A 134,350-nucleotide genomic window follows, 5' to 3' on the forward strand; every position below is an offset into this window, starting at 1 on the left:
TGACATTCTACCTGCATGCTCATGTTTCTTTTTATGTTTGTCTAATCAATAGAATCAATGACAAATCTATCACTTACTATTTTTACTGTAATGGTAAAGCTTAGAGCTCGGGCATTAAGTAAGCATACAAACTTCACTTTTCTCTCATAATTGAAATTTTATTGTCAATTTTATATTTAGTGTTTGTGAAACCTTATAAAATCATTAAAACCTTCTCTGGTACATTATGAACCCATTGGCTGCATTTAGTAAATAATCTTGACATATAAATTCTAGCAACAGCTTTTCACAAAGTACCTTACCTGGCGCCCAATTTGCTAACGCAAATGTCAAAGGTCAGATCGCAAAGATCCTTATCAGGTTGAAGGCTAGGGTCACACTTTTGTCCGGTAGCACGCAGATCACCAGGATTTGTAAAGTTTACAAAATATATTTCAAAGCGAGTAGGGCTAAGGTTGGTACAGGGCGCTGGCGTAGTTGTCGTAGGTAGTGTTGTAGTTGTTGTTGGTGTTGTTGTGGTTGTGGGTGTAGTAGTTGTGGTCGGCGTTGTTGTGGTTGTAGTTGGAGTAGTAGTTGAAGTAGTTGGCACGTGTGTAGTTGTTGACTCTGTGGTGGGTTCAACACAGTCTCCAGACACAGCAAACACCAATCTAAATATACAAGTCACCAAATAACGATTGTTAACAGACGTATATTTTAGATCGTTTCTGACCTTCAATGAGGTCTAATAGCAATAAAGTTTATGAGCTTCGCGAAAATTCTTGGGAAAAATAACTTTGTTCTCATTAGGAGCAACTTCCCTGTAGACCTGTTTGTACTTGTTAGGCGCGTGAGCAATAGTGCATGTTATACTGTTGCCTGTAGCTAAGTGAACTTGTTAAACTACAGGCAACAGGCCAATGGAAGAGGTGAGTTATTATCATTATAACTAAGCAGCCAAAAGGTCTATTCGTCTAGTTCAGGGGTGCGCATACCCTATCAGCCTGAGAGCTACTTATGAAATGACCCGAATCAAAATGATCTACCACCTACTAAAAATGTAAAACACATTATTTATAAGTATATTGAGAATTACTTCTATATAAATATTTTCCACATTTTCATTTTCCGGTAAAGCAGCTGTAAATTGACAGATGAGGCAAACGCGCTTCAAAAATGACATTGTGAGAAAAAAGTCGTCTTCCCATTCGTATGTTAGTGGTAGGTTTCAGCTTTTCAGTTGGTCCAGTTTATCACTCGTTCTTATCCCTTTTTTACTTGGACTATAGGCTGGCGAGGAATTGATGCGATGATAAAAATTGTTTTACACACAAATCAGAATTTAAAAAAGTTATTAGTTTAAAAATAAGGAGAGAGCAAAAAGTGATAAATATATCCAACTGCCTTCACTAAACTTACGTTGAAGGTTCCACAAGACCATCACCTCTGATACCATCTTCATAGTAGATCTTTTCAACGCCATCACGTGTGTTGTTAAAGTTTATTCGGAAAATGTCTACCTCATCATACTGTATGACGGATGTGTCTGCTGCCCCTTCATCATCCCATACGACAACACTAATGCTTACACCCTAAAACCATAACACACAATCTCCATAGCCTGTTGATGTAACGGTTAACATCGATAGCCGACTATTGACTATTACAATAAAGTATGTATCACTTATACAAGATTCAGAAACACAGTGGTTTGAGTTAGTTGAGACGCGCAACTAAAATGAACTTGTGATAGGCAAACACTTTGTCGTTAACAGCATAAGACTAACACTTTGTTGTTAACAGCATAAGACTAACAACTGTGTAAAAATAGTTAGCGCTGCTATGACACCCAATTATGTAGTCATAGTTATTAATTCTTTCGCCGGGTCAAAGTCTCCAAAAACGACTTAAAGCCGTGTAATTCTTTGTTGGTAATTCAATAAAATCGGTATTTCATGTAGGCCTACATACGTGGCTTAACTGAAATTTACTGGATGGTTTCGGCCGTGATGCTTTCTGTTCAAAATAAGCTGCATTTTTGGATTAACATACTTTCATCAAATAACAAAGAGTTGAAAACTCAAATTTTTGACATCACAGCTTGACCATTTGTTAAGTTTTATAAGTCTAACAATAGTAGCCTGAAATATTAACAGCAATTTATCACTATTGCTGAACTATAGCTGGACTTCATTGTATATCATTAATAAGCTAGAGCGCAAAGCATGTAGTCTCAACTCCAAAAAACAAATTTGTGCGTGATGCAAACTGATGTTATTCTAATAATTAAGATAATAAACATTTTAGTAAGACTACATTATTTTAAAATGAATAACGCCTCTCCCATTGTCTGAACATTAACAAAATTTGCAAATACTCAGCATTGTGAGAAACCTTAATTCCTGATAACAGTAAAACCTTAATTACATTTAATAGACTTGAGCTTATGTACCGCGAGTCATAATCTAACACTGATGCTCATGCTAATGAGATTGTCTATAACTACAGGACAGACATTTGAATTTACCTCCCATGTAAGATGAGCTGGCACATAGATAACTAGAGGGTTGGTTGCATCATCAATTTTATTCCCAAAAGTGTACTCCGTGATGTCTTTGATAGGCTTAGTCAAGAGATGGTAGTAACTACAATCCCTGAAACGAAAGCCAAGTTATGTGATGCAACTGTGTAAAAAATTGTAGTCAGCTTCTTGATACACTTGTGTACTTAGTATAATACCAGCCAAATGCCAGGTGTTGTACGGACATTAAAAACAGCTTATAAACAGTGGCAGGTAATGTAGTTGTCTTTGGCCAGTTTGGGTAAGATATATGCGTACTGCTAAACTTACTAATAAGAACTGTGAGAGCAAGCTTTAGTGACGTTGCGCGTAACGCAGAGTCACACAATTTCACTAAAACCTTTTAACCCATATAATGACTATATGCGAAGTGAATCCACTGTATCCTGTGTAGCTTAATGGCTTAGCTTGTCACTTAATGAACGGGGAGGGTGGTTCCAAGATCAAATCCTCCGTGATACAGATTTTTCATTGCTGGATTTTAATTGCTATAGCTGGACACAGGGTTTAACAAAAAGACAAACACCGAGATTTATATATACAAGTTGAATTCCCGCTGTTGCCCCGGTAATAAAAGTCTTCGTACAGAAAATTTATTTTCATTTAACATATAACAACAGCTACCATTCTAGCTTTCAAACTTCATATCATAAGAAAAGTGTTTTGTGTAGTTTAAATAAACAAAAAGAAAAAATAAAACAACCGTAAAGGTTTTCAAACTTTGTCAAACAACTATAACATTTAAACTTCATATCATGAAGAAAATGTTATGTGCAGATCAAATAAAAAAAATAAAATAAAACAACTATAAAAGAGTTTAAATGTAAATGTGAAATAATTAGCAAGTAATAGCTAAATTAAGTCGGTTTTGCTACTATTACAATATGAGATGATTTGGTAATGATACAATTAATACGAATTTAGAAAACAAAATAAACATCCTGAATATGTTGAATTAATCATAACGATTCATGCATGCAGTAGTGTGTGTATAAAAAGGTTACTGTTCCAGCAGACGCTGTCCATCAAAACTTTACAACTGAATACAACGATACTGGTACCTCTCGATACTGTTACAAATGTAGAAATGAGATATCGTACTGTCATTGTCTGACCGAACAGAGAGAAAATGTAGAGGCTATTCCTACTCGAAATAATACAACTGTCTGTGTGGAAAGAATTGGCCTTCACCGCGATTTAGCAATTAAACATTACAAAAAGCTGGAAACGTAAGTTCACGAAAACACGAAAAAACATTGCGTTTCATAGAGCTAAAAAGAGTTAATAGAGTTTCAATCAATACGTCATTTTGGGTGTGAAAACGGAAAAGAGTGTATACGTTATCTAGTAAGAGTGTTGAATTGTAAGAGCTTTGGTAGTCTCGTGGTTAGAGAGTTGGATTGCAATCCTGCGCTTGCAATTTTTGTGACTTCAAGTCCAGCAGAATGGAAAATTTTAAATCGAAAATTCTAATAGCTATAGCTGGATACACCGAAGGACTGACAGACCGACATACAGACAACAAAATTTGAGAAATCTATATATTTCTCAAAGTATGTCATCTGTCTTCTGTCGTATGTATATATGTATGCATTCCGGCTATAGATATAACTTTAGCGTACGCTGATTATTTTACAGATGCGGGCACGCGTCACAACGCCCCTGTTGCAAAATATTTTTCGTAAGGTTCAATTACTATATTCTTCCGGCGCAGACAGGTATACTGTATTTGTGAGATGAGCCTTGATATTCTCTCACCTTTCGGTCAGACAAAGTACGATATCTCATTTTGACGTTTGTACCAGTATCGAGGGATAATAGTATTGTCGTATTCAGAGTTTTGATGGATATCTTCTGGTGGAACAGTAGCCTTTTTCAAACACGCACTTCTATGCAAGAACTTCAATTACAAAAAACAAACATTTTTTGTGTAAGTTTTATGTAAGTACCTCCCACGTTAAAAAAAAGATAATTCCATATGTTGATGGCATTATAGCTGATTCAGATATTCATGATTACACAAATAAGTAAAATAGCAGCACACACTTTGATGGTGGTGAAAGTAATAGTTTTGAAAGAGTAAAGAACGTCGTAAAGGATCGTTTTAGCTTCGTAGCAATCATAGCTTCACACCGCCTTATCAATACCCAAAGTATAGATACATTGAATATATTGCATGGCAGTGTTTTTTAACATATTGGAGAAACAAAATATGTAACAAAACTGTTTTAGATTGTTACATTCGTTATATTTCATAACCTTAGTTCTATATTACTACATCACAGCTTTATTATTATTAATTAGCGTTCATAGATCACAATCTACCGCAGACTCGTTTCGGAAAGATAGAAGAAAAGACCGCCATTGCTTCAGGCTTCCGTTTGTGACTGAAGATAAAATGTGATAGACATTTATTACTAATAGACTATAATAGTTGTCCCATAGGCTGGCCAGCCCTTTTCATATATTTTCTGCTTCATTCTGATCTAACGCGCTACATCTGATAGCTCTTATAGCGACCATCAATTGAAGGTACAACATACGTCATAAGAACACCAAGCTACAGGTAATAATAGCCTAGTGTTATATTAGATACCCTCCTTTAACAGAATACAACAAGATAGGGTTTGAAATTGAAAAAATATTGTTTACATATCATGAAGTAATATCGGCATTTTTTGATAAAATGGCTGGCCATAGACCAATAGCTAAATTTGTACATAGATGTTATACAAGAATTGTTATTATTAATTCAACATATTCAGGATTTTTATTTTGTTTTCTCAGTTTGTAATAATTGTATCATTACCCAATCATCTTTTATTGTAATCGTAGTAAAACAGACTTAACTTAGCTATTACTTGCTAATTATTTCCCATTTATATCTAAACCCTTTTATAATTGTTTTATTTTTTGTAATTTATTTGATCTGCACAAAACCTTTTCCTCATGATATGAAGTTTGAAAGTTACAGTTTAACAAAGTTTGAAAACCTTTACAGTTGTTTTTATTTTCTGTTAAATTATTTCAACTACACAAAACACTTCTCTCATGATATGTAGTTTGAAAGTTAGAATGGCACATGTTGTTATATGTTAAATACAAATAAATTTCTGACCAAAGACTTTTTTATTACCCGGGCAATGCCGAGTAGCACAGCTAGTGTATTTATATATATAGGTTTGCTACATGTTATCTTGGCTATAGCAACACTATTATTTTCAACAAGTACAGCTATTATACGTTTTCTGTAAAGCAGACTGACCGAAAACTGCATTAGAGTAACTCATCTTGTATGATGTTTGCGAGAATTAAATATGCAAATGGATAAATAAATTATTGTTGCTAACTGCTTTCGTATAAATACAAACATTGCTGAACTAATTTTCCGTAAAAAAACAATGTAATTTAAATTTTCTTACTTTTTGCCGATATCGCTGACACAGACTTCAAAGACTATGTCACACATGTCATTCGGGGCCGCTCCTGGAAAGCTGTCACAGCGTATTCCACTCGATTTTAGATCAGTAGGGTTAGAATAGTTCACAAAGTTAATTGTAATAATTGTGGGCATGCTGTCTTGACATCTGGCTGTTGTTGTTGGTATGGTTGTTGTAGTTGTAGTTGGCAAAGTGCTGGTGGAGTCAGGGCAAAGTACATTTGCTTGTACATGTAGCCTGGAAAAAACAGCAGATTCATTGAATAGTCATTATTGGCAGGTCTGTAGATAGGACAGATTTATCAGGTGCTGTGAATACATCCAATATGAACTGCTAAATTGCAACTATCATATTAACGGGCTTGAAATGTGTCAATATAGTTACTTCATGAGAAAAAAGAGAGACTAGGCTATGAAATCATTTGATATCTGTAATGCATGTCTAATTCAATAGAGCTGTAAACTGACAATGCTAATATCCAGAGCTAGAGGCAACCTTTTAGGTGGTACAGTGTGAAGACAGACTCACTTGGAAGTGCGGTATGGCAATGGACGAGATCCAAGTAAGACAAATTCTTCTGGTATCCATTCAGGGCGTGCCATATATCTAAAGGAGTATGTGTCTATGAGAGTGTATGTTGCATTGGTTTCGTTTGCAGCTGTTTCAATCACATCTTTGTCAACGGCTTCAATTTTCACATTTATCCCCTACAAGCATAAAACCCACTTATCACAGGCTCATCAATGAGCTAAGGAGATAAAATGGCCACATCATTAAGAGATATTATTGGATAGAAAGACAGGTAGGGACAGATAGGTGAAGGGCGTAAAAACTGATGAGAACAAAGAAAAGTTGCAGAAGGACAGCATAAAGTGACAGGATTGGACAAGTGCTGCAATAACCATCATGTTGTCATTTCTCATCCTGAACAAACAGCTGGCTTACAAGGACCACACAGAGTTTTAACTATACCTAGTTCAAGGTCAGTCTTACTCATAGATAGGAGAACAAACAGTTAGGTTCTCAGATGCGAAAAGTATGCAGCTTCTGGGCATCATGTCAAATGAGTAAATAACTCCTATGCATCATGCCAAATGAGTAAACAACTCCTGGATATCATGTCAAATGCGTAAACAACTCCTATGCATCGTAATAAATGCATAAACAAATCGTATGCATCATAATAAATGCGTAAACAACTCCTGAACATAATGTTGAACAAGTTGCCAATGAGGTTGCATTTGAATTGTTACGATTGCTCGATTGCTATTCTTCCGATTTATCAATGTCAAAAAATGTCAACTGTAACAACTTGAATGATACTCACATACAAGATATTAATCACAAATATATTATGAATAATGTTGAAACTCACCAGAACAAGGATCAACAATTAACTTTCACTGTTGCTAACTCTTACACTGCTCACCTCACATACTATGATAGTCTCACCTTGTGCTTTGATAATCACCCCTCGTACTTTGATAATCTCCCCTCGTACTTTGATAATCGCCCCTCGTACTTTGATAATCACCCCTCGTACTTTGATAATCACCCCTCGTACTTTGATAATTGCCCCTTGTACCTTGATAATCACCCCTCGTACTTTGATAATCACCCCTCGTACTTTGATAATTGCCCCTTGTACCTTGATAATCGCCCTCGTACTTTGATAATCTCCCCTCATACTTTGATAATCGCCCTTTGTAGTTTGATAATAACCCCTCGTACTTTGATAAGCACCTCTTGGACTTTGCTAATCACCCCTCGTACATTGATAACCTTCCCTCTTACTTTGATAGCCACCCCTCTTAATTTGATAACCTTCATTGTACTTTGGTAGTCTCCGTATGTATCTCAATAATCACAGACGAATAGTGAGAGTTTGACCTACCTTTAAATTAGCACTACGGCATATTGAGAAGCGTGAAAATCAAAAATGTTAAATGTTTGAAAGGTAGGTGAGAAATCAAGTGAAGGACTTACCTCAAACTTGTCACCTCCAACATCTACCAAGAATGGGTTGGATAAGTTACCAAGAGTATTGCCAAATCTAAATCCTGTTCCTTGTATAACAACTTCAGTTCCATTGTGTTCAAAATATTCGCAGTCACTGTAAAGAATTTCTAGAAATTAGTGAAAAACTCTTGAGGAGTTGCAGACCAAATGATCAGGTTTTTAACATGAATGCAATGAGTACACTAGGTGACAAGTGACACTAGGTGACACTAGGCGCAGTAGCTTAGATATACCAAATAAACAAATCATAACGGTATCAATATTAAAAACAAGCAAAGCATACATAACCGATATACAGTAATGTATTTATATCCTGAACTAAGTTAACACATTAACTACTATACCCTATAATATTAAACACTACACCAAATTGGATCTTCATCAGGACAACTTATCTTTGAACTTGACATAGTTATCCACTGCTTCTATTGTGCGGATAATGCAAATTTGGAGTTGTGCGCACGTTGAGTTACTGTGTGATAAGTGTTTCAATGTACATTTGCCTGTGTTGTGGATTAAGCTTTATTAACAAAGAAAAGGATCTCTAGGCCAGAGTTAATCGTGGCGCATCTGGAACTGCTCAAATCAAAATAAGAATGAAAAAAGTGTGAAAAATGTTCAAAATGGATCAGCTTGCGAGGCATTTTATTGCGCATCATTCGCAAGTGCAAGACTTGTGAATAACAGAACTCGCTCGACTTGCAGATTTTTGCTGTTTCCATCTGTTGGACGACTTGTGGATTAACTGTAAGCTAATCGTTGATTAACCATGGTTAATCCACAAGCAAGTTTGTGAATTAACCGCGTCATGAAAACATAGTGAATATAATTTATATATGCTCATCTACGTAATCAGCTAAGCACTCTCTCTTTACGCATGCTTGTATAATGTGTATGTGTGCGTGTATTTGAAGATCACCTGCTGTTGATGTGACTGACACAGACAGAGAAGACGACATCACAACTGCTGGAGTCGTCACAATGATCCCCATTATAGTCAATGTCATAAGGGTTAGAGAAGAGAGTGAAGGCAAGTTCGACGTCATAGTATCCACTAGAGAGTGGACAGGGCGTCGGTTGCTGCGGACAGCTGACCTCAATTCCAAATGTTAAACTATAAACGAGACAACAATGTGTATTAACAATAAGATCAATGTTTGGCAGCGCTAAACAAGATAAAAAGTGAAAGTGTTTACTTTTATCTTACTTGAATTCAAAGTGTAATCAAAATGCATAGCTTATGACCTTTAACTTTTTCGCTACCAAATTAACTTCTTTACCCGCACATAGTTACATATTTGGTAAAACCTAGTATTTGACACGGGCGCCTATAAGTTATCATAAGTTCTGAACCACAGAGTCTATACAAAATGTTCTCATGCCAAACTAATCAGCATAAAATTTCACTTCGGCTGATACCATAAAAAATGCCTCAAGATGTTGCGCAATGAGCTCCAGCACTTTTTCAGCAATTTCCGCTGCGACCGTTAGCATGTCCGAGTCGAACGATTTATCAATATTGAAAATATTAAAATAAAATAAGCACTTTCAGTAGTACTAGTAGTACTAGTGTTCAGTAAAAGTAAGCTAAAGCTTATTGATCTATAACTAGTGAAACATCCTGAGTTGTAATGCGTCTGACAGAACTGGTCATTGCTAAGAAAAAATTGTAATAAAAAATAAAGTTTTCGCAAATCAAAACTCTGCTCAGGAGAGGTTGTAAACATATTTTTGTTGGCTCAACGCATGCAGATAATTGTTTACTTCTGTTTAAGTACAGATTAGGATAGGTTAATTAATTAGTTACTCATTAATCAGAAACATTTTGTACAAAGTCTACCAGAGTCACACCATGCGGCTCTTGGTTATATTCAAACGTTTTGCGGAGTCGTACTACGCGGCTTGTTGTAGCTAAAGAGTTGAGAAACATAAAAGAAAGTCTAATGGTAAGTAACTCATAGCGACATACAAACAAGTAGTTCTGAGGCCAAGTGTGTGAATAAACTCGATGAAATACAGACAAGAAGTGGCTAAGTACATACTGGGATGGCTTTAATATTCGATCTCCGTCAGCAAGGACCAACGCTGCCGCTTTACCAGGGTAGTCAGAATATTCGTAAAAGAATTCATCAACTAGATCATAGTCAATGAATATATCGTCTCCGTCGAAATCCCAGACAGTTATTGTAATACTCACACCCTATGGGAAAAGCACAAGTGATTACAAAATATTGAACAATGTAACTCAGCATAAACAAGTACATTGTATATGGTAGGGCAAACTCAGTAATAATATTAGCTACTGTACAGTGAGTTTCAGACAACAGTATGGAGTACTGTACCCTCAGTCATGTTTAATAGGATGAGCTACTGCACAGTAAGTTGTAGGCAACAGTATGGAGTACTGTACACTCAGTCATGAATAAGATTATGAGCTGTGTAGTGAGTTGCTGACAATGATGTCACTCATTCAATGAAAGATACCTTATAACTTTGCTAGCTACTCTTGACTGTACGCGTCACTAATACTGTTTGTACAAAATCTGAACACTCGTATAAAAAACCCTTAGCAATTAATTTAAATACAGATGAGAGCTTTCCTATCACTGGACTAAAAAGGAGATATAGTACTGCATTGAAGCTGTGGCTTTTACTTAAAGGTTTGGTTGGACCATGTTCAGGTAAAATCATCAGTTAAAGATAAAATTACACAAATTTTTTGTAGATTTTATCAAGAAATTATTGGTAATTTTCTATCATTTGCAATTGTTTTTGATGTTTGAAGCGATTTTATTGCTAGGATGTTTTAAAATTAAAATCGATAAAACTTATTTGCGAATGGAATGCTCTAGTGACTAGTTATAAACTTATTTGCGAATGGAATGCTCTAGTGACTAGTTATAAACTTATCTGCCTATGAAATGCTCTAGTGACTAGTTATAAACTTATCTGCCTATGAAATGCTCTAGTGACTAGTTATAAACTTATCTGCCTATGAAATGCTCTATTGACTAGTCATTTAATAAGAACTGCTTACAAAATGCTAGTTGAAGTGCCTGAATACTTCAACCAATCATAATAAGCTTTACTGGAACTGTCACATGATTTGACCTTCAATGACAAACTCGATCCACAAACTGCTAGAGTATTTTACATTGTAGGAGTCTACAAAACCTTTAAAAGTCTGATGCTAGTAAGTTTAATTAAAAGGGAAGGAAGTAAACGTAGTCCTCTATCTATCGAAAATGATTCAGTTTTATATAATCGGATAACTGATCAATTTAGCTATCACTTTTTGCGCGATCGATCGCTGTATGTTGAAGGTTTGAAGACTCTCAATTCAGCCGACAGCTGCTGTAAACTATAATCCGCAATTCTTCTTAGACATCAAATTACTGGATGCTACAGTTGTTTTTTGGCCCGTGGCAAAAGATGCATTTACAATTAACCAGTTACAAGAAAACTGATGCCTCAAATAAACTTAAATTTGGTAGTTCTACATAGAAGACTGCCTAACATCAACAGATCAGTTCAATGAAAAGTAGCCTAACAAGACCTACCAGTTTGTAGTTTTGCTAGTACCTTTGCAGCTAGTTAAAAGGTTAGAGGGGGCTAAAGATTGCAAAAACAAACAAAAACGCATAGCAAACATATCCGCAAAATGCTAACTTACAATAAATTTCTCATAGCCAAGGTTGATAATGAGTGGATTTGTAAAGCCGAGAGTGTCATTGCTGAAAACAAGTGATTGGGTGTCTGTGCTAACACTTGACTGCTTCTTCAGATAGCCGCAATCACTGTAAGAGCCCAATCACAGATTATCACAAATCATTGTAACATTCATAAAATACTAAACAGGTCACACCACTATGAATAACCTTATATGGTCACATCACTCCGAATTACCATATTTGGTCACACCATTCATGGATTACATATAGTCCCATCATTTATAGATTACCAAATATGTGCACATCATTCATTGATTACCGTAGATGGTCACCTCATTCATATACATGTATTACTGTATATGGTCACCTCGTTCATATATTACTGTATATGGTCACCTCATTCACAAATTACTATATATAGTAACCTGAGCTTCCTTTTCTCTTATTTTGACTTAGAATGTGTAATATAGTATGAACGGGATGTTGTTTTTTGTCATAGTATTTCACGAACTAAGCTGCAGCTTGTCTAATAAAGCAAAAGCCTTTCATACGAAGAACAACCAATCAAATCAGAGCTTCTTATAAAGATGCACCACTTGAGCCAAGCATGGGTCTAATATTTAGCTATAGAAGAAATGGCTGCTAGTGGATTTAATTATGTTAAGAGAACTTCTGCAACTGCAAACAAACGTTGAATTACTTAAAGGTTGACTTGCAACAAAATTCACATTACAGTTATTTGGTATCACAAGATTCACCATGTCTTACTCTGTTGTGTTGTAGGTGCCAAATATATGGAAATGTGATTACAAGCTCTTAAAAGCTCAAAAACGAACAGTTAATCGCAGCCACGCGACACCGCCGTATTTTGGATTCTCTTTCCAAAACGGCTCAAATGTGACGCATTTGTGAGAGATGGTTTCTGTTTACACTTTCATGCAACCTTATTCATCGAAATATTTTCACAAATATACTTCACGCATTCAATAAAACCATGTCTATTATTCTTACACGTCTGTTTTATTGTCATTGTAATGCTGTCACTTTTAGCGGTGCTATCTTATAACTTACCGTAAAAATTCATTTAACTTTTTAACCTTACCTCGAAGGAGTACATATCATTGTCTGATAATCATGACGAGCCTGTTGGTCACCTGTGATAATCGAAAAGTGCTGAAAAAACTTATTTGCAAAGTATTGGGTCACATGATCAGATTACGACTTGCCGATTAGACCAGGCCGAAACAAAACTGTAAAGTAGCGAGCATCTATATTTGATACGGGGTCTTCGGTAAAACCCGAAGTGTTTGTCATAAACTAGTACTATGATAAGTTTTATATTGAGCTTTGTATTGGCCTTTCAATTCACGTGAGAACATATATGACAAGACGATAACCAAATTTCATGGCTACGTCATCGAAATGAAGAGATTCCAATCTACGGCGGCTTTTTGTTTTTGAGCTTTTAAGAGCTTTTAATCACATTTCCACATATTTGGCACTTACAACACAACAGAGTAAGACATGGTGAATCTTTTGATACCAAATAACTGTCATGTGAATTTTGTTGCAGGTCACCCTTTAACATTTTTGGAATTGAAAAACCATGGCTTCTAATAAAGTGTGATTGTATAACCTGACAAAGTTGAAGTACTTTGTAAGTATACAAACAGATATCAACCTAGCTTTGAACTTCTGCGGCGTCGCTAATTATGGGTTTGAAAATCGTGATAAATTACCTTCTTCCAAGTTTGCTGATGCAAAGCTCAAACATTAGATCACAGTAATCGGAAGCCCCAGGATCACAACTCTTGCCAGTTGCCTTTAAGTTGTCGGGGTTGTCATACTCAAAGAATGCCAAAGAAACAATAGTGAAGCCTTGTTCATGGTCACATACTGGTGGTGGCGTTGTGGTTGTGGGTGTAGTTGTTGTTGTCGTTGGAGTGGTTGTTGTAGTGGTGGGAGTAGTTGTTGTCGGTCTGGTAGTAGTTGGTGGATCACCTATATGGATGAGAACAAGCAAGGAATATGAATCTAATCAGATGGAAATGAAGGAAAGAATATAATAATCATATAGTTATGTGTTCATTCTTTGATAGATATCTCATAGGTATTTTAAAGGTTGACAATTGAACCTCGCTTTGCAAATGCGTTATTAAATGTATAATTATTATAGTCAACACAATAAAAAATAAAGGCACCTGAAAATGAGGTTTTTACATATCAAAGCTTTTTAAATTGAGCATTTACATGATGCAAAATGATATTGTAGCATTAGCATAAATGGTCTAATATGGGTAGCATACACCTGCACGGAGCTGACTAACCTTAGCATAAATGGTCTAATATGGCTAACATACACCTGCACAGAGCTGACAAACTTTAGTATAAATGGTCTAATATGGCTAACATACACCTGTATAGAACTGACAAACTATAGTATAAATGGTCTAATACCACTAACACCTACCTGTATAGAACTGACAAGGTTTAGTATGAATGGACTAATACTACTAACACCCACCTGTGTAGAATTGACAAGGTTTAGTATGAATTGACTAATACCACTAACATCCACCTGTATTGAACCGACAAGGTTTAGTATGAATTGACTATTACCGCTAACACCCACCTGTGTAGAATTGACAAGGTTTAGTATGAATTGACTATTACCGCTAACACCCACCTGTGTAGAATTGACAAGGTTTAGTATGAATTGACTAATACCGCTAACACCCACCTGTGTAGAATTGACAAGGTTTAGTATGAATTGACTATTACCGCTAACACCCACCTGTGTAGAATTGACAAGGTTTAGTATGAATTGACTAATACCGCTAACACCCACCTGTGTAGAATTGACAAGGTTTAGTATGAATTGACTATTACCGCTAACACCCACCTGTGTAGAATTGACAAGGTTTAGTATGAATTGACTATTACCGCTAACACCCACCTGTATTGAACCGACAAGGTTTAGCATGAATTGACTAATACCACTAACATCCACCTGTATAGAACCGACAAGGTTTAGTATGAATTGACTATTACCGCTAACACCCACCTGTGCAGAGCTGACATTTCTTTTTACATAATCTAGCAATGGCAGGATCTGAACAGTCTGACAATGGGCATAATGGATCATCAGGTGTTAGACATGGTGGAAGAGTGCGACAATTGCGAGTTGGAGCCATTGTAGATGTGCTCTTTGATCGAGAGCAAACTCCACACAAGTGAGGACAGACCCTTCTCGTATATAGTGAGAAGCAGTGATAAAGCTCACAGAGTACCTGCAAGAATAGTGATACGGTGTTGCACCTGCATTAGTAATAATCCTTCTATAGAAGAAGGATTTGAAGCTATATTTTGTTGAGGCTTTTTATTGCTTTTTAGCCAAAAGGGTTGACTTCAAAAATAGCTCAGGTATGTTTAGTTTTTCCTACAGTTTTACATGTAAATCAACTCACCCTTTGGAGCCGTGGTCACAAGCTCTACAGATCAAACAAAATAGAAGAAAATGATGAGCAAAGCCAGCTCTACCAACGACTAGCTAGAATACAACCACAAAGGTTGTAGCTCGGCGCTTTCGTCGTATAAAAATATATTTGATCAGAGCTACATACATGCAAGCCTTACCTCATCATCTTCCTCGCAGGTAGGCGTGCGTTCATAAGACTGGGGCTCTCTTGGATTTGAAAAGCAGGTCGTAATGCAAACTTCGGGAGGAGTTGTAGGAGCTAGTGTAGTAGGTCCACAAATCGGTAAAGTTGTCGGTACTGTTGACGCAGTTGTGGTTGTGGTGGGAGTAGTGGTAGTTGTTGTAGTAGGTGTTGTAGTTGTGGTGGGTGTTGTAGTAGGTGTTGTAGTTGTGGTGGGTGTTGTGGTAGTAGTTGTTGGTGTTGTGGTGGTAGTTGGTGTTGTGGTGGTTGTTGGTGTTGTGGTGGTTGTTGGTGTTGTGGTGGTTGTTGTTGGTGTTGTGGTGGTAGTTGGTGTTGTGGTGGTTGTTGGTGTTGTGGTGGTTGTTGTAGGCGTCGTTGTGGTAGTTGGTGTTGTTGTAGTAGTTGTCGTCGGTGTTGTGGTAGTTGTCGTAGGTGTTGTAGTAGTAGTGGGTGTTGTTGTTGGCTTAGTGGTCGTTTTCAGCCTTGGCACTCTTGTGTGACGTGCTGGTGTGCTGTATGTCACCGGTAATGGGCATCCTGTTTGTATTGCTAAGGTCAGACTGCAAATAAAAACTAAGACGTAAAAAAGAAAAACTGAAATTATTACATCAAGTAAATGGTTTGTTGATTTGTTGATAAGGGTATGAGGGGAAATATCTCAGAGGATTCTCAACCAGCCAGTTAGCATGAATTAGAAAACCTTGTAGCGTACTACATAAATGTGTGCAAATTTTCACGATATAAAAACATTTAAAATGCTATTTATATTCATCTGCATTTATGCGCATGCATATAAATTAAATGATAACTTATCCTTTGCTATAATAGTACAGTAAAGCAGCATTCTGATGATTAGTACACCAGTTTGTTACTCACTAGGATTTAGGCGGATTTCTAATTCCTGGAAAAGTAGTGATCTCAGGGATGGCGCCAGGGAGGCCCGTAAAGTTGAAATTAAATTCATCAACAAGATCATATGGAACAGATTGTACTTCATGATCTGAATCCCACACAGTGATATAGACATTCAAACCCTGTAATACAAGCATTTCATACAGTGATATAGACATCTAAACCCTGTAATACAAGCATTTCACACAGTGATATAGACATCTAAACCCTGTAATACAAGAGTTTCACACAGTAACATGGACATTTAAATCCTGTAATACGGCAGTAAGTATGCATGTAATGCACACTATCTGTACAGCACTATTAGTTAGGACTGCAGATGAACCTGTTTCATTCACATGTAGATATACGCAGAAGGCCTGCAAGTAAGCTATCCGCTTGTGAAGGTATGCATGAGGTTAAAGACAAACCTCGAATGTATCAGTTCCGAGGTCAACTATGACAGGGTTAGTAAAACCATTGTATGTATAACCAAACTTCAGCTCAGTCGTCTCCGCCAATGTGCCAGTGATTTCATTAAGGTAGTAGCAATCCCTACAAGTTGAAGAAAACAAGATTGTTTATTTTACATTACAAACTCTGTGTAATGGCAGAGCTTTGTTACGGTATAGGCCTTCTAGTCACCGCAGTCGTAGGGCCGAGCCTTTAAAACACCGAGGAAGGCCCGGCCACCGTTAGGGCACTCAGGCTACCGAGAATAAACCAAAAAAATTGTAAAAGAGAAACCAAGCGTAGAACAAAGGAAAAAGGGCGGAGCCTAAAACGAAAGTAAAAGTATAAAAGAAGATTCGATAATTTTGAGAGAGAGGTATGTGCACCCTCTCTGCATGCTTTGAAAGTGGTTTACTGCCTGTTATGCATGTAAACTTATATATTTATTTAGTAAATATATATTTCATTGGCACTAAACATTCGGTGTTGTTGATTGACTGCCTTGTGAAGAGCAAAGGGAACTGACAGTTTCTTTTACATGTGAATCAATTGATCATTGAAATCAGCAACCAAAACATGTAAGGAAGACATTATGTCATCAAAATGACCTATTGACCGCACTGGATAGTGTTTACCAAGCTAGTTACTGGCCATAGTAATCTATAATGTAACATTCACATAACTCTATAATGTTTTCACTAATCACCTTAACTCGATGTGATGCCACAACCATAGTATATTCATGAGTTGAAATAATTTTTCCAATTATTTTAAATAATAGTTTGAATCTAAAATCATTGATCATGCATGCAGAGCAGATAGGTCTGCTCTGATCTGGTTGATGACATTTGAAGCCAGGCGACCTGCGAGAAAAAAAATTACACAATCTCTGGTCATTGTTACCACGAGTGCAGAGAAACACAACAACACTTTGCATTGCGATTATTCACCAATATTTATCGTGGCACATAACATCGTTAGGAGCTCAATTAACTGAAACAAATGCTGATTGCTGTATGTTATGCCAGCCATCAGCACAAACCAAACAAAATACATTTTTGTCCAAACATGATTCGATCAGACATCGAAAAACACAACTACAGATGGAGTAAGTGAAATGAAAATGATTTTTCTGTACTTTGTGTTTTTAAAGTGTCCAAATAGACATATACTTCCAATTAACTGTAATTAACTGACTAAACACAGCTTGATATACAATGATTGACATAATATTAAAGATGAACACTTAAATAAAATTTTAGTAGATCCTTTTAAAAAGTATCGATATATTTTTATCATTTGCAGCTTTTCGTGATGTTTGAGGGGACTGACTACCAGGATGTTCAAGACTAAATCAACCAAACTTGATCGCATAAAAATGCTCACATCAAGTGAAAATGCGATTATGATGTCTATAGTTGCAAAGAGACCGATAGAATAGAGACACGTAATGCTGCAACTTGAGCGTAATAGCCGATATTAACTAAAACAACGATAGCAACTAGTGATGTCATTTCCAACGTATTTTTCTTCTGAGTGTTTTTACCGCAATCAAGTTTTTTAAATTTTAGTCTTGAATCGTCCTGGCAGTCAGATCACCTCAAACAATCGCAAATAATCGCAAATAATAGAACAATACCGATACCTTCTGACAAAAACGACTAAAATTTTGTATAAGTTCATCTTTAAAGCCATGAGTACAGTCAGCATCTGACATCTAAACACTGATTAACATGACTCTCTTACAGAATTGAATGGCTCACCTCTCTGTGTCTACATCACTCACACAGATCTCAAATACAAGGTCACAGTTATCAGCAGTGCCATTAGGAAAGGTCACGCCGGTGTCACACTTGATGCCCGTAGACTTGTAATCAGACGGGTTGGAGTAGTTAAGGAAATTGATGGCGATGAAAGTGTAGCCCCGTGATATAGGGCATCGTAGCGGAGGCCTTGATGTGCTCAATACTGTTGTTGGAGTCTCAGTAGTTGGTGCCTGAGTAGTTGGAGGTTTTGTTGGAGCAGCGGTTGTTGATGGTCGTTGATGCGGGCACGTTGCCTTCAGCTCCATACTCAACCTAGTTAAGATTTAGGAACTTTGACTTATTCAGACATTATGGAATGATGGTAAAAACTTGCGGGTAGATGGATATATAGTTAGTTATTCAAACAAGTCAGGTAGGTAAATATGAGCTTATCATCGGATCTATAGCTCAGCATGTTAGTAGTATCTCTTTTATTACTTTATTGGCAGTGATTTCATTTCAAACAGAAATGTTTTTCAAATTATCTCACACAAGAATCGTAAAAACGGGCAACAGTTAGCAACTAAAGATTGTATGTGCGAGTATGTGCACAATTATTTCTTTGTTCAGCAATATAGCCACTTGGCCTATAGGGTAGCTCGACTATTTGCAGACCTGAAGATTTCGAGTTCAAATCCAGTGTGAAGCCGATTTTCCATTCCTAAAACTTGACCGCTATAACATGACACACAAATGACAAACATACAAACATTGAGAATCCTATCGATTGAAGTCATGAGTACAGTCAGCATCTGACATCTAAAAAACTGATCAACATGATTTTCCTACAGAATTGAATGGCTCACCTCTCTGTGTCTACATCACTCACACAGATCTCAAATACAAGGTCACAAGGTCTAAATTTTCTTAGACTTAAAAATATCCAATATACCAACAAGCTATTAGTGCTTGAAACTTACCTTGATGCTCGACAGCGCCTGCTCCCACTGAGTGTAACTTCATGCACTGGAGATCCTCGCGGCTTGGTGAAGCTATAGTCAAATGTGTCAATGAGAGAGTAGGGGTTGAAAAAATCGTCATCGTCTTTATCATAGACTGAGATCGAGATGTCGACACCCTAAAAGGGTTAAATATCTTAATTTATCTTTTGGTCAATTTCTTACATTTTCATTGGTGAACGAGGAAATTAAGGATTCTATTTTATAGTGAACTGTAGTTGTTCTCCTATCCATAGTCATAAAGTTCTAAAGGCGTGGCCAGATGGCAGCTGAACTGAAGCTTTAAACTAGACATATCTAAGACAAAGCAACTAAAGTTTGTCAGAAGTGGCTGTTTTTGTCGCAGCTGGACATAACAACAACTGAACTTAGTTTTTGTCTTATGGTCAAATGATTGTATTTGTTGTGACCTGAATCACGATTGAATTGATAGTTCTTTGAAAAAAAGTAAATATTGTACTCGCTAAAAATATGTTGTCCAAGCTTCGGTGGCACCTGGCTGAATCAAATTGAGCATGACTGAAACAGTTCAGCCGCAAGTTTATCCACTATTGCTGCTTTGACTGCTTCGCCCTATCAAAGGTTATGCTGCTGTCTGCTTCCACTCAGTTCTCACCTAACCTCTCCATACCAGACCGGGTAGGCCATTCATTTGTGGTGGCTAGAAATTAAAACTTCTGCGAACATGCTTCAATATTTCGTGAACTACCATTACACGATTTGATTGGATGAGGGGGAACTTACATTAAACTTGCCAAGAGGAAGAGCAAAGGAGATAGGGTTTTCCAGGTTCTGGTCAATGAACTGACCGAACTTAACGAAAGTGCTTCTGGCCACAACATCTGTGATCTGCTGATAGAGTGAACAGTCTCTACAAACACAAAGATCTCTGAATAGTCACACAGCGAACAATAGCAAAAGCGAAGAAGCTAGGTTTGCTTTAGAGCTAACCACTTTAGTCAGTCTTCACGTTACGTCTTTACGTTACGTCTTTTTGTTATGTCTTGATATTACGCCTTCGCTTTACGTCATGGAATTATCTTTTGCCAGCAGATGCTTGATGGCAAAAGATAAAATATGGCAAAAGATGTTGACAACACAATTGATAAACATCTAACAAAATTATCAATCAGCTAAACAAAACTGGAGACATACGGTAATTCAAGAAGCAAACATACTTTTGACCAGGACGACTAACACATATGTAGATAACGATGTCACAAAAGTCCTGTCCACCAGCATTTGTGCCGATATCACATCTTGAACATGTGAACAGTGTGTCTGCAAGATTCTCGTATGAGACAAGCTTGAGAGTGAATTCTGAGTAGCCATTAGGTACTGAGGGACATAATGAAATGGCAGTGGTTGTGGTGGGAGTTGGAGTTGTGGGAAGCATGCAGCTACTCCTGACCACCATCGCCAATCTAAAATAATAACCATCAACTTATGAATTATCTTCTATTTTGCACCTAGCAAAACCGATTTAAACTTACCATCAGCCCAATGGTTGTCAAGCTACCCTATTTGTACTTACTCCAGTACATCTTCAAACAGCTTCGTACAAAGCCTGATAAATTTCACCACTTGAGCGCATCCTTAGGCATCACTCCAGTTGTTCTCAGTCAAACACATCTCCAGTAATTTATAATCTAGTATGTCTCACATTACAGTGAACACCGCTTAACAGATGGCAATTTTAAAGAAAAATAACAGCTTTCTTTAGTGGAAAACCTTGAGTTTAGATACCATGAGGGGCGTGAAACTGCCACAATAGTATGACCAAGTGAAGTTCTGCAAAATTTAATAATACTGAACAATACTAAAATAAAAAAGGCCTGTTATAACTCACATACATTCAAGTCTTGTTCAGAATTAGATCAGAGTAAGTTTCGCTTGTAAAGATCAATCAATGCATGTTCAAAGGCAATGCTCTGGTTGATGGCGAAGAACATCCGTTAGCAAATCTAATATGAAGCTAGTACCTTGTTTTGGGTGAGTTTACTCTCTGGCCCTGCACAAAAACATCTTCAGAGGCTCCATCAAAGACATTGGTAAAGTTGTACTCGAGAGTATCTACCCTCTGATAAGGTGTGCGAGTGTTTGATGTGTCCTGATGCCAAATCTCAAACCAGATATTTGCCCCCTGTGCACGAGCAAACATATTCTACTAAAACACTGCATCAACAGAGGTGAGTCAATTCAATATTGTGATGTGCTAAATATGGCAGAAAAAGAAAATTTTTTTGCTCATTGTGTCTCATGTATTTCTACTTACAAATCTTGGACCCAATTTAGCAGCAACTAGTTGATTTAATATCCAAACGTTCAATCATGGATGATAAAGAACAACTTGTATTACCTGCCACCTGTTTGAGCCGGTCGTCATTTCTATTGGGTTGCGGTAAAGACCATCGATGACGGGGCCAAACTGTATGACTGGTGTCTGGCTGAGCCTACCAGTCACCACCTGTCCATAGGAGCAGTCCCTGTCGGCAGAGTAATTACCATATAAAACAATATAAAGTGTCACACAGAAACTTAGAATCAAGCTGATCACTACAAACATTATGAACAAGATCACAACTAACATGGTACAATCTGAACTCATCACTAGTCAAGATCACAACTAACATGGTACAATCTAAACTCATCACTAGTCAAGATCACAACTAACATGGTACAATCTGAACTCATCACTAGTCAAGATCACAACTAACATGGTACAATCTGAACTCATCACTAGTCAAGATCACAGCTAACATGGTACAATCTGAACTTATCACTAGTCAAGATCACAGCTAACATGGTACAATCTGAACTCATCACTAGTCAAGATCACAACTAACATGGTACAATCTAAACTCATCACTAGTCAAGATCACAACTAACATGGTACAGTCTAAACTCATCACTAGTCAAGATCACAGCTAACATGGTACAATCTGAACTTATCACTAGTCAAGATCACAGCAAACATGGTACAATCTGAACTCATCACTAGTCAAGATCACAACTAACATGGTACAATCTAAACTCATCACTAGTCAAGATCACAACTAACATGGTACAATCTGAACTCATCACTAGTCAAGATCACAACTAACATGGTACAATCTAAACTCATCACTAGTCAAGATCACAACTAACATGGTACAATCTGAACTCATCACTAGTCAAGATCACAGCTAACATGGTACAGTCTGAACTTATCACCAGTCAAGATCACAGCTAACATGGTACAATCTAAACTCATCACTAGTCAATATCACAACTAACATAGTACAATCTGAACTCATCACTAGTCAAGATCACAACTAACATGGTACAATCTAAACTCATCACTAGTCAAGATCACAGCTAACATGGTACAATCTGAACTCATCACTAGTCAAGATCACAACTAACATGGTACAATCTAAACTTATCACTAGTCAAGATCACAACTAACATGGTACAATCTAAACTCATCACTAGTCAAGATCACAGCTAACATGGTACAATCTGAACTCATCACTAGTCAAGATCACAGCTAACATGGTACAATCTAAACTTATCACTAGTCAAGATCACAACTAACATGGTACAATCTAAACTCATCACTAGTCAAGATCACAACTAACATGGTACAATCTGAACTTATCACTAGTCAAGATCACAGCTAACATGGTACAGTCTAAACTTATCACTAGTCAAGATCACAGCTAACATGGTACAATCTGAACTCATCACTAGTCAAGATCACAGCTAACATGGTACAATCTAAACTTATCACTAGTCAAGATCACAACTAACATGGTACAATCTAAACTCATCACTAGTCAAGATCACAGCTAACATGGTACAATCTAAACTCATCACTAGTCAAGATCACAGCTAACATGGTACAATCTGAACTCATCACTAGTCAAGATCAATGCTAACATGGTACAGTCTAAACTCATCACTAGTCAAGATCACAACTAACATGGTACAGTCTAAACTCATCACTGGTCAAGATCACAACTAACATGGTACAATCTGAACTTATCACTAGTCAAGATCACAGCTAACATGGTACAATTTGAACTCATCACTAGTCAAGATCACAGCTAACATGGTACAGTCTAAACTCATCACTAGTCAAGATCACAACTAACATGGTACAGTCTAAACTCATCACTAGTCAAGATCACAACTAACATGGTACAATCTAAACTCATCGCTAGTCAAGATCACAGCTAACATGGTACAATCTAAACTCATCACTAGTCAAGATCACAGCTAACATGGTACAGTCTAAACTCATCACTAGTCAAGATCACAACTAACATGGTACAATCTAAACTCATCACTAGTCAAGATCACAGCTAACATGGTACAATCTGAACTCATCACTAGTCAAGATCACAGCTAACATGGTACAGTCTAAACTCATCACTAGTCAAGATCACAACTAACATGGTACAGTCTAAACTCATCACTAGTCATGATCACAACTAACATGGTACAATCTGAACTTATCACTAGTCAAGATCACAGCTAACATGGTACAATTTGAACTCATCACTAGTCAAGATCACAGCTAACATAGTACAATCTAAACTCATCACTAGTCAAGATCACAGCTAACATGGTACAATCTAAACTCATCACTAGTCAAGATCACAGCTAACATAGTACAATCTGAACTCATCACTAGTCAAGATCACAGCTAACATAGTACAATCTGAACTTATCACTAGTCAAGATCACAGCTAACATAGTACAATCTGAACTCATCACTAGTCAAGATCACAGCTAACATAGTACAATCTGAACTTATCACTAGTCAAGATCACAACTAACATGGTACAATCTGAACTCATCACTAGTCAAGATCACAGCTAACATGGTACAGTCTAAACTCATCGTTAGTCAAGATCACAACTAACATGGTACAGTCTAAACTCATCACTAGTCAAGATCACAACTAACATGGTACAATCTGAACTCATCACTAGTCAAGATCACAACTAACATGGTACAATCTAAACTCATCACTAGTCAAGATCACAGCTAACATGGTACAATCTGAACTCATCCCTAGTCAAGATCACAACTAACATGGTACAATCTGAACTCATCACTAGTCAAGATCACAACTAACATGGTACAATCTGAACTCATCACTAGTCAAGATCACAGCTAACATGGTACAATCTAAACTCATCACTAGTCAAGATCACAGCTAACATAGTACAATCTGAACTCATCACTAGTCAAGATCACAGCTAACATAGTACAATCTGAACTTATCACTAGTCAAGATCACAGCTAACATAGTACAATCTGAACTCATCACTAGTCAAGATCACAGCTAACATAGTACAATCTGAACTTATCACTAGTCAAGATCACAACTAACATGGTACAATCTGAACTCATCACTAGTCAAGATCACAGCTAACATGGTACAGTCTAAACTCATCGTTAGTCAAGATCACAACTAACATGGTACAGTCTAAACTCATCACTAGTCAAGATCACAACTAACATGGTACAATCTGAACTCATCACTAGTCAAGATCACAACTAACATGGTACAATCTAAACTCATCACTAGTCAAGATCACAGCTAACATGGTACAATCTAAACTCATCACTAGTCAAGATCACAGCTAACATGGTACAATCTGAACTCATCCCTAGTCAAGATCACAACTAACATGGTACAATCTGAACTCATCACTAGTCAAGATCACAACTAACATGGTACAATCTGAACTCATCACTAGTCAAGATCACAGCTAACATGGTACAGTCTAAACTCATCACTAGTCAAGATCACAGCTAACATAGTACAATCTAAACTCATCACTAGTCAAGATCACAGCTAACATGGTACAGTCTGAACTCATCACTAGTCAAGATCACAACTAACATAGTACAATCTAAACTCATCGATAACCAACATTAAAATTGAAAGCGTAGCATAAGTTTCCTACCTTTTGCCATATGGACTAATGCAGATGTCCATGACAAGGTTACATGTTGGTCCACAAGAGAAACCATCATAGAGGGTGCTTGTAGGATTGCTGTACATCTCAAGCTCTATGCTCAGTATCCTACACGACAGAGACTTGCATCAGTAAGAACAGTCAATATAAGATCATATTCTTTCATAATCATGCAGACTGAAGAGACAACCAGATGGTAAAATACAGTAAAATAAAATAACGCTAATTTATTTTAGTACATTAAAACTTTTACAATATATTATTTTACATACAAGTTGCTTGATATCTGCAAGTATCTGTCATGAGCATATCCTATAGTGGGAGTGCCCACACTTTCATGCCTCGAGGGCTACTTTTCGAATGACCAAGTCAAAGAGATCAATTAGTAGTGGCGGGGAACTGCGTACTTTGCAAATTACAAAGTCAAAATAATCAATAATAATATACGGCATATATATTATTATATATATCAGGTATATTATAATATATATAATAATATTATATATATAATATTATTATATATATAATATTATTATATATATAATATTATTATATATAAATATCTATATAATGTATATATTTCTCAAAGTCCGTGTGTCCATCAAAAATCCAGCTATAGACCTTAAAATCTTGAATTAAATATTACCTACCGATGAGGATTCGATCTCGCACCAAGCCGTTCACAGGTCTTACGTCTAGCTCACTGGACTATGGAAGTCGAAGTTGCTGACCAACCAACATAAGGCATTATATCAGAGCTATACCTAACTGCTTTACGTATGGCGCGGGTCATAGCATAACGTCACGAGAAGCTGTTCGCTCACATTATTAAACTGCCTAATGGCCCTAATAGCAAAACTCTCACTACTTCTCATTGTTTATAAGACAAAAAACCTTTCTCACGATATGTAGTTTGAAAGTTAGAATGACAAATGTTGTTATATGTTAAATACAAATCAATTTTTTGTCCAAATACTCTTCTATTACACGGGCAACGCCGGGTGGCACAGCTAGTTATTATATATATTATAATATATTATTATAATATATCATTATAATACATATAATAATATTATATTTATTATTATAAATCTACTACATATATATTATGTATCTATATATGCACACAAATAATATTATTTATATACACAGTATAACACGTGAATAACTGAACTCTCCCGGTGACAGCTAAAAACATTTTTGGTTATTATCTTACTCTGAGGACTTGCATTAAAGTGATAGAGTGATAGAGTGAAGTGATAGATTTCATATTTCCGACATGATTCAGCCATTGCACTAATTTCTTAACAATTTTTGTAGCAGAAATTTAGCTCATCAATTAAGACATTAGGACGATACACTCTGTATGTCGTGGGACACGTACAAAACGATAACTCAGATTCGTTGTCGCGTATGTAAATCAATTGTTACAGAGATGGAGTATGATTGGTTGAATAAAGTTAACATGAACTGCACCGCTGCATGTTAACAGGTAAACATGAATGTCGATAGACGTCGATCAAGTGGCAAGCTTATTCGAGAGGAGAGACATTCCGGCATAAGACATTGGCTCTGCGATCGACCGGATCATCCCTGGTGATCGACTAGTAGCTCGCAGTCAGCATATTAAGCTACCTGTCGCAAGGGCTGGTGCCAGCAGAAGCTAAACAACGTCTGTTGACAAGCTTGAAGAGACTCAGTCAATACCTACCACATTGCTCGGCTGTTCTGACAGCTAGCAAAAGGTACTGGACGAGTAACAACAGGAGTTGATGTTGTTGGTGCGGCTGTGGTGGACGTGGTTGTGGTCGTGGTGGTAGTAGTGGTGGTTGTTGTAGTAGTACTCTGAGTGGTTGGTGAGTGAGAGGTAACTGGAGGTCGTCTTATTGTTGTTATAGGGGTTGGGCATGTAACTCTTATAGAGAATTGCAATCTGGAAAGAAAAATTACGAGGCAACAATAAGACAACAATTAATAATTCAGTCAACTCTCATTGCAGAGAGAGAATAGACATGTGCACAAGTCTGCTTTGGTGTTTTATTTTAGCGGTTGGCCAACTATAAATAGTATTGTCTACCATATCTAAAAATTGATTTGAATAACAAGACCCTTCCACCACAGATAGTCATATACTGCTGTATTACTGACATGCTTAGTCCAGTAATCTTGATCATTGACACCTACGCATTTACATCTATGCATTTACATCTATGACAAGTTGGTCAAAATAGTTGGCAGTTATAAATTAGTTGTAAAAGTGTATGATGAAGCGGGTTGTAAAACATGCAAAACGCTTCAAAGGATTTTGTTTGAAGATTAGATGCCTAGGTTAGCTCTTCTAACTTTTTTTGGAGTATCAATTATCAAATGACTCACAATGATTTAGGAGCATCTCTCAAGCCTGGAATAGTAACCTCTCTTGGGATGGCACCCGGTGAGCCAGTAAAATCAAATGAGAATTCATCGACTAGGTCAACAGGAATAGTGCTACTGTCATCATCTATATCCCATACAGTTATGTAGACATTTACCCCCTGAAATATATGAAGCGGTGCCTACCAAATCATTCAAGATAGAAAGCATGCAAACAGCGGTTTAAAAATGACACGCATGTATCCATGTAGTAAAGTGTTAGTCTCCTATCATCTCTCAACATCATATCGCTATCCTCCACATATGCCTTTTCTTTAGCCAACACCTCTTCACCTTCTCCACACATACTCAGCAAGCTTCTTGACTGTCAATCATACTTTAGCTCCAGGCCTCTATCCTCCACACCCTCTCATTGTCCATATTTACCATACTAATACTCGAATGCAATATGCAATAATAGAGATTAGTGAGAGTGCTAAGATATAGTCAATAGTGAAAAGTAATAAAAGAATATAAGCAACGTAAAAATACAAAAAAAAGAAGTTAACAGAATAATATGTTAATAAGGAGAAAATAAATGAATAGAAATTAACAATAAAGTAGATGAGCAGAGAAAAGGTTGGATAAACAGAGAAAAGGTTGGATAAACAGAGAAAAGGTTGGATAAACAGAGACAAGGGTGGATAAACAGAGAAAAGGGTAGATAAACAGTGACAAGGGTGGATAAACAGAGACAAGGGTGGATAAACAGAGAAAAGGTTGGATAAACAGAGACAAGGGTGGATAAACAGAGAAAAGGGTAGATAAACAGAGACAAGGTTGGATAAACAGAGACAAAGGTGGATAAACAGAGAAAAAGGATGAGCTGTGGGGTAGATAAACAGAGGAAAGGGTGGATAAACAAAAAAAAGGGTGGATAAACAAAGAAAAAGGTGGATAAACGGAGAAAAAGGATGAGCTGTATGAGAATAAATTAGGAAGATAGTACGACTTATGAAAAAATAAAAATAGAAAGGTATACCTTATAGATGTCCAACCCTAGATCGATATCTAGCGGGTTGGGTATGCCACCTATATTTGATCCAAACTGAAGTAAAGTTGTCTCTCCTAGCATCGATGTCGTCTCCTTAATGTATCCACAATCTCTAATAATTACAAACGCAAGGATGAAAAATGTAGTTTAATAACCTTTTAGTAAGCTCAAACTGTATTCTAAATGACAGCTATTGGCACTGCTACGTCAAAAATCTCTTACTGGTATAAGAAAAATGTATGAAATACTCAGGACATCCTAAACAACCTGTTGTATTAGATTACTTTAACCTACATCAACTACTACCAGTACTTTTAAGGTCATTGTTTAGATGGATGGCAGACATGCTAAGAATATTAGTTGACCAGTACAAAACTGTCACCTTGGAGTTAGCATAGGTCAGGCCTACATCGAAAATCCCTGACCTATTTGTCAAATGTTTGGCCTATTTGCTGAATGATAGACCCATTTGCTGAATGTTTAACCTATTTCTATATGTTTAACCTATGTTTGATCTATTCACTACATGTTTGACCTATTTGCTGAATGTTTGACCTACTTGTCAAATGTTTGAAATATTTGCTCAATGTTTAACCTATTTGCCATGTTTTACCTATTCACTACATGCTTGACTTATTTGCTGTGTGCTTGACCTATTTGTTGAATGTTTGAGCCAAATAGGTTTTACAATACTAAGTTCAAACAAGGCTCCCATAAGTTTGGCAAACAGTGATGAAGCTATAATGGCTATTGGATAAAGAAAGTTTTATGCTTTTTTAAATATTAATTTGAGTAAAAATCACACAATTCTAATTTTTGCAGATTCTAATAGACAATTGTTTGAGATATTCATTCACTAAACAGCTGCCTAAACCTGACTTGGGTTAACAGTTGCAAATATTAATAATACAGTCAATATTTGACTAATAGTTGCCTTGTTGTACGGTGTTTTCAATCGATTCTGCGCAATTTTATAAGTAATTTTTAACCTACATGTTGAAATTTGTTCGAAAAGTTGCAACATCGTAAATCAGTACATACTTTTGCCGTTCTGGCTCACTTGGTTTGGTTCTACAGTGTTTGAACAATATTAGATAGTTATATAACTATAGTTATATAACTATATATAGTTTATAGTTATATAATTATAACTTTATAGCCTTTTATAGTTATAAAACCAAAGCTTCCATGAAGATAAGCGTGAGTAGCGGCAATGGTGGGCAAGAAATGTAATGCTGTTTCTTAATTCAAACCTCATTTTATTGGCTATTGATTATTGACTATTGCTTTATTTATAAATAGATGAAGTAATACTCAATAAAATAAGGTTTTTGTTGTCACTTCACCTTTAAACCTTTTTGTAATTTCTTTCTTTGAGACAAGGAACAGCATTAAATTCAGTTTCTTAAACATGATTTGCCTTTTTATCAAGTTTTATATAACGCACAGGTATTAATTTTATTTATACTTATTTACGATTAGGTTTTTTGTGCTAAAAAAAATTAAATAAAGATGATCCATTCTACTAAAATTATTTAATTTGACATATGACGAAGTTGACATACAAAACCAATATTAACTTTGTATGTTGATGTTGAACTGTTTTGCTGTGCTTATGAGTATCTTGAAGATGACCTGAAAACTATTTACCACTCACCTGCTGTTAATCTTGCTGATGCAAATCTCAAACGCTAGGTCACAGAGACTTGAGTCAGGGTCACATCTGACATTAGTCGACTTTGTGTCATTAGGGTTATAATAGTTCAGGAAATCCATGCGAAGTTTTCTGTAGCCAGTTTTGCTATAGCATGGCAGGGGTTTCATGGTAATTTCTATATCAAAGAGTTGTAAAAAGTTAATCATAGCTTGTAGGTAAATGGTAAGTGGTATCAATTGCCATGGGATACAACAGACAATCACTGACATACTCATAAACAAGATGGAACATTAATGTTCATCTATACCTGAAATTACTGTTGAGTGGCACCAGTGTTGAGTGCACCAGCTACAACGCGATTGAGTTTTTAGCTATGATGACTGTCTTGACTGTATCTCACTAGCGGCAGTGAACAAAAAATGCTTTTCAGTATAACTTTACCTGGTTTTCGCAATCATATACTTCAACAGATTAGAGATTACGTAGAACACTTTTACAATAAAAAAATCAGGAACACTAAAAAATAGGCCTACCAGGAGTGGTGGTTCCTGTAGTTGTAGTAGGAGCCTCGGTGGTTGTAGTAGTCACTGTAGTGGTTGGTTTTGGAGTAGTTGTAGATGAATAGCACAAGCCACACATATTTGGACAGTAGAGAACTTTACGACTGTCCGAGCAGTGAGACTGAACGCAAAAACTGTTATCTGGTTTCGAGCAGTCAGCCACAGTTGGTGATAGTATAACTTCAGTGCAAGACAAGGAGCAGTAAGGAGTGGTGGTTGGGGGTGTTGTTGTAGTAGTTGGTGTGGTGGTGGTTGTGGTGGGTGTGGTCGTTGTAGTTGTTGGTGTAGTAGTGGTAGTTGTTGGTGTTGTAGTTGTTGTGGTTGGCGTTGTTGTAGTTGTAGTTGGTGTTGTGGTTGTTGTAGATGTTTTCATAGGCGTTGTTGAAGTTGTTGTAGGTGTGGTTGATGTGGTAGTAGGTGTAGTTTTAGGAGTAGTGGTTTTGATTGGAGTTGTGATGGGTAAGGTTGGACGCGGTTTGGTACTGAGTGTAGTTTTACTAGGACAGCCAGCCTGTATTCCCAGACACAACCTGCCAAGGTAAAACCAAAGTAATATTTTGGAAACAGTAAAACCAGATACATGAGAATATAATGACAAAACTTTACAAGGAGCAAATCAATAATTAATAATTGGGTTTTACCAACTAATTGTACTGACAGCTCTAGCATACCCTGTTGGGTTCTACCAACTAATTGTACTGACAACTCTAGCATACCCTGTCGGGTTCTACCAACTAATTGTACTGACAGCTCTAGCATACCCTGTTGGGTTCTACCAACTAATTGTACTGAGAGCTCTAGCATACCCTGTCGGGTTCTGCCGACTAATTGTACTGACAACTCTAGCATACCCTGTCGGATTCTACCAGTTAATTGTACTGACAGCTCTAGCATACCCTGTTGGGTTCTACCAACTAATTGTACTGACAACTCTAGCATACCCTGTCGGATTCTACCAATTAATTGTACTGACAGCTCTAGCATACCCTGTTGGGTTCTACCAACTAATTGTACTGACAGCTCTAGCATACCCTGTTGGGTTCTACCAACTAATTGTACTGACAGCTCTAGCATACCCTGTTGGGTTCTACCAACTAATTGTACTGACAGCTCTAGCATATCCTCTTGGGTTCTACCAACTAATTGTACTGACAGCTTTAGCATACCCTGTCGGGTTCTACCAACTAATTGTACTGACAACTCTAGCATACCCTGTCGGGTCCTACCAACTAATTGTAGTGACAGCTCTAGCATACCCTGTTGGGTTCTACTAGCTAATTGTACTGACAACTCTAGCATATCCTGTTGGGTTCTACCAACTAATTGTACTAACAACTCTAGCATCCCTGTTGGGTTCTACCAACTAATTGTATTGACAACTCTAGCATACCCTGTAGGGTTCTACCAACTAATTGTACTGACAACTCTAGCATACCGAGTTGGATTTTTTCTCTTGCCATCAAAGCAGTCTCGTGTCTCCAAGCCTGCAGGCCTCAGGTAGTCAAAATCATACTCATCCACCATATCATATGGCAAAAACTTGTCTGTCGGGTCAGAGTCCCAGACAGTTATCAGCACATTCACTCCCTATGCAATGACGGAGAAATATGTCACGCGCATTGGTAGAGCCAAATACATTAGAGTAGAGCCAAATACATTATGTAAACTCGGCAAAAATAAATCAAAATGTTACCACAAGTTTCTGGAGAGGAACTACTTTATAGATGCATACTATTTGCCTAACTCCAGTACATAATGTAGCTAGCAGCTGTCTAATACCATTTATTAAAGTAAAAATTGGCATTCACCGTGACAACATTAGCCTTCAAGTCTGACTGCATTCAAGTGTTCTGTCACTCAGAGTTTAAATGAAAAGTTGTTAGAGGTTCCTGCGTCAGATAGTCTTTAGGCGGTGTAGAAGGTTTTTCAGAAAAATACATTCAAAGTGGTTATAATTTAGTAATGTGTAGTGTTGGTTCTTAACTGTTGTATACAACCATAGAGTAGTGTGTAGTGTTGGTTCTTAACTGTTATATACAACCATAGAGTAGTGTGTAGTGTTGGTTCCTAATTATTATATACAACCATAAAGTAGTGTGTAGTGTTGGTTCTTAACGGTTGTATACAACCATAGAGTTGTGTGTAGTGCTGGTATATACAACTTTTATATATTATATAAAAGTTGCCTAATAAAACTTGCTGTCTGTATTGACTGGCAGACTCGGTACTTCGCAAATGTTCAGATAAACAACATGCTTTGAGCCTTATAAAACATAAAGCACAAAGGAAATTTTGTATAACATGAAACGGCGCGTTTCTTGAAATTGTACAAAAAACAATATACTCTCAAAGTCATATAAAAAACTATAGATTCTGAGAATCTATTAATAAGAATTCAACATGATGGAAAAAACCAGCATTAACTCTATGAAACCTAAATTTTTGCGCATTAAGCAGGCAGCATAACTGGCCGAGTTTACGTGGAGCTGGAAAATCCAAATTGAGACAAGGTACCTTAAACAGGATAAGATAACTGCTGAAAAGCCCTCTAGTCAAAGAAAATTTATGATATTAGAAACATACCGACTATCATTTTGAAAGGAGAAGTGATAAATTACCTTCCATTTTTCTTGTGCAAGATCAACTATCAACGGGTTATTGCCATTAAAAGCAAAATAGCCAAAGGTGATGTTAGTGGCAGCACCTACTACTTCTGATGTGTACTGCTTGTATCGACAGTCACTGCAACAATAAATATAGGTGCAATATCTAATATCATAAAATATTATTACTGCACAAATTCACGGCTTGAAACCTATCTGTACACTAGCCAATAATCTACAAAAAACTTTGGCTGCTTTTAGTGATTACAAATTTGCGTTGAAAGAGAGCACAATGACAGAGCTACAATGCTTACTCATAATGGTTTGAGACATAAAATACAAATTAAGCATATATATATTACTTTATTGGCAATAATTACATTTTAAATAAAAACGTTTTTCAAATTATGCTATACAACAATAATAAAACAAACAAAGATAGAAAAGGGCAGCAGTAAGCTACTGAAATTGAATAAATAGTTTGACAAATAGTGTTCAAAATACCTTTCTCTGCTAAGAGAGCAGATATTAGGTGGAAGACTGTTAAAGCAGCTAACAATGATATTTTTAAAAGAATTGGTAGTGTTGTATGCAATGTGTTCATATTACGTAGGTTGAAATGAGTTGAAAACCTGCCACTGTTATATAAAAACCGAGGACACAAACCATTAAAAATCTTGAAACCTTGAACTGAAGTAAAATAAACATTTAGCATAGGTAAAATAAAAAGATACAAAGATTTGGAAAGATCATTTGTTGGAATAAGATATGCTGGAATAAGATGTAGATTTACAATTAATCGAAGCTCATTACGCTTAAAATGTAATCCCTATCAATTTCAGATTCTAAACAAATTTTGTCCAATATTCATGACAAAATTGCGCTGTTTTGTTGTAAGCAGTTCCAACAGTTCAATCTCTGCAGCTTTCAGTTTTTTTCTCAATTTTATATTTTGTTATATGTCTTTGTCAAGCCGGATAAGTGAAGATTCTGACTTGATTTTTCTAGTTTTAAGCGGTGCAAATTTATTGACAGCTATAGAAAATTAGAGTTAATAAATTAATCTTATCATTAGTGTTCTTTGCAATCAGAATGTAATTCCATCTGATGGAGGAAAGCTCATTGAAATATTGCCAAGCATGAATCTGGAATAATACTTATAAATACCAAATTATGGTCACCCATAGACAATTAAAGTACTCCAAAAAATTTGGAGCAATGAGAAAAATTTGTGTAAACCTCAATTGATGTCGAAGAGTTTGCAGTTACTCTTGTTGGTTCACCAATCGACTGTTTTAAAGACAAAGGATTCCATATTTTGCTTTTCCAATTGGAACCTTCTTTTTTGTTCAACAAGTTGACATACAAATGACTTAGTACCAAAATTTTTTCCCTTTTGTAATACTGTAGCACTCTTTCACAAAGTCGAACAATTTTTTTATCCAATCTACTGTTGAACTTGGAGATCTATAAACAAAAGACACTAGGTAAGGTCTCAAAATGATTCGAATGACTATTAATAGAAATACAGTCATCAATTTCATTAATTGCCAATTCCAAACGCTTGAAATTATTGATGAGGTGAATATAGCGTAAAGAGCCACCACCCTGGTTATCGATCCTATCATTTCTTATCACATAGTAATTGCGAATTTTAAAGTAACCCTTGCCATGACCAGCTTTAAGAAATATCTCAAAAAAAGTTTATTTCCAATTTATACTTGAGAATCAAATACTTGACTGCACCCATTGTGGAAGATAAATCTCTAATATTTAAATAGGCAATGAAAAATCCTTTAGAGAGATCCGTCATTTAAGAGGTTCAGCATGACATAAACAATGAGCTGATGGTATACTTATTTCATGTGAGATGGCATTCTGGTAGAATAGGGATGAGGAAAACTTAACCTTCAAGGACCTCAATCTTTCACCATCTTCGAACATTCTTTCTATAGAGGCATCAGGGTCGGTATCTTTGATATTTTGATTAATGTTATTGTCATCAACATCGAGTGGGACACCCTTAGCAATAACAACAGCAGTCAAATCAATGGACAGTCTGCCGGATGATCCATCAAACAGATCAGGTTTCCAGCAATCTGTAACTCCTTTGACTCCTAATGTCCTGTGATTGGAACTGGATAATAATCCTAAGACTGTTTGTCTTGAAGTTGTAGTGAGTTACGGGCTCAATGATGGTTGGCCCGTACTGATTGTTAATAGCCTTCCGTACCGCGTCTTGGTTAAGTGATTTATGGAGAGAAGAGTTGAGTCGTCGTTGAAAGCCCAATGTTATTGTTTCCAACAAAAGCAGTTTTCTGTTGTTTATGTTGAGCTGGGTGGTTGACAGCTGTGGCTGGAATATGTTGATCAACATCTATTAGGGTGAGATTTGAAGTTGAAGGCATATTTTGTTTGTTGCAACAGTTGCATGATTTACTTTCCGGGTTTGAACACACTATGGAGTTGCTTGATTGTTTCCTTGGTGGTTGACATTGGACACGAAGAATTCTCTTTGTTGTCGCAGCATAAGAACTTTCTATTTCCTTGAGCCAATCAGACAATGATCTTTGCATAGCTAGTACAGTAGTTTGTTATCAAACTGATTTGATGATCATGATGAATAGTTGACGAATTCAACCTTAAGATTCTCTGTGGAAATAGATGTTGATTGTACATAGGTGTTGATGTTGAGATTAACTCTGGAGACAACTTCGCATTCACATTTGAAATGTGTAACCGGGTTTATTGTGCATGAAAAAGCAACACTATAAGCTCAATCTGGTGCGTTTGGTTATCCCGGCCAAACAATTGTCTGTAAATTGAACAAGTCTAAACTGAAGTTTAGCTGATTTGTCAACACATTTTTATATGACTGACAAAATAGCTTTTTTAAAGTTGGAGGAGTCTGCTTGATTATTCTCCCCTGTCCATGCAGCTTAATATGCTGCCAGTAAATGTTGATAATTGCATTATATGACATCTTACTATAGATCCAACGTCATTTATGGCTGCCATATTGATATTGCTAAACACAATATGATATTATAAACATCTATTTGTACCCACAAATAAATGTGCTCTAAACTTTGAAGTCAGTAAGTCAAAAGTTAAGTTGAACCTCTAAATGCTGTTGGCTTTGCAGTGAGCAGTTTGAACAGTTATCAATAGAGTTACTAATAGAGTTACCAATAGAGTTACCAACAGAGTTACCAACAAAATTACCAATATAGTTACCAATAGAGTTACCCATAGAAGTACCAATAGAGTGACCGACAGAGTTACCAATAGCGTTACCAATAAAGTCACCAACAGAGTTACCAACATAGTTACCAATAGAGTTACCAATAGAGTTACTAATAGAGTTACCAATAGAGTTACTAATAGAGTTACCAATAGAGTTACAGATAGAGTGACCGACAGAGTTACCAATAGCATTACCAATAGAGTCACCAACAGAGTTACCAACAGAGTTACCAATAGAGTTACTAATAGAGCTACCAATAGAGTTACCAATAGAATTATCCATAAAAGTACCAATATATTTACCAATAGAGTTACCAATAGCGTAACCAATAGATTCACCAACAGAGTTACCAACGGAGTTACCAATGGAGTTACCAACCAAGATAGTTACCAATAAAGTTACAAATAGAGTTACCAATAGAGTAGAATAAAACTGGATCAGACTACCCCATCCATCCTCAAAATCTTTAAGGACATTTGCTCCTACCTCTCTCCAGCCCTGCTTATGCATATCTCAAAAACAATGTCACAGAAGTCTTCAGGAGATCCAGGTTGAGTCTCATCACATCTTATGCCTGTAGCCTTTTCATCTCCTGGATTGTAGAAAGACACGAACTCAACAGCAAACTTGGTGTAGCCATCATCCAAAGAGCAAGGAGTTAGAGTGGTTGTGGGCGGCCTCGTTGTTGTAGTTGTTGCGGTAGTCGGAGTAGTCGATGTGGTTGTTGGCGTCGTAGTAGTGGTAGTTGGTGTGGTTGTTGTTGTAGGTGTGGTTGTTGTAGTTGATGTGGTTGTTGGTGTAGTGGTCGTTGTTGGTGTGGTGGTTGTAGTGGTGGGTGTAGTTGTTGTGGTTGTAGGTCTTGTTGTGGTTGTTGAGGTAGTGGTGGGAGTGGTTGTTGTACTTGATGTGCTTGTATTGGCTGATGTGAAAGAAATGGGAAGAGTGGATGAGCTTGTGGTTGGTGAAGTTATCTCCTCAGGACATCTTGCTCTCACAATGAATTGTAGCCTAAAAGCAGAAGTGTAGCATCCCATTATGGAAGACAAATCTATTCACTTTGTTGGTGCCGCTTCAACCAATAAATTGCTATATCGATGCGCGACAGTCACTTAAAACATAGCATAGTGCAGCCTAGTACATAGTGCAGCCTAGTACATTGCTGTTATACTCCATCATCAAAATCTAACAAAATCTAATGTTTCTTATCGCTTCTCATGTTCTTATGTTTCTTATGCTGTGAGTTCTAAACTAAATGTACATGCGCTTGGTCTCTTTTACAATTGAATGATCACAACTGAATCATCTAAAAATATATTCATGTTCAAGGGTGTTTTTGGACATCCTAGAAAATATGATGATTTTGAATTCCATCCACGTACTTCTTAAAATTGTTAGAAAATTTGGGTAATTTTACCATGATTGTGGTACAGAAGGGAACAAAATAACTAAATCAAATTTTCAATGCCAATAGGCAAGTGCATGATGAAAAAATAGTGCTACGAAATCTTATTGAATATCCAACTGCTATAGGCTATGGTAACTAAATGAGTGCTTTAACAATTAAAAACAAACAGATTTGATGTAATTTAGTATATTTTATTGAATTTATTCGCGAACAATCGATAGTGATTATCATGTCGGTCACACATCATTTCAATGGAGAGAGTCTGAAATTACCCTAAGATTATGTATGCAATTTAGCTTAATAGGAACTGAAACACAGCAGCATTACCAATGAGCAAACTCGAATTTCTGCAAAATTTTATCGTTACTCAAAATATGAGTTTTAAAATGTTTCCCGCAATATAGGAGCTACAAAAATGTTACAATATTTTTATGCTTTGTCCAAATAAATGAGCAGAAACCAAAAAAATACATGATAGCTGAAACAGGGATAATCTATTATCGCAAATGGTTTAAAAATTTTAGTTTGCAAGTTAATACTGGTAGGCAAATACTTGCACTAAGGTGTTTGGCAACGATATGAAGATGCAGGTGGTGTCTCATTGTATGACACAATGTTCAAAGCGAGTACCTCTTCAACATCATTTTCAGCTAATCTATGGTTATTTTCAGTTCCCGATACAAGTTTTAATGATAATATGTAAGAAAGATCAAAACTTGAAGCATTACTATTGCCCTACTATGTGCCTACTTATAAACTAGAAGTAAACTCAATGCATTTTTTTAGCAATAACACAGTTAATGCTGATCATCCAATCTAGTAGAAAATAATGATGCTATTCGGACTCACTTTGATTTTGGTTGAGGTCGGATACCGCTAAGAGTAACAGTTTTAGACTGTGTACCAGGAAGATCAACGAAATTGTACTCGAACTCGTCAACCATGTCAAAATTGAAAAATTGGTTCTTGTTCTCCGGGTCACTGTCCCATATGGTCACATAGATGTTAACACCCTGAACAATCAGATGAACGTATAAATTGAAGCACATCCATAACAAAGCTTAGTGCGTTGCGCTCACTTGAGGTGTAGACAATACAGCGACCCCTCGCCAACAGGCGCCGCATTCTCCACACTTTGTGCATCACAGATGTTTCAAAAATTAAAATCAAAATTAAAATCTGAGTATAAATGGTACAAATTGCTGGCGCTAGAAGAGAGCAGGAAGACTACACCTCAGATATCAACAAGGAGAACTTGCACAATTCAAAGTTTCCGTCTCTGGTTTTCTGATGAGCTTCCTAATTACCCCTCCCCAACTGAAAAATTTGTTTTCGCATTGGCACATTTCAAGAAGCTGGCAAGCTGCCGTGCTGAAATGTTCAATGAACACTTCAGCATGGCAGCACGAGATACATAGCATTCTAGCGTGTCTACATACCAAGGGTACATGCCTGGCCAAGGTAGACAGAATTAATCTTTTTTTTATTCCTCGTGTATATCATTGCAAACCTTACTGTAGTGTTTTAATAATAACATGTCTTTTGCAAGGTTTACATATTTGTTAATATTATATAGATATGCACACATATCCCCTACATTATATATAAATATATACACATAAATATACACACATATATATACACACATATATATATATATATATATATATATATATATTCACATATATATATATATATATATACACATACATATACACATATATATAAATACACATATATCACAAATGTATACACACACATATACATGTATATACACATATGCACACATATACACATATAAATATATACACATATATATATAAGTGTATACATATGAATATCAATGGATTAACACATTACTAAATTATCATATCACTACATTATCATACCACAGGGTTTTCATATCACTGGAATATCATATCACTAGATTATCATATCACTGGGCTATAACATCACTAGATTATCATATCACTGGGCTATAACTTCACTAGATTATCATATTATTCAATTTTTATTAAATTCCCTAGTAGAATCAATGAAGAGAATCACTAAGTATCACAGATAATCACAGACTGCCAAATTGTACACAGCCAGCGTGTCGTATACAAACAGACATCAATGCTTACTTTCCATTGTTGTATATTTCCAAGATCCACTTCGACTGGGTTCTTTTGGCCACCAATATGGTCGCCAAACTCTAACAGTCTTGTCTCACCCAATACACCAGTTCGGACACTAAGGTACTTGCAGTCACTGAAACAGATTGTACACCACACTGGACATTTGCAGTAATGCAAAAAAGGTTGAATGTTGAGAGAAGCTGCAGAGCGCTCAAGACAGAGAAATGAGAAAGAAACAAGTTTGAATACACAGAAATAGTCTGATGCTTAAAATTTAGTTCCCTTCATGAATCAACCACACTTACTTATGTTTGCTTTAATGAATATATATCGTCAGCAAGAAAGTTCAACGGTCAATATAGAATAAAATAAATAAAACTTTTTAGTGGTCAAAGTTCTTGAAAACCAAACTTTTGACCACATACAAATAATCTTTGTTCCAAAGTGTACAAATTTGGAATTCAGATCCACAAAAATCAATAAACTAGTCGTAGTTTTACAATGTAATATATTGTTGCTAAAACTCCTTCAGTTGATAAACTAGTAGAACTACAATGTAATATATTGTTGCTAAAACTCCTTCAGTTGATAAACTAGTAGAATTACAATGTAGTATATTGTTGCTAAAACTCCTTCAGTTGATAAACTGGTAGGAGTAGTACAATGTAATATATTGTTGCTAAAACTCCTTCAGTTGATAAACTAGTAGAATTACAATGTAATATATTGTTGCTAAAACTCCTTCAGTTGATAAACTAGTAGAAGTAGTACAGTGTAATATATTGTTGCTAAAACTCCTTCAGTTGATAAACTAGTAGAACTACAATGTAATATATTGTTGCTAAAACTCCGTCAGTTGATAAACTAGTAGAACTACAATGTAATATATTGTTGCTAAAACTCCTTCAGTTGATAAACTAGTAGAACTACAATGTAGTATATTGTTGCCAAAACTCCTTCAATTGATAAACTAGTAGAACTACAATGTAATATATTGTTGCCAAAACTCCTTCAGTTGATAAACTAGTAGAACTACAATGTAATATATTGTTGCTAAAACTCCTTCAGTTGATAAACTAGTAGAACTACAATGTAATATATTGTTGCCAAAACTCCTTCAATTGATAAACTAGTAGAACTACAATGTAATATATTGTTGCTAAAACTCCTTCAGTTGATAAACTAGTAGAACTACAATGTAATATATTGTTGCTAAAACTCCTTCAGTTGATAAACTAGTAGGAGTAGTACATTGTGCTTTCAGCTGATAAACTAGTAGGAGAACTACAGTGTAGTACATTGTGGCTATTACTCCTACAGTTGATAAATTTCTTGACTCACTTGTTGGCTCCTAGTTCTCTTATACAGATTTCTACGATCAAATCGCAGAGATCGTTTGGACCTTCGTCATCACAACGAACTCCTGTGGCTTTGATGTCATCAGGGTTGTAATAGAAGATGAAGTCAAGGTACATCTTGACATACCCAGTTCTGCAAATCACCCAAAATTGTAAAGCACTTCGTATCAACAAATTTTTTCAAATCTAATAAACACATAATAATTCAATAATATATTTATAATCTGTTTGTTCACAAATGAATTTTTAAGTGTTGCAGATAGATAGTTAAAAAAATACATCTCCGTATTGAGTTATAGAGATACACCTCTGTAATCAGCTATAGAGATACACCTCTGTATACAGTTATGGAGATACAACGTTGCAGATTGTTATATCATACAAATTAGTGATAGGTAGGAACGCTATTAGTTAAAGTATGACAACATACTTGAAAGCACAAGGTATTGGCTTATAGGTTGTGGTAGTTGCCGGCGTGGTTGTAGATGTAGTTGTAGGCGTAGTCGTAGGTGTTGTTGTTGTGGTAGGTGTTGTTGTGGTCGTGGAGGTTGTTGTGGTAGGTGTGGTTGTGGTTGTAGTGGGTGTAGTTGTTGTGGTGGTTGGTGTAGTTGTTGTGGTTGTAGTGGGTGTAGTTGTTGTGGTGGTGGGCGTAGTTGTTGTGGTTGTAGTGGGTGTTGTGGTTGTGGTTGGTGTGGTGGTAGTTGTGGTCGGTGCCGGTGTAGTGGTTGGAAACACACAACTTCTTGAGCCCAGGTAATCTACAAGTATATTGTAAATCATGTGTAAGACTAACACCACTGCTACAACTGTTACAGCCTGTTGTAAAGATATAGTTGAACAACTATGACTTTCGATAGGTACCGGTATCACAGAAAAAGCATTGTAATGCGACAGTTTTTCAATTTTATCCGTTAATTCAGCATGTAACACTTTTTATTAAAATCATACAAGTTTTATCAACAGTAAGTGATCAACGTACACAGAAGGGTTCTTTATTTGCTACAGTTGCTACTTCAAATGCAATAAAAAATGAGGTAACATACCGTACAGTACAGTGCTTTAACAATCTTCTGCTTAATATCCATTCTCTTAGCAGAAAAAAGTATTTTAAACATTATATGTCAAACTATTTACTTGATGTTAGTGGCTAAATGATGCCTGTTTTTTCTTTTATTATTGTTGTATGGCATAATACAAACAACATTTCTATTTGAAATTATTGCCGACAAAGTAATGTAAGTACAGGTAGAAAAAAATGTACAAAACAATGTACATTTAATAAATCAGGGCAAAGAAGACATTCACACTTGATTAGGTGTGTATGTCGTGACGCAGACAAGCTAAACACTGATGAGAGAACATGGAGTAGATATAACTACTGTGACTTACACGGTGTGACTAAATGCAAATGGTAGAATAGTCAGTGGGAAAATATGTGAAAGCTAATAGCTTGAATGACATATCTATCTCACTATGGCAAGCCACATACTCGGTGTAGGTAACACAACCAAGACCAACAACATACATAGGTGATAGTAACGTGTCACTCGGTGGAGCAAGAATATTCTAGACATACATCAAGTTAGCTACACCGAATTATTCTATGTCTGTGCAACATCATCTACTTGGTGTAGGTCACATACCACAAACATGCAATAACTTTAGTATAGCTAAATTATTGGGTACAGTCAACAGGTACACAGCATATTTATTATAGATAACATATTACAGGCGTACTACCAATGTATTGCAGATAATATGGGTAATGCCTTGAAGGCAGCTAAATTTTACCTGATGGATAGACTCTGATTCCATCTCTGCCGCAGGAGAATGGCTGGTCAAGTTCATTACAGTATACCTTGCATGTGGAACCATAATAAAACTGCTCGCATGCGCATCCCAATTCCATCTCGAGTCTAAACAAGATAAAAGACAGCTATTGCAATATCAGTCACATCATTGATTAAATAACAATTATTTGATAATCTATTGATTATTAATTGATTATTAGTTGCCTAGTTGACTATTAACAGACACATCATATGCTCATCTTTAAAAAATAGCTAACAGTGTTAATAGTTTTTTCCACTTGTACCTAGACTATGTTACTCACACTAGTGCTGTTCATATGTAAACATCAAACTGGTCAAGGCCAACAAATTCCTCTCAATTGGTTACAATAACTCTCGATAGATTCAACCTCAGTTCCACCAAAACTTCATAGTTAATCTAATCAAGCTTTAAACTCATTCAACCAAAATTTTGACTCTCGAATATTTATTAAAATTCTAACTTTCATTTAAGGAGAATTCCAACTTGGAGTCGGCTAGAATACCAATTTCAATTCAATTAAATTTTCAGTTCTACTTGACCTACATTAAATTCTAACACTAATGTGACCTAAATTCTAACATTAACTTGACCTAAATTCTAACATTAATTTGACCTAATTTCTAACACTAATTTGACCAGAATTCTATCACTAACTTGATCAAAATTCCAACATTGACCTAACGAAAATTTGAACACTAGTACAACCAGAACTTGAACATTGGTGATAAAAAAAATTCCAACAGCAATTGAACCAGAACTTCATCTCCAAATTGACCGAAATATCTACGTTAAGTTATCGTGAATCGTTCAGAACCGTTCAGAACCGTAAAGCCTTGCAAATGTACTTGAAGAGAAAATAAATTAAAGTGGTGAGCTCACTTGGTGGATGATCGAGGTCTGGTCAGGGTATGACCTTCATTGGACGCTCGGCTGCAGTCAGGTGTGGAGTAATCATATTCAAACTCATCGACTAATATATCTCCAGAGGACTGCTCACCGTCGTACACTCTTACACGTACATTCACACTCTACATTTAAAGCAACAGTTCATTGGACTGCAAGCTGCTATCTACGTAGCATAAAACATGAAACATTTGACATTATTATAAACAATACAAATAAACTATCACTAACATTAAGATGGCATTCAAGAATGGTGATACAGATGAACACCAGAGACCTATAACCAGCATTAAACTTGATGGAGTATTTTTGTGGAATCTTCCATTTTCTCCTATCACAATAATCTTAATACAGTTCTTAACACTTTACCCAGATTTTGTTATTCATGCTCGCACTGTTTGTGTTAACACCACGCACTGGTTCATTGGCCGCTTATAGGAAATATAAAATTCTTAACTATTTATCAAACTCAAAAATTTATAATTCTAAATAAAGAGAACATTTTGTGACACTATTAGATTCACAAACAGTTGTTGACCACTAAAAAGCCGCATCATCATACATAAAAGAAACTAATAACACTGACAAAACAACAAACTTTTTGTAGCTGAAAAGATGATTACTGTACTAGAAAATGAGAATGACTTGCGGTAGATACATAGTAGTACCACATGATGGTAGATACATAGTAGTACCACATGATGGTAGATACATAGTAGTACCACATGATGGTAGATACATAGTAGTACTACATGGTGGTAGATACATAGTAGTACTACATGGTGGTAGATACATAGTAGTACCACATGATGGTAGATACATAGTAGCACCACATGATGGTAGATACATAGTAGTACCACATGATGGTAAATACATCATCATGAAATTGAATGTGTGAGTGTGTAAGTGCAAAACGAACCTGATATGTGCCGATGTTGAGCACAAGATAGAAACTAGGAGGAAAGTCGACAGCGGCTCCGTGACCTATAATGCCTGTTCTGTTGTTGTAGAACTCGCAGTTCCTAAATGGAGAACTCAAAGCATTAATCTCAAAATTTTGTGCTATAAAATATCATTATTTTGCTGGCAGCCTAACAAAACATTTTGATAACTACAACTAGGTCTTGAAATTAGAGAAGCTTTCTTTTACTATACAGAAGAATTGAGAGGTAAACACTACACAATTAGTCATAATGACAGCATCTACTAAACACAACCATCTCTGGAAATACCTTTGAGTCTTAACGGATGTGGGTCCCACACATATCTCAAACAAGTAGTCACAAATACCATCCGTAAACTGATCACACTTTCCACCATTGGCAAGGGTGTTGCCAGGATTTTGATACGACACCCAACGAAGGTAGACAAGCGATTGACCAAGAGGTGTGGTGCAAGGTGGCATGGTCGGAGGAGGTGTTGTGGAAGTGGGAATTGGTGTTGTCGTTGTTGTGGTGGTTGGCGTAGTAGTAGTAGTAGGAGTAGTTGTAGTGCTGGTTGAAGTGGTAGTAGTGGAGGTAGTAGTTGGCTTCGGAGTAGTGGTGGGTACGTAGGCAGTGCTGAATGTTATTCCATCTGGACAATACCGTCTGAGCCCCAATTTCAACCTAAAGTAAAACAGCACCTCAAAGGTGGCAGAGCCCATGATTGAGATTATTATTTAAAGCAGGTAGTACTGTAGACACAGAGATAACTTACAAAAACAAATGGCATTAAAAAGTGTATAGCCTGTTAACAGCCTCTGTGGGTGTCTTCACAATATCGAAAATAAACTGAAGGATTAAATGAAGATGGAAACTCGAAAACCTGAATAAAATTACAGCTTGAAAATCTGAGCGATAAAAAACAGTCATGGCAGTTAAAAAGGAGCAGAGTCTAACAAATAAATCAATACAACCAGTTGTAGTTTATATGCAGTGGATCAATATTCATAGAACGAAAAAATGAAATGAAAAATGAGAAAAAAATTTGGCATTAAGCTTAAGCGAAAATGTAGGTGTTTTTGGCATTCCACCAAATCGTATAAACTATCTTATAGAAAACACAAAAATATTGTTGTTAGGTAATAGCAGGAAAATTTGACAACGATAGTTGAAATATTTAGATTAAATTAATCTCTTCCGGTATTATAAAAATTACTCAAAGGTTTGTCGCTTGTATAATTTTCAAGATGATAATTTTGTTAACAGACTTAGACTGAGTCTTTAATCAAGTGCAGTAGAAGAGATTTTGAGCTAGTCTGTGATTGTACATATGGGTTTGAGCATTGGTGTACTGTAATAGAGGTTTATTAGGTCTTGTAAGCATTGCTGCTATTCATACGTCAAAGCATCTGATTCTGCACTCTACTCATCCTTACCAAGACTTCTCGCCGATTCTCATCGATTCTTTTTCCACAGTTTTTGTGGCTCCTCCGGGTGGCTCAAAGAAATTAAAACCAAACTCATCCACCATATCATCTGACACCTCTCCAATATCCTGATCCCAAATGTTTACTAAAATGCTCACACCCTGGCAACAGAAAATATCATTACATTTGTTCATCATTTATGATGATTTGATAAATATTGTAACAGCATGTTTTCAGTATTTGCTGGGTTTTCTCTCATCAGCAGTCTATATATAAATCCCGGTGTTTGTCGCTTGTCTGTTGGTCTGTCATTTGTGTGTCCAGTTATAGTAATAAAGTTTTGAGAAACCAAAGATCTGCTTTGCGCTGGATTTGAACTCGGATCTTCCAGCTAAGGAGCCAGGCAAGCTAAGCCAATGAGCAATACGGCCTACTTGCGATACAATGGAATAACGGTACACATCATTTTTACATCAGTTGAAATAAGCAAAACGACGTTGTCTGATGCATAACGTCACACGAGTTGGCTTCACGAATCACAGCCTTCGTGGCTCATGACCTTCACAGCTCATAGCCTCTATTGCTCATGGCCTCCATTATTATAGTAAGTTTAGCAACATAAGCAGGCTTAAGTTACTCAAATGAGTCAATTTGCTAACTTTGCCATTGAATAATTAGTCAACTTAGCTAATGGCAACTACATTACCTGCCACTGTTAATAAGCTGTTTCTATTACTCAAGCAACACAGGGCATTCAGGTAGTTAAAACATGGAAACAGCGACTACTGCCAATATATTTGATGTTGATAACGGCTAATTAGTAGCACATGAAATGACTTTTAAAAGGCTAGCGCAAGTGTTTCTTGGTTGGGCTAAATGACAAAAATAAGAAACAAAATTCTATGTTTTTCACAATTAATAGTGCAAAGTTAAAAATGCTTTTATTTTACCAGCGAAAAAACTGCTAGGTAGCTGTCAGCGTGTATCACATTTTCACAGTCAACCGCGTAGCTGACTTTTTGCACTGCCTAATTAACAATTTAAAGAGAAAGAACTTCTCTACTTTCTGACAATTATATTGAGCCAAGCAAGTGGCTGGGCTTTCTTTTACCCATTTCTTATAAAAGAAGCTAAAAAAGGTAATATTTATTAACCTGCTATTTTGAGAATTTTTGTGTAATTTCTTAAAAAATGAGGCTAATGATTAGGGTTATCATCAGTTGATACCAAGAACTGAACTATCAAAGTCGGCACAGTATTTACTCTACATAATTGATTACTTTTTTTTCTTAAAACAATTGCTACAAGCGGAATAATAATTGGTAAAATAACGGGACATGTCAAGAACAGCAGTCGAACAATACGACGTTTTTCTTTTTATTCCCTCACTGGTGACTAGCTGCTCATGTGTCATAATTAGTACAACAGTTTTGTAGTACGCCTCTGATAATAGGAGTGAAAATAAGAACAGTGCTGGTGAAAATAAGAACAGTGCTGGTGAAAATAAGGACAGTGCTGGTAAAAATAAGGACAGTGCTGGTGAAAATAAGAACAGTGCTGGTGAAAATAAGAACAGTGCTGGTGAAAATAAGGACAGTGCTGGTGAAAATAAGGACAGTGATGGATTCAGAAGCAATCTGTCATTTCCTCTGAAAATTTTGAAATCTTGTTTGTCTAAAGAAAGAAAGTTTAGTTGAGTTTTTACGAGGCCCAAGAAGTTGCAATAAAACATTGTACAATCATTTTTCTAACAGACTTTATTTCGTGCATTTTCAGACTTACTGTTTGATTGATGAGACCCAAATCAATAACGAGAGGGTTTGGTTGTCCCCCAATACTGGTGGAAAACAGGATAAGATCACTCTCCGCAATGAGGTCTGTTTTTATCTTAGCTAGAGTACAGTCTCTGTAAAACAAAACCATAAAGTGAACAACATAAAGGTGTTTAACAATGTTAAAGTGGTGAAAGTAAACAGCAGCTTGCAAGAATGTTCAGTATAGCTGAGCAATTTCAAAAATAAAATAATGTGTTCCATTTCTCTAGAGAGAAGATATCGAGCAAAGGAAGTGTGTCAATGATTAACCAACCTTAATCCAAGAATTAACCAACCTTAATCCAAGAATTAACCAACCTTAATCCAAGAGGGCTGATGCAGACTTCAATGTAGATGTCGCATTTGGTGCCGTTTTCCTGGCCTTCACCAATATCACACTCTATGCCAATAGACTTATGATCACTAGGATTGCGGTAACTGATAAAGTCTATTGAGATCTTGGAATACCTACAGAATGATTGGATAAAGAATTGATCCTAACCTTTGTTACTTTGAATCTCTTTTTTATGGTTGAGAAAGGCTCACATAGTAAGAAGGATTGAAAAGTAAACAGAGAATCGACAGCATCTTGAGCAAACGGTGTGCTCGAAACTAAATGTGATCAATGGTGAACCAAGCAGTTTTTAAGAAAGCCCAAACCTGTTAAGTTAAAAATGCTTTATTTTACCAGCAAAAAAAATCATAGCTGGAATATTAACGTGTATTACATCACACATTCGTAGTCAACTGTGTGAATGATTTTCTGAGCTGCCTCATCAATAATTTGAATGGATTGAACATTAGGACTTTTTAAAATTCTGGTGTTAGAGTTGAACAGGTCATTCAGAATTTGAAATGCTTCAGACAAAACAAATAACTATTTTTATTCAGAAAAGCAAACAGGATTACAAGCCTTATGATTAACATTCAAACCTTTGGTAATTGATGAAGACATAGAAAGTGCTTTAAAAGGAGAAGCTGAAACCAGACTTGAAGCCTAATAATAGTATGATAATACGTTGATAACAAGGAATAAAAGAACATCTATTGCAGTGCACAGCATTGTTAAACCTACATTTTTCAACTAGCGACTGCAAAATGACACATTAGCTATAAAAACTAGTAGAAGTTATAACTGTACACTGTGAGTTTTCACAATACAAATGATTAACACTGTTGACTCACCCATAAGTGACTGGGCACGGAGGCGATGTAGTGGGTGGAACTGTAGTTGTAGTGCCTCGAGTAGTAGTGGTTGGGATGGTTGTAGAAGGTGTGGTCGTAGTTGTGGTAGATGTGGTTTTTGTTGTAACTTTGGTTGTGGTGGGAGTTGTAGTTGTTGTAGGTGTGGTTGTTGATGTGGTAATCGGTGTTGTTGTAGTAGGAGTTGTAGTGGAAGTACCAACTGTTGAGGTTGATGATGTAGGGGGCAGAGGACATGATATGCTTAAGACGAGACGTAACCTGAATTACAACAACATGCAGCAGATGAGACAGGCAACAAAACAGCTTTCCAAAATCTTAATAATTACGGAACTATAATTGTGCAGTGCCAGCTATGGAACTACTCTGATACGCTGAACTTAACAGTAAGGCAGTATGAGACGCGGTTGCAAAAGGGAACAAATAAATAGTGAGAACAGAACCAATCTTGAGTGGTGAGTCATTTCTTTTAAAAAGCCTGAATCCAAAAGCGACATACTGAGCCTGTAATAGTATGGAATAAACAACACACTTAATATGTAATCAAGTATGGAATAAACAACATATTTAATCTGTAATAGTATGGAATATGGAAAAAACAACAAACTTAATATGTACTCAAGTATGGAATAAACAACATATTTAAATCTGTAATAGAATACGGAATATGGAATAAACAACACACTTAATATGTATCAAGTATGGAATAAACAACATACTTAATCTGTAATAGAATATGGAATAAACAACATACTCAATCTGTAATAGAATATGGAATAAACAACATACTTAATATGTAATCAAGTATGGAATAAACAACATACTTAATCTGTAATAGAATATGGAATAAACAACATACTTAATCTGTAATAGAATATGGAATAAACAACACACTTAATATGTATCAAGTATGGAATAAACAACACACTTAATCTGTAATAGAATATGGAATAAATAACACACTTAGTAGGCAATAAAATAAGGAATAAAGACGGTAAAGCAATTAGCATCAGACAAAAATTAGAGTTTTTGTCTCCTGAAGATCGCCAATTAAAGATCGACTAAAAAACCTGCTGTCTTTCGCTGCAGTCACCTTATTATAACACTTCGCCAAGCGAAGTCTTGAAGATAGCTTACTTAATAATGGAGAATGAGAAAAGATATTTACACTGTTTTCTGCAAAGGTCTGATGCCGAATAAGGTGAGAGTTCTAGGCAGGCTGCCAGCTTGATCAATAAAATTGTAATTGAACTCATCAATTTCATCAGTGACGAAGACTTTATTCTCCGAATCTCTATCCCAGACTTTTATATACAAACGTACACCCTGAAACAAATAGTGCAGAGGAGCTATCTTCTGGTCAATCCAAATAAGCTGTATATCATACACTAGTTATGAATGTCTGTCACTGTTAATACAAAGGATATATAAAGAGTCAATATGTCTAACCTGTATATCATACACTAGCTATGAATGTCTGTCACTGTTAATACAAAGGATATATAAAGAGTCAATATGTCTAACCTGTATATCATACACTAGTTATGAATGTCTGTCACTGTTAATACAGAGGCTATATAAAGAGTCAATATGTCTAACCTGTATATCATACACTAGTTATGAATGTCTGTCACTGTTAATACAGAGGATATATAAAGAGTCAATATATCTAACCTGTATATCATACACTAGTTATGAATGTCTGTCACTGTTAATACAGAGGATATATAAAGAGTCAATATGTCTAACCTGTATATCATACACTAGTTATGAATGTCTGTCACTGTTAATACAGAGGATATATAAAGAGTCAATACATCTAACCTGTATATCATATACTAATTATGAAAGTCTACCAGTGTTAATCCTTACAATATATTAAAAAGATATAAATGATCACATGATTTACCTGCCATGTATTATTTAGGTAGATTTGTAGTGGATTGTCCTCTGTACCAATCTTATTGCCAAAGAGAAGAACAGTACCTTCTGTCAGAACATCAGAAGTGAAATGGTAAAAGTCACAATCTCTAAATAATAAAAGCATTACAACTGAGCTGAAATACTTTTACATACACTATCATTATGATAGTTTCTTCAAAAGACATTCATTCAGTGTGTTTGGAAATCTAAAGTGGGGTTACTCCAGTATGACGGTATTTAAATTTTATGAAAAAATGCTGAATAGATAGTATGAAATGTACATCATTGCTAGGCTGCATTGGTGATAAGCGCATCACTGTCAAATAACAGCAATAGTAGATGCGGTATAAGTGTGGCCAGTCAGTAATAAAATCTTCATTAGGCTATAACATAGACAATCACAATACTTGTCTGTTACAAAAATGGTACACAGAAAACAGCCAAATTATTTGATGTAAAAACGAGAATGAACAACCATGGGGAGGTAACGATTTAGCAACTACACGTTAAAGCAACATTGGAAGACTAAAACACTTGGTGGTAGCAAAGCAGCGGTTGAGTGTAAACTGTGGTAGAGTACACCATGCTCTACCCAAGTCTCTTTCACAATGTTTTGAACAATAGGATGCATCGCTTACAAGCCATCAGTGGACTGGTGAGTGAATGATGAGTTAACCAAAATACATGTGCAAATTTTACTCCTTGCTAAATCAGCAGAAATTAAAGAAAAAAGAAATTCTGTCACATTGACTGTAGAGAAATGAGTAGTGACAATTCCTGCTGGGTGGTGAACAATCTATATATATATATATATATATTTCTCAAAGTTAATGTATGTGTTAAAGTATGTGTATTCGTAGGTTTGATTGTTCAGTTATAGCTATTATTTTAGCACTGCGCCGACACATTACGAATCCCCCGATTAGGTTTGATCTAAGGCGTTATCAAATTTGATATATCGTAACCCACACTCTAGTTATTTTAGCAAAGCAGCCACACGTTGCGAAGCCCTGGTTAAGAAATATTTTGGGACTTATGTATATACAGCACGAATCTTCTTCGTCTTTATTTCATTAGGGCTAATTTTTTCAGCCCCACGATATCGACAATAATTTATCTACAAACTTAAAACTTGGCGACTCGTGTACTGATTATATACGGTATTAAGATTTATTTCCCTTCGAAATAAATATTTGGCGACTTGTAGTGCTTTTCATTTGATCATAACAATTTTTATTTTGTTTTCGCAGTTTGTATAAATTGTATCATTGCCAAATAATCTGCTTCGTAGTTTACATACTTGTTATTTATTTCACATCTACATTTAGTTCTCTACTTATTTATTCCAGCTGCTCAGAATACTTTTTTCCAGCTACATTGTGTTTTTTGGATTCCGATTTGGTACCTCGCGCTCAACAACCATTAAATACAAATAAAGATTTTGTTCGTTTAAAACTGTTTTTGCGCTATTTCTTTTAGTTCAAACTAAAAATTCTTTGTTTGTATGTTCCTATCAGTGCTCGCTTTGTGTATTAGCTTTCACTCTCTTATATTTACATACATTTACATATGTTGAGAAATATATAGACAGATAGATTTACATTCTCTTATTACATTTATAAACTTTGTATAACCTTTGAAGTTTATAATACAAGTTTTTAAAGTTTTTTGCATTATCATTTTTATTTCAACTTGCATTTTCTAAACATAATTTGAGTATAATATCATGTTTGAAGTTTAAACATTATTCATTTTCCTATCACTGTTATTATTATTTAGTTAGTTTCCCATATTTATTATTAATATTAATTTTTCATTCAACCATTTTTGGCAGACATTGTTCTAATAAAATTTCTACTACAAAATACTACTATATTCTGTCTAATTTTTTTTATTAATCTGTTAAATACATGTATTCTCAGAAGTTACACATTGTCTAATGACTCCAAAGAAAAGAACCTGTTCTGCCCAAAATCATTTCCTCATGACATAAAGTTTGAAAGTTACAGTTGTTTGACAAAGTTTGAAAACCTTTACAGTTGTTTATATTTTCTCTCATAATTTATTTCAACTACACAAAACACTACTTTCATGATATGTAGTTTGAAAGTTAAAATGGCAAATGTTGTTATATGTTAAATACAAATAAATTTTCTGTCCACAGACTTTTTTATTACCCGGGCAACACCGGGTAGCACAGCTAGTACCGCTATAAGAGCGATGTAATACTGCTGCCTTCAGACAGGAAACAGTCTGTCAGCCTATGATGATTATGATCAGCATAGCAGACCAGAGAGACATAATATTGATAAACACAAAACTACTACTACTACTACTACTAAAAACTACACTACTTAAACAGCTCCTCTGAATTTTACAAATCTTCTTGTTTAAGAAAACGTAATGACTAAATCCAAAGACTTACGTAGAGCCGATTCTACCGACGCATATTTCAAAAGCTATATCACAAGGAGAGTTGTCCTCCTCATCACATAGTCGCCCGGTAACTTTTAAATCAGACGGATTTCTGTATGAATAGAATCTTAACGACAAGATTGAGTAACCTCCCACATATGTCGGACAGGAAATTGGGTCAAAGGTCACCAAAGGTGTTGTTGTTGTAGGTGATTGATCTGCAATAAAGGATAGATCAATAAATAGTGAGTGAAGAGTACAAGTTTCATGAAAAACTGTGGAGGCTTTTTTAAATTAGATTTGAAAAAGCGAAAACTTATAATAGCTCAATAGTGTGAAGCAGATGCCACTGCAATTCTTTATTCAAAAGGCAAGTCATCCAATGAATGAGTTCTTAGATGATGATCAAAAGAAGGAATTTTAACTATCAAAAATTTCAATTTGCTTTATGAGAATGTATATTCTTGCCAACAGTTTAAAAGGAATCTTATATTTTTAAACTTTAAAACACAAACATACCCTTGGTTTAATTGAGTGAACGACAGCTCAATTTGGCATCAATGCATATTTGAAACCTAAGATAACCACCTTAACATTCAGTTACAATTTCAGACGTAAACTACAATCTTAATGACAACTTATTTCAAGCACTTCTCGTCCAGAAAGCTAATAAGGAAAATCTAATTTTAGAGAGATAAAAATTATGTTAAAATTAATGAGAATTACGAATTATCTAAAATTTGCTCTAGTTTTCTTCACCGATTATGACACGTCTCGAATTATTCGTGTTGGTAATGCTGGATTGATTTTTATGGTGGCAAATAAAATGAGCAAAATTGTTTAAAGTTATAGTTTACATTTGGTAGTAGGTGTCGTGGTGGTAGTTGGCTGAGTTGTAGATGTGCTGGTGGTTGTTGGTGTAGTAGTTGTTGTAGGTGTGGTTGTTGTTGTTGTAGGAGTAGTTGTGGTCGTTGTAGGTGTTGTTGTAGTTGTGGTAGGCGTGGTTGTGGTTGAGGTTGTTGTAGGAGTGGTGGTGGTAATGGGGTCAGGACATCGAACTCTCATGTTTAGCGCCAGCCTAAAAAGAAAGAAATCAAATGGAATCAGTTGTGCAACAGCTTACAACAGGTACTCTCAGGTCCATTTCTTAAGCGTCTGACATTAATTGATGACTGGACATTATTCGAAGCAAAATAAGACTAAAAGGAATAATTGCTGAAATTAGGCGATGTTTGATGAACAGACCAACACAAAGAAATACTGTAACAAGAGGGAAGAGACTAGATAGTAAATAAGGTAATTTTAATAGCAATGGTAAAAAAAGATAAAAGTCGCTTCACGGTTCTAGTCCGTAAGTCGACAGGCCGATGGTCGATGGCCGTTCGTGGTACTGTAAAGCAAACCGCCAGTTCCCTTTACTTTCCATAAGACAGTCAACCAGTAACACCGAGTGTTAACCACCAATAATATATATATTAAATAAATATACATAACCAACATGTATGACAGGCAATAAACCACATTCAAACATGCAGAGAGTGTGCGTATACAGCTCTGCCAATACGATCAAATCTTGCTCCTTATGTTTTTTTAGGCTCTGCCCACTTTTCTCTTTATTTTACGTTAGGTCTCAAAACAGTGTCCTCGGTCATCCGGGCTTCCTCAATGGTGACCGAGCCTTCTTAGGTGACCGGAATGCTCAGACCGATGACCGTGGTGACCAGGAGGTCGATCGCTACAGCCCTCATCACGGCGCTTTCGCTCTGCCGTAACAATACATCCGTAAATCTTGTAAAGAGCTCAATGCCAAGGCCATTTTGATGCTGACAGAAAGTCAACCAAATGTATTACCTTGAAGGATCCATCTTACGCAAGCCATCCAGGTTGAAGCGCATAACTGGAGAGCCATGTCTCGGATTAAAATCTGTTTTGAAGCTGTCAACTAGCTGGTTGGGTCCTACGATTGGGTCCATGTCAAACACATCTACTTCTACTGAAATACCCTGCAACACAAAACACAAGGCGTTACATGCTAAAGTTCATTGGTGAACGACAAATTTGTGAAGGTGAGTTCATTGCACTAGATGTTTATGTACACCGTAATTCTGGAATCATTAAATACAAACACTAGTGTATAGCAAAGGAGACCAAAATGCAAACAGAAACAGAGATGAAGTATAAAACATGTGAACAGAGTGGCAGAGGCTGATTAAAGAACTATGGATGCTGGTAGCACTTAGTAAAGCGTTCATAGACTAATTTTACACTATTTTTACCTGATTTCACTGATTTTCACAGAACAAAACAAAATAACATTTGCAAAAAGTCAGTGATATCTGTATAGGTACACTATTTAGAAATATGATTTGTGTGGACCATGTTCCACCACTCTACAGAGTTCTATTCCATCGAACCGTGTCCATTTCACCCAGAGTGTAGTATAACCATACAGTAGTATAACCTTACATCTGAAGCCGATGCAGGTAAGATTACAGCCATACGCTTATAAAGAACTTCAGAAACTTATTATATGATGCAAAAGTGCGTATTTTAATTTTTGGATGGAATTCGCACAGGAAACTGTATTTTGGACAGATAATGTAAAACTAGTAGATTTCTGCTAAAAAAAATCAAACTGAGATCTTCTAACATCAGAATATTCCAGACATGTTTAGTGACAATCATACATGTACAGTGAACCCCTGGCATACACAGTAACACTGGGGCAGAACAGGGTCCCTGACCTACCGACTACAACTTTTCCGACTAGCAGAGACTCCAATAAAAACAATTTGATGAAAACTACTTAATCAATAGTGACTATACATTCTGTATTTATACTCAAAACTTACATATAAAAAAGTGCAAATAATTTTTGACTTACTGTCCACGGAGTAGCTCCAAGATCTAGTAGGATTGGGTTGGTAACAGTGCCCAACTCACTTGAAAAAACTATCTTGTTGCTACTTCCAACCACATCAGTGATCAAGTCCAGCAGTGAACAGTCGCTGAAATACACAGATTACAGATAATGACCAAGTGACTTATCTAAATACAAAATAAGCCAAAATTTGTCCACACCTAGAATGCAGTTAATAGGTTCCTAGTTCACAGTTTCCAAAATCGATTGATAGGAAGGATGCAATACACACCCGTCTCAACCAGTCTCAACTAGTCTCAACTAGTCTATTGTACAAGTAAAGACATTGTAAATAAAAATCAATGCTGAGTAATAGTGAATATTATAATGCTATAGAAACAACATTATTAGTATCTTTTATAGAAACCAGAGTAATAAAAATAGTTGTAAATGGTGTTATCATACATGTATATGTACCTTACTACCAAACAAATGCAACAACTATACTAAGTTATTTTTTGTAGCCTGAGTCTCTTGGTAGATCAACACCAACTTAGTAAGGGTATAAGAAAGGCTTGAATTTACGCAAACCTTGATCCAAGTGGAGAGACGCATATTGTCATTACGATGTCACAGGGATTGTTCACTCCATCACAGGTGTGATTATTTCCATCAAGATTGTTGAGGTTGGTGTAGCTAACAAAATCAATTGTCACTTTTGTGTAACCTGTCTTTAGTAGACACTCCGGTATAGGAGTAGTTGTGGTTGGAACTGTTGTTGTAGGGGTCGTTGTGGTCGAATGAGTACTCGTTGTTGTAGGTTTAGTTGTAGTTGTTGTAGATGTAGTGGTTGTGGTAGTTGACGGAGCCTCGGTGGTCTTGTTGCAGTAGCCACATAAATGAGGACAATATATTGCTTTTTTAGGGTCATTACAATGGTTTAGACTGCAAAGCATCCCATCTCCTACATTGCAAAGGTTATAGTGGTTTGAGGGATCACAGTCTACACGACAATATGTGACATAAGGAGACAGTGTGGTTGTAGGTGTTGTGCGAGGCATAAATGTAGATGGTGACGGATTAGTAGTAGGCATGGATTTAGTTGTAGCCGGTTCTATGTCCTCTGGTTCAATAGGAGCCTCCGGAAGTAGATCAGCGACTAGAGGAGGTTTGACTATCCTTATGGTTTTTGTTACAATCGTTGTAGTTGTAGTGGTGGTTGTTGTCGATGGCTTATTGCAAGCTTTGCACAGGTGAGGACATCGCTGAGCCTTGATAATGTCTGAACAGTGTGTCGGATGACAGAGGATGAAGTCAGGAGAGTTACAAGGTGAACTAGGAGGTTCCGTACCACAAACCAAGGAGCATTGAGTAGGGTTGATAGGGGCAAGCGTTGTCTGAATTGCGGCATTGCCAATTGCTTTCACACGACAGTCAACCCCTGCAAAGCAAAAGAAATTAATAGAAATTATTGTATTAGAGAAATACAACTTTCTAAATCATATTGTTTAAAAGCTGTTGAAACCATTTTTTCGCTTAAATTATATTCTCCGACTCGAAATATTCAGAGCCAGTTGAGCTTCACCAGAGTACTTCAATGGTAGTTTCAAGGCCTGCAGCTGGTGTCACTATTTAGATTGTAAAAATAATTGTCATGGCAGACACTGACATTAGCAGCAAGGTGTTAGTATCAATTACAAACACTGATTTATGGAGAAACGAGATATACGAGAATATACTAGAGAGTCTGTGCTGCTCATTTTGGATTCTTTATAACTGTCCCAGTCATTTTTCCGTTTCTTTAACTAACATAATGTACGAGAAACTATTCCAAGCTTTTTCTAAGCAAAGTGGACTAGTTTGATGCTCGAGATATTAGAAATTTCTGCGGGCCAATTAAACTTTTTTGTAATCACGTCTACGCTTGATTTGTTAATTCCAAAATTGTTTTAGAAACATGTTTAAACAAGAATTCAATACACAGAAGGCTCTGCTCCTTCCCCTCTTACTGGCTGTAAGGCAAAAATTAATTCTTATTCAATACCTCGTAAATAATTATGTGCAGGTTTTAGCTATATATCAAGAACTTGCTCAAACGACCTGTGACCCAAATTTGCTAAGATTATAGTGAAAAAGTCGATAATTGTTCCAGCGTTTACGCTCATGCAGAGAACTAAGTCAACAAAACTTGTACAATCAAATCTCAATTGATTACTTATATATATGAACTTTTCAGCATACGGAATAAAATTTGAGCAAATAATTGACTGACATGCGAAGTATTTCCAGTATGTAATGGCCAACATTTTTTTAAAACATCGCGGCTTGAGATAGAGTAAAAGAAGCAACAATTAAAAATGAAATGAAACAGTGATAAATAAATGTATGAAGTAAGTTACTTAAAACTATATATCGTTTAACTTAGAGTAAGTTAAACAGCAAATATCTACTGATGAGCCACACATTCAACTTAGAGTAAGTTACACAGCACATATCTACACATTTGTGTGTCTTTAAGGTAAAGGAATAATAAAAAATCTTTTTTATTATAATCAATTTCATTTTTAAATAAATTTCAGGTTGCCTCTTTTAGTTTTCTCATAGTTTTTATTATATATGATGCGTTTGTTGTAACGCTACACCTAAGCATCTATATTTGTTTCAAGGGCTACTGACATGTAGCATAAACTTTTAAAAAATATTTGTTCCGACATAGGTCGGTTTCAACATACGAAGCAATTATTGGAGTGGATTAACTCGATATGTTCAAGCTTGACAGTAAGCTTATGTGATGAACAATATATCTAATGAAAACACTCAAATAAGCACCATTATAAAATATCATCAAATTTTAACAGTTAGCAGTTAACACAAAGATAACATAGAAGTTATGATAGGGAGTTTGAAGGTTAAAAGTATCAAGAATATGAACTGGTGAGGAAATCATAGGCTTACAAACACTCAAATAAGCACCATTATAAAATATCATCAAATTTTAACAGTTAGCAGTTAACACATAGATAACATAGAAGTTATGATAGGGAGTTTGAAGGTTAAAAGTATCAAGAATATGAACTGGTGAGGAAATCAAAGGCTCACAAACAGCTACAGACTAAACCTCCAAACAACAAGTTTGGAAAATAAAGATACACAATTATCACATATGGAAAGTAGTAAACATAAAACACAGGCTCACCTGGCACACACAGCCTGTCTCCATAAGCCGAGCAGTCAAACTTGCCCACCTCAGGCTTACAGTAGATCCTACAGTCTGTACCGTAATAATACTCTGCGCAGCGTGTCCCAATATTTAGCGTCAGCCTGGAAAATAAGTAGAGCACCCTGTTAACCGGGTGGTCGGCAGCAATGGTAATCACAAAACATGACGAAGTTCGGATCTCAATCTACCGGCAGCCAAAATATTCAAAAGTACAATGGAGTTGAGTTTTTCATAAAATAAAGATCAAGATAAAAATCAAGATAAAACAATTAGATTTACTGATGACTAAAAATATGAAAGAAACCTGTCTATGAATTAAGACTGTGAACTGTTTCTTTTAAAGAGACAATAACTCCTCAAAATGACTATCAACGCAACTTATAGATATTATAAGTAGAAATAGTTTTTAGATACAAACTTTAGGCCTGCGTAAGAAAAAATAGTTATTAGCCTTGTAAGTTTTAATGCTTTGTAAATTGTATGTACGGCGCACCCTCGAGTTACGATGTCCCTGTTTTACGGTTTTTCAATTTACACGATGAAACACGATGTTTTTCCATTCCGTCATTACGGCATTTTTTTCGCCATACGACATGAACAAAAATGTCTCTCGAAATTCAAATTTGGCATTCAGTATGCTGCATACGTCGGCATAATGAAGATTCCGATACAGTGTATGCTATTTGCTGAAATAGCAACACAACTCCCACAACTCCTAAAAGAGATACGAAGCTCACGCTCTTTCAGTTCAGCTTCCTTCGTGTTTCGTAAATGCTTGATATTGAAAATGCTTGATAGTGAAATAAAAATTTGTGACAAGCGGGAGTGAATATTTGTTGTGCATTTTAATGTTTAATATAACGTTTACTATAAACTTCAATTCATTATACTTATATAATTGTATAACTGCAAAGGCCTATACACTTTAATTCATTAGCCATGGATCCTAAGATTGATAACGGCTGTTAAAAGAAGAAGTAAGAATTATAATCATAGAATCATAATCTTAGAAATATACTAAAGTTACTCTATTTAACTATAATTACTCAGGTTAATATACTATTTTGTTACTAATTTTTAATATGTACAATACATAGTGTATATAGAATTTTGATGGTTTTATCAGGGAGTGTTTGCATTAGATAATTACTATGGGTTTTTATACCCCTCTATACATTTTTCCCTTACGATGCCGGCACCATATGGCAGGGTGCACTGTAAGCAAACTGGCCTTTTTTTCTTGCATATAACAACCTCGATGTTTACATTAACATATAAGTATTCAATGAAAAAACCTCAAAACCTCTCATATATGTTCACATAAGCGTTGCTACATGCCAGTTTTTGTATCCATATGTTATACCTACTTTGACTGAGGAGTGTATCGTCCCTTCAGTGTAAGAGTTTCATTTGCACCAGCAGGCTTGTCATATAAATACTCTATCTCATCGATCAGTGTCCGAGTGGTCTGTATGGCTTGATCCACATCAAACACGGCCACTTTCACACTCACTCTCTACAAATATTGTTAAACAGTTAGTCTTTCTTTGATGTCACTGTTACACTACAAGCAGATTCTTCTCTTTGAGAAGAACCTGCTTGTAGTGTAACAGTAAAGAAGCTTCTCCTCCCTGAGTCTCCTCTTTGCTGTTTGGCATAAGAAAATGAAACTTTTATGGGTTATATTTGTTGGAAATATACAGGCTAAAACCGTCAGTTTTAGCCTGTATACTTACAGTTGCCCTTTGGAAGTATACTACATATATACATACAGTTGCACTTTAGGAAGTACACTACATATATACATACAGTTGCACTTTAGGAAGCACACCACATAAATACATACAGTAGTCCCTGAGGAAACACACCACATAAATACATACAGTTGTCCCTTAGGAAACACACCACATAAATACATACAGTTGTCCTTTAGGAAGCATACTACATATAAACATACAGTTGCCCTTTAGGAAGCGTACTACACATACATACACACAGTTGCCCATTAGGAAGCACACCACATGTATACATACAGTTGTCCTTTAGGAAGCACACCGCATACATGCATACAATTGTTCGTGGGAGGCACACCATACATCATCAGGTTATATACAATGGTTAATCACCAAAAAAAATATATTAGCTTCTAACATTAGAAATAAATGGAACCAATCGTTACTTGCGCAAATTTATGAACGATTGACGGGTAGCAGTAATTAGTTGTCAGCCATTTTGGAGGTTTCACACCTTAGAATATATGAATATTTCATACCTACCATGCATTAATGCACAAGAAAAGACAACTTCAGTATGAGTAAAAATGTTTAAATTTTTTCAACATTTTCGCTACACATAATTTCACTGTCATGCTATTTTGCTGTAACCAGTTGAATTCGTCTCTCTGGTCTTTCTAGACTGTTTTAGAAGTTTACCATTGCACGAAGAACTAGCTGTATAAAGTATGCACCTCCTTACCTGCCATGTTCCCATGTTTATCGTCCAAGGATTGGCTGGAAAAACATAGTCACTGTGGAAATCTATTAGAGATTTTTCTATAGGTGGAGAAGAAACTGATTTCAAAAGATCACAGTCACTAAAAGATAAATTGACAAATAATCACTTGGTATTTATATGTACCTGTATATATGTATATATAAATATATATACGTGTGTATATATGTATATATATAAATATATATGTGTGTATATGTATATATATAAATATATATACATGTGTGTATATGTATATATATACCCGTATATGTATGTATGTGTGTGTATATGTGTGTGTATATGCGTATGTGTGTATGTATGCGTATGTGTGTATGTATGCATATGTGCATATGTATGCGTATGTGCATATGTATGCGTATGTGCATATGTATGCGTATGTGTGTATGTATGCGTATGTGTGTATGTATGTGCGTATGTGTGTGTATGTATGTGCGTATGTGTGTGTATGTGTGCGTATGTGTGTATGTGTGCGTGTGTGTGCGTATGTGCATATTTGTGCATATGCGCGCGCGTGTGTGTGTAGACTAAAACTCCTTTGAAAAGTTGAAAATTAAAAAATTAAAACAAAGACACTTGGCGAGTGACAAGCAAAACAGAATTGCAGTGAAAAAAGATAATCCAGATAATTTTTAATCTAAACAACTACTTTAATTACTAATATTAGTTTAGAGTTCTTCTGTAGCTTTGATTATTACTTTATCTTATGCATATTTAGTCGTAGCATTACTTTTGAACATAAGCGTAGGAATAACCAACTGCTTATACGTATATAACTTATATTTATCTATATTGATTTTGTGTATATATGCTGCCGATCATGTTACAAAGCGACTAGACTACAAAAACAATCATCAAAAATATCAGCGAGTACTTGATTAAAACAAGATCACTCGCATATACTTTCTGTTTTTAGCATTTGAATGCGCGCAGGCTTTAGTCACCACTTGCTTTCGAAGTCATGACTGAGCAGTTCAGAGGTACTGTGTATTATCGATCACAAAAAAATCTTTTGTATTTATTTTTAGTTTAGTTGTAAATCCAAAAAATTTTTTAGTCCACAAAAATATCATTAGCATTTATTTAGTGGAATACCTAAATAGATCACTCATAAGGCTCAGCATTTGTAACAGGACGCTACCAAAGTCAGAACGCATACTTGGTTCTTATCTAAAAAGTTAAGAACCAAATATGTTCCAATCCTGGTAATAAATATAATCTCTTTTGGAATGCAGCGTGAGATTTCTTACCTCCTACCGGAAGAGCTCACGCAAATAGAGAAGATATGGTCACACAAGTTCCGACGTTGAAATATTAAGGTGTAGTCGCAGGACTGTCCAGTGCTCAGCATGTCGTTAGGATTATCGTAAGTGAGAAAGTCTATCAACAACTGAGTGGAGCCCTCTGTTCTCATTTCTCTGTCTGAATGTACAGGTAAACATGTCTTTAGATAAAGAAATGAGTGCCTTGTTAGTAGTATAATTAATAAAATCTAGATATATTGAAAAGAATTTTCTTGTAATGGAACCGACCCATTCTACAAAAACAAATCTGGTAATTTTTGCTAGTCAGAGACTCGATCTGATACGATGAGCAGCTCACTGTATTATGATGTTTATGAGCAGCTACAGACAATAAGAATTGCAGTATGCTAATTGTTATTATTTGTAATAATCTCTAAAATTGGCAGATGTCTACAATAGTTATGGTATCATAATATTACAGACCAGATATAAAACTATAATATTACAGACCAGATATAAAACTTGTTTCCGTATAAGTGTACTAATAACTAACAACTAAGAGGCTGTGTGGCTCTGACATGAAATTAGTGACATATCTAAAAGATCAATTGATTTTACTGCAGGATTATGGTGTCACTCAAAGCAAATAATTTAAAATTCTGTTGCTTGGATGTCAATGTGATTTTAAAACTGCCAGTGAGACACCGGCAGTTATACTGCACTGACACAATTATCTAATCTCCTCACAACATTCTATACCTGCTGCCATACGCTACTATACACAACAGAAGTTTTTATCAATATTTCTTCAAGCATTACAGCTACAATTGTAGCAAAACAGAGCTCAGCGTGACACAGTTAACCCAGTGCACATACCTCCTAACACCCGATTCTTGGCTGGCATGGAGGTGACAAAGAAGTCAGCTAGCTCATCTACGTTTGCTAGTAACAGCTTTTTGATGTCTTGTGGGTATTTCATGAAGGTGAACTGAGCTGAGTTTGGGAGAGAGCTGCGAATGAAATACAACATCAAACAAAAATTTATCGATGCATAACAAAGAATGAGGTAGAATCGCCTAACGATGTTGTTCAGAAATCATTTTTAACAAGTTGTTGTCACCAGGTGAACCAATAAACTGACGGACACACGCAGAGAGTTATTCATTATTCAGTAAAATGCATAGACATTAGTTCATACCTATCAAGCTGATCCTTAACAACGTAAGCAACCTCAATTTCTTCATTCTTAAGTGATAGCAGAGTAACTAGATGACTCTGCAGCGATTGAGACATCTCTGCCAGATCTTCTATGGATGTTGTTAAATGAGTGTTGACAAATATGATTGGAGGATTTGAGAGGGTGAGAGACACGCCAGGACCCAACACCAATGAAGCTGTGTTCTCTGTGAGCACTACATTGGAATCTTGCTGAATACCCGAGCAGTCAGCACCTGTTTTTCCTGAAATGTTTATAATGCTGAAAAGTATGTTTATAGTGCTGAAAAGTATGTTTATAATGCTGAAAAGTATGTTTATGGTGCTGAAAAGTATGTTTATAGTGCTGGAAATTAATGTTTACAGTGCTGAAAAGATTTGCATGCAAGTAATGCTTAAAAAGTTCCCTAATCACAAAGCAGTTTTTTTGTATGGTCTTGCAGACAAATTAAATCACCTTTGTCGTAAAGTGAGGAATGTCAGTTTTAAATTTTTATTGCATAAGAAATTAGTGTTAATAATTTTTCGGTGTAATTTCAATGGTAGAGTTAAAAGAGGTGTATTTTGAAAAAGAGAACGCAACTTTAGGAATGATGTTACATAAAGAAACCTGCACTTACGCAAAATGTCAAAAAGACATAACCACAATTTATGGATTTAGCATATTAACAAAAAACAATTTTACGCAACTAAATAAAAAAACATTGGCTTTGCTTTTGTGAACCACCCAGCCCAGAAGTTTTATGCTAAATGATTTTAATAAAAATGACAACCAACAATTTTATTCAAACTTGACAAGCCTTTTTTGAGTAGGTGAGTCAGACGACTAACAATTTATAATTTATAGCAAGTTGAGCAGCAAAAACAGGTAAAACTTGTACCATGAAACACAAAACTGTTCTACATATTTAAAAGGATGCAATAAATTTTAATATAAAAAATATTTGATGTAAGGAGAAAAAAATGGTATTGTAATCCCTGAAAAAATTCTAACGATGTAACATAACAGTGAAAGGATAGTAAAGGAAACGCCTGAAAGGTGGGGTGGGGGTTGGTACACCCGCAACAAACTTAAATCATGGCAGCTATCTTAGTGACCGAACAAGGAACAGTTAACAGGAGTAATAAAGGTTGTTTACTATACAAAAACTATATTGCCATATCTTGGTGTTGATGCAACAAAACTTCGGTGATCATCGATGATAACAATGTTCACACTATCACAAACCCATCTGCGTGTGAATCAGGAAATACTTTGTGACATAGTGTTCTCATTTTTCTGTTTAATTTTTCTCCAAGGAATCTTTCGCACTCAAATTAAAAACTAGTTCCTATAACTACCATAAATTGAAATAAACAAATCACGCTATCCGCAATGGCAAAGTACTTTGACTAAAATGGTTCGCATTGTACAGGCTGTTGGCGATGCTCGGCGAAATATCGGAAAAGCTTGACAGCTGCAAAATATTCCGACCGCATCCATGTTGCTTCGTCGATGCTATCGATTTACGATGCACATAGTCGACGATGAATGCCGAAAGGATAACTCCTACATACAACGATACAGTTTAAACCAGCCTTAAGAGTTTAAAACCCAGTATTTCCTGTTATAAAAAAGTGATCAACTGTCTATGGTTTACCATTGAGACAAAGTTGTTCTCCTTCTTCAGAACACATATGCAGCAGGTCTTCTTTGCAAAACACCTGACATCGATCACCAAAGTAACCCGTTGAACAGTGAGTTTGTAATTCTAGTGACAATCTAAAAATAATTTACAGAAAATTAGTGTATAAAGATACCTAAATTTGTTATAATGCACAATAATTTTAAAATCTTATTTAAAAGCAAATTTGGAAAGAAAATTGTGGTAGAAACTATTTATCCAATAAGCGTACGAGACACGATGCCTTAAAGATACATCTACACTAGTAAATTGTGTAAGTTTGAGGCTTCCAGTTGGCAAAGAAAAAACCAGTATGTGTAAAAAGGAAGTCATGCCCTACAACCATAAGTCACGCCCTACAACCATAAGTCACGCCCTACAACCACTATACCATAAGTATATTAGTGTAAAATAAAGCTTGTCGCATCAAATCAAATAATAGCGAATAACATTTGATTTGTGGCATTTAAAACGTTAGGTATAGTGCATGGGTATTTTATACTCTAAATCCCTAACAACCAAATTTTAAAAAAGAAATATAAATCAAGCGTGAACTCGATATTATTTATAGCAAACCCGATAGCAAACGAATACAATTACAAATACAGACCTATAAGCTATTCCCTATCTATTGCGTGCTGGGTGTTGTACCATAGGCTCCTTGAATGATTTTACTGCAAAAGTGCTGTTATCATAATTGCTGAGAGTAAAGTTTGGGTGTACTTGACCCAAACTTACAAACAAGTTGTATTACACAACCTGTAATTAATAAATGACACGTTGTGTAATACATCAAATAATCCACACAGAGCAACGCTCGGGTATATTTAAACGCCTTTATCTGGAAGGATAAGATTGTTCAAAAGTTATTACAAAATGCAATACAAGGAAGGAATTGATAGAGCGAGCTATACCAACAATGCATCGGCAATGTTCTCCAATTGGTTGTAAGCTGGACTGTAATAAAATTATAATTATTTTAGTTATGATTTACTTAGCAGGGCACTAGCTGACAGTGTTTCACAAATGTGAAATACAATGCGTGGGTGCAAAGAAAATGAATACGGAGTGTGAGGGTGAATAAAAATGTATATTTGTGACCAGTAGATTTTTGGGAGCCGTTGGTATTTGAAAACTAGATCTATGTGAAAATAGTTGATCATGACAGGGTTGTACATAAGAATTTTTAGGCCCTAACAATCAATACAGTAATAACGCATGTAAAAGTAGTGAGTGGCATGAAAATGTGACGCACAACTTAGCAAAAGATATAATCTTGATTATTGTACATGTTTGTAATGGTGTAACTGCTTTTTGATGCAAAAAAGCTGAAAGATTTTAAATTTTTCTGGCATTTCATGCTTCATAAAAAATCTTTGTGACAAAGTATAAATTGAGGAAGTTTGACTAGTGGGCAGACAACTACAAATGAATAGAATAAAGAGTTGTAATTAATGCAATTGCTCAGCAAGCAAACCAGCCCAAATATATCAGAGAGTCATTCATATTTCAAACCGAAGAGATCATTGTAACAGCCGTGAATAAGTACAGCAAACAATTGCTGTTGCAAAACCATTCTCCTGGTTATAAAATCACATTTGTAACTGCATGTAGGTTTCTAAACATTGAATTGATTGCTCATTATAAATTAGCATCTTTCATTTAATAACATAATATCTGCATCATAAATATTTAGTTTTCTCGCGAAAACTACAACCACCTAAAAATTGCATCTAACTGTGAGAATAGGGCCACTTAATTCTTATAATCATTAGAGATACCTCAAGAGGTGACAAACTTTGAGTAACCAATGGCCTTTGCACTCCTTCAAAACTCGGAAGCTTCTAGAATAATCCTAAATCACTATCTCAAGTACGCTTTGCAAACATACTTATTGTCTTTGTGAAATAATCCTTTCAGCTGAAGAGTCTCCCCGGAAATGGCCTCATCCGAAGTGTATATAACGTTGAATTCTTCCACAACAGACCCATAGTCTACTGCCTCAATCTTTAGAAACACAGGCTATAAAATGTAAACGTGTTCATATGATATCAGATGTTTGTTACAGACTCTTGTCAACACGATTTAGACTGTGTAAACTAGTTACAAATATAAAGAAGCATCTCAGTGTCTGTCCATGTGACAGGCAAAGGAAGCTAAGAGATGACTTTATCTGAACAATGAGAGACAGGGCGTGGTTAAAAACCGTAATAACCTAGCAAGTTAATGAAAATCCTTCTGTTTGAAAGCTTGGATATCGCAATTGGAAGATTCCTAAAACATATTCTCAAATTTTCTAGATACACGTATATGTGAGTTATTTATCCAAACAAAATTTTATCCAAGTTAACGCTTCCAAATTTATGCATAAAAGGGAATACTCTCTTTAAAGTAACACTTAGAAATCAATCCCCAATGGTGAGGTTGTAAGTGTTTGATGAGACATTTAAAGCCATGGTAACTATCTAGAATGTACAATGTATATCACCTGCTAGTTTGTAAGAAACACGAAATGACGATACTATTATCACTCTGATGTCATCACTTGAAAGCTATTTCTAATGTACATGCTTTAGTGTCACCATCTTTTTTTTAGAAATATGAAAGGGCCAACCAAAATGAACCATATAGCAAAATTTAAAACAGTAATGTGGTTTAGCAATACTACCTTCATATTTGTGGGCTGAGATATAGATGTCTGCAGTGGCACACAAACTTTTTCTCCGGAGGAAGGAACAGTAACATCCTCAATCACATGATGAAGAATTGAACAGTCTCTACACATAAACACGTATTATATCAAATATTTAGTGTGAATATGATGAAGAGGCTCTTTTGTTGTAAGAGTGCAATTAAAAAATTTTTTCTAATCATTATTGATTCTATATTTTATTATATTTCAAATATAATACAATCAAGAGAATCACACCATCCACTCAATCATCTTGAGGAACAAACTCACTGTTCTGTGTTGAGACTGCTGATGCATATATTCAGCTGAACAATACATGAATGCTCGTCTGTACACGGTAAGCCGACTGCATCATATGCAAGGCTCAGGTCTTTAAGGCGAAGATTCAATGTTATATTCTGGGACTGAAATAAAAAACAGGATGGTATAAAATATTGCAAATACGGAGTAGTCACATACAACTAAACTGTAAATAACACAGATAAAATCACATAATTATTGTTAAACTTACCTGAATTGTAGAAGCAAAAAGTAACCCGAAGGTGCATAACAGCAGCTGATAGGCACCCATGTTCCCTTCCTATAAGGGAATAATGCCAGAGCTCACCGTCTCACTCAAAGGGTTAGCAGTGGTATTCTGTCGCCCTCGCCAATTAAGCAGGCTAAATATTTCGATACAGGGCGTGGGCCTAGCGCAGACTGGTTTTTGTGCCTTATCACGCGGCAATTTTATCCTTTATCGTTAAATATATTTGGACAGCGTAGGTAGTTGGTGGGGAAGCACCAGAATCACGGTGGTGATTACAAAATTTGTGAATACAAACATCCGAGAAAAGCAGTGGGCTGCTATCTCACGTTGTGAATGGACTCACTCTATTATACATCAAAGTAACAACCGAGTTGCCGGCAATATTCTATATTATGAGCCATCCTGATTAAGAGTCATTATGTGAAAGTATCAAATCACAGTTATAAAATCTCAACTCTCACAGTAATGCTAATGAGTTACATTTTAGAAAATACAGGTCAAATTGTAGAAAACATTTACTGGGTGCTCATTTTAAAAACTAACAGAAGTTATGATTCCTTTGTATGCTCAGTTGTTTACAATCTATTGATTTTGGACTCGCCGAACCCTGAATATTGTTGAACTGTTTAGGATCTATCAAAATCATAACATAGTTTTTTGTCTGCTAAACACAGGCAATGCAAGTTTAGGGATGATGGTAGCGAGCCATGCCATTAGTGAGCTACCAAAACTACCATCAACATTCATTGTGTTTCATGTTATATCTGAGATAACCATCAGGCTGTTAACTAGATTTTAACCTTTCAGACAAAAGAAAAAAATGTTCATTATTAACTAGTATATTTAAACAACCTCTTATCAACAGAGTAGTGGTAACTTGCCTTTTGCCTGCATGAGAGGATATGTTCAGGGAAGGATTGCTTGAGTGATTTTCAAACTCAGAGCACTGGCCGAGTACAACCAAAGTTCATAGCATACCAGCGCAATGCGAAATAAAAGGATGCTGATGAAACCCCTATGCATATGGGATATGCGATTAGGGTGCATGTGGAGCCATCGAAATTTGCTCATGTATGTTTGACAATTGTAGTCTTGATTGTGGCACACAAGGGTATGAAATTATGGTAACAGTGCATCTTAGGTCGGTACAACGTGCATACAACGCATGCACAACGCACATACAAGGCACTTGCAATGCACAAACATTGTGGATACAACACCGACACAAGTAATTAACAATGAATGCGCCACAACGTGACACTGCTAACGCATTAATATTATTAATAATATTAATGTGTAGTAATAATAATAGTAATAATATATTATTATTCAATATTCTATATATAATTAGAGTCTGTTAATAAAACAGGTCTAAAACATTACAGTAAGTATTCTATTTATTTTCTATTGACCGTTGTATGTGCGTTGTGATGATAGTGTATGCGTGTTGTATCCACAATGTTTGTGCGTTGCAAGTGCCTTATATGTGCGTTGCGCATGCGTTGTATGCGCGTTGTACAGACGTAAGATGCACCGTTACCGAAACTATTTAGTTGGGTAGGGGATGAGAGAATGTGTGGTGGATGCACCATAACAAGCCATGGTCCAAAATTATTTATAAAAGTTAAATAATATGTGCAACGGCGCAGGAAATAAAATAATTACCCTGTGAATTTGAGTAACTTGAGCTAGTAAACTAAGCTAGTCTAATTTTTTACTATAATAAGCACCTTGAAACCTGCTTGTAATCATTACAAGCAGGTTTCTAGATTTACAAGCTACGGAGTATAAAATAACTCGTTGGGTTGCAAATGTTGACAGTGGAAAAGAGAATGTGTGGTGATGCACCTTAAAAAGCTATGACCGACAAGTTCTTTTTCAATAAATTAATACCCTGTAGCTTGTAATCTTTACAAGCTACAAAGTATAAAATAACTTGCTGGGTTGCAAATGTTGACAATGGAAGAGAGAATGTGTGGTGATGCACCATAAAAAGCTATGACCGACAAGTTCTTTTTCAATAAATTAATACCCTTTTAGCTGGTAATCTTTACAAGCTACAGGGTATAAAATAACTTGCTGGGTTGCAAATGTTGACAATGGAAGAGAGAATGTGTGGTGATGCACCATAAAAAGCTATGACCGACAAGTTCTTTTTCAATAAATTAATACCCTTTTAGCTGGTAATCTTTACAAGCTACAGGGTATAAAATAACTTGCTGGGTTGCAAATGTTGACAATGGAAGAGAGAATGTGTTGTGATGCAACATAAAAAGCTATGACCGGCAAGTTTTTAATAAATTTTTTAAGAAATTAATATTTGTAGGCTATGATAACAGTAAAAATGCCTTTTTCACAAATATGATCGGAGCATGTTAGAAAGGACTTATTGGATTCGTTTAGGGGTTCATCAATAGAGTAGCTAGTGTCAGTCATTTAGCACTAAAGTTAGCATTTAGAAAATAGCTACATCCCGTGGTGAATACATTTTTAATAATTAGTCATGTATACCCTCTAGAATACAGTAAGCGCCCTAACAGTGAGCAGTAAGGAAAACCAAGTAGTATTGTCGACCATGTCAAGAGGACGATAAAGTGAAGGTGTCGATCACATTATGATGATAATGATCAAGTAGTTCAAAGGATCAATTAAAATCAACGTTAAGTTAGAAAAGGGTTGTGTTAACAAGAATCGTAAACATTTCCTCACAATAATTTCCATTAACAAAAATATTCAGCAGCCTGGCTAAAATATAAAAATAATTATATACAGCACTCGAAATACTAAACCATAGTTTGCATTAGTAATCTTCAACAGCGACAAGGTCAACCTTACAACAAATGCCTGAGAAGCATGCTAGAGGCTTCGAACACTAGCATAATCTTTTTGTCCTTGACATTTATATAAATCAACTACTTGCATATTTTTATTATTAGTTTTAAACAACCTTACTTGTGAACGATTTTTATTCAGAATGGTATTATAGTATTTTAGAGCACCAAGTTTTGGTTGTAAGTCGGCACCACTTACTTCCGATGTGTTTTTGAAAAAATATTCTCTGACAATGAGCGTGCCCACGACAAACCAGTGCGTTGAAATTGCAGTTCACTTGAAATTGCAAATATGCTAGTGTTATCCACTACTGTCAGAACTCAGGAATTCGCTCAATTTTTCCAGAGGCCTTCAGATTGATGCTTCAACAATGATTGATAGGAATTGATAATGGCCAGTCTCGCAATTTTCAACAACACAGTTTTAGCTAACCTGTAACATGAACTACTTTAATCTAGATGATTTAACTTATGTAAAAGAAAATTCTCATTTTACCAAAAAAAAACCCATGCAATTATATTTCGATTTTTGAATGATGTCGCGTTAATTGTGACAACTTATAGATCAGTCACGCCTATGCCGAAAATTGAATAAACTTTGTGGTGTGATATAGTTCTGCTTCGACCACTGGATTCATTTGCTTCTTTGGTTCTTTGCAGTCGAAGCAGAAATAGGTCTACCAAATGTGAGATGCAAATCAGAGACAGCACTTCATGTACATTAAAAAGTCGTCTAAATATATCTAGCAAGTTAAGATTAAATGATCGTCGCTAAAGGTTTTTGTCAAAAATATTTTAGGTGTCATTCAAAACCTATGTTCATGTTATCTAATGCGTCAACTTAAACGTTAGGAGATAAGTAGTAGCATTTGTTACACTGGATTTGCTGCCACACAGTTTGGTACTAATCAATTAACATAATGTTAACTTGTACGCATATATTAATGAAGTCAGTTTTCTCTGCCATACCTCTACATTTTTGTACGCAGAGGCTTAAAAATCTAGAGGCGTGATATTAAAGCCTGGTTCACACTAAAGGTCATTTGAATGTCTTCTATGACATCGAGAAGCTATGCTAGCATGCTAGATACGGTAGTAGCAAATTTGTGAAATTAATATGCATATTAATTTGTAAGTACTCCTTTACAGATAGCACTCTTTGGTTACCGTTAAACCATTTGTATTATCAGTTGATCTTTGATGGACACAGAAATTTACAATACTAAAATAACAATACCTCTTTATAAAAAATATTTGGTAGGGTTTAAAAAATATTATATTAATATTAGCAATTAGCTTTTCTCCCCTCACAGAAAAGTTGCTTGATACTGCCAATGTTCACATTGGTCTAGCTAATATTTGTTCGAGCCAATCACTTCCATTTACAGAGAACAATAGACATTGGAATATTACATCATGTTCATATTAAAGCCATGTCACGATGATTGCAAACAACGTCTAGTGAGAAGCAGACTGAAGGAATACAAGAGACATGTATTATTTACATGTAATACCTACTGTACCTTCTTTGGACAAATCTCCTCTCATTAGAAAACCAAGACTAGCAAAATACCATTCTCTTAATAAGTCAAGACACGAATTTCATGACAAAAGGTCGATCCATTAGATCACTAAAGGTAAACCACTGACTGACACCGCAGCAGTTTCTAATTAATAGATATTAAATCGACGAAATCTGCAAGATCAATCCTTTCGGAAAAATATTGCTCATGGAAGACTCTCGGCTCTAAAAATTACACCCTGATTGTGCCAAAGGTAGCCATGATAAATATGGCTGACAAATTGCAAACACACAAGACTAAGTTATCTATTGCTGCTGACAACGACTTTGACTCACTGTTTAAGAGCCGCTGCAGTTGCTACTTCAGCGCTTACCGATGTACAGAAAAAATCATGTATTGGATTAAAAGAAGGATTGATCTTATGGAGTGTCGTGGACCAACCGGCTAATACAGCACATTTGCCTTTTTCTGGGATGATCTTGTAGAAGATTGATTGAATTTTGGTTATGAACAGAGATAAATGTGAACAAACAAACGCTTTCTATCACTTTTTATACCAGATCATAATATGAGACGCTGACCATTACGCTAGTAAATAATCTCACCATAACACTTTTGGAACTCAAAATGTGAAATTTCAAATATCACTTTCTCAAAGCTGATATTTCCTTCTTGAGCTCAACTTATCTGAGGTTTCAACCTTTTGCTCTGTTATGTACTGCTTTATTCTTTGATAATGATGGCTTTGCCTACATCAGGGGTCTACAACCCGCGGCTCCGGAGCCGCATGCGACTCTTTCATCCCCTCACTGCGGCTCCCTCTGACTTAGGATTGTTTTCCTTTTTCCTTATTTTACCATATGCTGAGTAATTCATAAAAATATAGAAGTTTTATCACTAGATTTTGTAATATAATTTAAAAATTTGTAATTATGGTAATAAATCAAACATTGTCGCTTGTTATCCGTCATTATTTATGCGCCAATAAAACAGCCAAAACTACACCAGCCGGCACGAGACTTCTTGATTTTTTTACCCCAGGTAGGCAAACTATGGCGAATACTAAGGAAAGAAGTGAAAGAGGAAAATAGAACATTTAATCCTACGCGGGCTGATTCGTTTGCTTTCACTGCTAATGAGACTGGTTCACCAGTTTGCTTAATATGTAATGAGAAATTCGCAAACAAAAACCAAATGTCGCAAGACACTTTCAGAATAAACACGTAGCCTTTGCTAAAAATTATCCGGAAGGATATGAGAGCAAAAGGCCATTTCGGAATTGACGCATAAGGCAAATTTGAGCAAAAATTGCTGCATGAATGACATTTGCTGCAGTTAAAATTTAAGTTCGGCGTTTTGTCAAAAGGACTGAATTAAACATGAATATGCAATTTTTCTTGAAAGTAACCTTATAAACAATGTAATAATTTTCACGTTACGATTAAGTTATTATTAGCTATTTTATTGTCTTTTGCAAGTGTAATTTTTTTCTCAGCAGTTAAATCATTACACATGCCACACCTTTTCGTTTTATGTTGTAAACATGGTAAAAAGCATTAAAAGCTAAACAAAAACGTTACATGTAGAATTCATGTATTTTTTAATTTAAAATATTAAAAGGGGTTTGTGCCTCCCACTGCGTTCTTTCCTGTGGAAAACTGGCTCTTTGGGTGGTAAAGGTTGCAGACCCCTGGCCTACATGATACACCAATACATCAAAGAAGCAGTCACTTGATAGCGCCTTTATTAAGTACATATCTCCCATACCTTGATATTGGTTGATGCGGAGTTTAAACCATAACTGCCACTTACAACTTTTAAACGTTTTTTCTAGGTAAATCAGACACACTGATTCCGATTTTGTACTCAAAATAGATATTGGTCAACCAACTTTCAGAGAAATTAAGGCTTTTTTACAGCGTTTTAATATCGGCCTCGAAAACAACACGATCGGCACAAGTTTCGTCCATAAATATGTGACGTATGCTAGCTTTTTAGAAACGGAAAATGGGAATGTTTGATCCGATTTAGAATGATAGAAATGGGTGTCTTAAAACTCATTATCTAAATTCAGCCTTCAAAACAATCTCAGTCTTTTCTGAAAGGTAGATAAGCTATTTAACATTGCATATTTAAAAATAAGCTCAAAAAAGAGCGATAACAACGCCAGCTTGTGTTAAAATCGCACTTTTTTGAACTCATTTTTCTCGGTGTTCAGCCTATTAAACATCTTGTAACAAGCTACGAGCAACTTTAAATAGTTTATCTACCTTTCATAAAAGTCTGAGATTATTTTACATGCTGAATTTAGATAATAATGGGTATAACTAAATAAGATGAATAAGATAGGTTTAACACACCCATCTTTATCATTTTAAATCTAACATCCCTAACTTCCGTTCCTGAAAAGATAGGCTACGTCACATATTTATTTTGCGGAGCTTGTTCTGCCGATTGTGTTGTTTTCGAGACCGATATTAAAACGCTGTAAAAAAGCCTTCATTACTCTGAAAGTTGGTCGAACAATCTTTATTTTGAGTACAAAATAGAAATCGACGTGTCTGGTTTATCTAGAAAAACCGATAAAAGTTGTACGTGACAGTTACGGTTCAAGCATAAGCAATGATCGTATGCATTATTGGCTTTGGTGTAAAAGATGTAACGCTAAAGGTACACATCATCAATGTATCCAGTGCGATGTCAATTTTGTGTGCCTGATTGGTGACAAGATGACAAGAGTATTATGACAGCCATTATGGCAAAATCTGTCGAAGAGCTTGCTAAACTATGTCAAAGAATTTTGCTTCAGTCTCATCTCAACACTTCAAATTTAAAAGAGAGAACAAGACTCACATGGTTTGTAATACAAGATTATAAACTTTATGTAGAACAGAGATAACCGTATTGTATCTAAATTGAAAAAACAGATTGACTGTACAGCATTAACAAAACCCTTCTTACAAATTGACTAACCCACTCCTGCAAATGGGTGGAAGACATCGGCTATTATACAATGGCAATATGCACACCTAAGAGTCTGGTTCCAGATCACAGAGATCACTAAAAATATCGTCTATTTATACAGGTGCCAGGTTGAGTGGTCTTAAGGAATAGTTTGACGTAGGCCTTCATTAACTCACTAGTATTCTAGATTCCTGCCATTTGCCCGATTGAACAACTGCCAAAATGGACTCTGTTTGTCATGTTCTCCCATCGAATCTGGCCTGAGGAGTAACGGGGGAACCACTACAAGATGACAGGGACAAAACTACAAGATGTGAACATCCTGTATCAGCTCTTTAAATGTCAGGGTGGTGCTAACAGAGAATTGTGAAAACTTAGGGTTTCAATAGGTAACTATATAATGTAGATATTAAGATGTCAATCTAAAATTATCTTGGTGATTATCAAAAAACCAAGAAACAATTTTATTGCAGTGGACAATAATTGATTTTGAATTTATTCTAAAAAATCTGAGCACAATATATGATCTGGGCAGATGCTAAGATGCTCCTGCTATAGTTTCACTGCCAACAAAACAAATGCCCAATTGTGCGATGTAAAATGGATCAAAAATTAGTTTGAAAAAATCACCTTTTAAGCAAAGATATTCCGACCGTCATGTACTAAGTAACAGTGGTCTACAAAGGTCATTATTTTGTTCTATCCACAAACAATCAGTCCTTTCTACTAGTAGCCTCAAGTATTACTACCTGAGTATACAGTTAAATAGATAATTTGTTTGTAAAACAATTTTACATGGCTTCGAGGCAATGCTGGCTTGATATAGTAAAGAAAAAATGATTGAAAATACCCTATGTGGCTGCTCTTGTTAAACCATATTGGCAACTTTGCAGCAAAGACACTCCAGCTCCAAAAGCAGGAAGTGACAAGTTGTAACAAATTTCATGAAAAATGCACTTTTTATGGCACCAAATTTGATGGACTATACCAATCCAACATATGCAAGTGAATAAGCATTTGTAAAGTTATTCATATAAAGTGTACTTGGATGGTATTAAAATTCGTGATAGACGTATGAATATTTGAAAATACGCAAAGCTAGATTTATAAAGCTTTCATAGCAGTTGCCAGTATAAATAAAGCTTTCATATATCACTGCCCTGGATATTCGGGATAGTCTTCTATGCAATTCAACTGTCCTTTCTTAAATATGAATTCAATATTGTTCACTGGTCTAACCCAGGGATGGCCAGATGATTTTGGCCATGATCCGCTACAGCCAAATCGGATAAATTAAAGATCCACAACGAGCTAAAGATGTGCATTTTTTTACCATAAATAAACATGCAATTATCTGTATGCATCTTAAAACAAGGCATCAAATATGATTTTTAAAAACTTTGTTCATATACATAACGTGATTAAAAATCAGTGAATGAATGTGCTGTAATAAGTAGGTCTAATATCAGTAAGAAAAATGGTGAGTGGGCTTTGACTTCACAATACTATCAAGACGCAGTTTTCGGCTACTTACAGCGACTCTTAAAGTTTACGAAGATGAGTATTTGTGAGTCGTGTTCTATGATTACTTTTTACAAAATTCATTGCTGAAAACATTGAATTTACAAAAATTCTGAGAAAAGTTTACAAAGATCTTTTTTAAAACAAATTAAAAAAAAACTTCAAATTTTTTTTCCAAAAGCTAACTTGAAAGATCCACAAAAAAACTACAAAGATCCGAATCCGGATCTAGATCTGCCATTTGGCCATAGCTGGTCTAACCCTATAGATGCGGAACGAATTTAGTAAACATTTTGCACAGGCTTAATTTCTACTTGGTATATATTTATTGATCTGTTGATAATTTCCAATAGAGATATTTGTGGCTTAATGCATATAGATGAGCTCGCGACGGCGCGGTAGACGATCCCTTAACCCTTTAAACCCTGGCCATTCTCATAAATGCGTGTCAATAACTCTGGGCAATTTGTCCAGCGATCCGAAGTTTTTAAACTTTTATTAAATATATTTAAATGTGCTCATATTACAATGATATTTGGTAAAACACTAATAAAATAGTGGGGCAACCAACAGCAAATCTCATCAAACAGAAAAAAAAGTATTTCACCCCTATTCGGACTGAAACTATAAAAGTTGGCACGATTAAAAAAAAATCGTAAAAACGTTTACAATAGTATCATATCCATTGAGGTAATCATATTTTCATGACTCAAAATATACTGAAAAATTATAACTGGTATAATAAAACTCTTCATTTGCATCACAATCATTTATTACCTACCACGAACAAGTCGTATCGATTTTTTTGCGATCTCGTTCTAATAAATGATTTTATCATAACGAAGGAAGTAGATCAAGATATTTGAAAACTATTACAAATGAAAGTGAAATTTCTGGTCTAACATCCTACGCAAGTGAAAATTCCATTGGTTTTTCCTGTTACTTTTCAGAAGACAAGCAGAAATAGAAACAGGCAGAAACCGGTTGTACAAGCAGAAACAGCTTTTGTAAACAGAGCCATGTGAATGCCGGTTTTCCGACCGTTAGGGTTTTTGACACACCATACGCAAGGCTGGAAAACCGGTTATTGGGGTTGAAAGGGCTAAGGCTGGTTCACACTATGTCGGCGTACCTCGACGTTGATGGCACAATACTTCGGTGATCGTCGATGATAATAATGTTCACACTATCACAAACCCATCCGCGTTTGCATCAACAAATACTCTGAGATGTAGTATTCTCTTTTTTTCTCTCGCTATGAAACCTTTGTTTTCACGTGCACAAATAAACAACTAGTCCTGTAGCAACTACCACAAATTAAAATATTACTAACGCCGAAATGGTTCACATTGTACAGGCTGTTATCGATGCTCAACAAAATATGGGGAGAGTTTGACAGCTGCAAAACTTTCCCGATGAATTTATGTCGCTTCATCGATGCTGTCATCCTCTGGTTTACATACTCGACGATGAATGCCGAAAGGAAAATGCCGACATAGTTTGAACCAGCCTTTAGAAATTACATCACATGTGTTAGCTAGGCTACTCTGTACCTGCAAAACATATTTGCATCCGTCACACAGGCTTCGCAGAACTTCTGGGCAGGACAAACTCAACCTTTATTCGGCATCCCATAACCTCGGTGCTGAAAGAAAGTAGACAACATTACATACGAGGTCAACATTAAAATTGAACTTACACAAAATTTTCGTAGATTTTAGCAGAAAATATCGGTATTTTTTATCACTTGCGATCGTTTTTCACGTTTGAAGTGACCTGACTGCCAGGATGTTTCATGATTAAAATTGAGAAAAATTGATCAGGGCTACAACTCTCAGAAGAAAAACATGTGCCAAAATGTCATCACTTGCTGCTATCGTTGAGAAATATTCTGTCAGTCTCTTTACAACTATAGATGTCACAATCACACATTCGCTTGATCTAAACCTTTTAACCGCGATCAAATTTTGTTGATTTTAATCGTGAAGAATAGAGATCCCTGGCAGTCTCGCGAATACGATTCATTGTACGCGCACACTTTGAATGGTTTGTATTCTTGTATATATTGTGAAATATATATCTACTTGTTGCCTGCCACTCAAGTGGCTTGTTTCCGTGTAGAGCAGTAGAGGGAACACAGCAGTTTCCTTTACAAAATTTCAAAAACTAAAAAGGGATGCTATAGGTGTGAGCATGAGAGTCACTGCAGACTAAACGAGAGCGATTTAATAGGCTGGTAGCAGAATCACCATGAGATGGACGCTTAAATTAAGTGAACGGACTGGCCAACTATTACTTGAGTGAAAGGGAGCCAACCTTCCTGCCAGTGAAGGTGGTGACACCAAACAAGCAAGTAAACAACAGATAGCAAATATTTGCATAGCAGATTAAAAGTAATTCCATTTTAACTTTCCTGGAGTAGCCGCGCCTTGAGCTGTCAACATCATAACAGAAAACAACATTAAAAGTTATTCACATACCGACATACACTCCACTCAGTTGCTCTAATTATGAACAATTAAATTTGTTTTTTAAAGTTGTGATGATGCATTGATTGAGAAGTTGAAAGTTCAATTTACAGTAATAGTGAAAAGATCATAGGATTGAACCATATTGAACTACGCTTGAGCTTTGAGAAGAATGAGAGTTATGATTGTTTTATATTTTTAGAGTTTTATTCTATAGTTTTCATTGTTATCATTACGGATGCCAATTAACAAAAACCTCCTAAACTTCGGAAAAAAGTAAGGCAAATGTAGGCAATGATAGGCAAAAACTGTTAATAACAAACATTGCTCAAGAACAAGAGAAGACAATTCAACACAAAGAAAGAAAAACCTACTCCGATAGATTACTATAAGTGTAGGCCTATTGCCATCGCATAAGATTGGTCCAAGGTCATAAATACATAGTAGAACACTGATGAATTTGAGTCCCTTAGTAAAGCATTGATTGTTTAAAGCTAAAACTGATACCATTAGCATGTTATGACTCCATGAGATAAGCCACCTTGCCTTTAGCACATATGTATTCATTGCTTTCTAGTTTATCTTTGTCTCGCCTTAGCTATTTTACATGCAAATATTTTACCATCTAGCCTGGTATGATGTCTGTTTCCATATTTTTAATACAGCTACAGATTAGAAAGAATTTGCTTTTTTTCTTTTTAAATCAGTTTGATACAAGTAAAAACTTTTAATGTAAAAATTCGTTGACTGTTGAGCTAATGCAATAGGTATATATTGTAGTATTGCTGGCATTAACAGACAGTGATATACAATAAAATTACACTCCTTGGCAATCTGTTTTTACATGTACCTACAACTATATTTGTAATAGAAATCATTTTTTGATGAATACTAATTTAAGAAATGAATACTCATTACAAAAAGTTCTACAAAATCCTCGAACAAAAAAAATTATGTGTTAATAATAATACATTGGCCATATTATTTGGTACTTTTACTTAATAGATGGGTTAATTTATAACATGGGAATTATTCACACTTGTCACTGACCCGCATTACTGTTCATGGGCAAATGTACTGTTCATGGGCAAATGTACTGTTCATGGGCAAATGTACTGTTCATAGGCAAATGGGACAATTTTAAATTGCTTTGCGAGGAAATTTCTCTTGATTAAAATTAATGTTGTTTACCTGATAAACATTTTTGCAAGATATTTCAACTTTCCTGTGATGATGCCTTTAAAAGTAGTCAGCCGGCATAAGCAATAGAATCAGTAACCGTGTTAACTAATTAGTTAACACGGTTAACTAATTAGTTAACACGGTTAACTAATTAGTTAACCGTGTAAACTAATTAGTTAACCGTGTAAACTAATTAGTTAACAGTGAAGAAGATGACTCAAAGTTTAAAGCTGGTTCACACTATATCATCGTATCTCGGCGTTGATGCCACAATACTTAGGTGGTCGTCGATGATAACAATGTTCACGCTATAACAAACCCATCCGCGTTTGCATCAGCAAATACTTCACATGATGTAGTGTTCTCATTATTCTTTTCAAGTTTTTGCGAAAAAACCTCTTGTTTTCACGTGCTCAAATCAAATACTAGACCCGCAGCAACTATCATAAACGGAAACAAATCAATCACGATATCCGCGAATTACTCCCCTGAAATGTGTTCACGTTTGAGAGGCTGTTCGTCAGCTGTCGAACTTTGGCAAAATACCGAGAAAGTTTGACAGCTGCAAACTTTCCCGACATACCGTTGCTTTGTCGATGCTATCGTCCCACGGTTCACATGGTCGACGATGAACGCCGAAAGGAAAACGCCGACATACAGTGATACAATGTGAACGAGCCTTTATGGATACTCATCGCTGTAAACGATAGTTTCTTGTAAACCCAATTCAATGATAAACAATTTTTACACATAGCCCAGAAACATAGACATAGAAAAATCAAAAGTACCCTTAATACAGACATTATTTGTAAAAAAAAAATAATTTCATTTCTTACAGCTATTGTCAAAGAAAAACTAGGCTTGGTCAAAGATAAGACCCCGCCTTATGGCGCTTGTATTCTGTACATCAATCACGTGGATGGCAATTAAATTTATCAGATTCAAATTAGTGATTAATTTACTGAGCAAACATGGTAAAAGGTCAATGCAAACTAATAAAAATTGAATAGGTGAAAAGGCTGTGCCAAGCAATCGCCAAGTAGACTCAAAATGATTGTTTACGCAAGAAGTGTATGAAAGCGCAGGCATAATACGCGAGCTTGATTATTGATTCTAACAACAGAGATGAATAGACTTTACAAATCTTGTCTTGTAACTACTTGACTTTCATAGAACATCTATAACTCTATGATTGGTATATAATTCATTTGGCATGTTTCCATCATGAAAACTCACTATTGTGAACAATTACGAAGGGGTTCAGTTCAAATACTTAGATTAGATAAAAAGGCAAAACGGGCGTACTGATCTGATTATGAAGGAACGCCAAAAGAATACACCCCTGAGACTGTTTAACGTTACGGCGATTGCAGTTTTATCTAACTTAACCTGCCATATCTCTGCTTTAGTGATTGTGTTGTTATATTAAGAGCTAAGGGTGTATATTACTTTCTTCACCAGCATTTCTTTGGCACGTACTTGTGAAACTGCCGACGAAAGGCAACAGCATGATTTTCCTCGTTGAATGTGATGATAACTATATTAGGATTCTTTTTAAGCCTTCCTGCTTTGTTGACAGGCGCAACTCGTTCGCCTAGTTCACGAATAGAAGAAATGGGAACGTCTCTGTCAAGATTCAAAATCTTACAGCAACGCCTTTCACCGGGTTCCATCATTGTCTGCAACAGAATAAGCGAGTGAATACAACAGTCAGTCTATTAGGAAAAAAACAGGGTAATACGGAATTTATATCTGTTAGAAAATTAAAATAATAAGTGAGTAATTGTCACTTATGACAATTAACATGAGCAATGTCACTAAGTTTATTTTGTATGCTCTATACGTTTAATTGCTGCATTTAATGATCGATTAATCGTAAAATAATGACAAAGCAGCTGGACATGGCAGTTACATGTAGAGTAAATTGAAATAATATAGAAAATTTAGAATAGAAACTTTTAAATAGTTAATACAACTAAAAAATGAATACAGATAACGCTTCAATATATGTATTTTAGTCGAGTGAGTGCTCGATTTGGAAATGCTTCAAATGAACAGGGCTTAAAGCAATAATTATGTACAGTGGACCATCGCCATACAATTTCAATTCATACCAGTGTTCACATCGTAAGGTGAAAATTTTGTATAAAGGGATATAGAAAGCCATAGCAAATATCTAATGCAAACAGCTCTGGTGAAAACATCAGCATTTTATATACGTGCGGCACATATTAAAGATTAGTGGCAAAATAGCATGTTAACCTTAGTAACTATAGTTACCGTAAAACCTCTATTTGAACGCCATCTCTATTTGACCACCACTACGAGAGAAGGGTTGAAAAGTAGAGCGCCACCCTCTATTCGAACGCCGCCTCCATTGGACTGCCATTTTGACTATCTTTGATCTTTATGAACTCATGATATCAAGTGATCAGTAGAAAAGTGTCCACAAAATCATATTAATAATAAATCGTTCGATGAAAAAGTGTAAGTTCAGTGAAATAGTTAAAAATACATACTAAAACCTGGCTTTAAGTGTGTGTTTAGTAAGCTAAAATCATTTAGGTTAAATTCAAAGTTTATGTTATATGCCTGTCTCAAAGGTAGAAATACCTACGATACGTACTGCGCATAGTACATGTACATTGTAATGTTACATTTTAGTGCTGATCATAACCGCTAAATACACTAAAGTTACTGTAGGTACCGTAAAACCTCTAATTGAACGCCATGGCGCTATATTTATCAACCCTTCCCCTGTAATGGCGGTCAATTGGAGGCGGCGATTTAAATAGAGGCTGGCGATGTATTTTTCAAATGGCTGTTAGAATTTTCGGAAGATAAATTTTAGCCCTATTACGAGTGAAGTGAATATCGCCTATATTTTGCTCTCTTTTTCCGGTGAAGTGATATTAATCCTTTTGGATGCAATAAATCTGCTAACTTACCTCCAACTTGTTAAGATCTCTTAATAAATATGCATTGAGAAACAGAGAAATACCTCTACCAGTTGAAATCTATTGCTTGCAATTAACCTGCGATGATATTATAGCCTGTGTCCTTCTTCGCAGTTTGTTCGCATTTTCAATTTTTACTTCATTCCAAACTCGAAGATATATTTTTATTTTATATTTACATTTAATAATATTGTGTAAAAGCTCATTGCGCTCATTGATATGTTTGCTACAGTTTGCAGCAAAAACTAGCTTTTTATGTGCAATATAAGTGGAGATATGAGCATCGATCCATTGTAAGCAATGTTAAGATAGCCGCAAGGATGCTATTAAATAACATGCTATAAATCTGCATATTTATAAGTCATATAATGATAGTCTACCAAATGATACAAATATATATTCATGAACAAGTGACATAAACCTAAAATTGTATCACCAATCGATTTCCAGCTCCTTTTTGCTATAACTTTCAACCGATCTCATTAAAACCTTTTTCAACCTAATCCGACAAGAAAGCCCAAGCGATGCTATTCTCGTGAAGCGGATTTTTTTAAGCAGATTAAGGGAAGTTATCTGACCACTGACCTTCTGTTTGAAGGAATTGCAACTCTAACTTTGCTAGTGGTTTTAAAAGGTTTTACACACGAAAATTGCTGAACTGAGAGAAATCGCTCACGTGTCTCTTTTAGGCGTTGTGAAAATGATTTCAGCAAATAGCATTTCTGCATCTGTTACTTTGACGTACGAAATAAGCACACCCAACTGCCAAATTTGATCTCGGGCGAAAATTTTGTTGAATTCATATGGTGAAATGAAATTCGTATGGTGAGCTGAAAAAATCATCATATATCAGGGTGATCATATCCAGAGCACTGCACTCTAAAATACAATATATGCTCAGCGTCCAATAAAAGAATAATTTCTTAAAAAACGATTAATAGTTTTGACGCCTAATATAGAGAATGAAGTTTGTGGTCAAGCAAATAGGAATCTTCTTTGTAAATAATATCTTCTGCATATTTTTGATAGTCACTCAAGTAAAGTAGGTACTCCTTAATAGCTTCACTTAGCTATGTTTCTAACTTCAAAAAATGACATGAAAATGTAGGAAATGTGAGTATTGCTGAATACATGATCTAATATTCTAATACTAAAAGCAGGCCAGTATGAAATTTACCAATTTTTATGCGCAGAATTGCAAAACAATGCTCGATGGTTAAGACTATTACTTTCTCTACAGTACATAGTATCCAATCACGGTTTTTGAACATCTTAGATCTTAAACAAATTAGATTTAAACAAAAAATTAAGTTTTTTTGGCTTCAGATGCTATGCATAAGTTGAAAACTCCAACACCTCAATACATAGCCGAGGAAAGTCGGCGATGCAAAATATGTGGAAATGTGATTACTAGCTCTTAAAAGCTCAGAAATGAACAGTTAATCGCAGCCATCACGAAAACGCCGTAGGTTGGAATCCCTCTCAAAACAGCTCAAATTTGACGTAGTTGAACACGATGTGCTTCTGTTTACACTTTTATGCAACCTGAATCGTCGAAATAATTTCACAAATAAACTACACACATTTAATAAAACCATGCCTATTGTCCTTACGCGTCTATTTCATTATTATTGTAATGCTGTCACTTTGAGCACTGATATCTCAAAACCTAGCCAAAAAATTAGTTTAATTTTTTAATCTTAATCTCGAGAGGGTGCATATCATCTTCTGATGACCGCAAGGAGCCTGCTGGTCACCCGTGATGGTCAAAAAGTGCAGCAGAAGTTGTTCGCGCCATTTGGCCAAAAATATGGGGCACATGATCAGATTATGATTAAATGATTAGACCAAGCTGAAACGAAACTGTAAAGTAGCGAGCATCTATAATTGATACGGGCTTTTTGGTAGAACCCGTGTTTTGTCATAAACTAGTGCTACAAGAACTATTGAGCGTTTTATGGGCCTTTCATTTCAAGTGATAACATCACGTGTCAAAACAATAACCACGTCGAGTTGAGTACGTCATCAAAATAAAGGGATTTCAACCTACGGCCGTTTTTTTTAACTGTTAGATTTGAGCTTTTATGAGCTGGTAATCACATTTCCACATATTTTGAACCTACAACACAACCGAGTCAGACATGGTGAGCCTTTTGATACCAAATAACTGTAATGTAAACTTTGTTGCAAGTCAACCTTAAAATAAACTGTAGTGTACACAAGGGCTTGAATAAACTGTAGTGTACACAATGGCTTGAATAAACTGTAGTGTACACAATGGCTTGAAGAAACTTGTGTACACTGTAGTGAAGACCGTGTAGAGTTAGTATGAAGAGCTTGCAGAGCACTTAAATTGCTTTCAGGATTTTTCAACACTTAACATTTCATCTTAAACACTCACATCAACGGCCTGAGGCTGAGGATCTTTAGAACTCAGACTATAGGTAGAACCATGACTGTTTGCCTCAACTGCCTGTCGAATAGTTCGTTGAATTGTTGTTAGCTGGCTTGGGTTGGGCTTGGCAGAAGTGGGCTCAGGTGGAGCAGAGTTTCGAATCACCCTTTTTTTCTCGACTAGAGGCTGTTCGCCACGAAGTCGAAGGTTGTTTACGGGCGCTGATGACAGGACTGGCTCGTGCACACCAGCATTCTGAAGCAAGCACAGAACATGATCATTTTTGGTGTTAGAAACAACTCAACCAGTTTGTATTACATCAGCGATGTAATGAGATATTTGAGATGGAATGATTAGATGTTAATAAACAGTAGATGTACAAACAATGTAAGTAATCAGTTACGAGGACGTTTATGTTATAGGGATTTTACATTATACAAACAGTAAAATATATGTAAACAGCTGATCTATTCCAAGATCTTCCCAAACTCAGAGTATTCCCCATTTCAAAAAGGAAAAATCTAAAACTTAGCTTCATAATTCACTTATTGCATAGTAACCGTGACATTATTAGCATCTACAACTCTTTTCTTTATTCTTAACACTTACACTTGGTTTAGGGTTCACAATAACGGTAATTTTACGTCAGTTAAGATGATCCTAAACCTTCAATGTTAATTTAAATACATATTTCCACTTTTTTTTCCCCAGCAAGGTTTATGCTGCAATGAAAAAGGAGAAAAATAATGTCGTTATCTAAGATATAGTAAAAGAACTAACATTTTAGAACAAAAATTAATGTTTTAAAACAAAAATTAACGCTTTTGAAACAAAATTTATCGTTTTTGACACCAAAATATTAGCATCATTTGCTCGGCCAATGGCGTTTTGATTGTTGCTTCCATTTGAAACCAGTTCATGCTCTTTTGGCTGTTCAACACCTGCTACAATGTCTTCTGACCTCAACTCATCTTCTGCACAGCTCAGCTAATTGATATTAGCATCCAAACAACTTTTTAGCAGGGCAAAACTTTTATGCGATGCACTTTAGAATACATGTATACACTTCTCACACGAATAAAGAAAAACCACATGTAATCAAAATAGCCTCAAATTTTTAGCTTCAAAACACGTAGTAGCAAATTCCATCGTAAATGCAAAAACTTTTTTTAAAGGAACTAATATTAGCCTGATATAGTAACCAATTATTTCTATGGTGTTGCATTCAGTTCTAACGAAAAAACTGTCGATTTGGAGTTGAAAAATGGATTTCAATACGAACAGAAACAACAATTGAAGTAACTGTTATTGATGTAATCGAATCACTTAAAGTACGATTTTGTAGATTTTTACTGATCACTTGCTAAATCACAGGTTCGTAAAGATCAAAAATGTCAAATAGTGGAGGTCAAATATAAGTAGCATTGAAATAAAGGGTGGTGCCCTATTTTTCAAACCTTCCCTTATAGTAGCGCTCAAATAGAGGTGGCATTCAAATAAAGATGGCATTCAAATAAAGGTAGCATTCAAAATTTCAAATGCAGATTTTACACTAAATTTCGTCCAAATAAGTTAGGTTTAGAGGTTAAGATAAATGATTGCTTTAAATGAGACATTCACTCATGACATTCAGATCGTATCAAATAAACGGACACTCTAGCAGCTGTGCCGATTGACCACCTTTAGATATTTTGGGAATAATTGCGCAGCTACGTATTCTCTGTGCTTTATAGGTACACCAGACAACCTTTCACGGCACACTAAACTGCTAGGGTACTAGTATATATGATAGAGACTCACTTGTACGTCTTTGTCTCTCCCAAGTGTGGTAAGAGAGAAAATGGTACTTTCAAGACTATGAGACTTGTCATTCAATCAAAATTGAAAACTTGGAAAACTTTGTAAATCGTCATTGACTTGACGATTTATGTCGTATGGAATTTCTTACGCAATATGATGCAAAAACTTTACAAAAATTCTTTATGTGGATTTGTATTATGGTGGGTTTATGTAAAAAGAGATTTGCGTTATAGGCACAACTTTTGTACGTTTTGCAAAAATGTTTCTATACGTTTTGCGAGTTGTCAGCTGCTTGCTTTAGACTACCATGCCCAAAGATCTGGAGGGAATGGCATAATTTTCAATTACAGTGGAACCTCGGTTTTCGAACGCTTCGATTCTCGGCCACTCGATCTTCGTCCCAAAATTTTTTTTAGAGGATTCTCCTTCAAAGATGTGAAGTAAGCATGACATTACAATTTACATTTTCTTTTTCACACAATTTTTGATGTAACTGATCTGTTGCATTTTTTGTGTTTCATTATCGATTTCTGCAATTTTTGGTATTGTATCTAACTTTTGATGTTTTCGATGTTTCAAGGGCAAAACAAACAAAATGTTTACTTTTTTTTCATCATAGAAAATATTTTGTCAAAATTGAACACAATCTATATCTACCCATTTTTATTTATAGTATGCAGTACAGCACAGTTTATGATGTAATACGTTGAAAAAATACTTTACCAAAGTTCTTTTCTCAGCTTGGAACGGATTAAAATTTACATACATTAATTCTAATAGGAAAAATTGTTTCAGATCTCGAACAACTTGGTTTTTGAACAAACATCTGAAATGGATTATGTTCGAGAACCGAGGTTTCACTGTACAAAATTACTATTTTTCAAGACAAATCACTGGATACATAACTGTTTTCCGTTTAAAAACAGCAAGGAATCTTTTCGATAATAGAGTACAGTGAAACTCGGCTAACTCGACCTTCACGGGACCGAGAGAAAGTGTTCGAGTTATTAGAGCGTTCAAGCTATGAGAACACTGTCATAAATGCATGTATTTATCAGTACATATACAAACTATATATAAATCAAAAGCATTGATTGTTCGTTGCAAGTTAAGGAGCCTCTCAGTCTCATGTAATGTTTTAACAATTTTTATCAGAAAGTATAAATATTTCCCTATTACTTGAGATTTGTTTGTTTGTTTTAGGTGATGTGACTACCAAGACGTTTTCAGATTAAAATAGGCAAAACCGTAAAAAGACTTTTTTTTGAGCGTTTTAACAAAAACCAATTTTGCCGATTTTTCTTTAAGTTTATCTGTAGGTTACCTTGCTTCTCCTTGCTCTCGGAAGGCTATCCCCAAGCGGATGTTTGGTAAAATCTGATTTTTGCAAACCTTTAGAAGAGTCGTTAACGAAAATATTTCGCTGATAAAGGTAATAATGACGCCTAAGAACTACTAAAAGTTGCTGTTTATCTCTATGGTTTGGAATAAAGTGATATTCTAAAGTGATAACGGTAGCCGTTGGGAAAAACTGTTCGAAGTGATGGAGTTAAGGTTGAGTTATCTAAAGCAATTTATTATTGCGTGGGAACGGACCAAACAAATCCAGTCGAGTTAACCATGTGTTCGAGATATCCGAGGGCGAGTTATCCGAGTTTCACTGTATGTGCAAATAAAAAATTATTTTTTAAATTTGAATTTTTTACATGAATGTTTCATTTTGCTCTAGGCAAATTTAGTTTATTATCTATGGCTTGAAATATATACAATATTAGTTAAAATAACTATTTGCCAGTTTTTTCATATGCATATGATTGCTTTTGTGAATGTGCTAGTTTTCTTCATTATATGTATTGTTTCCTTTGCGGCCAATCTTATCAGTCTTGCCTCTGAAGCATGAGAGGATTTATTGTTGATACAGCAAAGATACTACATGTAGCTGAGTAGTAGTGATCTGCCAACTAATAAAGTCTGCCTAGTTGAGCTACAAACCTTGATATAAACCTGGATATAAACCTGGATATAAACCAAGGTTAATAGCTTAACTAAGCAGACTTCAATTTTAAATACTATTCTGATTAATCTTTAATAACAAGTGAAAATTGCAATGACGTTTAGATCAGTGTTTAGGAAAACCGCTGTGAATCATCAACATGCTTTAGGAAGCTACAGAAAATCAGTTGAATTACTGAACACATCTATATATGACTTTCTATCAATCCGTTTGTATTTCAAAACCTCATTATATTTCCAACATCTTTCATGAGTGGAATAACTTAAAACAATCTGATTGTTCACAACATGCAATAAAATAAACCTACAGTATGTTGATCACTGTGAAGAAAAAGAATAGCTGTAAACCTAATGGCACTGCCAGTGACTTACAGATGGCAGATAACTTCCCTCGAGGCTTTATGTGATTTTAGTGAGGAAGCAATGACAACCATGTATCTTTGCATTGACAAAAACTAAACAAAGTTATTTACAATTGCTGAATAATAGAATAACTTGATTGGATTGGGGCAAAAATATTAAAACACGAACTTACTTTGGTCTGTTGGACATGGCTACGTTGGTTCAACTTGATTTGGTTTTCAACATGATGTTGCTTGAACCTCTCATTGAGAGTGCTGCGTTTTCCTTCAGTCCGACTAGTTGGAGTGTGCACCACGACATTGCTCTCCGAATCCTAATATAGTAAATTAAAACTCATGACAACCAGTTCTTAAATTATCAATTCATACAATTCAAATAATTACAGTAAAGAGAACAGTGAGCTGACACGTGCTAAGACTGGAAGTGCTTTTCACCGACTCGCAAAGAGAACTAGAACTGATCTGTAGATAACTCTCAACAAATACGAATAACAATACGCTTTAGTTATATCATGCATGAAAGGATGAGACGGTGCACAAGAATAAAGAGACCTGATCGATTTGACGAATAATTACCTTTTGTGACATATCGGTTGTGAAAAAATGACTTACCTGTAAAGGCAAAACGATGAAAGTATCTGACTGCAATGCAATAAGAATAAACTTTTTAACTATACAATATACTCATATATACAGTCAAACATGGATAACTCGAACTTCAAGGGACCGAGCAAAAGTGTTCGAATTATCAGAGCATTCAAGTTATCAGAGCACTGTCACAAGTCCATATATTTACTTATTTATTAGTAGATACATGTACATATACAAACTATAATATAAATCAAAAGCACAAATGGCTTGTTTCAAATTAAATGCTTCTAATGTAAAGTTTAAAACGTTTTCATGAAAAAGTATAGAGATTTTTCTATCACTTGAGATTGGTTTGTTGTTTGAGGTGATGTTATTGCCAGGACGTTTTTCAGATTGACATTGGCAAAACTTGATTGTTGTTGAAATGCTCAAAAGAAAAGACATTTTTTTCTTTTGGGGTTTTACCCACGATCAATTTTGCCGTTTTTTCTTGAAGTTTATGCAGATTACCTTACTTTACCTGGGATTCGTTAAGAGCAACACTCCGAGGCAGTTCAATTAGAAGTTTTACGAGGTTTTACGGTACATTCAATATCACTCACGCTTTTTTAATAGATACTTATTGAATGTACACACGTATTCTGTGTTTAGGTCAAACGATGAATAGTTTTTTTGTAGCTCAGACAACGTATACGTTTAATTACAACATTTTTAAGACGTTTTAAACATTCAACATTCCGACGTTGATTCAACACGGAATCAACGTCGGAAAACTATTCATCACGGGCTAGCCGAGTCACGCACTCAAGGATTTTCGCCACGCACATACAAAACAACATGCTATTTTTGTTTTGTATGTGCGTGGCGAAAATTCTTGCGCGCGTGACCCGGCTAGCCCGTTCTATTCATCGTATCGCAGTATAAATCAAATTTCACCAAACTTTTATAAAAGTCGTTGACAAAAATATTTTGCCGATGGTGGTAATAACGACGCTTATGAATTACGAAAAGATGAAGTTTACCTCTATGGCTTTGAATAAAGTGATTTTCTAAAGCGAAAACAACCGTTTCGGTAGCTGTTGGGCAAAAAAACAGTTCGAATTAACAGTGTTGAATTCGAGTTATCTATAGCAATTTATCATTACGTGGGAACGGACCAAAGGAAATGTTCGAATTAACCATGTGTTCGAGCTATCCGTGGGCGAGTTATCCATGTTTGACTGTATATTATATTTAGAATGTATGGCTGAGCAACCACAACAGATCTTAACATCCTCGCAACTTTAATAGCCTAGAGATGAGAGGGATTTTGTTAAACATTTCTATACCCACCCCAGCAGAGTTAGCACCAGCAAACAGGAAGCAACCAGTGAGAGAATCAAGAGAAACACCTACTAACCTTGACTAGCTTAAGATGACGTGGATTAACGTGAGCTGTCGTAGACAATTTCGGTTTTGAAGAAGTTCTCGAAAAGGTAGATTCAGATCCAAAAATTCTATTGGCGCTATAATTTTCTCCATCTACCTCAGTAACCAGGATATTGCGATATTTCTTCTCGGCTAACTCTGCCTCATGGGACAATAGATCTAGTGGGTGGATCCGATATTTGGCTTTTGCCTGCTTGATAGACCCTTCATCAGCTTTCTTTGGTTGATGCATGCTATGAATCTCAGTATGTGCCTGTACATCCGAGTGACCCTGGAAGTTCTGGTTAGGTAGATGAGTCATAGCTTGCTCACGATCAGCGGGACCTTGTCGGTGATGAAATGCCCGTAGGTTGTTACCAGTTGCATGAGGTACCTGGTCAGATTGCAGCAGCTCATTTCCTGAAGACGCTGACCAAGTCACACGTTGATTTTGAGGGTATTGTTTCGTGACGCTTTTAGAATCAGATGGAAGGCTCTGCTGATGCATCAGCTCACGCTGTGGAGCTATGGAATGGTTAATGACTGATGGGGGAGGATGTACACGAGATGGGTTATTTGACTGGTTGTTTCCCATTCCAATGCCTTGAGAATTCCCCACAGTAGATTGTAGAGAGTTTGCAAAAACTGACGGTGTATGCAAAGATGGCCGCGTGATTGTGGCGGCAGGTGGTGCAACTACCTCGTTGTGCTGAAACTGTTGTGTATGAGATGTCTTCTGCCTATTAACATTGACCTGCACACTTTGTGCTTCACGCTGCTGAGAGTGTGTGGTGCGTTGAACCATTTGTGGGATTATCTGTTCAAATTGAGAGTCTTGCATAACATCATGTACTACATTTGAAGTCTGAGGCGTTGAAGAAACAGGATCGCCATTGAAGGCTTGAGCAAAATGCGCACTGCTTGACATTGGTTCATTTGATGCGAATTGATTTTGGAAAAATGATCGTGAGATTGGCATTTGATGTGCCTGAACCTGACTAGCATTTACAACACTATCAAATGTTTGGTGTGATTGACTAGAAAGGTGAGTTTGAGAATGTTTGGGCAAAGTATTAACAGGAACGCGAAACTGAAATTGATTATTGGGGTCAGTTTGATTTGGTTGAAATGCTCGCGAGTTGGCCATTTGATGTGACTTAAAATGACTGGCATCACCAAAATTTTCAACAGATTGTTGTGCTTGAGTTTGTATCGACGAGTTCTCACCATGATCAGACAGTTGTGAAGCATAGCTAATCGCATGAACAGGAACTGAAGCGAGTGAAAAAATGTTTGGGGGAGGGGCATTTAATTTTTGGCTATTTTGCTGAAAAGTGGAACTACGCTGGTTACTTTGTTGGCGACCGTTGGAGTTTTTAGACTCTTGTTTTGAATGATTTTGATGAATGCCCTGGGAAGTCTGAGCTGGCACATTATGGTGATGGTTAGGCGATTGACTAGAATCATGAGAGACCGCTTTCTGCCTTGCTTGTAAACCACTTTGAAATACAGATCGAACTGGTTGCTTTTGGTACGGTCCATTTTCTGCATATACCTTTTCTAACTGTTTAGGTTGTTGTTGTTGACGAAAAGGCTGTGGAGGTTTGACTTGGGAATCACCTGCTTTTAGACTAGATGAAACGTGTTTCATCTGCTGGCCAGCTGCAAAATAAGAAGACCTGCTTATGGCTGTTCAGCAAATAAGCGCTGACAGGAGGTCCTAAATGCACACAACAGTAATGGGTCGCTTCATGTGAAAAAAAGGAAGGGCCACTGATCTTTAATTTATAAGGCAGCTTTTTCAATTAATATACCATAAAATATCTCATTTTTCAAAAGGGATTTTTTTTCAGCTACAAATGCAATGTGTTTCACATTATAAACAATTCCATACATCTAACGTCAGTGAAAAATCAATATGGATGACTTGCTATTCCAAACAATATGTTAGATACACAATTAGGCAATTCATCCCAAACCTACTCATGTAACCTAAAGCATTCAGCATTGCACTACTTTTTAGGAATTTTAGCTAGCACTCGACATAAATTTGATAAACCCAAACAAAAATAGAAAATTTCAACCTGTTTTAGAACGGAGTAGATAAACTTACTTGTAAACATAAAAAATAAGCAAACCGTAAATAAATTACTGAAAATTCATTTGACTAACTAATCCTACAAACTAAATATTCCTTTTGGAATACTTAATCATCGCTCAACATAATTTTTGCAGTACAATGTTAAAAATATTAACCTATTTGTGTATTTAAAGCACAAAGAATTACTGAAATGTAAGATGAAAAATGAAATAGCTCAGCACAAAACTGCGGAAAAAATCATTATTTGGTAATAGTGAAGCAATAACCGTACATAAATTTTACTGCCGACCTCAGCATGAAACATCAAAAATGTTAGTTTATTTTCGGAGGCTCACGGTTAAGCAGTATGTAACCAACTGCAAAACAGAAAAGCACAAATCATTATATTTGTTTGCAGAAATCAGCTTAAGACATACTAACTAGCAACCTATGGCAGCGACGGTACGAATAGTTTTGTTGCTGATTATATTCACAAGCAGACCGGGTAAGACTATTCATTATGTGAATTGTACAAGTTATTGCGCCTGGTGCGCCTGAGCGGTTCATGTAAGAACCATAATTGTGTATTACAAATGTTAATACGATGTACCTGCGTTTTTAGCCAGTTCAATACGTCGCTTTTCCTTCTCCTGTCTGATGCGTTCCCTTTCTTGAGCTTGCTGGGCAAGTTTTCTTTCATATTCAAGATCAGCAATATCCTGGTAACACAAAAGAGCCTGTTTGTATTTAAAGAATAATCAACCATTTTGGACACTACAAAGAAGCTATGGCATGTCATTATGATGACAACTTGATATAGAAGTGCCGACTGGTTACAACGTGGATTGTTTACCGGAGAAGGAAGCAGAGCCTTTTTTTGTGGAATATCATTGTCATGACCTTCAATGGATCTTTTTCTGAAAAAAGACAAGCAGTATTAGCTGGTGAACATAATTTAGGAAATTGGTCAGTTAGGACCTGTGTGGCCATACTTAATGAATCTCGGTTGCTTCAGATGAGACGTGCCCACTTTGGAAGCACCAGATCGGTTGTCAGTGGCTGTGCTTTAAAAACCTCAAATTGTAATTGTTTAAAATTTACCAAGACCATTTGTTTCATGTTGCTATAATGAAAATTAATATAACGAAACTTTTTTTTGAAACCAAAGTCTTAAAACAGTAAACACAGGAATCGGTTAACTATATATAATACAGTCAGTTTATTAGTTTGGGAGCTGATGTTGGTTTTCTGATGACAATCATCTAAAATCTATGCAATATGGATATCCAGGATGAAGATACATTAGCAATAAGGTTTTTAAAGAAATGACAACTCCTATGAAGTGTATGTTTTAAGTATGGAAACGCAGCAGCTGTCAACTTGACTTTGACGAACAAAATCGAAGAGCTAAACGAGAGGATTAATAGTACCTTAAGCCATGGTTGTATTCTATCTCCAGAGCTGCATCGCCAGAGGAGCTAACGCGTGTACTTGTTGAACGGGATACGGAATTCTTTTCTACCTTGTGCTTGGCTTCTAAATGCTCGTTTCTATTTTTAAAATTATCTGATATATTATTTTTAGAAGAGGAACTGTGCTCCAACTGTGTGTTTAATTTATAAGTACTCCTCTCAGGTTTCTGCAAGTGAACAGCTTGCTGCGGTCTGGTGTTTGACTGCTGCCAAATGGTTTGTAATGGTCGAGTATTTTGAGATGGTCTGGCATTCGACTGTTCCCTAATGTTTTGTTGCAACCTTATAGGTTGCTGTCGCATGACATTTTGCTGCAGTCCGATGTTTCTCTGTGGTTTGATAGTTCGCTGTACAGTTTGAGTATGTGGGCGGGACGAAATGTTTGCTGGGTCTGGTAACACCTGCTGCGGTTGCATTATAGGAGTGTCAAACCGTCTACCAGATGACAAAAATGATTGATTTTTGGAACCATTTTCGAAATTGCTATCGGAAAATAGCTGCTGCGGATGGGATCCCATAATGGAGATAGCTTTGTTGAACATATTCTGTTGCTGTATATTCGGAATTTGGATGCGAGGAACCGTCTACAATGGAAATAGTTGACACAAAAGATCTTCTTACACCCATTGAGTTCGCCAAAGAACTAGACGTAATCAAGAATAAATGTAAACTGTGCATCAACCATATTATACTAATTGAACACTCTATGAAAGCAATTCCATTTTATAAGTGCTATCAACATTTACACCATTAGGTTGGTGGTATATAGTTGACTATGAGTGCCTCTTGTAACAATACGAAACATGTGATCCATCTATTGAAAAATTTTCTAAAATATTGGCCATGAAAGTTAGATAAGAAAATGACTTTTAATAAATGAAACTTAAACAAACAGGAATTCTGACAAAAAGATATTTAGTGAAACAAGAAACATTACAAACCATATTAACCAATTCGCGTATTTTCATACATCTGATTCACAGGTTACTGAATATTATGCTGAGACCTTGTTCGTGAATTCTTACAATTTTTTCATATATCGAGTCTGCAGTCAGTTTTAGTTTAGAAGACAGCATGGCAAACTTTTTATATAATTTATTTTAATTTCATTAAGAAATACTAATTTTTAGAAAAAAGTAAAATACATCGATTTATCTTGTCTCTAGTATTGATACAAAAGATTAATAACTTGAATCACTGAATCATTGTGATTATATGTTTTATGGCCTTTCCATTTGTTCATAAATGAACAAATGGAAAGGCCATAAAACATTTGCGCTGCTTTTAAGCAGACCTGATGGCTCTGAAGTTTAAATTTAATCGATATTATCTGGAGTAGGCTAGCCACTTGACAACTATGCTAGGTATATACATATACATAAAGAAATGGTAGGTATATACAGTATATATAAGTAGACATAAACTACGCACGTTACAATTACAAAAGATCAGAAATTAAACCACAATACTTTATATTTATATAGTACTTTATTGGCAATAATTTAATTTCACAACTAGAAATGTTTTTCAAATTAGGCCATACAACAATAGTAAAACCTAAACAGGAAAAAAAGCAACAGTTAGCCATTAAAATTGAATAAATAGTTTGACAAAGTGTTTAAAATGCCTTTTTCTACTAAGAGAACGGATATTAGGTGGAAGATTGTTAAAGCAGCTGGCAATTATATTTTTAAAATAATTGTTAGTGATTGTATGCAATTTGTTCCTATCACGTAAGTTGAAATGAGTTGTTGAGAACCTATAACTGTCATGTAAAAGATGAGGACACAAACCATGAAAAATCTTGAAACCTTGAATTGAAGTAAAATAAACATTTAGCATAGGCAGAGTAAGAAGATGCAAAGATTTGGAAAGACGATTCGTTGGAATAATATATGCAGGAATATGATGTAGATTTGCAATTAGTCAAAATGCTCTTTCATGCACTTTACACTTACTTATTGCCGATGCAGAATGAAAACAAACATTTATCTTTTCCAAGTTCCAAGGCTGGTTGCTAGTAGCAACTTTCACCAAACTAATAGTATATTCCATTCAAGCTAAAGACTGTCAAGACAATCTGCACAATTTTGATATGAAAATCGTTAAAAATTGAAGAGAACTAAATTGTAACGCCAAAACAAATTGATATAATATAGTCAAACCTTGGCGTGCCATCACATCTAGATCTGAATTTGTCTCCATACGTTTGAAAACTTGTGCAAATATTTGCCTCGACATATGAAGTAACGGACAACATGTAACACCAGAAATTTGTGCTGGTAAAAATTAAAAATTAGTTAAACAACCTAAACCTATTTGGTGTAAACTAAAAATAATTACATCACATATTTCTATTACTCAATTTACTAAACTTAAATGCATCGCTAAGACTACTCCTGTTTATGTCTCGTGAGTCTATAAAATAAAGACATATCATAAAACCTCTATTTGAAAGTCACCCCTTATTTGAATGCCATTTTTAATAGAACTCCACCTTTATTTGCCAACTATTTTGATTTTTATGAACCCATAATAGAAAATGATCAGTAGAAAATTGTCCACAAAATGGTGCCAATAATAACTCGATTGCATCAATAACTATTAATTCTTTCGTTGATGCTATAGTGGTTGCCATGATTCTAGTAATGGTGTGCTCGGAAAAATCGATCGTCACAATCATCAGGACTACACTCTGATTTGAAGTCACTAAGGTCTAAATCATATCTGTTGTTTTCAGATTTGTTCAAAATTTGGTTTACAATCTTACCTGAAGACTTTAAAGCGTTTTGATGAACGATGAGAAAACTCGTCAAGAACACCGCATGACATAATAGCAGCCATTGTTACGCCGTATTCTAAACTTGAAACATTAAAACCATCATCATTAAAACTTTAAAATGTTACGTCCATTTTCTAAATCCAAAGCTTTACAGTTTTTCTTTAAAACTTTCAAAGCAACACCATCAAAATAATTAATGACTCTATCCCTCTAATATTTTATAATCCAAGTAAGTTCTTGTTCAACTCGGTCTGATACTTTGCCGTATATAATAAAAGATTTAGCAGAAATGCTGAGACCGATGGCATTAGTGTCGATCCGGCCAAAGGAGAGTGCAAAATATAGGCGACATTAGCATCGCTTCGCCCGTAAAAGGGTTAAATTTATTTTCCCAAAATTCTGACGAGCTAGTCGAAAAATACAGTGCCACCCTCTATTTGAGTTTCACCTCTAATGAAACTATAGGGGGAAAAGCCAAAATATAGAGTGCCATAGCATTCAAATAGAGGTTTTACGGTAGATTCCCTAATGGTTCAGTGTTGTCTTTCTCTTAAACAGTCTTGAAAAAAACACATTTGTTTTAACATTTCAAGCAAAAATGGTTTGTCACGCAAATGAGATTTTTTACTTGTGTTTCCCTGTTTACAGTGTGACAATGGGTAAAGGCACATAATTTGCACCAATGCAGGTTAGTAACTATTTGTTTACCCCAATACATTTATTGCTGACGCAAACTAACATCAAATGATATTAATAGTAATTATGCGTCTTTATAAAACTGCTACATTCCTGAAGCTGTAAAGAGCAACTAATATATCTATTCGCTGCAAATTGGTTACAGTATAGATACTAAATGAATTTAAATGAAAGGATACGTAATCCTACCGATCTCAATGCAATGGGGACATTTTGGAAGATATTGCTTCCTGCTTGAGGAGGAAGTTGTCTTGGAGTAAACTGAGCCGACGGAGGAAAGAATGTGCTCATCAGAGGTGTCACACCAAAACGACTTTGTTGCACATTCGGTCGTGACCATGTCACTCCTCCTCGAAGTGATTGACCGGTCTGCATAGGAAATTGCCTTGGTTGATTGTTGGGAAAATAGCCACGAGGCATGCTGTAAAACCAATAGAGCAAAGCACTTTGCAGGAATGTCCACAGACCACACCATGCATATTTCGTACACTACCATATGCTGTGTTCCATAAAACGATGCTTCATCGAATATTCAGTTCACTGACAAATAGAAATTGAGCAGGAATGTCAAAGAATGTTCAGTCGATTTCAGGCTGGTCAACAAAAATGCATCGAAGAACAGTGTTTGTTAATATATCATGGTCGTACATTGTGTGTGAAAGCCTTCATAGATTGACAAACTTTCATCAACTACAGGCCTACACACGAAAATATTTGTAAAATGTTAAAAATATTTATTTCATCAATAGGGAAATTCACAAGCTGTTCTCACCTTGAGCAAAGTTAGATGGCCGATTGCTGAGCAGGTAATGAACATATATTATTAATAATTGTGCATTACTGAGAAACATTAAAAGTTGTGTTCTTCACTTTAAAGAGATCAGTAGAGAATGAGTAGACAACTAGGTATATTGCTAAGTATCATGTTATGAATGTTTACAGAATTAGAGTGAATGAAGCTTTTTTGGACCGATACTAAAACACTCTTTGATTTCGATGTCAATGAATTTTTAAACTAATAATATTTTTTTGCCGAATTCTCCAAACTCGATAATACATCTTTGACACCCAAACCATTGCCCCAAATAATGATTGTGTGCCACAATTCCAAGTCAATATGAACCAGACTTTACCAAGGACAAAGCCATTAGCATTGTTTTAAATAAACTTTAGACAGTGAGATATATAATATATTTATATATATAATATATATTATATATACTATTTATAATAGTTTAAATAATCTGATAAGGTGTTGCATTGGATTGGCCACAAACTAGAACAGATTTTATTATCACCAAAAGAGTAACACTACTCTCAGGAATGGTCGACAGCATCATTAGAACAAATACCTGACTCACTATTTCAACAGTCATTGCCAGTTTCAATACAAATCAGATTTCATCTTGAATCTATATTAGTTTTGTTAAAAATAGCTAGATGAATACAGTGATGAATTTTTAAGCAATGAAAGTGTCACTTCCATGGACATTCTTAAGAGTTCAATACAGCCTTGGCCTAGTGGTCTAGAGCACCTATCTGCGAACATAAGATTGGAGTTCAATTACTAAAAAAGTTGACTGGTGGCAGTAAGAAGGCTATTTGAACATAAAATGCTCTCTCTGCCAAATCAACTTATGCAGATTAGTCAGTAAACTAGACCAGTGTTTTTCAACCTTTTATGAGCCAGGTATGCTTTTTACCTTTGAAAAACTTTGCAACACACCACTAAGCGTAAATATTATAAAATTACACCCTGAACAGTATATTTAATCACAATACAATTTCTCATTTTATTTATACTTAGTCAGTGTAAAACCTGGGCCTGTTTAGATGAACACAAAGCCAAAGGATTCTGCCGGCCTTTACTCAGGCATGATCTGGCTTGTAATAAACGTTGCATAAATGTAAGAGAAGTGAGTATGGCTTCTCGTTCGTTTTTATTCCGAAGGAAGTTTCATTAGTCATCGAGCTGCGACTGCTCTCCCCTCCTATCGAGAGCGCTCCCTTTACATACATATATTTTCCTCGGACCACGCAATGGAACTGGGTATGAAGCCGTATAAAAACAACTATTAATAGAGTCGCGAACACGTTGGCTTAGCTACGGCCAAACAAACAAAGTATTAGCGATAAGACACATAATAAAGACAGGCGCAATATGCAAAATATATATATAAGAGTAATTATATGCGGGTATATAAAACATCAGGAATAAATTCGTGGCCCGGCGTTCGCCACACTAGCCCAACCCTTTATTTGAAGGCCATGTTTATTTGAAGGCCCTTATATTTGAGCGACAGTTTGACATTCATCACTCTAATTAGTAATCAAAGGTACCCAACTAGGCATACTATACTAAAAGACCAGTTTGATTTCAATGGACTTGGAGTCTTGTGAGCAAATATTAACCTTTTCCACACCATTCCCGTAATTCGTCGGGTTAAGAGCGTGGCCTCAGCGTACCAAACCTGTAGATGCCCGACGAATCTGAGTCTTCGATAGGTATTTTTTAAATTCATATATTTATTTTAAAAACAACACTAAAAATTTTAATTAATAATTTAGGAAGTATTAAAAGACATACTACTATTTGAGACTATAATTAGTCCCTTATAAGATGTTGTAAGAAGTTGATCGCTCTTTTTGGAAAGCTAATCATCATGAACGGACGCGATATTTCAAGCACTGCTGTAAAAGATTCTTTTACAGGAAAATATCGACAGGTTTGAAAGTGAAGAAGAGGATTTTGGGGCAGAAGAATGTGAGGAAGACAATGAGAGTGAAAAAGAAGATCAACAGAGTGAATTGGATTGCGAAAGTGAGACTGAAACACCCGGCGTTGAAACAGGGAATAATGGCGGATATCAAAGAGAAGCTGATTTAAAACCAAAAGAATTACATTTTGATGACAGCTTGGCAGGAGCATAAGTTCGAATTCTTAAACAGCGAAGTGTTTTTATTATTTAAAGGTTTTTATAACATCGGCCATTATAAATGTTAGTTATATTCAACGAAATGAATAAATATGGCCTTTAAAAACATTGCGATGCTTCGGAGCCTGTTGATGATAAATACATTTGGCGAGTTATTTGTTTAGTTTTGCATATAGGTATTCTCAAAAAGCCCACTCTGTTGCCTTACTGGTCCACATTCCTTTATTATCTACGCTAATTTTTAATCAAATTAATAATAGAAAGAAAATTAGAAGCAAGTTTACACTTTACTGACAATTTTGAAGACTTTGCTGGCAATAAATTGTTCAAGTTAGACAATTTTTTGCCATGATATGCGACTGGTTTATCCTGTTTTTCTGCCTGAGAAATTTATATCTGTAGATGAAAGCTTGCTGGCGTGGAAAAAACGGCTCAGCTTCAGGCAGTATATTCCATCAAACAGATCTAAATTTGGAATAAAGTTATTTGCTTTCCGTTGCTGTCTCTGGCTATTTGCACAAGTTGTCTGTATGCATCGTCGATGAGCAAGAGCAAGCTGAAGGCACTGGCAGCGGAGTCACTTGTGGAATATCTTTGTGCGAGTCATGTTTTGATCCTTACCATGCTAACTAAATTTATTTACAAATTGTATTTTATTTAGTTTCTGCAAATGCTTCACTGCTTTGTATTGCTAGCTTTTGTGCATACATTCCCTGAGATGTCATAATCTATTGTATTTGTTGTGCATTGGTATGTTGTATTTGTTGCACAGTGCCATCTTCAGAGCCCCGGCCTAATCAAAGAGTTCAGTTCTCATATTGTTCTGCAATCTAGCAGTCCATGATTTGCTGTTTCTGCTCATAATCGATGTTGCTTCCTGTCTTTTGCTGCTTCACCAAATGTGTGGATATAGCCACTCAAGTCTTCTTGCACACAACCAGTTAATCTTTGCTGCAGCACACATGAATCCGTGCAATGACTTTATATGCAAAATTGTTACATAAATTTATAGTTTCAAGCAATGCATAAAAATCAGACAGCAAAAAATTGTAACTGCGTATATATAAATCTCTAGTTGCAACGTTTTTGCACACTGTGAAAAGGAAAAAATCTCATTCTGCAGGAAATTGTCTCAGCTTTCACATGCATATTCATTTGCAGCTTTGTGCCAATTTGCACGAAAGTTAGAGCAACCATGTCGGGTAACTGTCTTGCGCTGCTAATGGACATGGCATCACGAGCATTTCGAGTGGTGCTCCGGCATTACATCGGAGCTCATAACTCCGCTTTCAATGCTCTTGGACGACCAACTTCTTTTGCAAATTGTTGTGAACATATGAAGTATCCATGCAAGTATTATTCATACAACACTGTCAATTATTTTTATTAATTAGAAAATACAATTGCAAATGACACAAAAATAAAAAATTTGGTAGTTTCAACAAATTGAGACTTTTGCAGGAAAGCAATTGCAAGCTATCTACATAAAAAAGTATCAGCTTGTAGAGAAATTTCTCAGCATTCCTATGCATGTTAATTTATGTATCTACCTCAATTGTCATGTATACTGATGCAGTTTTCACGCAGTCGTGTCGAAGACTCAAATCGCCCTAGTAAATGCTCTGGTACGCTTGGGATTTTCCAGCCGTAAGCGCGCAAACAAACATGTGAACAGACTACCTAGATAATAGGTGTCAAACACATGGAACGCAGGCCACATGTGGCCCGTCACATCATTTTATATAGCTCGCAAGAGCTTAATTACTCATTTGCACGCGACGGAGTTAATTCCCGTATTTATAACGCTGCTAGGCACCCAACGCAAGTTATCTTGCCTCTGAAATTTATCTATTCCTTGTATCGTTATTTTTAAATTACATAATAATTTTGATTAGTCAGAAATAAAATTTTCTGGCTAATCAAACAAACGTACAAATATGCCTCAATGATTTCTCTGGCAAAAGTTGTAACTAAAATACTACACTCATCTCGACATCTAAACCGAAAATCATCGCCGTCACTTTAAAATTTATCGTTCGCGATCAATTTTTTTCAACTCCATAAGTAAATATGCAGATTCAGCAGAAGTAAGACTGAAAGACTGCATAAATCAAATCGAAACACTATTTTTAATGTTTCAAAGTTTTTACCAACTTTTAATTTTGTCAATTTGAATCGTTATGCTCGAATAAAAATGCCCTCTTTAGGCTGTCAGCCGTAGTCAGACTAAAGTTATCATTCAATCTCGATAGGATCATATTGATTCTTAGAGCTGCCCCTGAAGTCTGAAAAGTCAAGAACAGAGTTACTGAACATATTTTTATTATTTAAAACATGTTTATGACAGTTTATTTGAATTATATTGGGATGTAGATCTGCTATGCTTTGAAGGATAATACTCGCGAGGAAAAATTCAAAATTAGAGTTTCATGATTTTCATGTTCATGACTAACTCCATATGTATAAATAATATTCGTAACTTTGTATTGTGTGTAATAAAGAAGTAATTTTAGTCAAACACTGTTTATTTTGCCATTTTTTGGTGCAAGCCTAACTTTGTTTCAGCAAATAATTTTTTGTTATTTGCTGCTTACATATTGATTTTGTGTTGCTGCTGTTGCAATTATTTAGTGTTTACAGGTTTAATGTGTGTATGCAAACAAGTTCATGTTCTTAGCAGCTCATAATTTTTGATTTTACTACAAGTATGCCCATGTTAAGGGGTATTGTGTAATTTTTCTGATTTTTTTTAGAACAAGTGTTCTGCATGTTTTGCTGTGCAACCGTTCTGTTTGCAACTTCAAGTAATAAAGTCAGAGTTATTTACTATCAAAGACTAGTTAAAGTTATTTAACATTATTCGATTACATTTCGTTACAATTATAAGTTACATCTGGCCCTTTGAGGACAGCCATTACGCTGATGTGACCCTCAGTGAAAATAAGTTTGACACCCCTGAGTCCTAGATCATGGTGCACCTAGATCATGGGGCCTAGAGATTGAGTCTACTACTTCGAGGCCTGGGCATTCAATTTAAAACGCTCCAACAGCATAAGTTCTGTGTTAAAGGTTGACTTGCAACGAAATTCACATTACAGTTATTTGATAGGAAAAGATTCAGCATGCTTTACTCTGTTGTGTTGTAGGTGCGAAATATGTGGAAAGGTGATTACAAGCTCTTAAAAGCTCAAAAACGAACAGTTAATCGCAGTCACGCGAGACCGGTGTAGTTTGGATTCTCTTTCCAAAACGGCTCAAATATGACGTAGTTGTGGTAGAAGGTTTCTGTTTACACTTTCATGCAACCTTACTCGTCGAAATATTTTCACAAATATACTTCACGCATTCAATAAAACCATGTCTATTGTTTTTACGCTTCTGCTTTATGGTCATTGTAATGCTATCACTTTTAGCAGTGGTATCTTATAACTTACCATAAAAATTCGTTTAATTTTTCAGCCTTAGCTTGAAGGAGTACATATCATTGTCTGATAATCATGACGAGCCTGTTGGTCACTTGTGATAATCGAAAAGTGCTGCCGAAATTATTTGCGAAGTATTGGGTCACATGATCAGATTACGACCTGCCGATTAGACCAAACCGAAACAAAACTGTCAAGTAGCGAGCATCTATATTTGATACGGGGTCTTCGGTCAAACCCGAAGTGTTTGTCATAAACTTGTGCTACGATAAGTTTTATATTGAGCTTTTTATTGGCCTTTCAATTCACTTGAGAACATCACATGACAAGACAATAAATAAATTTCATGACCACGTCAGAGAAATAATGAGATTCCAATCTATGGCGGCTTTTCGTTTTTGAACTTTTAAGAGCTTGTAATCACATTTCCACATATTTGGCACCTACAACACAACAGAGTAAGACATGGTGAATCCTTTGATACCAAATAACTGTAATGTGAATTTTGTTGCAAGTCAACCTTTAAACTTCCTCAGAGCAATATGAGAACGGACCTATCAACTTTGGCAGACACGAATCCGAAGAGGCTAATTGGCAAGCAATTCAAGGGATATGGACTGACCAACGCTCTGAACGGCTCTGGGCATAACAAGATTCATCGTTTCAGGTCAGTTGGCCCGATTAAGACTGGACCGGCGTGTCTCCAACAAGCGCGGGCTAATACTGGCATTATCAAGAAAATGACATTCAACTATTCGACGCTGATTCTAGAGTGATTCTAGAACTATTCGATAGTTAGAATGACGAGAACTGTTACCATAGCGATGTATCATTTGATTTTCAACATTTTATTACATACCAGCAATCACCATGTTATTTTGCATTATAACATCGCGTTATTGTATTATTATACCATGTTATTGTATCATATTTCTTGTCTTATAATCTTATGTTGGTTAATATTTTATCATTCGTTGTTCATTAAATTGTATTATAACTTCATGTTGGATGTTATGTTATCATTCATTATTTGTTAATTAGTGTTTAACTTACCAAAATCTTGAGCAGCTAGTTAAACATTTGAATGCCACTCTTCTATTGAAGGTCACCTCTAATTAAGGGTCAACATAAAAGAAGGGTTAAAAAATAAAACGCCATGGCGTTCAAATAAAGGTTTTATGGTAAATTACCCTCCCAATCTACAGTACAGACACAGGATAATGACATAATATTTACGGGAATTTACAGATTAATATATATTTGATAAAATTCTAAATTTTAAAAAAGTGACATTGGAAAATTTCCCACGACACACCTGACGATCTCTCTTGGCACACTAGCGTGCCGTGGCACAGCGGTTGAAAATCACTGAACTTAGACAGTCATACCGATCACAGAAAAACATCAAGTATAGTCAACTCATTAAGTCGTAAAAACACAAAAATCTCAGTATAGGCAACATGATGATGCTGCATGCGTGGAGTTTAAAAACTTGTTAAATCATTTTTTGAAAACAAAAGAACTAAACACATTCAAAATGAAATATGAAAATTCCTCATCTGAGATGAAGTCTACTATCAAATAATGAAACTTGAGGTCGGCTCACCAAAGCCAGCTCAGCCAACATTTGTGTAATAAGAAAAATGCAGTCATAAATATCCAAATATTTTACTTTTTCATTCTATCAAGCGTTAAGAAAGTAATAGACAAATCTTTGTATCACAGTACTTTGAAATTAGTAGAATGTTTCGTCAGGACAAAAGCTATAAAAACCGTTTGGTTCAAATGAATCGGTCAGAATCGGTCATCAACTTCATTTATTAATAGTTCAGCAAAGAGGAGATACATTCAGTTTCTCACACCCATTCTAGTTTGATATTTTAAAGATGTGGTTTAAAGTATTTTTAGACAGAGACAAAGGAACCACGAACCAAAAAGTCCATTCAAAGAAACTTTTATTATTTTACAAAATGTCAAATTTTTTCCATCACTCCAGCACTAAGGTTTTAAAGAGCAACACATATATTCTTGCATCTAGAAATACAGAAATGATTGGGTTCACTATTGATGACAGCAAGCAGATCAGAGTTTACCTGAAATGGTAATAATACAAGCGATCCTTTCACTTATGTAAAGGCTTTGTTGATGAAAAGGCTTATCATAGGGCCAAACTGTCCATTAGATTTTTGGCAGTTGTGAAAGCTAACTACTAACATTTAAATTCTAATGAAGATGAACTTTGAACTTTGACAATGCATATAAAAAGCGTACCTTGGATGAGAATTGTGCTTGGGCCTTCCACCTCTAGGGTTTTTCTGAGATTTAAACTTTGTTTTGGCATACTGTTTAGTATATACATCCGGTACCTTCCCGCCTACATTCAGTAATCAACTACGCATGATTGATTCCAAAGCAGCAATAAAATGTGTTCAACAGAGTGTGAACTGTGGTCAAAAATACTAAAATATAGCAGCATTCTTGCTTCTGTTTTGTCAAATATTCCAAAATGAAGATTCTCACTCAGCCAGTTAGTTGAAAACAGTATGACCAGAGGTCACTATACACAAGTCGGGTGTTCAATGTGACATATAAGAGTAACAATATTTGAAAACCCTATCATAGCAACGTAGTCAACAGTAATTATTATATATATTAATATATTAGTATATTATTAGTCAACAGTAATAGTGACATTATGTTACCCTACACTCTACAGGATGAAAATATTCGCAGAGTTAAGTTTCACGCAAATTGCCTTTTTCATGTATACTCGCGGACTAATTTATTGCCAGATGAACACAATCACTCTCTATTAAGAGTTAACTCTATTGCAGCTAGCAATAGAGTTAACCCTTCACATGCGTACACCTTGTGTTTAGGTTTCTATTTAGCTTACAACTACGAGTCGATCATGGAAATTAATTGGTTAACTATGGAAAAAACGTATCTGCACTGGAAATCAAATATATACCCTTATGTCCAGATCAGAATCATTATCGTCATCAACTTCGGTATTAGAGGTTGATGGAGTCGATTTCAATGTAAGAGATTTTTGTGATGACAACGCCATGCCGAATAACTTATGACAACCTTAAATAATTTTGTAAAGAAGTGTGATGCATTGGCAATGGGGTTAACGCAAAGCCCCGGCAATGATTTAAAAGAAATTTGGAACTCAGCTACGTTTACTACTTTTGCCTAGTAGTAAACTACTAGGCCTAGTAAACTACTTCTGCCTACTTCTGGCAGTAGTTATTCTCCCTTGTGTTTCAAAATAGAACTAATTATTCGCCGAATTTAATAATTCGCGGAATAGACTGTTCGTGAAAACACGAATTATTAAATCCATCGAATATTTTCATCCTGTAGGGTATAATGTAGATGCATTATAAAAGCCACAACTGCGTATGTTATAAAAATGATTGCAGGATAGACAACTTTAAAATTTGGGCACCTTTTTTAACTTCCCACTAACAGTCAAGCAGCAATTGTGAATTTCAGGTGCTGAAATGGACTTTCTCATTGATCTGCATGCGATAAGTTACGCATGCATTGCTAGACACTTTTGGTATAATGCGCTTTGCTGCGATAATTACAAACCATGTTATGTCACTATTGCGATATTACAAAAGTTCGAATGTCACAAAAACTAACCAACTTATTTTACTATTGCTTAATGAAACATATTTAATAGTGCAAATCTTCGATGCAAACGAACAGTGAAAAATTTGCCAATTTTCTAGATCTAGACATGCAAAATACTAAAACTTTTGAATTAGTTCATTATATAGGTTTATATGAATTATTATGCAGATTGTTGCAAAGAATGTGGCGCCATCAGTAATTTAATGTACAAATCTATATCTAATATATAATATTTTGACTGTATTATGACTGTATGGATTTGTATAACATATAAATCTATACAGTCATATACAAATCTAAACTTGATGTTAGTGTAAATGAGAAGACGAAACTTTTGTTTACTTTGTAAAAGTCTCCTATCACACCCCTCTACAGAATTACAATGATGCATGCTAATTACACCTGCCTAAAGCCTGGTTCCCATATCGATTGCGAGACTCCGGCGGTAACATGCGCAGCAAAACGCTTGCGACATCTGTTCACATAAAAGCCACATCGTTAATAATATCGTAAACATAATTGCGTAATCAAATAAAATGTTCGCTCGCCATGCCGTTCCTATAATGGTGACCTTTACCCATACAGTGCATTTCGGGAAAATTTTACCTGCGGCCTTTTGCGAAATTTTAAAAGCGCTAAACAGTTGCGTTGCAGTCGGCTACTACCAGCGGTACTCGGTGCGTACATTCCCATTTCACCGCTAATAGCCTGCGGTGCTGTCGCCGGTACTTTGTGACATATATGGAAACCAGGCTTTAAGCAAATAATACAAGCAATAAGAAATTATAATGATACATTTCAACATAAGTATGGTGGGTTGTAATGTCTAAACTGTGTCACTCAAAACACAACTAACAACTACCCAAAATGCAATCAGAATAAAAAAAAACAAAGAAGACCACTAACCGGCGGTTGCTTGAGACTGTAACTTATCCACTTCGTTCGCGGATTCGGAAAACTCAGCATACTCTTCTTCATTAACCTGTGTGTCAAGCATGCCAACCCCACTGCTAGAATGGTTCGCGTTAACATGCTCACTGCCATCTGGCTCATCAGCCAGCAACTCCTACAACATTAATCGACAAAGTGATTATTTTTCTTCCAGTAAAGATTTTGCTTGTTTTGCAGGATGAGTTTTCTAGATAAATATTAGGGTATTTTGAGCAAAATTCTTGTAAAAAAATTGATGCAATAACAATGCATTTAATTTTTTCTGTTGGCGAAATTCTACAATGTACTGTTAACTAATAGGATTAACTGTGCATTCAAACTTCTATTTACTTCCAAATTTACTGACTTGCGATGCAACATTTGAACAAATATTTGACTCATTGTCATTCATTTTATAAAGCTTCTGTTATCGACAATTATATTTTGTATGACACAAATTTACTTATAAGTCAATCTTGTGTTTTTTTCAGAGCTCCTCTTCCAGTTTGTCTTTATATTCATATTGCGTTATATAACTCTGCATTAATTTATTCTAGCTTTTCCATGCTGCTTTCACGTTATCTTAATACTTGGAACAGCAAAATAAAATGGCTAGCATATATGCAATATGATCTACGTAGAGCACAGACAGTTGTATTTGTATTTCAAAAACCAAGCTTTTTTGTGTTCAGCATCATCTGGTTTGCTATAAGGTCACCCGAAAACATTGTTAAACGATATAAACTATTGTTCATATTCTGTAGTTGAAAAGATTCTAACGATATATTATTAATTTGAGCTAGATAGACTTAGTAATAACAGATAAAGGGCCAAAACGAAATTCCACGCTTTTTGAGTGAGAAAATGTGACGCAGAAGCACTTGGCGCAACTAATGCGACAGTTACTGGTAATAGTGTTAATATGTCCAAAAATCAATTTTCATTATGATGCTTTGTAACATAAATTGTATGCCTTGAGTAGTTTTGAATAATTTTTAATTGTTAAAAAAACTTTGTTATTTGAAATACATGTAGCATTGCAGAATCTTAGAGTGACCAAGTACTTTATACAGATCAAACTACGTACTTTCTTTCAGCGCGTTTTGGTTTCAAAGCACGCACCATTTCAAAGCATACTCACCTGTGAGCTAGCCCATCAGAATAAAGTATAAAAATTTCTAATATACAAAAATACTTTACAACTCAACGCTAGTGTCAGCCAAGCATCAACGCCTGAAAAATTAACTGATATTTCTCTGATGAGTTAAAGCATTACCTCATCATCTACTGCATGTTCGTTATCCGGTTCACGGACATCATCCAAATCAGAGCCATGAAATTGCTGCGGCTCATATGCAATTCCTGTATCATTGTCATCCAACAAACTAGAGTGATCGTCTTCCTCTAAATAGCCCTCTATATCTCTATGAAATGTAAAATTTATGTAATATATAATGCAATGTACATACAGGCAATGCCGTTGCGCATTAGAACATAGTCACAGAAATGTATAAATTTTTACACTTGGGATAGTTGAGGGGATCACCGACCAACACTAGGCTAAGATGTATCTCAGTAGGTTAACACTTTGTGAAATTTTCATAATTATAAACGAACTTGAAATTTAAAAGTTAAACTCACTAAAAGGTTATTTAGTCCAGAATAGAGTTTGAAACAGCAAAACTACTACTACTACATCAAATCAACTATAAAAAAATTCATTGTTGATCATCTCCAATAATCTTACCAAAACCCTTAAAGCCTTTCGCTTCAGCAAACTTTTACAGAATGTGCCAAAACCTAACTTACATGTATATATATGTATACCATGGGTCAGGAAAAAAACTTAGTTGAAGGTCACTACAAATCTGTTCCGCACAACTGCGCTCTTCGACTGACAAGCAGTAAAATATTTAATATTTCGTTTGTGTATATTTGTTTATTTGTTTTTGAGAAGATAACTCCTAGCAAGCCTACAGAAAGTTCAACTTCGAAAACAGACCTTCAAAACCAGATTCCCTAATCGCAAGGCATTATTTAACCAAAAAAGCAAGCAAAATCAAACTGCAAACACATATAAAAACTAAAAGACAAATTTGTTGAGCATCATTAAAACTGGGAAATAATAGTACATGCCCAACCATAAAGCAACAAAACAAAAGGCCTTTTCATACTTGAAAAATTCTACATAATCTACAAACCACAAAAAAGCTTAAATAAAATACAAGATTTATCTTCTTCTAGCAGAAATGCTAGGAGTTATCTTCTTGAGAACACCTAAATGCAAACCCTTCATCACATCCATTTCGGTCCTTTATAGCGATACGATATTGTCACCTGAAGAGTAGGTCGCGCAATACAGATTTGTAGTAGTTTTTAGCTAAGGTTGTTTATTTACCCGTATTATTAGTTTACTCCATGATGAGAGTTCAGTGTAGAGTTTTATTTAGTTTGCATTTTAGTAAGGCCCAGGGGTGAGGGAACAATATATGTATTATATACAGTCAAACATGGATAACTCGAACTTCAAGGGACCGAGCAAAAGTGTTCGAATTATCAGAGCATTCAAGTTATCAGAGCACTGTCACAAGTCCATGTATTTACTTATTTATTAGTAGATACATGTACATATGCAAACTATAATATAAATCAAAAGCACAAATGGCTTGTTTCGAATTAAATGCTTCTAATGTAAAGTTTAAAACGTTTTTATCAAAAAGTATAGAGATTTTTCTATCACTTGAGATTGGTTTGTTGTTTGAGGTGATGTTATTGCCAGGACGTTTTTTTAGATTGACATTGGCAAAACTTGATCGTTGTTGAAATGCTCAAAAGAAAAGACATCTTTTTCTTTTGAGCGTTTTACCCACGATCAATTTTGCCGAGTTTTCTTGAAGTTTATGCAACTTCAAGAAAAAGTTACCAAAGAAAAATCCCTTACTTTACCTGGGATTCGTTAAGAGCAACACTCCGAGGCAGTTCAATTAAAAGTTTTACGAGGTTTAACGGTACATTGTATATCACTCACGCTTTTTGAATGGATAGTTATTGAATGTACACACGTATTCTGTGTTTAGGTCAAACGATGAATAGTTTTTTAGCTATGACAACGTATACGTTTAATAAAAACAATTTTAAGACGTTTTAAACATTCAACACTCCGACGTTGATTCAACACGGAATCAACGTCGGAAAACTATTCGTCACGGGCTAGCCGGGTCACGCACTCAAGGATTTTCGCCACGCAAATACAAAACAAAAACAACATGCTGTTTTTGTTTTGTATGTGCGTGGCGAAAATCCTTGCGCGCGTGACCCGGCAAGCCCATGCTATTCATCGTATAGCAGTATAAATCAAATTTGACCAAACCTTTAGAAAAGTCGTTGACAAAATTATTTTGCCGATGGTTGTAATAACAACGCTTATGAATTACGAAAAGATGAGGTTTACCTCTATGGCTTTGAATAAAGTGATTTTCTAAAGCGATAACAACCGTTTCGGTAGCCATTGGGCAAAAAAACAGTTCGAATTACCAGTGTTGAGTTCGAGTTATCTATAGCAATTTATCATTACGTGGGAACGGACCAAAGAAACCGTTCGAATTAACCATGTTTTCGAGCTATCCGTGGCCGAGTTATCCATGTTTGACTGTATATACTATAGCTGTGCGATATGAGTTTTCTGCATTTCGATACGATATGCAATAAATATCTACGATATCGATATTCCAAACAATATTTGCATGACTAAAAACTAATGAACAATGCTATGTTTTGCAGTGAAATAAATGAAGACTGTATTGTATTGAATTCAAATGTTAGAAAACAACTATATTGAAATGGAAACGATCTACTCCAAACTAAAAACACCAAAACAAACTACAACTAAACACGAATGACTACAACAAATTGGAAATTCAACTACAACTTTCTACCATTACGAAAAATTTGGCACGAGAAAGATTCGTTGCTGAAAAGTGTCTTTTTAAACCACTGGACTTTTAGTATTGTAGCATAAAATATAAAGCCTCAGTTCCAATGCTCTCTTCAACCTTAATCAAAAGCTTCTTCGCGTCCTACGACTTTCTTGCCGCCATGATTAATGCGTAGTGGCAATAGCACTTCAACTTCAATGTGCACACAACTCATGAAAATTATTCATCAACGGCCCTTGTACCAAAATCTCATCAACAAATTTAACCATTTTTTAATGGAGTCATTTAAGTATAATAACGATACAAAACACATATAAACCTATTTAAATATATTACCCAGTCTTTGAAATTTGTAGACAATATCCTAAACCTATCCCATCTGATCGGATTATACATAAATAGACAGATTAATTTGGCCTAAAATCGCTATTAAAACTTTGAGAAGCCTTTTTTAATCAAATTAAGACCGGCCAACTAAACGTCGAGAAGGCTGTGAGACAGAGAGTAGAACCATTAAGTCGTGCACATTTCACGAGAAAAACCTGCACATTTCACCAGTCTATGGCATTGTCGAATTGCCCAAGGTTTCTGTAACTAACGTAGAAATACTGAAAAGTAATCGTTTCTTTTTTGCCGATTTCAAAGTACGGTAACTGACATTTTAGACACTTATAATGAGTACTTTGGTATTCCAACTGATGTCCAAAGCAGTGATAGTAAAGGAAATGACGATGATATTTTTATAACGATTCTTATAAGATTATTACGATGTTTAATTATAAGAATAATTATTCGATTTTATAAGAACTAATTATAGGAATAGTCATTCGAATTTACAAGATTGAAGTATATAGTGACCGATGTTGGGCAATATGTTACTGTTATTATTTTTTCTAAATAATTTTGTTCAATAGATCTTCTAAAAATCTAGATAAATATCACAACTTCCTGATATTGGTTGCTAGGAGGCTTTGAAATGTGAAAAAAATTGTGCATTGGTTTTCTATTATTAATGTATTACTATATTAATAATATTGGTTATTCTAATAATATCAGTGCATTTTACTTATAATATCGCATTTCTCCTATTTCAGGAGGAAGATATAAACATATAACATTTCCTTTCATTATTGCTGTTTGTTGTACATAATAACACCCAGTACATTACAGCTACCATTGCAGCTACCATTGCAGTTATCCTATTGCACTGCAGTGCCATTTGACTGCTAATATTGCATTTTTCAACCAGCAGTACCCTTTCTTTTTCCATTATCACTTTGGTCGTGGGCTGTATGACAGAGGAATTTCTAGTTTTATTATAAATGGTGGTTTATTAACAATATAAACAAATCGGCCAAAAATATGATGCCTTACATTTGTATATCGATATAAGCTCAGAATGACATGGCCATGTCGATATGACATTAACATCAACGCAGCTATAATATCTACATCTATATACATGTAAAATAGATATATACGTATATATGTTACTTATACACAGTTAGTATTACAAAAATGCTACCCAAAGATAACTCTACAGCGCAAATGGAATTTCAGAGGAGTGATATAATAATAATTTGAGTAAGAGGAACAAAGACTTATTTAAAAGTCATAACCAATCTGTATTGCCCAATCACGCTCTTCAGGTGACAAAGTGGTGAATGATTTGTACCAACAAAAAATATCGAATAATTCACCATTTGCTTTCTGAAGAGCAGTGACCCAAAACACATATGTAGTGACTTAGATAAGTAAATATATACTTACTGTATATATAATATATATGTACGTGTATATAAATTTAATAACCTAATTATATATAGGGCCTACTAAGTTTATTACACTTAGTTTTCTTCCAAAGTTCTATATGTAAATAATGGCTTTGTTTTAATGGAAAATACGTGAAAATGAAACAAGTAACAACACCTAAGTATTTATCATTTAATTTTGAGCCATGGACAAATACAGAGAATTCTTAGATGCATTATTGCATCAACATATGGTGGTTTTCACGTACAAGACAAACGTCAGAAGGAAGTTAACATATGTTGAAGTTTGGCTGTGCTTCTGTTAATGGGATGGCCTAATAAAATAGCTTCAGTCCAAAAGTACTTATTATTTGGAATGGCTCCGCTAAAACTTATGTTATCAGTTCGTTAAACATCAGCTGGGCCATACCTATGTAGTATATTGTGTATAATGGACCGATGCAAGGTGATTAAGACCACGAAACAACTATGCTTTTACTCACTTTATATTTGAATCTTATTTTTTGTATATTTTAACACACAATTTATGTGCAATAGCCGAGCAGTTTAAATATCTAAACTAATTCTATGGACTTCAAGCAATTGCAAATAGCACTTTTGTGATTTTTCTGATTGAACCGAAAATGGTTACTTCATTCGTATAATAAAAATTACATCGTGTAACTGAAAAATTGAGGTTAATGTTTCATTAGGTTGAAGTAACTAGAAGAGAATATCCAGACAAATCTTTTAGATTCATGTTGTCTCACTCTGGAATTTATATCCAGAGTGAAACAGAAAAATTAAGCACAGCATTAAGATATTTTTATATGCCAAAGAAATTACAATTTTCACCAAAATTTCGACAAGTACGTATAAATACATCTAAATTTAAACAGCCATGAGTATAAATATTAAATAGCACTTAAATATTATCTAAATTTAAAACAGCGATGAGAAAGTTAATGTGTAGGTTGTACGTTCAGTTATATGTTATATAATTTATTCATTGAGTTATAGCGTGACTTCGAATTTGACAATGAATTGGATACTCTGTCAGATGCACTTACCCACTGAATCCATCACCAAGCAGTTCCTCTTCATCAAAATTCTCCTCATCCCTGCAAAGAAGATTGCCTGTCTGATATTGTGGAGTGAAAGCAACTTTGGGAATAAGCGATTGGAAGTGCAAGTTCAAGTACTTGCAATGAAGCATAAAAGAGCTTTATACAGGAAGCCAACCCATAAACAGAATGTTGAATCTACGGAATGTTGTGTCAGCATTTCTTTCAAACCACAATAGCTATCAAGTATAACACATCAAAACTGAAACCTACGTGTCATTTGCATTGTCAGTTCCACGTTTCCATGACATGCTTTATAGATTTCACCTCAATCTAAAAAGAGGATACAAGGAAGAAATTGACCATGAAATTAGACTAGCCTCAGCTAAAAATTATATAAAAACATTGGCAATATGCATGGCACTGGAATAAAAATTATTTGTAATAGTGTGTGTAAACAGGCAATAGATACGGATATAGATGCACATATATACAGCAGATGAATACAAGGTCCTAATGTGGAAAATTTCAGAGTAAGCAAAACATCTTATCTTAATTGGCCATCCACTCAAGACATGAATATTGAGTGAATGAAAAACTTTCATAAACTATTTAAAAAATGAGTAAATATAATATAGCCTATATGAACAAGCTGGAAAATATCATTAATATAAAAAAAATTTCATAAGCTAAATTGTATATAGATAATCAAAGTTATTTTAGCAGTCTCTTATATTATTCAATTTACTTTAACTGGCCAACCTACTTTATAGTAATTGCTGCAAGTATCTAAAAAGCCACTTCGGTATATTATTATGTTCATGAATTTTGTATCCTTTTTCACATTGATATGTTAACTCATAGCAAAAGGTTGAAAGAAATCAAGAGCTACCATTATACCAGAAACTTAAAATCATAATGCTACAATATGCTACTTTAATGATCGTTGACTGATCAAACCGAGTGCAATGCTTGATGAGTTTGGTGCAAGACATGACAATTGCTAAAATTGCTAAACACTTTTTCACTCAAACTGTTACGGTTTATATGCCCTAATAGTGGCTGCTTTAGAAACAATTCAAAGCTGCCGACTACCGCTATTAATAGTTCAATAATTAATTCATAACTAACTGGCATATTTCGTATTTTCATTAAGCCAGGAGTCTTGCCAATGTTTCTGGCTTGTCAAATATTGCCATTGCCATCTGGCTTGTCAAAGATTCTGGCCTTAGGTGTCCTTTAGTAGGATACTGCCGGAGCTGAAACTGAGCCGTACGCTACACACACACAAAAACAACAAAGGTCCACATAGTTATGAGCAAAAACATAAGTCCATCCAGATATCTCACCAATCCAATGAGCGGCACACACAAAAACTAAACCAATCGACAGGACCACCCTTTATGTTAAAATAGTCCAAGTTTCAAGCCATTTCTTGTACAACTCGCCTTATGGTTTCTCAAAACTTGTCGCTAAGTCCTTATTAACTTGAAACTGTCCGATTGCTGCTTGCTAAATGGTCGCTGCTTGCCTGGCGTCCTGCTTCAACACCGCAATAACTACTGAGGCATCGCTGAGTGCTCCCAAACTTTTCTCCGATAGTTACTGAGGTGTTGAAGCAGGATGCTAGGCAACAGAAAACAGCAATCAGACAGTCTCAAATTAATATGGACTTACAGACAAGTTTTGAGAAATCATAAGGTGAGTTGCACAAGACATGACTTGAAACTTGGAATATTTTTACATGATGGGTGGGCCTATCGATCAGTTTAGTCTTTGTGTGTGCTGCTCATCGGATTGGTGAGATATTTTGATGAATATTTTTGTTTTTGCTCATAACTAGTGAACCTTTGTTGTTTTTGTGTGTGTAGCTTTCAGCTCAGCCTCGGCAATATCCCACTAAAGGACACTTGTGATTCTGACATCTACAGAGCAATTACACGTAATAAAATTTTTCACGATCATTGAAACCAAGCGATAACTTTAGTGCCAGTATAGAGACACTATTTCTTAGTATAATGTCAGGATTTGACTAAATTGAATTAAATTGCAAAGCATAAACGTATTAGGCCTACTATTCCGAAACCTCGGAAGGTTGACACGGCCTTCAAATGCTATAGTTGGGCTATGTCGTGCCAATGTGTGCAGCATTTTGTTTGTGTTGTGCAGTGGAATTATTGCACTAGAAATATGATGTAGTTTTTCAAATCAAGTTATGACACTCATAACAGAAAGTCAATTATCAAATGGAATTATTTTTGCCATTAATAAAACTACAAGTTTCAGAGAACCTGATAATATTTTTGTCAACAAAGAATATCATACCTTGCAAGCTTTGATCATGTATATATACAACATTTTACACCAGATTAAAAGACAGTATATTCTTTACTGATGGCTTCGTTGAATTTTCAAGCTATTAAAAACGTGGTGTTAATTTAGATTACTTTTGTAAATATAATACCCTGAAGAAAAAAACAAATAACAGCTTTGCAATTGCAAATTAGCACGTATGAAATATTATTGTCTCTCTTTCAAATGCATTTCAGCAAATGTAGCCTATTACCAAATCCGTTGCCTCGCAGACTATTTCGATACGGCCATTTTGTAAGAAACCATGCGAGGACCATCAATGCTGAGGAGTTTCCGCGAGTGGTCCAATGAGTACAAAGTAAATATTTATTAGCCAATAGATACCGACCGATTAAATTGGCTCCGGATTTAGCGCTAACGTCTCCGAAGTTATGGCGTTTCAACCTAATCGCGGTTTGTCAAAATATTCAACTGTAATAAATTGTTGTTCAATGAACGCTGCCTCTGTTTCACATTCTTGCTGACCGTACCCATCGATTTACCGTTACCTAATTTTTCATTGTATTCAGGCAAGGAATTATGTGTTTTTTCGACATTGTCATATATTTTTATCCGGGAAACAGTCCCAACATCGACAAGTTCGAACCTAGACAAGTCCCAATCTCGACAAAGGTTGGTCCGAACATCGACAAAGGCTGATGCAGTTTTACAGTAATTTAATCTTCAACAAATAATAAATGTCTTTTTGCAGTTCTATCCTCACTTCAAAAAATAAAAACCAAAGCTACTCACTGAAGTTTAGTCTTCAAATAAAACATTTTGCTAGCATAACAGTCAACCATATTTATGATTGTTACTTGTTTTAGCATTCGTTCTATATTTAGGTTGGGCAAAATATTGTTAGGCCTACATAAGCTGGGGAGTGCTGCATCAAATGGATAACAATATATTTTTGTGCAAATAAATCTTTTACATATAAATCGCTCATTTACTATGAAAATAGTAGCTGATAAAATAAGTAAAACTGCTGTCGAGATTGGACCAACCGTTGTCGATATACAAACTCGTCGAGTTTCAAACCAGTCGAGGTTCGGACTATAAACCTTTCTAGGTCTAGGTCTAGGTAAAACTCGAGCCTTTAGACCCCGCTCGCGGGTAAAAGAAGGCCTTCAAAATGTCTGTCAAAAATTCGATAAAATTTCATGGCTTTCCTCGCAGGTTGCGGGAAGTCCTGGGCATAAAACTATATTGATAAAAACTCGAATTTGACTCAATGGCGGGGGGTTCCCCGTTAGTTGTTGACCTTGTATTATGATCATGAATTGTATCTTGTAAATGCTTAAAACTATCAATAAAAGAACTGTGCTTGCCATTTGTCAAAATTTCCAGCATCAATGTCATGCGAGCATTCTTACGCCTTGCCTCCAACAGCTCTAGATCTAAAAACTGCCTTGCTTCCGTAACACTCTGTTTTCCCCTCAAATCTGAAATAAAACGCACAGCCCTTCGCTGCACATTCTCCAACGATGTTATCTGCCTAACTAAATGAGGGTCCCATACCTCACCTGCATATTCCATTATAGGTCTACACAAGGTGAGGTATGCAACCCTCTTCACCTTTCTGGGGGCCTTAAAAAGCACATGCCTCATCATACCCAACCTCTGAGAAGCCTTTGCCGTCACCGAATCAATCTGCAAGTCCCAACTAAAATCACTAGTAATTTCAACTCCAAGATATTTAAAAGCTGATACATTCTCTAATGCTATTCCTCCCAAAAAATAATCCACAGAACTATCAAGACCGTTCTTACCAAACCTGACTATTTGACACTTATCAGTGTTAAACACCATACCCCAATGCTCAGCCCACCTTTCCAACAAAAACAAATCTTCCTGGAATTTTTGGGAACTATCTAAGCTGTTAACCGGGCAATAAAGAAGGGCATCGTCCGCAAAAAGTCTTATTGTCGATGTCTTTATAATGCTACAAATGTCATTAATGTAAACTAGAAAAAGAGAGGGCCCCAGCACGGAACCCTGAGGAACACCAGAAGTTACTGCAAGAGAACCAGACGCTGCTCCCTCTACAACCACTCTCTGCATTCGGTCTGCCAAAAAATGTGCTATCCATCTAACTACTGCTGAGTCAATACCAATAAATAACAGCTTTTCAATTAAGAGACCGTGAGGTACTCGATCGAAAGCTTTCGAAAAATCCAACACTGCAGCGTGTACCGAGTCATTTCCATCCACCATTTTCATAATGTCATCTACTGTTGTGACAAGTTGGGTAGTGCATGAGAGACCCTGTCTAAATCCATGTTGGTTTGGGTTGAGCGTTACATTAAGATGCTGATTAATATTGCTTAGTACTATATGTTCTAAAAGTTTGCATGCAATACATGTAAGTGAAACTGGTCTAAAATTACTGGGGCTGTCTCTCGAGCCTTTTTTAAAAATTGGTACTACGTTTGCCGCCTTCCAGATATCAGGTAGCTGGCCAGTATTAAGAGAATGTTGAAAGATAAGAGCTAAAATCTGACTAGTGACCACCACATCAAGACTGAGGTCCTCTTTCCTCAGCTGGTCAGGGCCTGGGGCCTTTCCGGTCTTCAGACCAATTAACAATTTCCTCACCCCCTCACTAGTAATTGTAATCGGACAGTTCCCTTCAGCCCAAAGCGGCTCTGAGTATGAACTGCTCCCAGAAAAAACACTTTGAAAATACTTGTTAAAAATCTCTGAAGTCTCAAAAGCTGATTTACCCTTAAAAACAACAGAGCCATGGCAGCTCTTCCCACTTTTCCTTCTATAAAATGAATAGAAAGGCTTGCTATCTCCCAAACTCAGTGGTTTGAATAATATTCTATCATAGTGGTCATATTCCATTTTCCTAAAGAGCTTTTTGTTTTGGCGCCTAGCCTGTTTGTACTGTTGTAGGTCTGTGTCCAGGCCACTTTTCTTGAATTTATCATACAATTTTCTTTGCGATCTTACACACTTCCTGGCAGAATCATTAAACCATACGGGCTCGTCTTTGTTTCTGATCTTTTTTGTGCATTTAGGTACATAGTTACTGACTGCTTCTTTCAAGTCAGTTTCAAAGATTTGCCATGTTGTGTTTATGTTTTCTTCATTTTGAATAGCGTTTGACACTTTAGAAAGTGTTTTCTCTAGAGCCAGAGTGATAGCTTCAAAATTTGCCTTAGCGTATATTTTAAAAGAATCATTATGCTTACTATTTGGCCTAAATTCCCTGATTTTTATATTTATGCCTACCATGTAATGGTCACTTAGTCCAGGATTGATCACATTCAAATCTGTAAAAAGGCTGTCATTATTAGTAAGGATTAGGTCGAGTGTATTGCCAAGTTGGTGTGTAGGCTCAGTCACGAGTTGGGTCAGGTGATGGGATAGCAGACTGCTCAAAAAAGATTTGTGAAGTGTTTTGTTGTGAGATCCAGAACGAACTTGACCTATAATCCAGTCTATGTCAGGCAAGTTAAAATCACCTGAAACAAATATAGTAGATTTAGGAAATCTTGACACTACTTGTCCCAGTAGATCGTCAAGTGGATCAATTGTTTGTCTGATAAAAGACGGTGGGATGTAAAGGCACAAAATTATCAAATCTAGGCCACGATCAACGCATTCTATTTTTACACAAACTACTTCTATTGGAAAATATGTACCCTCTAAGTGGATCTGGTGGTGATTAATACATGGTGAAAGGGCAATCATAACTCCTCCGCCATGGCAATCTCGATCACATCTATAAATACACTTTTGCGATGAGCTCAAAATCATTTCATTATTGAAAGACGAATCAATATGTGTCTCTGTAATGCATAGTATATCATATTCCGATGCTAAAACTTCTATTTCATTCAGTTTACCCTTCACTGACCTTGCGTTTGCTAAAAGAAGGCTTATTGGTCTACTTTCACTATTTTTTTTTTGATTATTTTGTAACGATTTGTAGAATTTTCTGCTCTGATTTTCTTTAACGTCTGGTATAACTGAAAATCCTCCTCTCTTTCCTCTTTCGACATATCTAGCTTTGCAAAAATACCCCCCTTCTTAAAGCTGTTGATTCTTCTCACTATTTCCCATTTGTCTTCCTTAGACTCTGTGCATATTTTGATAGGTCTTGGTTTCTTATCTTTCAAGTCAGATTCTTCACTTATCCTACCTAGCCTATACATGTTCTTCTTTTCAATTACTTTTGAGAGATGACATTCTGAAAAGAGCTTGTTTATTTCTTCAACAGTTTCCTGTTTGGTGTTGAACTCTTGGAGTCCAAAAAGAATCAGGTTTTTGTCTCTAGCTTCTTTTTGTTCGTTTTCATTTTTCACAAGTGTTTGTTTTGCAGCACTAACAAGAACTTTTGTGTTCTTTTCGATATCTTGTACTGCTGCTGCATATGTTTTTTTTATAGCCTCAACTTGAGGTTCAAGACTACCAATAACCAAGGACTTGATTTCATCCAAACTTTTCTCGATATTATCTAGCTGGGGATTACTTTGAACAAAAACTTCTCCCTTGCTGCATACCTTACAGGCCCACTTGGCACCTTTAGGCTCCAGCCTCGACAGCAGCTCAGCTTCCTCTTTGCTCAAACTAGCACATCTATAGTGAAACCAAAACTGACAAAAATCGCATTGAATTAAATTATCTACTTCATCTTTCAGTTTGTTTTTACATTTACCACACTGACTATCCAACTGAATCAAACCACTGCCTCTGGAAGTCTTAGCCTTAACCATTCTATCACTGAGATTTAATAAAACAAAATTAAAAATCAGGACTTTAAAATAAAACAAAGAGTTGTCCCACTCAGTGTCTACCACTAGTCACAGCAGTGCCTGAAGCGGCCAAGCTGCCTTCCTGCTAACTTCAAAACAATATAAAAGTGATATGGTAGTATAAAATATGTATAAAAAGGGGTAAGAAAGTAATAAAAGGGATAAATATTCATAAAAGTTGAAGAAAAATTTGTAAAATCTGAGAAGCTCTTAATAGCACGTCCTCTCAGGTCAAGGTCAAGGTCTATCCAGGTATCCAGCATCTAAACTAAGTTATGAGCATACCTGCCAACTCTCAGGCATTGGGCGTGAGACTCACGCAATCACCCCAAAGAAAAAATGAAAATACGTGAGATTTGTGCCTCAATTTCGACAATGTTATATATACTATTATTGATACATCAATTGCCCCAAAACCAAATCTCACGCATTGCCCTACTCTTGGGTGGGCAAGCCTGGTTATGAATGGTTTGTGATAAATTATGTTATGCATAACTAATCCAAATTCACGTGCAACATCAGTGTTGAAATTGCTTGTCATATTATTCAATTATTATTATGTTTAGTTTGTGCATTTTTGCTTAGCTTGTGGGAACTAATTTGATTATTACTGGTTCAGGTGCAAAGGAAGGCGTTAAGCTGTTGTAAGGAATACTGATATTTACCAGCAAAAGTTAATTTTATATTCTAAAAGTCCAACAATTAAAATACACAACCAAAAAAATTCTAAACAATAATATTAATGGTAAAAGGTTAAAACAGCTAATAAACGTTACACCTTTACTCGAACGGTCATCCATGTTTGCTTACTCGGTTCATTCGGCTGCGAGTTTCAATAGTCGGATGAAAGTCATGGCAGTTCTTATATGTAGAGGCTTGGTAGTTGAAATAGGGAAATAGAAGGTGATCAGCTGATGATGGCGAAGAAGGCTCCATATGTAGGGAAAGGATAGAGACTCCATCGGCAGAAGGAAGAGAGAGGGAGGCTCTAGAGATGTGGGGAACCTCAGCAGCCTCTCTCTCCTTGAGAATGAAAGAGAGGACACTATATTTCGCTAGTATTCCCTAGGACACTTATATTTCGCTAGTATTCAGTTTCGTGAGTAGCATACAGAGTAAAATTGCAACTTAATTTCGCAGCTCTGATGAGTGCGAAAATATAGTGATGTTAAAAAAAATGCAGTGGAACAAACAATTAGATTCCTCAGGTTCAGTTCATCGCAGGCCTGTATTCACTGGCTGCAAGTTGGGGTGGCTAATGTTAGGCAACTAGTTATGAACACCTGGGGTTGTTGAGAGGGGCGGTGTAAGCCCCAACAGGTTTTTCTTATGTAGAGCCTCAGCCGGGCCTCTCGTGTAAAGTTTAAAAAAATTTTATCGAAAAGTATCAACAATTTTCTATTATTTAAGATTGGTTGATTTTAAGTGATGTGACTGACGAAACGTTTTTAAATTAAAATAGGCAAAACTTGACCGCAGTTAAAACGCTCAGAAAAAGACTTCTTTTTCTTTTGAGCGTTTTAACAAAGATCAATTTTGCTGATTTTATTTCAAGTTCATACGGAAATATCCATGCTTTTGATGGAACATGGCCAAGTGGATGTTTGGTAAAACTTGATATTTTGCAAACCTTTATAAAGGTCGTTAACAATATTTTGCCACTGATGGTGATAATAATGACGTTTATGAACTACTAAAAGTTGATGTTTGTCTCTACGGTTTCGAATAAAGTGATATTCTACAGTGATAAAAACCGTCTCCATAGCTGTTGGGCAAATAACTTTTTGAATAAATGATGTTGAGGTCGAGTTATCTGAAGCAATTTATCATTGCGTGGGAACGGACCAAACAAAATCGTTCGAGTTAACCTTGTGTTTGAGATTAAATGTTACATTTTATCCGAGGGTGAGTTATCCGAGTTTGACTGTACTTAGCCGCGGAAAGTTTCTAAAAAGTTGGGGCGGCTCAGCTGGCCAGCTGCCCCAGGGAATACGGGCCTGGTTCATTGATAGGAAAAAAAATTTTAATTTGGGACTAGTTTGTAATTGTGAACCACAGGTAGAATGGTGTGGGCGAGGTCGATAATGCAATTTGATCGCTTGCTGCCATTTGTTTCTTGGACTATCAATGAACAAAGCAATTTAATTTCGCGTTTTCGCTCGTTCGTTATGATAGTTTAGTTTCGCACATGAAATTTTTGCGAGAGGTTGACTACGCGAAAACGCAAAAGTTAGATGAGACGAACACATAAGTGTCCTAGGGTAGATCGTCTGGCATGTGAAATGGCGAGCCTGTTGGTGTAGGTTGAGTGTTAAGGTTCAATGCTTTATGTCAAACAAGTGAAGGTATCGTGTTTGCATAAGTCTTCAGCTGGTGCACATGATGTCCACATGTAGAACGGAGCTCGTGACTTACTCCTGGTATCTAGGTCATGTTTGACAGGATTGGCAGATCTGTATGTGACTAATTTGATTTGTCTCTAATGTTTCTCTCATTGGTTTTTTAGTGATGGTGGTTGGTAGGTTTAATTGCTTCGACATCCCTTTGCCATGTTCTCCATCTGGTGTTGACGCAATTTCTACGATTGATTCCTCCAATTTTGAAGCTTCTAATTTGCTTTTGACATTGCTAATTGTTAGATTTCTTTGGGCGTCTTACTGCTTGTTCTGCTATTGGTATTGTGTTTTCGCAGTATTTCAATACAACAACTATCTTTTTTTAGACGACTATTTGTTGTTTATTCGACGCTGTCACTACAATCTAGTTTTAAATTAACGACTGTTTTACTAATTTAAGGAAGCGTTTATTAAAACATTTAGACATTGTTTTTCTGTAATGGTATTCAGTATTATTATAGTAGCTGCAGGAAGTTTCGCGACTCCAATTACCATTACTCGAATTATGATTATTCTGCCGAAACACACATTTTTGTATGAACATTTGTTAAAATTGCAGCTTTTTGTCGGAAAGTGTAGCTTTAGTCGCAAAAGTAGGCAATTTGTTGAAAACTCAAGCTATGTAGGTGAAAATAATAATGTACAAGAATATTATTCATTAGTAGAACTTACATGTATATTGTTTATAAGTAGTAGATAACTATAGACCAATTTCTTTAATATGTAGTTTGCAAACAAATGGGCAAACAAATAGAAAACGTTTAAACCAGCTTCATATTTACATAGTATCTTCAAACTGTGCAACTTGTTTGAAGAGTGTCAACATGGCTTTCGTCCACATGAATCATGTGAGACTCAGTTCACACTATTTAGGCCACAATTCTTTTCATTTTAACTGAAGACATGAAATAGATATGGTTATTTTGGACTTATCCAAATTTTTTGATCCGGTGAATCACTGCGCACTTACTCTAAAGCCTGAAGCCATTGGCTTAAATGTCGCAATTATATCTTGGATTAAAAATTTTTCAAAGATGTATATCAGTGTGTTTAGATAGAAGACATAAGGTCGGGCACTAAATTAGTTGCATCAAGCATTCCACGTGGGTCTGTTTTGGGACCATTACTTTTTTTGATATACAGACGGTTCCCAACCTACGGACGAGTTACGTTCCGAACGATTGTTCGTAAGGTGAATTTGTTCGTAAGTTGCTTCAGTGCTATATTTTGTGTTATAATTTATGTTTAAGGCCTATATAAGTATATTGAAGGTTTATATGAGTATGTTTAAGGCTTGTATAAGTAACCTGTATTGGTTTGTACTGAAAAAAGTATTTAATAAAATGGAGATAATACTTTATTGGACGCCGGGCCATGATTCTGCATTTCTTATTTATTGTATGTCTTGTCCTTTTTATTATATTGTTGTTTTAGTCGTTATGCTATCACTTATCGTTGTTGTCTTTTTTTTTGTATGTGTTGTCCGTTTATTGTATCGTTATTTCACTCGTTATGCTATTGTTATATCTGATATACCGTCATAACACTATCACTTATCGTCACTTATATTGTTGTCATACCAACCGCTAGCGGTCCTATTTATTCACCTTGTTAGCCAGTGTTCTTGCTGTTAGCCGGAACGGTTGATATTATTGTATATAAAGGAGTGCGCTCATTTAGTTGAGCAGAGCAGATAGCCGTACGCTCCTCGGCTAGTGAAATTTCCTTCGCTAATTAAAAGCTGAATGAAACTACACGCACTTTCTTCTCTTTATTTATTAGTCTAGAATCTAGATCGTGCCAAGTAAAGGCCGGTAAATCCCTTTACAATACGTATAGTACAAATAAAAAAGTTCTTTGCGCACTGGAGATACGTTCACGCACCTATGCACTGCAACGAACTGGGCAGAGAAAGGTGGATGCTGGGTGGTGCTTCTGAGTAGTGCCTACGTGCAGACCTAAGGCGCCTTACTGTGCCTTAAAGGTGGAACGAGACACGAGACGTCTCGAGTATCGACCTGTCTCGTATCGGTCTCGTCTCGAGTTAACTATTGCCAAACTCGAGACAGGAAATAGAAATAAAGCGCCTGCACACGGTCGTTAAAACATGGCTTCTTGCGGTAGCAACAACTCCATATATTGTAACGGATTGCGGACAGCTGCCTTTAAAATTATACCCGGTCCGTTACTACCTGTTGCTATTGATAATGTTGGCCACTGAGTCTAATCATGTAGTCCGGACAACGGCCCTGTTATATTTTAGTTCGGTCTGTGTTCTTAAAACAGATACCGGGTCGTATCTAATTACTCTTCGGATAATCCAATTTAATAAATTGGATAAATTTTGCGGGTAAAATGTCTGTATTTTATCGTATCGTGTCTAAACACCAACTGACCTTCATAAAATTCGGGCCTCTTTTACGTATATACTACCAATCGCGGGTAAAACTTGCCCGGACACGGAGAAACGAACGAAAGGCCGTGTCGACCATAGCCCGTGTTCGGTTAACAATGACGTTTTGTTAACTCAAAATAAGAATATACATGTGCATGTATACAGTAATTAATATAATTTCATTAGTACAATTTAAATATAATTCACATACTACATTTAATACATAAACAAAACTTAACATTAATGAAACGATAAGAATGAAAGTGTTATCGTGTGTTCTTTTAGTTGCGGTATTTCTTTGTAGAGCGACGGCTATTGGTTTCATTACACATTACACAAAAAGTAAGAACTATTCAATAGATGGTAAAAATATACATGTACAAAGCAATATGTTTATAATAATTATGATCAATCAAGCTCAAAATTCTTAGAATATATAACTTCGGTATTTTAGAGCTGTTTGTGTCACTTTTGTTTACAAAAACTACATGCATATCACTATCATAATTAAAATGTTGTATTTAAATCGTTTACACCAGGTGAAAATTCAATTTAAAAATAGATTTATTAATTTATATATACCGAGTAGCTAGTACTTGTGTAGTGAAATCATCACCAAATGCTCATTATTTTACTGTCTCGTGTCTCGAGTTTTCACAAGACAGTGTCTCGAGTCTCGTCTCGAACTTAATAAAAACCTGTCTCGTTCCACTTCTACTGTGCCTCGCGGTTCGTGTTTGCAACTCGGGTTGTACAACTCGAGTTGTTCAACTCGAGTTGCCGTGTTGTACAACTTGGCCTGGGTTTTTGATGAACTCGAGTTGTGTTACGCAAAACTAACACGGGTTCGTAAAGAAAGCAAAGTGAGTAATTGGGGTGTCTCATTTACAGAACATTTACAGAAATTTAATATTAATAATTTAAATATATATACACATTTAAATTATATATATTGGCGATATTTGCGCATATTTATTTCTATAAATATAACGGTACAGAAACAATTGTAGAATGTCAAAAGCAAACTAAAAAACAATCTATGTGGAAGCCGAGCAACTTCTTTTTCGAATGAAAAAAGAGTTATCTCTTTAAAACCTGACAAGAAACTGAATGAACACCGAAAATGAACATAGAAATTATTTCAACGGGGTTTAATGATGCACAAAAAAATTCCATATAGCTAGAGAAAATGAGACGATGAGATGTTCTTAAGCCGAGTTGTTGAACTCGAGCTCCTGTTGAAAGAACTCGGCTTGGGTTTTGATGAACTCGAGTTGTACAACTCGAGTTATATTTACACAACTCGAGTTTGCAACTTGAGTTGCAAACACGGCGCACTATAATTCGCCATTAGCTTTAGTTTTACATTACATACACACATAGTTTAATTTCTATTAGCTAACGGGTGCTTATTGATGTAGCATTGTTAATATAACCACATCTAAGGTTATGCTACCGTAATACCAATATATTGCACTTTGCTTTTACAAAGTCGCGTTGCGTGTTCACAACTCGAGTTGTGAACACGCAACGCGAGGCACTGTAAGGCGCCATACAGACCTGTTTGTATGTACGTAACTCGAATGTTCGTAAGTAGGGAACCGTCGGTACCTTGCATAATTATATTTATAAACGATTTGCAAAGTCAGATTAAATTCTATTGTCATTTATTGGCCGATGATGCAATTATATACACCGCAACTGACAATGTCAACTTAATAAATGACAACCTATTATTTTTAGAAAATTGGTCACATAAGTGGCAAATGAAATTTAATATTGCTAAATGTGCTTTTCTTCAAGAAGGTCAACAAAGAAAAGATCACCCTCGATTCACATTTTGCGATAATTTCCTGTCTAAAGTTACTTCATATCTTTACTTGGTACCTCAATTACAATCTAACATAAAAGGAATCTAAGGCAAATCAAATACTATCCTTCGCAGGGTTCTCAAGCATGCAGTTCTACCAACACATAAAATTATATATTATTCTACTAGAAATTCCACAGTCATACAGCCCACGACCAAAGTGATATTGGAAAAAAGAAAGGGTACTGATGGTTGAGAAATGCAATATTAGCAGTCAAATGGCACTGCAGTGCAATAGGATAACTGCAATGGTAGCTGTAATGTACTGGGTGTGGGTGTTATTATATACAACAAACAGTAATAATGAAAGGAAAAGATTATATGTTTATATCTCTCCCCAGCAATAGGAGAAATGCAATAGTGGCCAATATTAGAAGTAAAATGCACTGATATTATTAGAATAACCAATATTATTAATATAGTAATAGTATAAAACCAATGCACAATTTTGTTTACATTTCAAAACGTCATAGCTAACAATATCAAGAAGTATCAAAAAGAATATCCAAACTTAGTAATAGTAATACAGTAATAATAGAAAACCAATGCACAATTTTGTTTACATTTCAAAACGTCATAGCTAACAATATCAAGAAGTATCAAGAATAATATCCAAACTTATAATTAAATATCGTAATTTCATAAGAGTCGTTAGAAAAAATATCGTCATTACCTTTACTTACACTGCATTGGACATCAGTTAGAATACCAATTTGAAAGTACTCGAATGTTTCTAAAAAGTCAGATACAGTCAAACATGGATAACTCGTCCACGGATAGCTCGAACACATGGTTAATTCGAACATTTCCTTTGGTCCGTTCCCACGTAATGATAAATTGCTATAGATAACTCGAACTCAACACTGTTAATTCGAACTGTTTTTTTGCCCAACGGCTACCGAAACGGTTGTTATCGCTTTAGAAAATCACTTTATTCAAAGCCATAGAGGTAAACTTCATCTTTTCGTAATTCATAAGCGTCGTTATTACCACCATCGGCAAAATATTTTTGTCAACGACTTTTCTAAAAGTTTGGTGAAATTTGATTTATACTGCGATACGATGAATAGCACGGGCTAGCCGAGGCACGCGTGCAAGGATTTTCGCCACGCACATACAAAACAAAAATCGCATGTTGTTTTTGTTTTGTATGTGCGTGGCGAAAATCCTTGAGTGCGTGGCGTAACCCAGCTAGCCCGTGATGAATAGTTTTCCGACGTTGATTCCGTGTTGAATCAACGTCGGAATGTTGAATGTTTAAATCGTCTTAAAAATTCTTGTAATTAAACGTATACGTTGTCTGAGCTACAAAAAAACTATTCATCGTTTGACCTAAACACAGAATACGTGTGTACATTCAATAAGTATCTATTAAAAAAGCGTGAGTGATATTGAATGTACCGTAAAAACTCGTAAAACTTCTAATTGAACTGCCTCGGAGTGTTGCTCTTAACGAATCCCAGGTAAAGTAAGGTAATCTGCATAAACTTCAAGAAAAAACGGCAAAATTGATCGTGGGTAAAACCCCAAAAGAAAAAAATTTCTTTTTTTTTTAGCATTTCAACAACGATCAAGTTTTGCCAATGTCAATCTGAAAAACGTCCTGGCAATAACATCACCTCAAACAACAAACCAATCTCAAGTGATAGAAAAATCTCTATACTTTTTCATGAAAACGTT

The 134,350-nt window shown here is 35.7% G+C and overlaps 2 protein-coding genes across 2 annotated transcripts; both read right to left on the bottom strand.

The window, feature by feature from the left end:
• Window positions 1–8,934: 8,934 nt before the first annotated feature.
• On the bottom strand, window positions 8,935–69,728 carry LOC137393955 (mucin-2-like). The gene is made up of 50 exons (XM_068080668.1): window positions 69,612–69,728; window positions 68,835–68,965; window positions 66,920–67,041; window positions 65,263–65,524; window positions 64,941–65,074; window positions 64,071–64,242; window positions 62,785–62,902; window positions 61,677–61,825; window positions 60,286–60,410; window positions 57,681–58,530; window positions 57,114–57,237; window positions 56,081–56,232; window positions 55,087–55,307; window positions 54,240–54,447; window positions 51,801–51,921; window positions 51,060–51,217; window positions 49,874–50,152; window positions 49,001–49,156; window positions 45,757–45,909; window positions 45,444–45,546; window positions 44,501–44,583; window positions 43,580–43,704; window positions 42,367–42,546; window positions 42,219–42,273; window positions 41,772–41,921; window positions 40,437–40,563; window positions 39,160–39,323; window positions 37,392–37,913; window positions 33,674–33,797; window positions 32,491–32,642; window positions 31,029–31,585; window positions 30,496–30,670; window positions 28,827–28,950; window positions 27,809–27,966; window positions 27,144–27,365; window positions 25,421–25,540; window positions 21,817–21,943; window positions 21,440–21,600; window positions 20,636–20,881; window positions 20,202–20,328; window positions 19,419–19,576; window positions 18,457–18,771; window positions 16,672–16,795; window positions 16,226–16,383; window positions 15,327–15,909; window positions 14,755–14,980; window positions 13,430–13,691; window positions 11,693–11,816; window positions 10,062–10,219; window positions 8,935–9,133 (listed from the first exon to the last, which is right to left on the bottom strand). Exons 1-50 carry the CDS (start codon window positions 69,726–69,728, stop codon window positions 8,935–8,937), a joined length of 9,861 nt encoding a protein of 3,286 aa, XP_067936769.1.
• A 7,646-nt stretch (window positions 69,729–77,374) lies between these two features.
• Window positions 77,375–121,499, bottom strand: LOC137393421 (uncharacterized). The gene is made up of 16 exons (XM_068079970.1): window positions 121,458–121,499; window positions 119,165–119,224; window positions 118,898–118,948; window positions 113,418–113,565; window positions 112,118–112,277; window positions 109,838–109,940; window positions 101,398–101,629; window positions 97,689–98,314; window positions 97,112–97,175; window positions 96,869–96,977; window positions 94,171–95,840; window positions 92,354–92,494; window positions 88,012–88,260; window positions 84,133–84,332; window positions 80,557–80,648; window positions 77,375–77,764 (listed from the first exon to the last, which is right to left on the bottom strand). Exons 2-15 carry the CDS (start codon window positions 119,200–119,202, stop codon window positions 80,579–80,581), a joined length of 3,861 nt encoding a protein of 1,286 aa, XP_067936071.1. The 5' UTR covers window positions 119,203–119,224; window positions 121,458–121,499; the 3' UTR covers window positions 77,375–77,764; window positions 80,557–80,578.
• Window positions 121,500–134,350: the final 12,851 nt, after the last annotated feature.

This window comes from Watersipora subatra, chromosome 4 (assembly GCF_963576615.1).
Source record: "Watersipora subatra chromosome 4, tzWatSuba1.1, whole genome shotgun sequence".
NCBI lineage: Eukaryota > Metazoa > Bryozoa > Gymnolaemata > Cheilostomatida > Watersiporidae > Watersipora > Watersipora subatra.

Bases quoted from the DNA above. Each gene is read 5' to 3' on its own strand.
- LOC137393421 (XM_068079970.1), bottom strand. From the start codon at position 119,202: ATGTCATGGAAACGTGGAACTGACAATGCAAATGACAC. The intron at 97,176-97,688 runs GTACTATTAATC...GTCTTTTTTCAG, and splicing joins GAATACAACCATGGCTTAAG to AAAAAGATCCATTGAAGGTC. The intron at 88,261-92,353 runs GTAAGTTCGTGT...TGCTTGCTTCAG, and splicing joins GCCATGTCCAACAGACCAAA to AATGCTGGTGTGCACGAGCC.
- LOC137393955 (XM_068080668.1), bottom strand. From the start codon at position 69,728: ATGTGTAGAGACTGTTCAATTCTTCATCATGTGATTGAGGATGTTACT. The intron at 32,643-33,673 runs GTAATTTATCAC...GTCATTGCATAG, and splicing joins TTGCACAAGAAAAATGGAAG to GGAGTGAATGTGCTGATAAC. The intron at 14,981-15,326 runs GTAAGGCTTGCA...CTATTCTTGCAG, and splicing joins CCTGCGAGGAAGATGATGAG to GTACTCTGTGAGCTTTATCA.